The sequence below is a fragment of the Oryctolagus cuniculus genome, chromosome 3 (genome assembly GCF_051225735.1).
Source record: "Oryctolagus cuniculus isolate XC-2025 breed Fujian yellow rabbit chromosome 3, ASM5122573v1, whole genome shotgun sequence".
Taxonomy (NCBI): Eukaryota; Metazoa; Chordata; class Mammalia; order Lagomorpha; family Leporidae; genus Oryctolagus; species Oryctolagus cuniculus.
Genome location: NC_142869.1, coordinates 107,412,340 through 107,514,366, shown reverse-complemented (window position 1 = coordinate 107,514,366; position 102,027 = coordinate 107,412,340). Strand labels below are relative to the sequence as shown.

General features: G+C 44.4%; 1 protein-coding gene across 1 annotated transcript; it reads right to left on the bottom strand.

The window, feature by feature from the left end:
* Nucleotides 1–7,138: 7,138 nt before the first annotated feature.
* LPH (lactase phlorizin hydrolase) lies at nucleotides 7,139–80,951 on the bottom strand. Its single transcript, NM_001101689.1, is given in 17 exon segments — nucleotides 7,139–7,752; nucleotides 8,420–8,653; nucleotides 10,098–10,321; nucleotides 20,681–20,815; nucleotides 23,852–23,961; nucleotides 28,789–28,991; nucleotides 30,689–30,887; nucleotides 31,689–31,979; nucleotides 33,304–33,572; nucleotides 34,631–36,181; nucleotides 39,455–40,100; nucleotides 43,774–44,488; nucleotides 51,193–51,271; nucleotides 52,932–53,034; nucleotides 57,576–57,659; nucleotides 63,489–63,568; nucleotides 80,270–80,951. Coding segments are annotated over 17 exon segments (5,781 nt in total). The 5' UTR covers nucleotides 80,910–80,951; the 3' UTR covers nucleotides 7,139–7,534.
* Nucleotides 80,952–102,027: the final 21,076 nt, after the last annotated feature.

The following is a 102,027-nucleotide window of genomic DNA, read 5'->3' as shown; positions in this document are numbered from 1 at the left end:
CTGGACTGGAAGAGGACTAGAACCAGTGCCCATATGGGATGCTGGCACTGTAGGCAGATGATTAACCAATTGAGCCATGGCGCCAGCCCCTCTTCTTCCTTTTTAAAGGTTTATTTAATTGAAAAAGTTATAGAGAATGAGGGAGAGACAGAGATAGAGAAATCTTTCATTTGATGGTTCACTCCATAGATGGGTGTAATGGTTAGGCTGGGCCAGGCCAGTGCCAGGAGATTCTTCCAGGTCTCCCATGTGGGTGGCAAGGGTCCAAAAACTTGGGCTATCTTCGGCTGCTTTTCTCAGACCATTGGTAAGTAGCTGGATCAGAAGTGGAACAGCCAGGACTCCAACTGGTGCCCATATGGTGTGCTAGTGTTTTGAGTGGTGGCTTTACCCACATGCCAAAACATCAGCCCCTCAACTATTACCTTTGAAAAAAGTACACACAGGGCCCATGTTGTGGCATAGCACGTTAAGCCACCTTCTGGGACACCAGTATGGGAGCTAGTTCATGTCCTGGCTACTCCACTTCTGATCCAACTTGTTTCTGATAACCTGAGAAATCATTGGAGGAAAGGCCAAGTGCTTGGGTCTCTGCTACCCAAGTGGGAGACCTGGATGAAACTCCTTGCTCCAGCCTGGTCCAACCTTGGCCATTGTGACTATCTGGGGAGTGAACCTGTAGATGGAAGATCTTTCTGTTTCTCTCTCTGTCTAATTCTGAATTTCAAATAAATAAATAAATCTTATTTTTTTTAAAGTACATATGGTAAAAAATTCAGATCAGTATATAAGGCTGTAATATGAAGCTGCCTGCTTGGATCTTACTGTTCATATTATTCTCCAGAGGAAACCTTTATTAATAGCTTACGTAATTTTCAGAAAAATTTTATGCATATATAAGCAAATATATAATCTTTATTTTTAAATAAGTAGAATCATATTATATTTACTATCCTGCATTTTGCTATTTTACTTACAGTCTTGAATATCTTCTCTGTCAACACATAGCTACCTCATCTTAGAAGTGACCACAAAACACTCTACTTGATGACCATCATACCCCAATTTATTATCCATGCTCTGATTGCAGTCAGTGGTTATTACAAATTGTTTCTGTTTTTCTAATAAAAGCAATACTACAGTGAACGTCCTTGAGGGGAGGTAATTCTCACTGTGAAAGTATACGTATAGCGTATGTTTGTTTAATTGCCACGTTAAAGAATGTTTGGATTATGAAAGATGAAACATGCTGTCAAAGCTTTCTGCTCTTAATATAAAATGTAAGCCAAAGCTATAGCTCTAAAGGTTATATGAGTCTGAACCTCCACCAGCAGGGTGTGAGAATGTGGTCTCCCCACACCCTGGCCAACACGGTCTAACCATGCTTTCTCGTCTCTGTCAACACCGTGCTTGAAACCTTTATTATGCATTTGATATAGATTGTGTTTATCACTGATGAAGCTGAGCATCTTTTCATGTACCTGGTCTTTTTCACTTATTTTTGGTTTTTATTTTTTTGCCAGGCAGAGTTAGACAGTTAGGGAGTTATAGAAAATAAGAGAGAGACAGAGAGAAAGGTCTTCCTTCCATTCGTTTATTCCCGCAATGGCCGCTACGGCCAGCGCTGAGCCGATCAGAAGCCAGGAGTCCGATGCTTCCTTCAGGTCTCCCATGCGGGTGCAGGGACCCAAGCACTTGGACCATCTTCCACTGCTCTCCCGGGGCACAGCAGAGAGCTGAACTGGAAGAGGAGCAACCGGGACTAGAACCCAGCACCCCAACCGGGACTAGAACCTGGGGTGCCGGCACCGCAGGCAGAGGATTAGCCAAGTGAGACGTGATGCCGGCCTTTCACTTATTTCGTAAGTTTTCTTATTGATTTTTTTAGGATCCTATGTACACATTAAAAAATTAGCTCTTTGCTAGCAGATGTTGTAAATATTTTCTCCTTTTGATTTTTGATAAATATACTGATGATAACTTTTATGCTGTAATATTTATATGCTCAAAGTTATTATTTTTCTTTATGGCCATTAGATCTTGAGTCTTGCCTATAAATACATTACCCATTTCAAAATTAATTTTTGGTAACCCATTATTCTCATGGTTTTCTTTTTGCATGTTTCAATCTGATATCCAAGGAAGGTATCTGGCTCCATCTCATACCCATGGCTAACATCCTCAGGAGCTAACCTGTTGTCCCACCACCAGTTTTGGAATCATTCATCTTTCCCCCTGATTTGGAATGCCCCCTTTGTCTCATCTCTGTTCCTTTATGTAATTGGATCTATGCTACACTCTGTTTTCCTTTATTACTCTTCATATTTGTTCTCTGCTGCCAAACTATTTTAATAACTAGTTTAAAATGTTTTAATATCCACCCCAACTTTATCCTGGCTCCTCTTAAGACATGTTTTCATTTGTGAAACTTCGCTTTATCTTCTTGGTGTCCCCCACTCCAAGTTATACTGATTTAGAAATTAGATGTAATTGACTGCTTAAGATACTAAGTCTTGGGGCTGCCACTGGGGCACAGCGGGTTAAAGCCCTGGCCTGAGACGCCAGCATCCCATATAGGTGCCGGTTCTAGTCCAAGCTGCTCCACTTCCCATCCAGATCTCTACTATGGCCTGGGAAAGCAGCAGAAGATGGCCCAAGTCCTTGGACCCCTGCACCCAAGTGGGAGACGCAGAAGAAGCTCCTGGCTCCTGATCAGCTCAGCTCTGACCATTGCGGTCATGTAGGGAGTGAACCAACTCTCTCTCTCTCTCTCTAGCTCTCTCTGTATCTCTGTCTTTCAAATAAATAAAGTAAATCTTTAAAAAAAAGATACTGCCGGCGCCGCGGCTCACTAGGCTAATCTTCCACCTTGCGGCACCAGCACACCGGGTTCTAGTCCCGGTTGGGGCGCCGGATTCTGTCCCGGTTGCCCCTCTTCCAGGCAAGCTCTCTGCTGTGGCCAGGGAGTGCAGTGGGGGATGGCCCAAGTGCTTGGGCCCTGCACCCCATGGGAGACCAGGAGAAGCACCTGGCTCCTGGCTTCGGATCAGCACGGTGCACCGGCCGCAGCGCACCAGCCGCAGCGGCCATTGGAGGGTGAACCAACGGCAAAGGAAGACCTTTCTCTGTCTCTCTCTCTCTCTGTCCACTCTGCCTGTCAAAAAATAAATAAATTAATTAATTAATTAAATAAAATAAAAAAATACTAAGTCTTTATACCCAGGATATATCTTTTTTTATTTTAAGCCTTTCATTTTTTATTTGTCATAAAACTGCTTATATTAAAAAGTCAGACATATTACAAGAATATAGAATGATTATTATCTTTAGAAAATAAACAGTAAAAAAATTTGTAACTTTATTTTGACCTTTTATCTTAAAGGCATTTGCTATTTATACTAACGGGATATATCTTTAAGGTAAGGCTTATTACCACTCCCAGCCTCAACTGACAAACATTTCCTATCTATTGATCTAGAAAAAAAAATACTTATGCTTATGTACCACAAGTTTGTGACTGCCAAGTTGGGAATCAGTAGTGGATTTTTTTTAAGATTAATTTATTTTATTTGAAAGGCAGAGACACAGAGATCTCCCATTCACTGTGCACTCCCTAAATGGCTAACAGTGGATAGGGCTGGGCCAAGCCAAAACCAAGAGCCAACCGCTTTATTCAATTTTCTCAAGTGGGTGGGAGAGGCTCAAGTATTAAGGCCATATTCTGCTGGGAAGTGGAGCAGCCAGGACACATAGTAGTGCCCATATAGGATGCCAGTGTTGCAGGAACCAGATTAACCAACCAGCTATGCTATAACACCAACCCCAGTGGTGGACGTTTGATAAGAATTTTCTATAGACCACAATTCAATTAAGGAACACTAGTAAGAAACAAAATTTCGGGACCGGCATCGTGGCTCACTTGGCGCCAGCATCCCATATGGGCCCCCCCGGGTTCTAGTCCCGGTTGCTCCTCTTCTAGTCCAGCTCTCTGCTGTGGCCTGGGAGGGCAGTGGAGGATGGCCCAAGTGCTTGGATCCCTGCACCTGCATGGGAAACCAGGAAGAAGCACCTGGCTCCTGGCTTCGGGCTGGTACAGCGCCGGCTGTAGCGGCCATTTGGGGAATGAACCAACAGAAGGAAGACCTCTCTCTCTCTCTCTCTCTCTCTCTCTCTCTCACTGTCTATAACTCTACCTGTCAAAATAAAAAAAAATTTTTTTCAAGCATGATCATGCCTTTAAAACCTGTGAGAAGGAGCTGGTGCTGTGGCGTAGTGGGTAAATCTGTCGTCTGCAGTGCCAGCATCCCACATGGACGCCAATTCAAGTCCTGCCTGCATTTCTTCTATCTAACCCACTGCTAGGGCTGGGAAAGCAGTAGAATATGGCCTAAATCCTTGGGCCCCTGTACCCATGTGGCAGACCTAGAAAAAGCTCCTGGCTCCTGGCTTCAGATCTGCCCAGCTCCAGCCATTGCAAACATCCAGAGAGTAAACCAGCAGAGGGAAGACCACCCTGCCCTTCTACCTCTCTGTAACCCTGCCTTCCAAATAAGTAAATTAATCTTTAAAAAAAATAACAAAACAAAACCTGTGAGAAGTAATTTTTTAGGGGCCTACACTGTGGTGTAGAAGCTTAAGCCTCTGCTTGCAGCAATGGCATCCAATATGGGCACCAGTTTGAGTCCCAGCTGCTCCACTTTCAACGCAGCTCTCTGCTAATGGCCTGGGAAAGCAAAGGAAGATGGCCCAAGTGCTTGGGTCCCTGCACCCACATGGGACACCTGGAAGAAGCTCCTGGCTCCTGGATTCAGATCTGCCCACCTCTGGCTCTTATGGCCATTTAGGAAGTGAACAAGCAGATGAAAGGCTTATCTTTCTGTCTCTTCCTCCGTGTGTAATACTGCTTCTCAAGGGGAGAGGGAGTGGGAAAGGGGAGGGTTGCCGGTGGGAGGGACGTTATGGGGGGAAGCCATTGTAATCCATAAGCTGTACTTTGGAAATTTATATTCATTAAATAAAAGTTAAAAAAAAATACTGCTTCTCAAATAAATAAATCTTCAAAAAAAAAAAGGAAGTAGTGTTTTTTTTTAAGATTTATTTTATTTATTTGAAAGACAGAGTTACAGAAAAAGGTAGAGACAGAGAGGTCTTCCACCCGCTACTTCACTCCCCAGATGGCCGGAATGGCTGGAGCTGTGCAGATCTGAAGCCAGGAGCCAGGAGCTTCTTCCAAGTCTCTTACATGGGTGCATGGACCCAAGCACTTGGGCCATCTTCTACTGCTTTCCCAGGCCATAGCAGAGAGCTGGATCGGAAGTGGAGCGGCCAGGACTAGAACTGGCGCCCATATGGGATGCCGGCGCTTCAGGACAGGGCATTAACCTGCTGCGCCACAGTGCCGGCCCCAGGAAGTAGTATTTTTAGAGAACAATTTTTCAGCTCTCTGGAAACACTATAGAGATCTAATAATTTTTGTTTTGTTTTTCACTTGAGAGGGAAAGAAACAGAACTTTATCTTCTGGTACAGTACACAAATTTCCACAACAGCTGGACTTAGACTAAAGCTGAGATCCAGGAACTCAATCCTGGTCTCCCTAGTGAATGGCAGGAACCCAAGTACTTGAGTCATCCTTGCTGCCACCTAGAGGACTCATTTATTACAGGAAGCTGGAATCAGGTGCTGAGTCAAGACCTGAACCCATGTACTACAACATGGGATGCAGGCATCCCAAGCAGTGTCAACTGGTACCTCACACACCTACCCCAAACAGAATAGTTCTTTAGGGTTTTCGCACTGAGACTGTCTCAGCACATTCAAGGGGATTGAAAAGACTACATCCTTCTTGTCTCCTACAACTGCTCTGGATAAGTTCTTTGAAGGTATAACTACAGGCAGCAGATATATTTTCCATTGCTCTCTCCAAAATGTGCTTCCCAATGACAAGACAGAGTGCCCAGCCTCAAGAAGCTGATGGCTCAGAAATATGCACTTCCAGTATAACATGGCTCAGTTATAGTGGGGGATATTTACAGTCAAGATAGAGGAAGAAGTTTCTGCCTGGAACACTCGAAATTAAGAAGCCATTTTTTCTCCAGAGGAGGAAGTTCATTATTTCAACTGAGACTTGAAGGCAATTTCAGAAGAACATCCTAGGCAGAAGGCATAACATTTGCAAAGACACAGAGGAATATGGGATAGTGGAGGACCTACAGGCAGTTCAGAAGTATCACAGATTGGGAGAGGAGGAAGAAAATAGGCTAAATGGGCCTAGGTTATTCATGTGGGACTCCTTACGGTCATGCCATAGATGGGGTGAGCATTTGGTGCAGTGGGTAAGATGCCCCTTGAGATGCCCTATCCCGTATCAGAGTGCCTGGATTTGTATCCCAGCCCTGCTTCCTACTCCAGCTTCCTGCATATGGGCACCATGGGGGACTGTGGGTGATGGCTCAAGTACTTGGGTTCCTGCCACCTCTTGGGAGGCCTGAATTGAGTTCTAGGCGTCTGGTTCTGAGCTGATCCAGCCCCAGCTGATGCATGCATTTAGGGAGTGAACCAATGGATGAAAGATCTCCCTCAGCTTACCTCTGATTCTCTGCCTTTCAAGTAAGTAAAAACAAAGTGCTCTGGTAGGAGAGCCAGGGATGACATAAAAGGTGGCAGTGGTGGGGGCTGGTGGAGGAGGGACTAATGATGGTCAGATGCCATCTCTGCAAGTTAACAGCATCTACCCCAGGGAATATGAAGCAGGCAGATGGTTCTAGTCCTGGCTGCTCAAATTTCGATCTGGCTCACTGATGTGGCCTGGGAAAGCAGTAGAAGATCCACCCGTGTGGGAGACCCAGAAGAGGCTCCTGGCTTGGGATCGGCACAGCTCCGGCCATTGCAGCTACCTAGAGAGTGAACCATTTGATGCAAGATCTCTCTCTCTCTCTCTCTCTCTCTCTTTCTGCTCTCCTCTCTGTGTAACTCTTTCTAATAAATAAATAAATATTTCAAAAAAAAAAAAAAAGCATGGAGAACGCCTTGGTCTGGCAGGAAGCTTGGTAAGAGCCCCAAATGGCTTGTGTGGCTGCCTAGCTTCTGATGCACCCACCTTCTCACAGAGACACAACCATAGGAGATAGGACACAGTGTGCGGTACCATTTTTATTTTCTGGGAATGCCAAGTAGGGGGTAGGAGGGAATTGAAGAGAGGGCAGGAGGTGAATGACTGTGCAGTCTGTCTGCACAGTGGAGTTGATTCCTTCTTAGGAGAGGATTTCTGTGGTTTCAACTCAGGATTCCACCTTCAAAAATTCTGAAACTTACAACACCCTGGTTAAATTCAATTTAGTGGTTTACAGATCACCAGACCAGTTCAGTATCTGCATATTTCCAGTACTCCCAGTATAAGGGCAATAGACAACATTTCCAGTTTAATCAGAACTCAAAATCCTTCAAGATTCAAGCCATCTCAGCAAGAGAATACAAGACCTGAGGAGTCTGGTGGCTGGCACAGGTATAACAGAGAAACTAGGCCTGCGTGACTTGTCAGAATGAAGAAACGGGGCTCAGTTCCTGTTGGCTTAGTTTTTTCCTTTGCTTGGAGCTCTTGCACAATGCGTATGATAAAAATGCCAAGCCACAGACTCCAAGCAGCATGAGAGAAAAGAGCACGTACAAAGCCGTCTCTGCTTCCGTCGAGCCGAGCGACAGCCCCAGGAACTGGACTTCCTCCTGGCTCACGGGGCTCATGGTGGGGTCAGTGCCTAGGGAAGGACAAGAGAGAGCAGTTTGTGCTGTGGTGCTGACTCATTTATCACACCCACGTGCCCTAGAGTAGGCCCAGGCTGGGTCCCTGGGGTCCAGAGGCTACGTATTCCCCAGATCTGCACAGCGAGGGTGAGTGCCTTGCTGAGGTGAACATGCTGTCCCTTTCTCTGTGTGGCAAGAGCCTCTGACTGCAGCTAAGCAGTTTTCTATTTTAAACATCTGTATCGGCAGTTGGGATATCATCTAAGTTGGATCGCTGCGCACTGGTACAGTGATTTATACTTTCGCAGCCTTCGACACACATTGGCCCCATGTTGTACAGGCCCTCCCTGCACTTTCCCAGTTCTTCAGCTGGGTCCTTCTGACTTCCCAGAGGCACCTGCCTAGTTTCTTGTCTGAGGTCACACAGCAAGGCAGTGGGAGGGCTGGATAAGAACCTAGACCTGCTTTTCCCGCACCAGGGCTTCGTTCTGGGGGATAACATTAGCCCCAAGTTTCCTTTGTTCATCCCAGGAGTGTCTGAAACATTCAATAAAATAAATCCTGGCCTAATGAATGAAGGGGATGGAGAGGCAGAGGAGCATAATTAGCTGGACAGAGAGATAGGCCCTTGCTCTGGCCCCTCATCCTTTGGTTTTTGTCCCTCCCAGAGCCCCGTCTCACCTTCTGGCTGGAGGAGACAAGGGTGAGGCCCCTCTGCAGGGTCGGGGAAGCCGTTGCACCGGACTATGGAGGCGTAAAACTTGGCTGACTCTCTGGGGATCCTTGGCAGAGAAGGGTCACTGTAGTTCACAAAATGCAGACCAAACTTATCTGAGAAGCCTGTGTACCACTCGAAGTTGTCCATTAGAGTCCAGACTGTGTATCCTCGAAGGTCCACCTTGTCCTGCTGCACAGCTGCGCAAACAGAGTTCAGGTTTCAACTTTCCTTGTCCAATAAGACACCTCTGCCAGGTCCCCACAGCCAGCTCAGCCCACAGCTCTCCCCACTGTATTTCTGCAAATTCAGGTGAACTTTTGCACTGGCTCTTGGAGACAGCTACACCTTCCCCTGCATGTAATGCCACCAACATCTTTATTTTTTAACATTTATTTTATTTATTTGAAAGAGTTACAGATGGATTGTATGGAAGAGAGAGGGAGAGATCTTCTATCCATTGATTCATTCCCTAAGTGGCTGTAACGGCCAAGGCTGGGCCTGGCCAAAGCCAGGAACCAGGAGCTCTTCCCAGGTCTCTGACATGGGTGCAGGGGGCCAAGAACTTTGGCCATCCTCCACTGCTTTCCCAGGTGCATAAGCAAGGAACTATCAGAAGTGAATCAGCTGTGACTCGAACTGGCTTGCCTATGGAATGCCAGCATTGCAGGAGGGAGCTTAACTTGATATGCCACATGCCAGCCCCGACACCAGTATCTTTCTAGAAATGCTCAACACTATGTAGGATTCAGGACACAGGCAGCCTGAGCTCATCCCACTGGGTCATCTACACTCCCTCCTCTCTGCATTACAGGATACCAATCTTGGTCAATGCCTTAGAATGTTAGTGCTCCCTCTTATAGAAAATAAAGGATCCTGGGACTGGCACCGTGGAACATTGAGTTATGCTGTTACCTGCAATGCTGGCATCCTATACTGGAGTGCTGGTTCAAAAAACTGCTCCACTTCTGATGCAGCTCACTGCTAATGAGCCAAGGAAGACAGCAGAAGATGGCCAAAGCACCTGGGCCGCTGTCACCCATGAGAGAGATCCAGATGCAGCTCTGGACTCCTTGTTTTGCCTGGACCAGCACCAGCCATTGCAGCCATTGGTGGAACAAACCAGGAGATTTAAGGGTGCCTTTCAAATAAGTAAGTATTTTTAAAAAGAAAAGAAAGAGCCCTAGATGATAGAGATGTTAGCTGGGACAGGATTTTCTAGATACTTCCTTGTCTGGTGTGTGGCTCACTCTGTTACTCAGCACTGCTTTCTGTCCCCTTATTCTCGTGGTCCCATCCCAAGTTCTTAAGTCTAGGTCAAGGGTTCTCAAAGTTTGGTTTGGGGAACAAAGACCCTACATGTGGACAACCATGCAGACTATTCCTTCTGACCTCTGCCCAGACCATCCTCTAGGGAGTGCAGATATCCAAAGACACCAGATCTCAGGGAAGAGCTAGGACACCAGATAACTCAGGCCAGATAGGACATTTTTCACTGTGTTTGCTTGCTGAGCTTAGAGAGAGGAAGGAAAACATTCAGGACATGGCTCAAAGAAAGGCTTGTTACTGTGGCTGGGGGTGAATGCTCCCCTCCTGCAGATGCTGGCCATGTTTCCAACAGTGAAAGGGGTGGGCCTGGCATACCTTTGAGGGCCTCATTGATGTAACTGCGGAGGTAGTAGATCCTGGTAGTGTCGTTGAGGTACGAGTCTCCCCGATGGGACACCCCGTTCTCTGTTACATAAATCGGAGGGTTGTTGTACTCCTCCTTTATCCAGTTCAGGATCCTCCTGAAGCCAAAAGGTGTCATCTTCAGCCAGTAAGAGCCAGAACCTGGCCAAGAGCGATCTACGATGGAGGCAACTCCCCTGTGAGTTCAAAAACTAAAGATCAGATTTTGTTCTGTGAATCCTAAGGGGGTCTTTACACAAAACAAGACTTAGCCTAGGGGGGCGGAGCCAAGATGGCGGAATAGTGAGGGCGCGCACCGATAGTCCGGGAAAATTTAGTTTAATAAAAGGGGAGTTACGGTAGCCGCAGAAAAAAGAACCAGGAAAAAATTGCACGGGAATCATGAATCGGAGGACCTACTGGGAGAACAAGGTCGCCCACTGCGCGGAAGCCAAGTCGCGGGACCAAGCCGCAGAAGCCCCAGTGCTCCAAGGGGAGTGCATGCCACACAGACAACAGCGGGGAGACTTGGGACGCTCAGGGCTCCGAGTCCACACATCGGCGCTGGAAGGGGAGGTGAGCTCAATAACCCGAGACATTGGTGGGGAAACGGGGGTCAGAATCTAGAGGGGGGCCGGAAAGTGCAGCAAACTCACTACCGGAAAGAAGGAAAAAAAAAAGCTTCAGGGTTTCTCTTCCCCCTAACCTTGCAAAGGTTACAAGGCTGCAAGGCTTGAAGAATTCCCAAGAGACAAAGAGCAGGCCTCCTCTCTGGATTTACATATCAATGGGGGAGAGCTAAGGAACTGAGTTACTACAATTCAGTAGCCAAGGCAACCCAGTGGGAGTCCAGAGGAGCCAAAGACTGGAAGCTAAATACCATCAATTCTGCACAGCCGTGCCCTGCGGTGTTACTTACCCCCTGAATAAATAAAATAAATAAATAAACAAAAAGAGACAGATTTACCACGCATAACCTGAGGGTGTCACCTTTGCACACCCTTAACCAGGAAGAACCAGGCAGAGCTCTCAGGCCTCACCCATCTCAAGCCTCCAAGGCTCCTCCAACAGCAGGCAGTCCACTTAACACGGACACAGTTTAAAAAAAAAAAAAGAAAAAAAAAACGCACAGTGACGCAAGAAGAATTAACTATGCCGAGTAACAAACACAGAAATAGAGGGAGCAAGATCAACGATGACACTATGATGCCTCCAAATAAGCAAAACACCCCAAGCCAAGAGTATGAAGATGATGAGATAGAAGAAATGCAAGATACGGATTTCAAAAAATTTATGATAAGAACATTTAGAAGTTTTCAAAAGCAAATCCTTGTACTACAGAAATCCTTAATGGACAAGATTGAAAATCTCTCTCATGAAAACGAAATTTTAAGGAAGAGTCAAAATGAAACTCAGAAACTAGTAGAACAGGAAAGTGTTATAGTGAAGAGAAATCAAAATGAAATGAAGAGCTCAATAGATCAAATGACAAACACATTAGAAAGCCTTAAAAACAGAATGGGTGAAGCAGAAGAGAGAATATTGGACTTAGAAGATAGAGCACAGGAAAACATACAGTCAAACCAAAGAAAAGAAGAGGAAATTAGAAACCTAAAAAATATTGTTGGGAATCTACAGGATACTATTAAAAAAAACCAACATTCGAGTTCTAGGAGTTCCTGAAGGCATGGAGAGAGAGAAAGGATTGGAAGGCCTTTTTAGTGAGATACTAGCAGAGAACTTTCCAGGTTTGGAGAAGGACAGAGATATCCTAGTACAGGAAGCTCATAGAACCCCCAATAAACATGACCAAAAGAGATCCTCACCACGACACGTGGTAATTAAACTTACCACAGTGAAACATAAAGAAAAGATCCTAAAATGTGCAAGAGAGAAACGTCAGATTACTCTCAGAGGATCTCCAATCAGACTCACAGCTGACTTCTCATCAGAAACCCTACAAGCTAGGAGGGAATGGCGAGACATAGCACAGGTGCTAAGAGAGAAAAATTGCCAGCCCAGAATATTATATCCTGCCAAGCTCTCATTTGTGAATGAAGGTGAAATAAAGACCTTTCATAGCAAACAGAAATTGAAAGACTTTGTGGCCACTCGTCCGGCCCTGCAAAAGATACTTAAAGATGTGCTACACTCAGAAACACAGAAACACGGCCATCAATATGAAAGAAGGGAAAGGAAGAACACCTACCAGTAAAAGAGCATGGGAAGCTCAAAGCATATACTAGAAAATATTTCCGGGAAAATGGCAGGGCAAAGTCACTACATATCAATAGTCACATTGAACATTAATGGTCTGAATTCTTCAGTTAAAAGACACCGTTTGGCTGACTGGCTCACAGAACACAACCCAACTATTTGTTGCCTACAAGAAACACATCTCTCTAACAAAGAGGCATGCAGACTGAAAGTGAAAGGTTGGAAAAAGATATTCCATGCCAACAGAAACCAAAAAAAAGCAGGTGTAGCCATATTAATATCAGACAAAATAAACTTTAATACAAAAACTGTTAAGAGAGACAAAGAGGGACACTATATAATGATTAAGGGTTCAATTCAACAGGAAGATGTAACTATTATAAATGTATATGCACCTAATTACAGGGCACCGGTCTATTTAAAAGATATGTTAAGGGACTTAAAGGGAGATTTAGATTCCAATACAATAGTACTGGGGGACTTCAATACTCCACTCTCAGAAATAGACAGATCATCCGGACAGAAGATCAACAAGGAAATAGCAGATTTAATTGACACTATTGCCCAAATGGATCTAACAGATATCTACAGAACTTTCAACCCTACATCTACAGACTTCACATTCTTCTCAGCAGCGCATGGAACCTTCTCTAGGATTGATCACATACTAGGCCATAAAGCAAGTCTCAGCAAATTTAAAAGAATTAGAATCATACCATGCAGCTTCTCAGACCACAGCGGGATGAAGCTGGAAATTAGCAACTCAGGAAACCCCAGAAAGTATGCAAACACATGGAGACTGAACAACATGCTCCTGAATGAACACTGGGTCATTCAAGAAATCAAAAGAGAAATCAAAAACTTTCTGGAAGCAAATGAAGACAACAACACAACATATTAAAACTTATGGGATACAGCAAAAGCAGTATTGAGAGGCAAATTTATAGCAATAGGTGCCTATATCAAGAAATTGGAAAGGTACCAAATAAATGAGCTTTCAGCACACCTGAAGGACCTAGAAAAACTGCAGCAAACCAAACCCAAATCTAGTAGGAGAAGAGAAATAATTAAAACCAGAGAAGAAATTAACAGGATTGAATCCAAAAAAACATTACAAAAAATCAGCCAAGCGAGAAGCTGGTTTTTTGAAAAAATAAACAAAATTGACACCCCATTGGCCCAACTAACTAAAAAAAGAAGAGAAAAGACCCAAATCAATAAAATCAGAGATGAAAAAGGAAACGTAACAACAGACACCACAGAAATAAAAAGAATCATCAGAAATTACTACAAGGACCTGTATGCCAGCAAACAGGAAAACCTATCAGAAATGGATAGATTCCTGGACACATGCAATCTACCAAAATTGAACCATGAAGACATCAAAAACCTAAATAGACCCATAACTGAAACAGAAATTGAAACAGTAATAAAGGCCCTCCCAACAAAGAAAAGCCCAGGACCAGATGGATTCACTGCTGAATTCTACCAGACATTTAAAGAAGAACTAATCCCATTTCTTCTCAAACTATTCAGAACAATCGAAAAAGAGGGAATCCTCCCAAATTCTTTCTATGAAGCCAGCATCACCTTAATCCCTAAGCCAGAGAAAGATGCAGCACTGAAAGAAAATTACAGACCAATATCCCTGATGAACATAGACGCAAAAATCCTCAATAAAATTCTGGCCAATAGAATACAACAACACATCAGGAAAATCATCCACCCAGACCAAGTGGGATTCATCCCTGGTATGCAGGGATGGTTCAACATTCGCAAATCAATCAATGTGATTCACCACATTAACAGACTGCAGAAGAAAAACCATATGATTATCTCAATTGATGCAGAGAAAGCATTTGATAAAATTCAACACCCTTTCATGATGAAAACTCTAAGCAAATTGGGTATAGAAGGAACATTCCTCAATATAATCAAAGCAATTTATAAAAAACCCACGGCCAGCATCCTATTGAATGGGGAAAAGTTGGAAGCATTTCCACTGAAATCTGGCACCAGGCAGGGATGCCCACTCTCACCACTGCTATTTAACATAGTTCTGGAAGTTTTAGCCAGAGCCATCAGACAAGAAAAAGAAATCAAAGGAATACAAATCAAGAAGGAAGAAGTCAAACTATCCCTCTTTGCAGACGATATGATTCTGTACTTAGAGGATCCAAAGAACTCTACTAAGAGACTATTGGAACTCATAGAGGAGTTTGGCAAAGTGGCAGGATATAAAATCAATGCACAAAAATCAACAGCCTTTGTATACACAAGCAATGCCATGACTGAGAAAGAACTGCTAAGATCAATCCCATTCACAATAGCTACAAAAACAATCAAATACCTTGGAATAAACTTAACCAAGGACGTTAAAGATCTCTACGATGAAAATTACAAAACCTTAAAGAAAGAAATAGAAGAGGATACCAAAAAATGGAAAAATCTTCCATGCTCATGGATTGGAAGAATCAACATCATCAAAATGTCCATTCTCCCAAAAGCAATTTATAGATTCAATGCAATCCCAATCAAGATACCAAAGACATTCTTCGAAGATCTAGAAAAAATGATGCTGAAATTCATATGGAGGCACAAGAGACCTCGAATAGCTAAGGCAATCTTGTACAACAAAAACAAAGCCGGAGGCATCACAATACCAGACTTCAGGACATACTACAGGGCAGTTGTAATCAAAACAGCATGGTACTGGTACAGAAACAGATGGATAGACCAATGGAACAGAATAGAAACACCAGAAATCAACCCAAACATCTACAGCCAACTTATATTTGATCAAGGATCTAAAACTAATTCCTGGAGCAAGGACAGTCTATTCAATAAATGGTGCTGGGAAAACTGGATTTCCACGTGCAGAAGCATGAAGCAAGACCCCTACCTTACACCTTACACAAAAATCCACTCAACGTGGATTAAAGACCTAAATCTACGTCCTGACACCATTAAGTTATTAGAGAACATTGGAGAAACCCTTCAAGATATTGGCACAGGCAAAGAATTTCTGGAAAAGACCCGGGAGGCACAGACAGTCAAAGCCAAAATCAACTATTGGGATTGCATCAAATTGAGAAGTTTCTGTACTGCAAAAGAAACAGTCAGGAGAGTGAAGAGACAACCGACAGAATGGGAAAAAATATTTGCAAACTATGCAACAGATAAAGGGTTAATAACCAGAATCTACAAAGAGATCAAGAAACTCCACAAAAACAAAACCAACAACCCACTTAAGAGATGGGCCAAGGACTTCAATAGACATTTTTCAAAAGAGGAAATCCAAATGGCCAACAGGCACATGAAAAAATGTTCAAGGTCACTAGCAATCAGGGAAATGCAAATCAAAACCACAATGAGGTTTCACCTCACCCCGGTTAGAATGGCTCACATACAGAAATCTACCAACAACAGATGCTGGCGAGGATGTGGGGAAAAAGGGACACTAACCCACTGTTGGTGGGAATGCAAACTGGTTAAGCCACTATGGAAGACAGTCTGGAGATTCCTCAGAAACCTGAATATAACCCTACCGTTCGACCCAGCCATCCCACTCCTTGGAATTTACCCAAAGGAGTTTAAATTGATAAAGAAAAAAGCAGTCTGCACCCTAATGTTTATTGCAGCACAATTCACAATAGCCAAGACCTGGAACCAACCTAAATGCCCATCAATGGTAGACTGGATAAAGAAATTATGGGATATGTATTCTTTAGAGTACTATACCGCAGTAAGAAACAACGAAATCCAGTCATTTGCAACAAAATGGAGGAATCTGGAACACATCATGCTGAGTGAAGTAAGCCAGTCCCAAAGGGACAAATACCATATGTTCTCCCTGATTGGTGACAACTGACTCAACACCAAAAAGGAAACCTCCTGAAGTGAAATGGACACTATGAGAAATGGTGACTTGATCAGCATAGCCCTGACTGCTAATGGACAACTTAATACATTATCCCTCATAGTATTTTTTTTGTCTGTTCTACTTAATATGACTGGTTTAATTCTGTAATTATCACACAGTTATTCTTAAGTGTTGAAAATTAACTGAAATGTGATCCCTGTTAAACATAAGAGTGGGAATAAGAGAGGGAAGAGATGTATAATTTGGGGCATGCTCGGGCTGACTTGCCCCAATTGGTAGAGTTGGAAACATACCAGGGGATTCCAATTCAATCCCATCAAGGTGGCATGTGCCAATGCCATCTCACTATCCCAAGTGATCAATTTCTGTTCACAATTGATCATAATGAAAGGACTAAGAGTCAAAGGGAGCACATAAACAAGTCTAGTATCTGCTAACACCAACCGATAGAATAAATAAAGGGGAGAGTGATCCAACATGGGAAGTGAGATACTCAGCAGACTCATAGAATGGCGGATATCCGAAATAGCACTCTGGCCTCAGAATCAGCCCTAAAGGCACTCGGATCTGGCTGAAAAGCCCATGAGAGTATTTCAGGCATGGAAAGCCAAGACACTCTGGCAAAAAGATCTCTGTGAGTGAGATCCCAGTGGAAAGAACAGGTCTTCAAAGAGGGAGGTGCCTTTCTCTGAAGGGAGGAGAGAACCTCCACTTTGACTATGACCGTGTCTAAACAAGATAAGAGTCGGAGAACTCAAGGGGCTTCCATAGCCTTGGAAACTCATAACTGGTGCATAGGGAGATTACTGATGCCATAAACAGGAGTGTCAATTGGTAAAGTCAACAACAGGAGTCACTGTGCACTTACTCCTCATGTAGGATCTCTGTCCTTAACGTGCTGTGTACACTGAGGCTTAATGCTATAACGAGTACTCAAACAGTATATTTCACTTTGTGTTTCTATGGGGGTGCAAACGATTGAAATCTTTACTTAATGTACACTAAACTGATCTTCTGTAAAAAAAAAAAAAAAAAGAAATTATCAATTCCCAACTTGACTCTCACTGGGATTAAACATGACAATAGGTCTGATCTGATTTCATCATCATTTAAAAAAATCATCTATTATTTTTCACTTTATGTTTCTGTGTGGGAGCAAACTGTTGAAATACTTACTTAAGGTATACTAAGCTGACCTTCTGTATATTAAGATAATCGAAAATGAATCTTGATGTGAATGGAAGGGGAGAGGGAGTGGGAAAGGGGAGGGTTTTGGGTGGGAGGGACGGTATGGGGGGGGAAGCCATTGTAACACATGAGTCGTACTTTGGAAATTTATATTCATTAAATAAAAGATAAAAAAAAAAAGACTTAGCCTAGGAAAAGCCTGAGGTTTTGTCATACAAATGCCAGAACAATCAAATTGCCTCAGATTCTCCTCTTTTTACTTCGGGTTGCCCCCCTCAATACTGCTGTAATGCTGGAAAGCCCAGGAAGCTCTCTGTTCTGTTCTGTCTCTGGACAGGAGTGGTCTTGTTTGTGGGACTGAGCCCTGCACGGGCTCCCCGTTGACAGGTGACATTCAACACCAGATGTGAATGACTGTGGGTGTCCCAGGCTCCAGTCCTCCAGGGAATGCTGTGTCCTCAGAGAAGTAGCTTCCCTGAGCCACCTGTCAGTACCCCACACAGGTCACAAGAAGGGCCCTCATGTGTGTGGTAAGCAGGAGCGGACAGGTGGGGACCTTCAACTGTCTGAGACCTTGGCCTATCCTTCCAGTAATAGACAAGGAGAGAACAGCTTATGCCACAGGAATGCATGCCGGGCAGGATGTGCAAAAATGACGTCCCAAGAGTCCTACAGTCCAAATAAGGAGCAGCCGTTATACGTCTTAGCTCCTAATCCCTCAGGAAAACATGTTACTGGTACCCAAATTCATCATACTCAGCTGACCTGAACAAGGGCCATTCGTGAGCTCACACAGGGGTTACTGGGGAGAGAGTCACAGGCCAGAGGAGGCACCAAGAGTCAGGTGGGGGAAAAGATACAGAACAAACAAGGGTGCTCTGGAGTTTCCCCAGTCTCTCAGCGAGTCACAGTGCAGTGGAGGTGTAGGGGGATGTAGGGCCTTGTTTTCAAAGAAAGAATATGGACAGATTCAGCACTACTGATGTAGAAAGATGCTTGTGAGAAATGGAACAAAACATATATACATGGAATCTTTTTATAAAAAAATTTGTTGTATATTTTCATTTTATGTATAAGTCAGAGAGACAGAGGTAGAGACAGAGAGAGATCTTCTATCTACTGGTTCCCTCCCCAGTGCTCACAACAACACACAGTACTGGACCAGGCCAAAGCCAGAAGCCCAGAAAATCCAGATCTCCCATGAGAGTGGAAGGACTCAGGTATTTGAAACATCACCTGCTGCCTCCCAGGGTGCACAGTAGTAAGAAGCTGGATCAGAAGCAGAGAAGCTGTGACTTGAACCAGGCACTGGAATATGGGATGCAGGCCTCCTGAGCAGTGTCTTTACCATTACTCCAAATGCTTGCTGCATTCCTGTTTTCTGATGCGTCAGTCATGAACATATATTATTTGTGTAGCACAAAAATAATCATATGACCTTTTCTTAACGCATTATGTCCATTCATTCTCTATATAGGACACCTATAGACTTAAATTGAGCAGTAAATAGACCACAAATGGTAATTTTGAAATAATTATTACATTGTTGAAAAATCTGCAGAATCAGGGCCTGCACTGTGGCGCAGCTGGTTAAGCCACCACCTGCCATGCTGGCATCGCATATGGGCATTGGTTTGTGTCCTGACTCTTAGACTTCTAATCCAGCTCTCTGCTAATATGCTTAGGAAAGCTGTGGAATATGGCCCAAGTGCTTGGGTCTCTGTACCCATATGGGAGACCTGGATGAAGCTGCTGTCTTTGGCATGGTCCATCCCTGGCTGTTCAAGCCACTTGGGGAATGAACCTTTGCATGGGAGATATTCTCTCTCTCCCTCTCCCTCTCTAACTCTTCCTCTCAAATAAAATCAATAAATCTTTTTAAAAAAATTTGCAGAACTGAAAACCTGGGACTTAATGGGTTAAAAAAGAAAGAAGGAATGGCCTGTGTTGTGGGGCAGTGTGTTAGGCAGCTGGCATCCATTCCATACTTGGTGCTATTTCAAGTCCCGGATGCTCTGCTTCTGATCCAGCTCCCTGCTATAGACCTAAGAAAGCAACGGAAGATGGCCCATGTACTTGGGCCATTACTGCCTACATGGTAGACCAGGATGGAGTTCCAGGCTGCTGGCTTTGGCCTGGACCAACACTAGCTATTGTAGCCATTTGGGGAGTGAGCCAGTGGGTATAGTTCTCTCTCTCTCTCTCTCTCTCTCTCTCTCTCTCTCTGTCACTCTGCTTTTCAAATGAGTAAAACATTTTTTTAAAAAGAAAAAAAAACTTATTTTGACTAAAATACATCTGAAAATTCAAGAAAATTTGGCAAAAAAAAAAAAAAAGGAAAGTCCTGGAAAGAAAAATGTTTTTTCAAGATTTTATTTATTTATTTGAGAGGTAGAGTTACAGACAGAAAGAGGGAGAGACAGAGAGGGTTCTTCCATCTGCTGGTTCACTCCCCAAATGGCTGCAATGGCTAAAGCTGGGAGGATCTGAAGTCAGGAGCCACGAGCTTCTTCCAGGTCTCCCATGTGAGTGCAGGGGCCCAAGCACTTGGACCATCTTCTGCTGTTTTCCCAGGCCATAGCAGAGAGCTGGGTCAGAAAAAGGGCAGCCAGAACACAAACCGATGCCTATACGGGATGCCAGCATCACAGGTGGAGGCTTAGTCTACTATATCACAGCGCTGGCCCCAGAGAAATGTTTTTCTTGAAAATACGTTTTAAAAACCAAGCACACTTGGGGCCAGTGTGTGGTAAAGCCACTGCCTGCAACAACGACATCTCATATGGGTGTTGGTTTGAAATACGGCCGCTCCACTTCTAATATAATTCCTTGATAATGCACCTAGGAAAGCAGGATAAGATGGCCCAAGTGCTTTGGCCCCTGCCACACACATGGGAGACCTGGAAGAAGCTCCAGGCTCCTGGTTTCAGCCTGGCCCAGTCCTGGTCCTTCCGAAGAACCAGCATATGGAAGATTCTCCTCCCACGCACCCACCTTGTATGTGTGTATGTGTGTCTTCCTTTGAAATAAATATATCTTTAACAAAATAAAACAACAACAACTCCCATTAAGCACATGTGCCTTAATGGGAGGCTCCTGGAAACTCTGGCATTGTCTCTTGGTCAGGTTCTTCGACATTTCAACTGTGATATCAGCTTGCAAGAGCTTTAAGCCCTTTTTTGTGCAGGCTTCTGTATAAAAGTTGGACTAAGAGGCACCTTCCTGCAGTTTTCAAAGTTTGCTCCAGGTACCCTGTGGGCAGACTTACCTGTCTGCATCAACAGTGGACATGATGGAGGGATAGTTGAAGTTGTACGCCAAGACAGTGGTATAGTGATTGAACCCAAAAAAGTCATAGGTGCCATTGATCCTCCTCTTCTCACTCTCTGTGAACTCTGGGAGCCTGGGCAGAAAGAGCCAATAAGGTGAGGGCTTCAGGAAGAATCATACTTTGAAGAGATAATGTCATGAGCAGGGTGGTAGAGATGCTGGAGGCCACATGGGGAAACAGGAGGAGCCTTTCAGGTGGTGCAGGTAGAGCCTAAGACTCCTCCCACTGGTGTGATAGCTTCTCTTCCGGGGCCAGCGTTACGGCACAATGGGTTAAACCACCCCATGAAATGCTGGCATCCCATATGGGTGCTGGTTTAAGTTCCAACTGCTCCATTTCAGATCTGCCTCCCTGCTAATGTGCCTGGGAAAGCAGCAGAAGATGGTCCAAGTGCTTGGGCCCCTGCACCCAGGAGGGAGACCAGATGAAACTCCTAGCTCATGGCTTTGGCCTGGTCCAGACCCAGTTGTTGCAACCATTTGGGGAGTGAATCAGCAGATGGAAGATCTCTCTCTCTCTCTCTCTCTCACACACACACACACACACTTTATATTTCTTTCAAACACTAACATGTAAAAATTCTGATACTTAGCATCTATGAAGTATTTCGAAAACCACAAGCATGTCTGAGACTGCTCCTTTACATTCATAAAGTTATAATTTGAATTTCCGCATTCTGCCACTGAAGCTGTTGATGGTCTGGGAGAAGTCTGCCACTGCTAATGAAGGAAGTTTTTGAAGATTGAGTATTTGATGCTTGGACTCTTGTGCTCTCATGATTTTACTGAGCTTTGTTTTCTTAACACATGAGGGCAGTATGCCCGTGTACTCTGAGTGAGGAGACTTTTCTCTAAACTTGCCTAATGTGCACTTCAGCCAAATCCTGTGACACACGTGCTGACAGGGAGACCCTGGTACTTCTGGCATAGACGGTGCCAGGAGTCACCAAGTTCAGGCCTCTGACACCTTCATCTTGACCCTTCTGCTACCATCAACCTCGAGGATCAAAGCCTTCCCTCCCTTTTCAGAAATGAAAAGCTGGAAGGAAACTAAAGCCCACGTGCTCAAGCGCTCCCTCCTCTGTCAGGAGCCAGCAGTGGCTCCTCGGGGCCTGGGGCCCAACAGCCCGCTACCAGGTGCCCAGGCCCCTCCCTGCAGCTGGGCAGCTGGCCCCACTCTTAGCTACACACATCCCACTCACTGTTAGTGACCTCCAGGCTGCACTCATATCCCACCCCTCGGGTGCGATGAACGCTAGCAAATCCTGTTCCTTGTCAAGACTCAGGTCAACGGATATTCTGTTTAATCCACAAAGACTCCTGGGTCTACTGAGCACTCCCTGGTCCCACCTTGATGAATGGGGGAATGGGATTCTGTAGAGCCCTGTCTTCTTAGTGGGCCTGTCAGCAACCTGAAGGAGCCAGACTTGGAATCCTGTCTTCACATCAGTGGACCCCACGGGCCTGGCTCTAACACAGCACTGGTGGGGACTCAGCACAGTTGTGAGGACAAGTAGGCTCACTGGCTTTCTAGAGACCAGAGCTGGCACATCAAGCCTTAGGCACAGCCTGCTTTCAGCTAGATTTGCCCTAATCAGGCCAAGATGCGGTATAATGTAGACACTGGGTTTTCAATCCTCATTAGTGGACTTTATGGAGGAAGACTCAGAGCTTATGTTAGAAATTCATACTTCGGGGCTGGTGCTGTGGCATATTAGGTTAAACCTCTGCCTGCAGACCTGGTATCCCATATAGACGCCTGTTTGAGTCCTGGCTGTTCTACTTCCAATCCAGCTTTCTACTAATGACCTGGGAAGATGGTGGAAGATAGCCCAAGTACTTGGGCCCCTGTACCCATGTGGGAGACCAGGAAGAAGCTCCTGGATCCTGGCTTTGTATTAGCCAAACTCTGGCCATTGCAGACAATTGGGGAGAAAACCAGTGGATGGAAGATCTCTCTGTCTCTCCCTTCTCTGTCTTTAACTCTGCCTCTCAAATACATAAACAGGCTGGTGCCATGGCTCAATAGGCCAATGCTCTGCCTGTGGCGCCGGTGCTGGCACTCCGGGTTCTAGTCCCAGTCGGGGCGCCAGATCCCATATGGGATACCCGGTTGCCCCTCTTCCAGTCCAGCTCTCTGCTGTGGCCCGGGAGTGCAGTGGAGGATGGCCCAAGTGCTTGGGCCCTGCACCTGCATGGGAGACCAGGAGGAAGCACCTGGCTCCTGGCTTTGGATCAGCATGGTGTGCCAGCTGCAGCGCATCGACCACAGCGGCCATTGGGGGGGTGGGTGGGGGTGAACCAACGGAAAAGGAAGACCTTTCTCTCTGTCTCTCTCTCTCTCTCTCTCACTGTCCACTCTGCCTGTCAAGAAAAAAAAAAAACATAAATAAGCATTTTTTAAAAAGAAAGAAATTCATACTTTGTGAATGCCTTTTGCGCCCCCATACTTAGAATCACATGGGCAACTTCTGGAGCTGTGAATGTTCCCCCAAGGCCAGGGACTTTTCCTGCTCTATGTACCTACACTTCCTCAAACCACACTTCCATTGTCATAGATGATAAAGCCAGAGCGTGAGCCCCAGAGGGAAATCCCAGCTGCATCACTTGCTAGCTAGATGCTCTTGCACAGGAATTTCTGCCTCAGTTTCTTTAAATAAAAATGAGAGCATCAGTGGAAGACTGACAAATGTAAACTGACAATGTTGCCAACACTTCTAGCACAGGAGAGCCCGGAGGGTCAGGAAAAGGGGCGTGCTTTGATGAAAAACCACGCCCCCTGCAGTGGAATGATGAAAAGCACATGCCTGGCAATCCCTGGCTGCTCCCTGGATTCCCTGATGAGGGGTGAAACAGCACAGAATGTGCTGGGGAAATGGTCCTGGAGTGAGGTAGTGAGGCTGCTAAGAGGTGGGTGCTCCTGGGACAGATCTCCTGGCTGTCCTGAAGCAAGGTAACAGTAGTACCAGCTGTCTGTTGTCAAGCCCCTAGGAGAGCCAGGTGCTGCACTGAGTGCACACATACATGATCATGTTTAACTTCCCAGCAAGCACAGACACGCCCCCTGGCCCAACACCCACGCTTGCACCACCTGGTCTCAAAACCTTACCGAGACTCGTTGAGACCTGCGGCCAAGCTCCTCTCACGGATCTGTGTCTTCATCACCTCGTTGTAGTCCCCGTTCTTGAAAATGGGGTGTGCAAACCAGCCTCCCATAAACTGCAGGATGGGGAGAGAGCAGTCAGCCTCGGCATTACAGGGGAGCCCCCAGCAGATCGCGACGACTCTGTTCAGCAGTCGCCGGCTTCACAACTTCCCCTCCTTTCTCCCTGGCTCTGAAACTTGAACTCTGCTCTTCTCCATGGCCTGTGCAAGCTGCAGCTCAAGTGCCAGCAGGCCTCACCACCTGCATCTGTTCGTAAAGCTGCCACCTCACTGAGAGCTGTGCCTGGCCTCAGTGATCTCAGCTGGGAGTGAGAGGAACAGAATTCAGCACTGGCCCTGGCACCCGCCAGTCTTCCTGGCCACTCTAGAAAGGTCCTCCAGAAGCAGAGGACCAGACTGGAAGCTTCCAGGCCCCAGATCTGCTGTCTTACCAGAGACACTGAACCAACAACCTGGTCCTTCCTCATCACAGTGCCTAGGGGTCAACCAGAGCTTTCAGGACAGGGCTGAACTGCAAGGATTTCCTGGCTGCCCAGGCAAAGGGTAACCCTTCAGTGGCTTTGGGTTCATAGCTCCTAAATGCAGAACTTCTTTTCCTTATTGTGGGGTACACAGAACCCAAACACTACCAGGGAGGCTTCTCCCGTGTCTCTAGATCCTCCCCTTCCCTGTGGCTGATAGCCGGAATGAGGGGGGAGAGTAGCCTTTCACTCACAGGCTGCAATAAGCACACACTCCCTGATACAAAAGGTTTAAGTGCACTTCAAGGTAAGTGTTGCCAACTCGGATCCTTCTGCAGAAGCAGATTCTAATAGGAATCATGTCTGTCATGGTCCTGGGCTGTAGCGTCACAGTTTACCAGTCAGGGGCTCAATCTAATACAGCACAGCCTGACAACTCCTGAGTTCTGGGGCTTGATTTCAGGGAGAAATAGGATTGCTCTAATTTACCATTTCTGTGAGCGTGAAAGGAGGGATGCATTCATTTTGTTCCATCCAACCCATCCCACAACTGACTAGCAAACCAGAACAGTAAGTTCTTATTACATTTATTACACTAATTTGTTGAGATTCTGGGAAGAGTTTGGCAAAGCAAAGCTCTAGGAATTCCCCTGAGAGGGTCATAGTGCCACAGCATGCAGACTCCATGGGAGAATCAATGGCACAAAGCAGTCTGGCAATGAGAGACACTTGCCTTTCTCTCCTGATGCTGAAAACATGGGAGAGGATGCCTTGCTACCCCTGCAGCTGTGCGGTGAAAGAGGCCATGTAGGCACCTGCTCACTACTAGTGTCTCTATTTCCAGGGGCAAAATTCCACAACCAAAAGATGTGTGTCCTCATTTTAAACTCATGGAATTGACAAATTAGGGGAACTAATATATATCACAGAATCTCAAGCCTGGTTTAATGGAGCCTTAGGCTGGAGCAAATAAAGTTAGATGATGACACCTAGAGGTACACTGTGACACTGCAGTCTAGCTCCATTAGGTAAGTAATCAAAACAGATTGAAGGGTAGGAATCTCTGTTACTTAGCTTCAAACAAATGTTATATCCAGTAAGGAATATATATAATATATATGTTGTATATATATAACATACATATTCCTTACTGGATATATATATTATATATTATATATATATATTTGATATATATTCTTTTAAGACTGAAAAGTACAGTTCAATTCACAATAGCTAACATATGGAATCAACCCAAATGTCCATCAACTGAAGAGTAGATAAAGAAATTATGGGATATGTACACTATAGAATCCTACAAAGTGGTAAAAAATAAAAAATCCTGTCATTTGCAATGAATGGACGAAACTGGAAAACATTATATTTAATGAAATAACCCAGTCCCAAGTGGACAAATACCATATATTCTCCCTGATCTGTAGTAACTAATAGAGTACTTAAAAGGTAACCTATAGCTGGCGCCACAGCTCACTATGCTAATCCTCCGCCTTGCGGCACCGGCACACCGGGTTCTAGTCCCGGTCGGGGCGCCGGATTCTGTCCCGGTTGCCCCTCTTCCAGGCCAGTTCTCTGCTATGGCCCAGGAGTGCAGAGGAGGATGGCCCAAGTGCTTGGGCCCTGCACCCCATGGGAGACCAGGATAAGTACCTGGCTCCTGCCATCGGATCAGCGCAGTACGCCGGCCGCCGTGCGCCAGCGGCAGCCATTGGAGGGTGAACCAATGGCAAAGGAAGACCTTTCTCTCTGTCTCTCTCTCTCACTGTCCACTCTGCCTGTCAAAAAAAAAAAAAAAAGGTAACCTATACCTATAGAGCTGAAATTGACACTTGGAGATGCAATGACTTTGAACAGCCTTTGTCTCAATTGTTGAAAAACAGTTTTTCCAATTCAATCCCATCAAGGTGGCATGTGCCAATGCCATCTCACTATTCCAAGTGATCAATTTCAGTTCACAATTGATCATAATGAAAGGACTAAGAGTCAAAGGGAGCACATAAACAAGTCTAGTACCTGCTAACACTAACCGATAGAATAAATAAAGGGGAGAGTGATCCAACATGGGAAGTGAGATACTCAGCAGACTCATAGAATGGCAGATGTCCTAAATAGCACTCTGGCCTCAGAATCAGCCCTAAAGGCACTCGGATCTGGCTGAAAAGCCCATGAGAGTATTTCAGGCATGGAAAGCCAAGACACTCTGGCAAAAGATCTCTGTGAGTGAGATCCCAGTGGAAAGAACAGGTCTTCAAAGAAGGAGGTACCTTTCTCTGAAGGGAGGAGAGAACCTCCACTTTGACTATGACCGTGTCTAAACAAGATAAGAATCAGAGAACTCAGAGGGCTTCCATAGCCTTGGAAACTCATGACTGGAGCATGGGGAGACTACTGATGCCATAGACAGGAGTGTCAATTGGTAAAGTCAACAACAGGAATCACTGTGCACTTACTCCTCATGTAGGATCTCTGTCCTTAATGTGCTGTGTATTGAGATTTAATGCTATAACGAGTACTCAAACAATATATTTCACTTTGTGTTTCTATGGGGGTGCAAACTGTTGAAATCTTTACTTAATGTATATTAAACTGATCCTCTGTAAAAAAAAAAAAAAAAAGAAAGAAATTATCAACTCCAACTTGACTCTCACTGGGATTAAACATGACAATAGGTCTGATCTGATTTCATCATCATTTAAAAAAAATCATCTATTATTTTTCACTTTATGTTTCTGTGTGGGAGCAAACTGTTGAAATCCTTACTTAATGTATACTAAGCTGATCTTCTGTATATTAAGATAATCGAAAATGAATCTTGATGTGAATGGAAGGGGAGAGGGAGTGGGAAAGGGGAGGGTAGTGGGTGGGAGGGACGGTATGTGGGGGAAGCCATTGTAATGCATAAATCGTACTTTGGAAATTTATATTCATTAAATAAAAGTAAAAAAAAAACAGTTTTTCTTCATACTATTTGTTACCTAGTATAGAGTTAATCTTACATGTATAAAGTTAATTGAAAATAAACCTTTGTAAAAAAAAATAAGAATTGGAATAAGAGAGGGAGGAAGGGTGGGAGTACAGGTGGGAATGCGGGTTAGAAAGTATCACTATGGGCCGGCGCCGTGGCTCAATAGGCTAATCCTCCACCTTGCGGCGCCGGCACACCGGGTTCTAGTCCCGGTCGGGGCGCCGGATTCTGTCCCGGTTGCCCCTCTTCCAGGCCAGCTCTCTGCTATGGCCAGGGAGTGCAGTGGAGGATGGCCCAGGTGCTTGGGCCCTGCACCCCATGGGAGACCAGGAAAAGCACCTGGATCCTGGCTCCTGCCATTGGATCAGCGCGGTGCGCCGGCTGCAGCGGCGGCCATTGGAGGGTGAACCAACGGCAAAGGAAGACCTTTCTCTCTGTCTCTCTCTCTCACTGTCCACTCTGCCTGTCAAAAATAAAAAAAAAAAAAATAATAAAAAAAAAAAAAAAAAAAAAAAAGAAAGTATCACTATGATCCTAATGTTGTATTTTTCCCCCAAAAGAAACCTTTTATTTAAGGACTGTAAACCTCATGCATTTCGTAAGACCCACTTCAGGGATACAGTGATTCTTCCCACCATAACCGTCCTCCCACCCACTCTCCCATCCCTCCACTTCCTCCCTCCCCCATTCCCACTCAGATCCATTTTTTATTCCCTAATGTTGTATTTATGAAATACATGAGGTTTGCATACCTTAAATAAAAAGTTTCTGGGAGAAAATTAAAAATGGTAATTCTACTGAATTAAACTATTGAGAAAAATAATATATATTTTACTTATAAAAAGGTTTAATATTTCTAAAAAAAAAAAAAAGGTTTTCAGACCCCAGTGCCTATGCATCAGGATATGCCTCAAACATATTTAGTAGGCCTTAAGAGTGCATAGATTCTTCATACAGATCAAAATTAATATTCTGAAGGTTAAAAATAGCACAATGTCCTGAAAACCAATAAAAAGTGTATTTTAATTACTATCAAACTGAGCCAAAGAATGGCATTTATTTCAAAGTGTTGAATGAGTTGCACTAATCAAAACTAGAAAGAATCACGTTGATAGTATCTTTCATTTTTAAGGTCCTGTCCTTGTGTCCATCAGATCTGGTATGATAAATAAAATACTATCCATTTCTTATTTTTGTAAAAAAAAAAACTGAAAAGAAAACCCAACCCAAAGAATTTGCTCCTTGCATTACAACAAACCTGTAATGTGGCTACAGCCTTTCTGGTTTACAGAAGAAAAATCAAGGTATTGTGATTTTCCCAAGCTCACAAAAATCACAGAATCCTAAATATTTGATTCTCAATATAATTCTAACTCCATTAGATGAAGAAAGGTGAGGAAAATGGACAAGAGTAAGAATAGGCACAAAGGAAAACCAGACCTGAACATATCTCTTGGCTGCCTCCACGTCCTCTTGGTTGGAGGGGTCTCTGGGCTCAGCCCAGTCACTGCTGATGGTGATGGAAATCACACCTCCTTGGCTGGCCCGGTACACGTCATTGTACAGATGCCAGGCCTCAGCGTGAGCCTTTATTAAGTTGTGGCCAACAATGTAGGGAGCAGTGCCAGGCCTAAAGTAGATCCCTGGAAACACACACATGGATATCAACAGACAGTGCATAGGGACAAGTGTTACAGTTCCCTGCCCCAGAGGCACCTTCTCGTGGGAGGATGAGTGCAGGTTTTGGCATTGGGGAGAGTAGAATTGAAATCCTAGCTCTACCTCTTGCTGGCTGGCTTGTGACTTTGGGTGAGTAATTCAGCCTTCCAGGTTCTTGCTCAGTGAAATGGGCAGCAAAGAATGCTTGTGAGAAGGAAACGAAACAGTGTATATGTCTACAGAGAGAAGGCCATTGATATTGTTGGTATCTATTCTCTTCTTCCCAAATGTGGCTCATCCGTCTCAGGCAAAATACCTACACCAGTGTGCCTCAGGAGTTGGCAACCTGGAACACCTGGGGGCCACTGCGATCTGGGGTTGGAGCATACAGCTGAGGCAAGCAGATGACGCCGAGAGTCTAGGAATGCAATGCTGTGACAGAGGCCGCCCCTCCTATGCTGAAGGAATGGTAAACTGAAGCACCACCCCAGGACTGGCAGGAAATGCGTCGGATGATGGTGCAAGGCCCATTTCCCTGGGCTCAGTCAGTGTTTACCATGATCCTGGGGAACCCTGTGTCTGAACACCAATCTACTCTCCTAAAGCTCAGAGCTGGAGAAAAGGGAAGCCAGATGGTTCTCAAGGGGCAAAGACAGCTCCACACTGCCTTTCAGAGCATTTATGGTGGGGTGGGCATTTGGCGCAGCAGGTTAAATGTCTCCTGGGATGGCTGCTTCCCTTATGGGAGTGTCTGGATTTAAGTCCCAACTCTGCTCACAAACCCAGCTTCCTGCTAATGAACACCCCAGGAGACAGCAGTGATAGCTCAAAATAATTGGGTTTCTGCCATCAAAATGGAAAACTTAGATTGAGTTCTGGGCTGCTAACTATGACCTAACCCAGCCCCAGCCATTATAGGCATATGGGGAGTGACCTAGTAGAGGGAAGATCTTTGTCTGTCTCTGCTTAATTAAATAAATATTTTAAATGAATACTTTAAAAAAATTTAAAACCTCAAATGTCTCTTTAAGTAAAAAAAACAAACAAAACAAAAAAAAACAGCCCTTATGGTCAGATGTGTATTGGAATTAAACAGTTTTGTACTTTGGAAAAGTAATAAGTTCTATATCATAGCAAATGGTAGGCATCATCCCAACAGGGACCACACAGCTCTCCAGAGTGAAGCCCACACTTAGCTCTGCAGCAGGCCTTAGTGCAATAGCTTCATCCACGCCACAGGGGAGACAGGCCCTGCACAGCCTCGTGCTGGTTCCAGTCAGGCTTCACGGCCATGCAGTGTGCTCAGGTCACCCAAGTCAATTACTGCTACCTTTAGGATTTGGGGTTAGGAACACAGGCTATGGACCTGTACAGCCTGACAAACTGTCCTTTCCTACATGAATTTTCCTTCCCTACACGGATTCATCCACATCCCCGAGCTCACAGAGCTCCCCACCTGAGCAGGTCAGAGTCACCAAGCAGAGGAATCAAGTCCTCTTGAGGATCTGCGATGCGAAACTCACGCTTAGCAAATATGTCACGGTGGAACATCCAAAGCCTTGAGCAAGAGGCAGGGTCTGGAGGCTCTGCCATGGGGCTTTCTTGGCCACCTCCTCCCATGCCACCTGGATTTATTTCTTCATGATGCTAAGAGCTGACAAGTCAGGCCTGAAACTCTTACCTGGGGCATACAGCCCAGTGCCATAACCATGGTAGGCAACAACAAAGGGTTCATTTAGTGTGATCCAAAACTTCACTTTGTCTCCCAGCCTCTGGAACAGCACATTTGCATACTCCCTGAACCTCTGCACAATGGTCTCATTCTCCCAGCCTCCAACATCCTGGAGCGCCTGGGGCAGGTCGAAGTGGTACATGGTCACCTGTGAAAAAAGCCAGATCCGCAGTTCCATTCATTGTGCCTTCTATGGGAAGCACAAACATCTGCTAAAACTGAGGATTAATTATGAGGAAAAAGCTCAGACTTTTTCTTGTGTGGGGAGCAACCCGGACTGGACTAAGTTACTGGAATTAAGACTTATTCTATGCATCTGCTCTCCCACAATATGGCGCTGGGAGAGGAGGCAACAGCTTCTACCCAGCTGCCTCTCACCAACTTGACAAGCTGCAGGACCTGCTCCTGATTGGAGGAGAGCAGCGTGCTCGGCGTGTGGGCAGCCGAGTTAGGATTGGCGGAGGAGGACTATAAAGGAGGAGAGAGACGGCATGCACCAGGAACATCTAAGGGGAACATCTAAGGGGAACACCTGTGCAGCCCCCGAGAGAGCCGGCCGGCGGTGTGCCGCTCCCCCGCGGAAGTGGGGAATGTGGCAGGGGGAACTGCCCTTCCACGGAGGTGGAGGGTCGGTAGCCAACCCGGGAAGAACCAGCAGCAAACCTGGGGAGGGCCGAGCAGACAAAAGAACAGCGCAGGGTCCTGTGTCGTTCCTCCACGAAGACGGGGAGCGACATCTTGAGTAGCAGGAAGAGGCAGGGTAAGTTACTTCTAAGGAGGGGAACTGGTCAGTGTGGAGAACAAAAGTCTTGGATGTTTGTAAAATTCTGCACCATGTGAATTTATTGGCAATTCAAAATTTAAGTTTGAAAACAGTGTAAACGTGCTCCTCATTCCCACAGCCTCTGCTTGGGGACTTCACCGGGGCCAGGCCAGGGCCCTCTCTCACCTGGGGCTTGATGTTGGCAGCCAGAAGTGCATCAATGAGCCGCACGTAGTAGTTCAGGCCTGCTTCGTTGATGTAGTTGGTGGTTCCGTCAGGAAGGATGCGAGACCAGGAGATGGAAAAGCGGTAGTGGGTTACGGCCAGGTTCTGCAGGGCGACCACGTCCTCAGAGATCTTGTGGTAACTGTCACAGGCCACATCTGCGATGTCATCGTTCTCAATCTTCAGTGGTGTGTGAGTAAACGTGTCCCAGATACCAAGGCCTTTGCCATCTGCTCTCCATGCACCTTCGATCTCATCATGACAAGAAAGACATGGCTGAATTCAGTCTCAGTCAAACCCTCAGAGATTCCTTTCTGTCTATAAGTGACTGCCAAGACAGGATGCTTCCCAGCCTCACCTCCTCAGGAGCCTTCTTTGGTCACCTATCTGGTTTCTGAACTCCCCCTGATTTCTGCACACTTGCAGCTCTAATACACTGCATTATACTGTTGTGAGTGTCTAGGATTTGTATGTTTCAAGGTGATGTCCCAGCGATGCTTGTGGCAGTGTCTGGAGAACAGAGAATCCTCTGCTCTCCAGACACTGTGTCTGGAGAAGACACTGGAGAGACACTGTGTCTGGAGAGACACTGTGTCTCTCAAAAGTAAAGTTTTGAATAAAGAAGTCCTTGAAAACCCTGCGCATAATGCAGAAATAAATTGCAATGATGCCAGATTTCAATGCTGAATTTCTCATCACGACAAATGATTTCTAACTAGGACCCATGTCACTGTTTCGGCACCCCCCTTCCTTTCATTCTCCTGTTTACCACAAGCCACTGGAATCATGCTAACCCCTTAATTTATCTAGTCTGACAGTACAATTTCTGTAACTTACTTTAAAACACTTGAGCATAGGAGGCATTGTGCATATGAGCATATGTGGCATTCTAACCAAGACCGTACTTCAAGCTTGACATACACAGCTGCCATGAAGGTGGCAAAGTTCAGGGCCAGAGTGCTATGTGGACTGAGTGCAGAGGGAGTCTTGGCTAATTGAGAAATTAGTTAATGGAGGGAGGTTGGGCAAATAAATGACCATGGTGAATACATTAGCAGCCACAGTTCTCACCACAGGAGAAAGGAGATGGAAATATAGAAAATGGAAGGGCTTGGCCAGCACCGTGGCTCACTAGGCTAATCCTCCGCCTTGCGGCGCCAGCACACCGGGTTCTAGTCCCGGTCGGGGCGCCGGATTCTGTCCCGGTTGCCCCCTTCCAGTCCAGCTCTCTGCTGAGGCCAGGGAGTGCAGTGGAGGATGGCCCAAGTGCTTGGGCCCTGCACCCCATGGGAGACCAGGAGAAGCACCTGGTTCCTGCCTTCGGATCAGCGCGGTGCACCAGCCGCAGCGCGTCGGCTGCAGCAACCATTGGAGGGTGAACCACCCAATTGTTCCGGTTGAACCAAATTCGAGTTTGTGAAGAAGCTAGGTTGTCCAGGAAGAAGAATACCCAGATCTCCACAGCATAGGACTCCCTTCAAGAGTTACTGGAATCCCTGCCTTCCAGAGCAGGAAGCCTAGAGCCAGTACATGGCAGCTGTGCAGTATATGGTGTGCATCTCCCTGAACTCCTCACCTGAAACGCAGCAGTAGATGTACTCCAGACGAAGCCCTCAGGAAACTGTCCATACACAAACTCATCCTCACTGGGCAGTGGCATGCCGTTGTTGGTAATAAGTTCTGTGTAGTAACTGGCTGAGATTCTTGCTGTGCGAGGCCTGTTCACATTTTCAAAGTCAACATGATACAGTCCAAACTTGATAGTGTAGCCTTGAAGCCACTCAAAGTTGTCCATCAGAGACCAGGCAGAATAACCTCGAAGGTTGACACCATCAAGCCTGTAGGCTGGGAATATTTCATGGTGAGCAGAGGAGAGTTTTACCCCAGGAGGCAAGAACCCCAAGAAGCCCAGGCAAGACTGGTTCATCCACTAAAAGCAATGGTTTCAAATAGTCAACTTGTACACAAAGTAATCTAAGCCTTCAGAGAGGGACAGATCATCTTTTTTATTTTACTCTGCCATCTCTGACAAGCTCACAGCAAGCATTAATGACTAATCTTCACAAAATCAAATTCTTCTGGTAGGTAGATACATGTCTGAAATCCAAGGGACTCAGCCTGATTGAGATGTTAAGCACAGAGGTATAAATTAGAGAAGAATATCTTATTCTAAATGAGTATATGGAACCCACTAGAATATGAGTTCCGTGAGGGCAGAAGTTTATGTTTTATCTCCAACACTAAACCAGAACATGTCACATGTAGTTCAAGTAGGTTAAGAATGAATGAGCAGATTCACAAAAATGGTCTTGTAGGGATTCTGTGTTGTACATTTGTACGATCTCTGCCAAGACAACCACTGTGTGTGTGTGTGTGTGTGTGTGTGTGTGTGTGTGTTTGACAGGCAGAGTGGACAGTGAGAGAGACAGAGAGAAAGGTCTTCCTTTACCATTGGCTTGCCCTCCAATGACCGCCGTGGCCGGCGCGCTGCAGCAGCCCACCTGCGCTGATCCAAAGGTAGGAGCCAGGTGCTTCTCCTGGTCTCCTTGTGGGTGCAGGGCCCAAGCACTTGGGCCATCCTCCACTGCACTCCCGGGCCACAGCAGAGAGCTGGCCTGGAAGAGGGGCTACCGGGACAGAATCCGGTGCCCTGACTGGGACTAGACCTGGTATGCTGGAACCGCAGGTGGAGGATTAGCCTATTGAGCTGCGGCGCCGGCCACAACCACAGTGTTTTAAAAGCTTCCCAAATAGGTGAAAGCCCAAGATAAGCAAAGGGTTTGAGGTTAGGGAATAAGAGTTAGAATGGTCAATGGTTTGTAAATCACCCTGCCAGACCATTTCAAACACATGACATTTGGAATGCTGGAAGATTTTGTAAGGAAGCTCAAGACCTCACATACCTTTCAAAGCTTCGTTGATGTAGGTTTTGTAGTAAAATATCCTGTCAATATCCTCCAGTCTTGGATTTGTCAGGCCTACCCCGTTTTCTGTGATGTAAATGGGGATGTCTCCATATTCTTCCTTGATCCAATTCAGGAGTCTCCGCATTCCAAAGGACGCAGCTCTGTTCATTGCCGTGGTCGGCCATGAGGTATCCTCCTCCTCAGCCAGTTCCTGGTCATCTTCGTAGGAGGGTGGGTTGAGCGCGGGTGTCTTATGCTGCACAATTTTGGAGGAATAGGTGTTGAGGCAGAAGACGTCGGCCGTACCCCTAATGTAGCTCTTCTCTTCCTCAGTGAAGCTTGGCAGGCGGGATGTGGCTAAGTGCTGGAGTTCACTCCTGTTGCCCACTTTCCACTTCATGGCATCGGGATAGTCTCCAGTTTTAAAAATGGGGTGGGCGTACCAGCCCAGGGTGAACTGCATCTTTCTGTCAGCTGCTTCCACGTCTCTAAGGACATCCGGTGACTTGGGCTCTGCCCATTCTGCGACAAGACTCAGTGAGATGACCCCGTTCTGACTCTGCCTGTATTTCTCATCATACGTGTGGTAGACTCGGGCATGCGCTTTGATGAGGGCATGGCTGATCCTATAAGGTGCCCAGCCTGGGTCATTCACATTTGGGGGAAAGGTCCCTGAGCCATAACTCCACCATGAATAGTACGTGGGCTCATTAAGGGTGATCCAGAACTTGACTCTGTCCCCAAACGTCTGGAAACAATAGTCTGCATAGCTGTCAAACAGATCAATCAAGGAAGGATTCTCCCAGCCTCCTATATCCTGGAGGGCCTGGGGCAGGTCCCAGTGAAACAGTGTCACCATGGGAAAGATATTGCTTGCCAGCAAGCCATCGATCAGCCTGTTGTAATAATCAACACCATGACTATTGATAGAGCTGTTTGTCCCGGTTGGGAAAATGCGAGACCAGGAGAGAGAGAACCGATAGGCTTTCACCTTCAAAGCTCGAAGCACATTCAGATCAGCATCCAGTTGGTTGTAGCTGTCGCAGGCGATGTCTCCTGTGGAGTTGTCTGTCACACCGTTCCCTGGGGTGTGAGTAAAGTTATCCCAAATGCTGGGCCCTTTGCCATCAGCATCCCAAGCTCCTTCAATCTGATACGCTGAAGAGGACACGCCCCACAGGAAGTCATCCCGGAATGTACCATGATAGAACAAGTCTCTTTCAAACTTGGTCTGGTTGGAGAACTTCTCCCAAACCACTTTAGCCTTGGAGGGCACCTCTGATGGGAGGGCCGAGGCTCTGGTTTTGGAAGGCAGGTGTGCTGAGTTAGGTGGCAGTGGTTGTTTTACTGCCTTGGTGAGGAAACCATTCTTTTCAATGATGCTGGTGAGAAGGAAGGCAGATTTCCTGGGAGTTCTGGGCTTGCTGCTCTCGTTGAAATTGACATGGTATAGCCCGAATCTCTGGCTGTAGCCGGCGGGGCCTTCAAAGCCATCCATGAGGGAGCGAGCAATGTAAGAACGAACATCCACGGAGTCCTCCTTGATAGCTAGAAGAGTAAAGTCTCTGTTACTACAGGTTTACTGACTAATAGAACCATTTTATTTCTCAGAATGATAAAAAGGAAATCCACAAGACTCCCATAAAACATCAGTTTACTTCTCGAGCCATAAATCTTAATACAAATTGGATTCTTGTTATAAAAGTAGTACTAAGTAGTACTACAGAGCGAATGCGCCCTCTCCTTGGTTTCATATAGACTACATAAATCACTTAAACTTTTTTTTAATGTGCTTTTGCTTCGCCTTGTTTATATTTGGTAATACTGATGTAAAATAATGACACATTCCATATTGAAAAAGAAATAAATCTAAGGAAATGTATTCCTTGGTACAGTGGGTTGAATAGTGCCCCTATTCCTCCAAAAAATATGTCTACCTCCTAACCACCCCACTTCATGAATATAACCTTACATGGAAAGAGAGATTTGGCAAATAACTGAATTAGTGATCTTAAGATGAGATCATTCTAGCTTTCTCAGATAAACCCTAAATCTAGTAGCAAGTATTTTTATAAGAGAAAAAGGCCATGTGAAGATGGAGGCCAAGATTAGAGAGATGCAGCTACAAGCAAAACAGTGGAGGATGGCCCAAGTGTTTGGGCCCCTGTACCTATGTGGGAAACCAGGAGAAAGCTCCTTACTCCTGGCTTCAGATAAACCCAGCTCCAGCTGTTGTGGCCATTTGGGAAGTGAACCAGCGGATGGAGGATTTCTCTCTCTCTCTCTCTCTCTCTCTCTCTCTCTCTAACTATGCCTTTCAAATAAATAAATAAATTTTTAAAAAAGAAAGAAGAACAGTCTGGAGGAACAGGCATTGTGGCACAGTGAGTTAAACTGATGCCTGTGACACTAGCATCCCATATGTATCCTGGATGCTCCACTTTTTTTTTTTTTTTTTTTTTTGACAGGCAGAGTTAGACAGTGAGAGAGAGAAAGACAGAAAGAAAGGTCTTCCTTCCGTTTGTTCACCACCACCCGAAATGGCTGCTATGGCAGGCGTGCTGCGCTGATCCGAAGCCAGGAGCCAGGCGCTTCCTCCTGGTCTCCCATGCGGGTGCAGGGCCCAAGCACTTGGGCCATCCTCCACTGCCTTCCTGGGCCACAGCAGAAAGCTGGACTGGAAGAGAAGCAACCGGGACAGAATCCAGCGCCCTGACTGGGACTAGAACCTGGGATGTCAGTGCCGCAGGCGGAGGATTAGCCTAGTGAGCCGCAGCACAGGCTGGATGCTCCATTTTTGATCCAGCTTTCTTCTAATGCACCTGGAAAAGCAGCAGAAGATGGCCCAAGTATTTGGGTCCCTGCTACCCTCATAGTAGAATAGGATCGAGTTTCAAGATCCTATGACTTTGGCTTGGCCCAGTACCACACATTGCAGCATTTGAGAAGTGAACAAGCAGATAGAAGAACTCTCTCTCTCTCTCTCTCTCTCTGTTTCTCCCTTTCTCTCTGTAATTCTGCCTTTCAAATAAAGAAACAAACCTTCAAAGGAAAGAAGGAAGGGAGGGAGGGAGGGAGAGAAGGGAGAGAAGGAAGAGAAGGAAAGAAAAAAGAAAGGAAGGAAGGAAGGAAGGAAGGAAGGAAGGAAGGAAGGAAGGAAGGCAGGCTGACTCTGGAGCCACCAAAAGCAAGAATAAGCAAGGAACACATTGTCTTAGCTTTTGAAATGAGATTGGCCCTACCAACACCTTGATTTTGGACTTCAAGCCTCTAAAAACATGTTAGAATAAATTTTTGTTGTTCTAAGCTGCCAAGTCTGTGGTATTTTGTTATAGTGACCCCAGGAAATTAATACATATGGTTCACCTCTGATTTGCTGCACAACAGTCTGGTAAATCAACCAAGAACCAAAGCCAAAGTAATAGACAATGGCTGAGGCCTCCAGCTTAGAGCTAGAAAAGGATTAAATATTAATTTTATCAGACTATACAACCTCTCAAAAAACGTACCGACTACATAAGAGATAGGTAAAGTTGCTCATTGATTCAGTAAGGAAGTTAATAAGCACCTACTTTATCCCAAGACCATGCCAGGCTCTGGGGATACAAAGATGAATTGAAGCCTCACAGCTTGGAGAGTGGAGTGAAGAACTGAGCCAGAAACAGAAAGGCCTCTGGGCCCCCTCCTGATGTGTCACTCAAACCCTCAGAGCATCCATTTTACAGTTGTCCCATGAGGATAACATGTGCCCTTTAGTTACTGTCCAAGGCAGTACCCTTGAGGATCACTTGAGATGATGTCTTAAAATAATTCCAAGATTATGAAGGTTACAGAATTATGCAGGTAACTGAAGCTAAGAGGAATATTGGTGGAGGATGGAGAGGGTGTCTGACCTCAGGAACAGTGGCAGGTAGATCACCATTTCTTACCACATTGTCCAGGGCAGGCAGGTATCTCTGATAATTATTTTCTCTGAATTTGACAAGGCCATGAAACTTCAACACAGCCTTCTGGACAGATGGCTCGCTACTCACTGTAAACTGTTTAAGGCTGACGGGGCTGAAACTGTGATACAGCAGGTAAAGCCGCAGCCTGCAGTGCTTATATCCCATATGGGTGCTAGATTGGGTCCTGGCTGCTCTACTTCCAATCCAGCTCTCTGCTATGTGCTGGGAAAGCAGTAGAAGATGGCCCAAGTCCTTGGGTCCCTGCAACAGCATGACAGACCCAGAAGAAGATCCTGGCTCCTGGCTTTTGATAGGCCCAGCTCCAGACATTGTGGCCATTTGGGGAGTGAACAAGCAGATGGAAGACTTTCCCTCTGCCTCTGCTTCTCTCTAACTCTGCCTTTCTAAATAAATAAAATCTTAAAAATGACTGATTTATCAGGTTGGAACCCCATGCTAAGTAATCTCAGGCATACTATAGTGTCTATATCACTTTATATTTCAATTATCTGTGTTCTGTAGACTTCCTTATAAAAGGATGATGTTTGAATATTGTACCCTTGTACTCTTTCCCAATACCTGGAACATAATAGGCACTAAATAAAGATTTGCTAAATAGTGAACTTAACAGTAATGAGGCATGATTGCTGGATAGGACTCAGATGAGCAGATGTACAAGGGAGACATACTAGGAAATACAAACATGAAATCAAGGATGAGAGACTTTGGAAAAGAGAATTAGGAAGATCAGGTAAGGGATTTCCCACTGTTAATGCTAATATTGTCTTTTGTCTTCATTTCTCACTAATAAATCTCTGAAGACTTGGAGAAGTACCACCCACCTTCCAATCACCAGCAGATGCACTGTTCTTACCCTTGAGCACCTCATTGATGTACTGATTGAAGTAGTCTACTCTCAAGGAATCATTGAGGAGATTTTCACTCTCCCCTATGGGCATGCCATTCCCAGCCAGGTAGATTGGAACTTTTCCTTTTGTGTATTCCAAGGATACAAACTGCAACAGTCTCCTTATACCCCAGGGCACCACGCGAATCCAAGGAGACGAAGTCTGGGGCCATGCAGGGTCCGTGTGTTGGGAGAAGCCTCCGATGGTATCATAGCTGGGGATGCAGCTGTCTTCTGGGGCCTTGCTGATGAGGCGCGACGTGTAATGAGACAAACCCAGAAAATCAGCAGAGCCTTTTAAGAGCTGCTTCTCTGTGTCGGTGAACTCCGGGAGCTGTGCGACAGGACTAGGGCACTGTTCATTCCTTTGCTGGATCTGAGCCTTCATGGTGGCCGGGTAGTCCCCATCCACAAAGATGGGGTGTGCAAACCAGCCCAGCATGAAGTGCAAGAAGCGCTCAGAGGCTGCAAGGTCCTCAGGTCGCTCTGGAGACAGGGGTTCTGCCCAGTCTGAGTTCAGCACGATGCCCACACGGCCCTGCTGCTGTGGGCGATGGTGGCTGTTGTAGTGGTGCCAAGTCCTGGCGTGGGCCTTGAGGACCAAGTGAGCCACCTTGTGGGAAAGAACGAAGGAAAACAGTGCTTAGTAACAACAGCAAGGACAAGTGCAAGACTAAAAAGCCAATAACAAGTTAACAACAACAAGGTCATCAAGCGAACACCAATGTCAACAATATCCACAGGCCAGTAAAGATAACACCAGCAACAAAGTCAGTATCAACAGCATCAACACTAATACAAAGTAATCAACAAGTCACTGATATCAACAAGTCAATCATAATGCCAACCAGAAAACTACACAACTGAGTCAATAACAATTATCAGTATATCAACCTCATAAGAGCTTAATACTGATGTCAACAAGTTAACATCAACACCACTATCAACATCAGCTAGTCAATAGCAATATCAGCAATATTAAAAGTATCAATAATGTCAGTTAATCAACAACACTGTTGACGACAATGTCAGCAATACAACTCCCACATCATCAACAGAGTCCAGAAGTCACCAAGTCAACAACCGCATCAACAACCACATTAAAAACCACTAACATATTGGGCACCTATTACTCAGTGAATTCTTTGATGCAATCCTCACAACCACCACCTGTGGGAAGCACACTTATTATTAGCACTTTACAGATGAGGAAAACACAACCCACATATGTGTAAAACTACAAGATTCACAGTTACAAATAAAGTGAGAACACAAAATCCAAGCAGTCCAATTCCAGGTTTGCTATTGTCATCCACAATGCCATACTGCCTCTGTCCTTAATAAGTGCTTATTGACCAGTTAGTTAATGGGCCGCATTGTTTTAAATAACACACAAGAGAGAGGGCCACTCTTTCTAACTCACCTATTCTCCTTTCTCCTGAATGAAATCTGGGAAGAAAATTCACAACCAGGAATCTCTTCATGGGCCAGCGCCATGGCTCACTTGGCTAATCCTCCACCTGCAGCGCCAGCACCCCGGGTTCTAGTCCCAGTTGGGGCACCAGGTACTAGTCCCGGTTGCTCCTTTTCCAGTCCATCTCTCTGCTGTGGCCCAGGAAAGCAGTGGAGGATGGCCAAATTGCTTGGGTCCCTGCACCCGCATGGGAGACCGGGAGGAAGTACCTGGCTTCTGGCTTCAGATCGGCGCAGTGCCAGCCGCAGCGGCCATTAGGGGAGTGAACCAATGGAAGGAAGACCTTTCTCTCTGTTTCTCTCTCACTGTCTATAATTCTGCCTGTCAAAAAAAAAGGTGGGGAGGATCTCTTCATGAATTTAACTCATGGTCTTAAAAGTCAACAGCTTTTCTTGGTGGAGGATTATGGGCTAATGTGGGTGAAAGAGGTCTGTCCAGATTATAACAAGCCTACATTTAAAGCCTGACTTTGCCACTAACTTGCTTTATAAACTCAGATCTCAATGTCAGCTTCCTTGCTGCAAGCAGCAGGTGACTAGGGATCTCACGGGGAGGCTTACATGATTACAGTGCAGACTGTATCAAGCGGAAGCCTGTAGGGCAGCAGCAAGACCTAGATTTTTGCTCCCTTTCATTTTTCCTTTTTATCATCTGAAGATGATGACACTGGATTTTGAAGAATTTCATATCAAAATATGCCCTACAGACTGAAACTCTACGCTGCTTCTCATGCCACAAATCTAAGTACTTAATCAGGTTCTAAACTCAATGGCAAACTGCACACCTTTCCAAAAGTCAGGAATGCTTCCCCTCTACACTGGTCAGTGTCAGGGTGGGGGCTCAGTGGAATACTAGACAATCATCTGCAATAGTCATGTTACAAAGTCAAGTAAGCAATGAGCACTAAATGAGGTACACTGTGATAGTGCCATAAACACAAAGAATCCAAGACAGGAAAGAAACTTTGGGAGAATAAGAGAAACTATTTCTTTAAAATTTTCCCATAAATAGTTGCTATTTGAATTTCCATCCTCAAAATTCATTACAAAGCCCTAAGCTTCAATGTGGTGGTATTTGGGGATGGAGTCTTTTGGAAGTTATTGCCTACTGATGAGTTCATGAGGCTGTGTCCTTCACAATGGGATCAAGGCCATTACATGAAAGGCAACCAAAATGATCTGTCTCTCTCTTTCTCCCCTCCTCCCCTCCCCAGCATATGAGGACACAACAAGTGATGGCTATCTGCAGACCAGGAAAACAGCCCTCACCACAACCTGACCATGCTGACAATTTGGTCTTGGGATTGTCAGACTCCAGGACTGTGAGAAAAAGACATCTGTTGGGGTTGGCGCTGCGGCATAGTGGGTAAAGCCCCCACCTGCAGTTCTGGCATCCCATATGGGCACCAGCTCAAGTTCCAGCTACTCCATTTCCGATCCAGTTCTCTGCTATGGCCTAGGAAATCAGTAGAAGCTGGCTCAAGTCCTTGGGCCCCTGGACTCGCGTAGGAGACCCAGAAGAAGCTCCTGGCTCTTGGTTTCAGATCAGTGCAGGTCCAGCCATTGTGGCCAATTGGGAAGTAAACCAGCTGATGGAAGACCTGTCTCTGTCTGTCTATCTGTCTTCTCTCTTTACCTCTCCTTCTGTGTGTAACTCTTTCAAATAAGATAAATCTTAAAAAATAAATAAAAAAATAAGCATCTGTTCTCACTAGTCTATGGCAATATAGCAACCTGAGCAAAGACAATGAATGGTATCATAACATTTTAACCAATGTGAAGGGTCCCCAGAAAGTTCACAGAAAAGCAATTTGATACAAAAAAGTGCATGTGTTTTAAAATTTTCGGCACCAAATAAACTTATTTTTCACCTCCATTTTTCCATGAACTTTTTGAAGCATCTTCATAAATAAAAGCAGGAAATGAAGGAGAAACACGAAGGGAACGTTTTAATCAAAGTTTCTGTAAAAATAGTTCAGGAGCCATAGTTCAAAGGATAAGAAAAAAAGCCTAAGCAGAATGATTTCGATGAGTTCCACAACAACGGCACAAAAATAAAAGTTCAAATCGTCCATTTCAGAAGAACCATTTATGTATATATGTGTTCATCTGCTGAACAAGAGCACCCATATGGGTGCTTTTCTAGTCCCAGCTGCTCCTCTTCCAATCCAGCTCACTGCTATGGCCTGGGAAAACAGTGGAAGATTGCCCAAGTGCTTGGACCCCTGTACCCACATGGGAAACCAGGAAGAAGCACCTGGTTCCTGGCTTCGGATCAGCGCAGCTCTGGCCAATGTGGCCATTTGGGGAGTGAACCAACAGAAGGAAGACCTTTCTCTCTGTCTCTCCCTCTCACTGTAATTCTACCTCTCAAATAAATTAATAAAATCTTTTAAAAAATAAATTTCCTTCTTACTGAAGTCAGTTAGGACTGTTTTGTTGTTTTGATATTTGCCACTTAGAGTCCTAGCTGACATGGGAATCTCTCTTCAGGGTGAAGGAGTCTCAGGCTCAAAGCAAGGCCTCAATATGGCAACCTGCGAGTGATGTTACAATCACATGGTGTATCCTCTCTGAGCCCCAACTCTCTCATCTTTCAGCGCCATTCTGAGGATGTAAGAACTGTTTTCAAATCCAAGCATGCTGTCAGGACAAAATAACATGACCAACAGTTTGATTCCTTCTTTTCCCATGATTGATTTAAATATCAAAAAGTAAGTATTTGCTGATGGGAAGGAGACAGATAATATGACTTTCTTACAGTCAAATACCCCTTCTGCTTGGATCAGTAGGAGATGCAGAGATGGGAATACCTGAAATGAGGCGATCCCTGGGTCTGAGATGCCTGGTGCGTGCTGGCCGGTGCCATAACCCGCGTAGCTCATCACCCATGGCTCATGGAAGGTCACCCACAGCTTCACACGGTTCCCGAACGCAGAGAAGCAGAAGGCTGCGTAGTCCACAAAGGCATCCACCACGCTCTCATTCTGCCACCCTCCCTCATCCTGTAGGGCCTGAGGCAGGTCCCAGTGGAAAAGCGTGGCCATGGGCTCAATGTGGGAGTCCAGCAGGCTGTCGATCAGCTTGTTATAGTAGGCGACGCCCTGGGGGCTAGGGCTGCTCCCGCGCCCCATGGGGAAGATCCGGGACCAGGAGATGGAGAACTTGTACACCTGAGCCCTGAGGCCGCGAAGCAGGGCCACGTCAGAGGCCCACTTGTAGTAGCTGTCACTGGCCACCTCCGGTGTCGCCTGGCCCTGGGCAGCTTTTAGATGCCCAAACTGATCCCAGACACTGGGTCCTCTTCCGCCCTCAGCCCAGCCTCCTTCCACGTTAAAGGCTCCCGTGGAGACGCCCCACAGGAAGCCTTGGGGAAAAGCATCCTGCAGGAATGCATCCCTTTCTGCCCTGGGCTGGTGAGCAAACATTTCCCAGACTCTCTGGTAGGCCGACGCAGGGGCTGAGTTCCTGGCAGCTCTCTCGTGGTCTGTCTGAAGGGCCAGGCTGTCAGTCAGAAAGCAAGATATGCTGTGGATGGAAGAGACATAAAGGGACATAGTGATTAATGCCCTGGGGGTTACAAATGCCCCCATACTGATGGAGAGCGGCAATGTCATTAATGAATAAAGATTACAGAAACACTGAGCCAAAAAACATATCCTACAAAGTCATGACTGGCAGTGGAAAAATCATTACTATCATCCCTATTTGTTGTTGTTCTTACATAAGTAAAACTGTAACAATACTTGCCTTCTCTGTATGAGATTGTCCTCGAATACATCCTCAGTTCTGGTGCCATAATTTATTTTTCTTATAATGTATTGTTTATAAAATGTAGTTACTAATGATGATTTCAGGGGCAGGTGTTTGGTATACAAATTATGCTGCAATATTGGATGCCTACATCACATATCAGAGTGCCTGACTTGAGTTCAGCTCTACTCTCCATTCCAGCTACCTGCTAATGTACACCCTGGGAACCAGAGTGATGGCTCAAATATTTTAGTCCCTGACACCCACATGGGAAACCCAGATGGAACCCTGGGATCCTGGCTTTGACCTGTCCCAGCCCTGGCTGTTGTGGGCATTTGGGGATTAATCATTGGATGGGAGATTTCTGCCTGACTCAGTCTCTATATCTTTCTACCTTTCGTATAAATAAAATAAATGAAGAAAAAATTTTAAAACATAATGATGGGGCCAGTGCCGTGGCTCACTTGGCTAATCCTCCGCCTGCGGCACCAGCACACCAGGTTCTAGTCCTGGTCTGGGCGCTGGATTCTGTCCTGGTTGCTCCTCTTCCAGTCTAGCTCTCTGCTGTGGCCCGGGAGTGCAGTGGAGGATGGCCCAAGTGCTTGGGCCCTGCACCTGCCTGGGAGACCAGGAGGAAGCACCTGGTTACTGGCTTCAGATCGCTGCAGCACACCGGCCGTAGCAGCCATATGGGGGTGAACCAACGGAAGGAAGACCTTTCTCTGTGTGTTTGTCTCTCTCTCTCTCTCTCTCTCTGTCTCTCTCTCTTACTGTCTAACTCTGCCTGTCAAAAAAAAAAAACAAACACATAATGATGACCTCATTTCATTGAACCCTGGTTTTCTACTGGCCACTCTGATAAAAAAAGGTATGTAAATTATTTAATTACCACAGTACATTTATGAGGCAGATACTACAACTATTTATCCTTATCCTATGGGTGCAGGGATGGGCTGAAAAATAAATGAGTAACTTTTGGGCTTTAGCAGATAAGCAGCTATTTATCAGCTGGTGCAGGAATATCTGAATAATTAAACCTCTGGTACAGCTCTAGTGATGTGTGAGCCAACCAAACAGCAGCCTAGGCTACAAACTCCCTTCTTCTTCATGCTTCCTGGATTGTGGGTGTGCTGACAGGTTCTAAAGCATCCATCTGGGACTGTAAAATAAAGGGTTTGGTAAGATGAGAAAGCAACAAGATTGGGGTCTGCATATCTGATAATTTTAAGTAACTTCTCATTGACCACAAACTTGAAATTGGTGAAGCCAAATCTCAGCTTTTAATCACTATGCCATCATGTATAGGCATAGATTTGATTATGTTTATGTTTATGTACATATGAGTAAATATATCTGAAATAAAGCATCATAGAAAATTGCTACCCTTATACGCAATATAGTCTGTTTTACTGTAGTCTGTTCCTCCATTTCTTCCATTCCTTTCTTCTTTCCTTCCTTCCTTTTTTTGGGTAGGTATGAGGCAGGAATTTTGGTTGCCCCTCTCTAGATAAATTTCACAATCAATCAGTCATGTTTTTGGGGTAGAGGAGAGTGTAGTTTGTGGTATAGCCCTGGTCATTGTGTGCATTTGAGGAGTAAACCAGTGGATGGAAGATCTCTCTGTGTCTGTCTCTCTTTCTCTTGGCCTTTCCAATAAAAAGTAGTTAACTAATTTTTTAAAGATTTATTTTATTTATTTGAAAGGCAGAGTTATAGAGAGGGACAGAAAGAAGGAGGTCTTCCATCTGTTAGTTCACTCCCTAGATGGCTGCAATGGCCAGAGCTGAGCCTGGTTGAAGCCAGGAGCCAGGAGCTTCTTCCTAGGCCATCCTCTGCTGTTTTTCCCAGGCAGATTAGCAGGGAGCTAGATTGGAAGTGGACATCTAGGACATGAACCAGTGCCCATATGGGACTCTGGCATTGCAGATGGCAGCTTAACCTCTATATCGTAACACCAGCCCCTAGTTAACCAATTTTTTAAAGTCATGTTCTGTGACTGGCGTTGTGTGCAGTTGTGGCACTGCCTATGGTGCCTGTATCCCATATGGGCATGGGTTCAAATCCTGGCTGCTCCACTTACAATCCAGCTCCCTGCTAATCTACCTGAGTAAGCAGCAAAAGAGTGTGCTAGTTCTTAGACCCCTGGTACCCATGTGGGACACCCAGATGAAGCTTCTGGCTCCTGGCTTCAGCCTGTACTAGCCCCAGAGAATGTAGCCATCAGAGAATGAAACAGCAGATGGAAGATCTCTTTGTGTCTCTCCCTTCTCTGTAACTCTGCCTTAAAACAAACAAACAAACAAACAAACAAACAAAAAACATGTTCTGCAGGCAGGAAACACTGTACTATGAATGACACCAAGCAGAGGGTAGCAGGAGCAATGGTCAGGGGAAGGTGTGTTGGTCATAACACTCATGTGGAAAAGGAGGCTGAGCACAAGAGAATTTCCTTGTCTATGTGCTGTGGGGTCAAGAGGGAGTGATGCGCACAGCAGGCAGGTTGCCCAGAGAGTATAAACGGCAGAAGTAACAGGGACACTACAGAAAGGCCTCCCTCCCAAGGAGGGAAGTCCTGCAAGGGAGCTTCCAAACCTCAGCCCTTCTCTCTACTCAGCACTAACTGCCCACATTTGCTGGAATGGTGAGTGGCTAGGGGAGAAGATCATCTATGGTATGGCTCACCCAGAACATACTCATTGACCTGGTTCTTCCAGGGAAAATCCAGGTGCCAGCAACAGAAAGTGAATAGATGCTAGAGAGACAAAAGTAATGGTACTATTTACACAGACCTACTCAGATGTGTAGTACCCTGATTTCTGCCAACGAGGGGAGTGTGCCACCCTGGTGCTCAGCCCCAGCTGCTCGTAACCTCACCCTGAGCTGATCCTCCAGACTCTGACTCTGTCCTTCTGGCTCGGATGAGACGAGCTCTGAGGAGAGAAATCAACACCTCTGGGTGCAGGAGGACCTGCCACACAGACGTTGGCGTGGGGAGTCCAGGGTCTGCCTAACCTGGGGGGAGATTTCCCAAAGAAAGCCTCATGCCCGATGCCCATGGCTTCTAAGTCCCTCTCCTGCAGCCTCACAGCGCTCCACACAACACTCTCTTCCTCCTCTGCGTCCCAGTGCTGTGTGTCTCCTGTCACTCTCTGGTGTGACAGTCATTTGAGTCTGTCTCATCTGCAGGGGTCAAACTTCTCGAGGGAGAAATCTATGTTAGCTCTCTCTAAAACCCTTCCCCCTGTGCCACATCCACCCGAGTAAGGCCCCCTGGTGTCAATTTCAAGGTAGGACAAGCGGGCCTGGTGAAGTACCTGGGTCAGGGTGGAAGAGAGAGAAACCCAGGGCTGGTGCCACTTGTGCTTCGTAATCACTGGACTCCCAGGAAACCCATTTTTTTTTTTTTTTTTTTTGGCCTTTGAGTTTCGTTCCCAGGGACACAGCCCAGCACCCTCGGCTGGCCCCATGTGTGGTCAGGGAGCAGCTCCACCTGTGTTCACTGCTCTGCTTGCACTCCCAGGGCACAGCCTGAAGGCCAGCAGCAGCCCTGAGTCTGCTGACTGGAAGAGTTGAGAAGAGTAAAGAGAGAGGGAGGTCACAGCTCAGAACGGAACAACTACTCCAAGAGGACAGGGACAGGAGGTGGTGACACTGATGTTGATATGCTTTGGAGGTGCATGATAAGAGAGTTCTAGCTGGGGGTCTGGAAGCCCAGTGATCGTTTCCAGTGTTTGCTGTACCTTATTGCCTGCTATGTGAAGGTCACGTGTGGAACACACATCCATTGGGCGCCAGGTTCTTGGAAACCATACCACCCTTTTCTTGCCAACTTGAAAAGCATATTAGGATATTGATGCTTGAGACTGTATAATTGTGTGGATAACCTCAAATATGCTCTTACTTTTTAAGAGTGTATCACTGGGGGCCAGCACTGTGGTGTAGCGGGTAAAGCCACCACCTACAGTGCTGGCATCCCATATGGGTGCTGGTTTAATTCCCAGCTGCTCCACTTCCGATCCAGCTCTCTGCTATGGCCTGGGAAAACAGTACAAGATGGCCCAAGTCCTTGGGCCCCTGCACCCACATGGGAAGACTCAGAGGAAGCTCCTGGCTCTCAGCTTCAGATCAGCACAGATCTGTCCGTTGCAGCCAATTGGGGAGAGAACCAGTGGATGGAAGACCCCTCTCTCTGCCTTTCCTTCCCTCTCTGTGTAACTCTGTCTTTCACATAAATAAATAAATCTTTAAAAATAAAAGTGTATCACAAACTTTTGTACTCTAGTCATTCAGTAAGAAATTATTTGGGGGGCCGCCACCGTGGTGTAGCAGGAAAAGCCGCCGCCTGCAGTGCCGACATCCCATATGGGCACCGGTTTGAGTCCCAGCTACTCCACTTCTGATTCAGCTCTCTGATACAGCCTGGGAAAGCAGCAGAAGATGGTGCAAGTCCTTGGGCCCCTGTACCCACATGGGAAGACTCGGAGGAAGCTCCTGGCTTCAGATTGGCACAGCTCTGACTGTTGCGGCCAATTGGGGAGTGAACCAGTGAATGGAAGATCTCTCTCTCTGCCTCTCCTTCTCTCTCTGTGTAACTCTGACTTTCAAATAAAATAAATAAAAATATTTTTAAAAAAGAAATTATTTGTAACTCATAACTGATTAAACTTTCTGTCCCAAGAACACTGTCAGGTGAGGGTTCTGCAGCATCTGGCTTTCTTCTCTACTCTGTCTCCTCACAGGGAGGACATTTCACATAGAAAGTATAGAAAACTAGGGCTGGTATTGTGGCATAGTGGGTGAAACTGCCATCTGTGGTGCAAGCAACTCATATGGGTGCCAGTTTGTGTCTTGGTTGCTTTATTCCTGATCCAGCTCCTGGCTTATGGCCCTAGAAAAGCAGTGGCAGATGGCCCAAGTGCTTGGGTCCCAGCCGCTCATGTGGGAGACCTGCAAGATGATCCTGACTTTGGCCTGGCTCAGCCCTGGCCAATGTGGCCATTTAGGGAGTGAACCAGCAGATGGAAGACCTCTCTCTTTGTCTCTCCCTCTCTACATAATTATGACTTTCAAATAAACAAATCAATAAATAAATCTTTTTTTATAAGTGCAGAGAACTCACATCACGTGACTTCACTAGGATGGTCATATCTATCTCTATCATGGCCTTTAGTCCTCATGCTCATAACTCCAAAAGCATCTTTTTTTAAAAAAAATCTGATCAGGGCCGGCGCTGTGGTAAAGATGCCACCTGCAGTGCCAGCATCCCATCCATTTGGGTGCCACTTCTGATCCAGCTCTCTGCTATGGTCTGGGAGAGCAGTGGAAGATGGCCCAGCTCCTTGGGCCCCTGCACCCGCATGGGAGACCTAGAAGCTCCTGGCCCCTGGCTTCAGATCAGCCTGGCTCCAGCCATTGCAGCCATTTGGGGAGTGACCCAGCAGATGAAAGACTTTCTCTCTCTCTCTCTCTCTCTCTCTCTCTCTCATCCTCTCTATAACTCTGCCTTTCAAATAAATAAATAAATTTTTTAATAAATGTATTTATTTGAAAGGTGGGGGCAGGGAGAGAGAGAAATTTGTCTTCCATCTGCTGCTTAATGTTCAAATGCTTGCAACAGCCAAGGCTGGGAAAGGCTGAAGCCAGGAGCCAGAAACTCAACTCCATTCTCTAATGTTGGTGGCAGGGATCCAAGAATTTGAGCCATCATCTGCTGCCTCTAAAGGTATGTATTCACAGGAAGTTGGATTTGGAAATGGAACTCAGACTCAAACTACAGGATACCCATATGGGATGTGGATGTTCCAGGAGGAATCTTTTTTTTTTTTTTTTTGACAGGCAGAGTGGACAGTGAGAGAGAGAGAGAGAGACAGAGAGAAAGGTCTTCCTTTTCCATTGGTTCACCCTCCAATGGCCACTTGCGGCTGGCGCGCTGTGGCCGGTGCACTGCGCTGATCTGAAGGCAGGAGCCAGGTGCTTCTGGTCTCCCGTGTGGGTGCAGGGCCCAAGGACTTGGGCCATCCTTCACTGCACTCCCGGGCCACAGCAGAGAGCTGGAGTGGAAGAGGAGCAACCAGGACAGAGTCTGGCACCCCAACCGGGACTAGAACCTGGTGTGCCGGTGCTGCAGGCAAAGGATTAGCCTATTGAGCCACGGCGCCGGCCTCCAGGAGGAATCTTAACCATGGCATCAAACACCTGCCATACTCTAAGGGGATCTTAAACTAAAAGGCAGGGGTTCAAATCCTAGCTCTGTAAGTTGTGTGCTGCTGGGTGAGAAAGCCAGACTGTGTAAGGCCCAGGGTAGAACTCAGTAAGAGACAGATTCTCCCTGTTTTCCATCTGAGCCTTCATTTCTCTATTTCATTGAGTGGTTATAATAAATCCACTGGTCTGAGAGATGACAACAGTCCCTTGAGATTGCACATATGCAAGAACAGCAGAGTATTGCACCAACATCAGTTACTGAGAGCTAACATTACCTTTTCTTGGAAGTTGATGAACAGTTCAGAAACGCATTAACATCAAACCCAAGGGTGAGCACTTGGTCTTTATTTATGGCTGTAAGAGAAGAAGCTTGATTAACCTGAAGCCTGACAAAGAACAGGCACGTCTGAAGTCAACAGATTCCCTAACTCACATAACACAACCGAATGCCAAGCAATGGCTCCAAGTGCTTCTGGAAAATACCATGGGCTAAGGTTTGGGAAGTAGGATATGACTTTTCCTTTGTATGACTTGAAACAGTGGGTCTCACAACTCAGTGTAAATCAATATCAGCTACAGAGCTTGTACAGATACAGGCTGCAAAGCCTACCTTGAGTCTCTGATGCAGTGGGTGTTAGGTAGGGCTCAGGCTCAATTTATTTTTTTATTTTTTGACAGGCAGAGTGGAAACTGAGAGAGAGAGAGAGAGAGAGAGAGAGAGAGAGAGAGAAATGTCTTCCTTTGCCGTTGGTTCACCCTCCAATGGCCGCCACGGCCGGTGCACCGTGCTGATCCGAAGCCAGGAGCCAGGTGCTTCTCCTGGTCTCCCATGGGGTGCAGGGCCCAAGGACTTGGGCCATCCCCCACTGCACTCCCGGGCCACAGCAGAGAGCTGGCCTGGAAGAGGGGCAACCAGGACAGAATCTGCTGCCCCGACTGGGACTAGAACCCGGTGTGCTGGCGCCGCTAGGTGGAGGATTAGCCTAGTGAGCTGCACCGCCGGCCAGGAAGATGAATTTCTCCAATTTCACAGGTGATGCTGATGCTGCAGGTGATGCTGGTGACTACACTTGGAGGACAATTGGTTTAAAAGAATTCGAACATTAGAAGGGGTAGATATGTTTTAAAATGCTACAAAATGCCCAATCATAGAAGTTATCATTTGACCCACAGAGAAAGGAATGGGATTTAAGAAGAGAACTGGTTATGCTGTCAAGGGTGAATTAGGATGAGGGCTGTTGACAGGTCTGTGGATGAGGGTCAGGAGGCCATTGTTGCCACCCGGTGCCAGGAAGGTAACAGCATAAGGAAGAACAACATGTATTTCTCCCATACCCTGGCCTGTGAAAAGAGTGACAGGACTGAACATCGACCCTCAGCCTGTGTCCCTCCCCCGCTTCCTGCAGAGCCGCCAGTGGCCTCCAGCCTCAGTACCTTAACAGCCCCCTCCTCCCCTGACTGGATCAGAGCAGCCTCCTGATCCACAATCAACCAATCAGATTCACTCTCAAGAATAATCTGAATGAAGAGACAATGAGAAGATGGTGTTTGAGCTGTGAGTCCAGACCTGAAGGTTCTTAGCATCTTGGTCAGAGGTTTGCCAGGGTTAAGGTAATGAGGATGTGGATCAAGGGGAAGCAGGGCACTGGCTAGACAGAGACAAGCACTAGGCAACCCTGCCAGGAGGGGCAGAAATGAGGGACCTTGTAGGGAGAGGTAACTGAAGGGGATATAAAGGTAGAGATCGGCTGTCTGCTTACAACTCACATCCGATCCTGATGGTGCTTATTTCCATGTGAAGCATCCTGGGCATACCCGCATAGAAGCTCTCCTCTTTCTTGGGACGGGGGTGCTTGCTGCAAGGCAGCATCAACAGGAAGGCAGGAGACACCTGGTGCATGGGAGGTGCCTCCGGACCAGCCTCCTCCCTTAGAAACCTCAGACTTTGAGACTGCTACCCACCAAACCAGTGTGCCAAATGTCACTCAGAACCTCTCCCCAGTCTTCCACTCACCTTCGAGAAGACTGAAGAGCAGGCTGGCTGGGCTCTTCCTGGAGGAGGGGCAGTCCTGGAGTCTCAGAGTGAAGATGAAAACTTTCACTTTTGGCTCAATGGTCTGAGAAAGATAAGGACCAACAAGTAAACCCAAACTTCCTAGGAAGTATCTTCGGATACCAGACAAAGTTGCAAGATGAGAAGCTATAAACACTCATTCTTACTTTGGAAATTACCTCCAGCCTAATTTAATGAGCCGGTAGCAGACTCCAAAATAACCTACGCTTTCAATAACACAGGCCACAATCCCCACAAAAGGGACACATACGTTTAATACTTCATCACAGGGCTATGAGGTACCTCCTTGAGTCAGGAAGTATGTTAGGATAAGGAACAAGGCCATCCACTCACATCAGGAATCCATGATACCCAAGAGACTTAATTTAGGGGCCAGTGCTGTGGCACAGATTAAACTGTTGCTTGCCATATCAGCATCCCATACGGGTGCTGGTTCTGGTCCTGGCTGCTGTACTCCAATCCAGCTCCCTGCTAATGAGACTGGGAAAGCAGTGGAAGATGGCCCAAGCCCCTGAGTCCCTGTTACCAGGGGGGAGACTCAGAAGCAGCTGCTTACTTCTGGCTTCGGCCTGGCCCAGCTCTAGTCATTGCATCCATGTGAGAAACAAACCAGTGGGTGGAAGATCTCTGTCTGTCTGTCTGTCTCTCTCTCTCTGTAACTTTGCCTTTCAAATAAATAAATTTAAAAAAAAAGCTTAATTAGGATGCCACCAGCACCATATTTATGGGCGTCTAAAGTCTGCTTCAAGATAATCCCAAGTGAGAGGGAGGAGAGACGGGTGTAGTTCAGACAACACCAGCCTTGGGCCAACAGCTTTGCAAGCTGTCAATGGCTTCAGAGGGGCTCAATCTACTTTTTCTACATATGATGTGTTTGAAATTTTCCATAATAAGAAGTTAAATGAGTTGTCATCATTACATTGTAACACATGTAATTCTCCTTGTTTCTAGCTACTTCAGTATTAAGAAAAACATCTCTAAGCTGACATGATTGAATGACCTGTTTTGAGAAGGTTAGGGTTTGGTCATTTCTTCCAAACCAACTTATTCTTCCTCTGAGCAGTTATAAGCTACTAACAGGGACCAGAGTTGTGGTATAGTTAAGCCACCACCTGCGATGCTTGCATCCCATATGGGTGCCAATTTGAGTCCCGGCTGCTCCACTTTAGTTCCAGCTGCCTGTTAATGTGCCTGAGAAAGCACAGGATGATGGCCCCAGTACTTGGCCCCTTGACACCTACGTGGGATACCCAGATGACGCCCCTAATCCTGCCTGGCCCAGCCCTGGCCATTGTAGACGTTAGTGAAGTGAACCAGTGGATGGAAGACCTCTCTCTCTCTCTCTCTCTCTCTCTCTCTCTCTGTGTGTGTGTGTGTGTGTCTCACTCTCTGTGTAACTCTGCCTTTCAAATACATAAATAAATAAATTTTTTCTTGAAAAATGCTACTAACAGAGGCCAACTGCAACAACTTCAAAAGAAGCAACACAGTCTTCATTTTCTCAAAGCTACCTGGGACCAAGTCCATTGTTTACAGAGCAGGCATCTGAAGCCTTAGAAGCCAAATGAGTTGGCCCTGACCACACAGTCACTGGGCAGTGACGCCCCAGGTCTCTTGCTCTTTGCCTGTGCTGGGTGACTGCAGGAGAGCCACGTAGTTGAGGGTGACCTGTTCAAAGAACCAAAGTTCCTTCCTTCCTGAAAGATCTTTACACAGGGTGGGGACGCCTGTAGTGTCACAGGATGGTACGGCTGGAGGAGCCTTGGAGACTCTCTGTCCTGTCTCTGTGAAGTGAAGAACCCCCTGAGATGACAGAGCCTTTTCTGAGAAGTGGATGTGAGATCCCCTGTGGGCCTCCTGCAGGGTTCAGACTCTATGATATGACCTGGCTCTCCACCCAGGTGCCAGGCTTGATGATGTTCTCAGGCTCTGAGACATCTGTGTGCTGTCAGGGCCTGGGAAGCTAGTGAGGGTGCACAGTACTCTGGGGGAGTGCATGGAATAGGAGCAGGTGCCTGCTACCTCCTGCAATGCCACAACCCACCACCTACAGGAAGAGGTCCCTTTAAGAGGACAGTGGGGCACCAGTACGAGGAGGGAATGTGTTGAGAAGGCCACCGTGGACAACACGGTTCAGGGTCCCATGGACACAACTTGGCCCCTCTCTTCAGTGAGGACCCTGCTGTTCTTCCTGTCCTGCGTGTGGTAACCATGCTTGGGAAATGCTGCCTGGTATGTACCAGAGCCCCAGAGAAGAAGACTCCTCTCTGGCACAGCTGTTGCCACTTGTCACTCTGAATCTTTGAGCTGTCAGGTGCAATGGGTGGAACTGAATTCCTATCAAGGAAACAAAAGGACCAAGAACAACTGCCTGGCATTTAATCCTAATAAATAGCTGTTTTAAAATGGAAAGTTTTAAAAGGGGGGAATGTTAGGAAACTGGCGCAGTTGTAGCCAGGTGGCCGCATGGCCCAGCTACCTGAGCCAGGCTCCACCCCCATCCTAATGGCATTCGCTGCTCCTGCTTCCCTGCCCGCTCTCAGGCAAAGTTTTAAAAGGGCCTGTTCCTGAACACATGCTCTCTTGGCCCTTCTCTCCTGCTCTCTTTCGGTTCCTCTCTCTAGCCTCCTCCTCTGGTCTCTTGGCTCTGCTCTCCTCTCTCCTCTTCTCTGCTCTATCTTCTCTCCTTGCTAGCTCCTCTCCTCTCTGTTTCTCTCTTATATTCTTTCTTTTCCTTCGCCGCCCCTTCACTCCGGTCTGTAGGGTGTTCCCCAATAAACCCTTTCCCTTAAAAAAATAAAATAAAATAAAATGGAAAGTTTTACTAGGTGGCTGGCTGGCTGTGGACTGAGGCTTCACAGCATTGTTCAGACACTGGTGGGAGCAGAATCTTGACAATGTTGTGACATAAAATGAGAACACTCCGGACCACATCCTCAAGAATAAATGGTGCCAGTTCTGCTGCCTGCCTCTCAAAGGCCTGCTGCATCTGTGTGACCTAGATGGTTTTAGAACATGAGCAGTGTCTGAACCCCTTAGTTTAGCAATATGCTCTGGTTGAATTCCTCATGGAAGTCATGGGTATAAGCTGACCTGGAAGACAGCATTTTTAAGGCCCAGAAATCTTGGCCACAAGCCCACAAGTTCAGGCTCTGGGTTGCACGTAAGTTCAGATTCAGGTGAGAAGGTGTTTACAAAAACAACTAACATCATTTATAATTTAAAAATGTTACACCTGTCATAATGCACCTACACAGTTTAGATTTATCTTTGTTTTGAGAAGCAGAGTATTGTTCAAGAATGAGAAGACCCTGGTTCTAATCTCAAAATCAACACCCACTATTCAGAATCTGTACTTGGCTAAGTTTCCTAAACCTTGGAGCGTGTTGTGGGGTAGAAACCATGTGTGGACTAAGCTCCTTGCACAATGACTGGCATGAAGCACTATATTGACAGAGTTCCTGTGGATGCATTGGTTGGCCTTGATTGTATCACCCTACTGTTGGTAGATAAGAAAAGCAGTGGTGTCTACACTGGAGGCTGGAAGCACAGACATTGGGATTGGATTGATGCTTGTGTATCCATTGCAAGTCTCCTGCCTCAGCGTCAATATAGCTGGGTCACTGCTTGGCATTACTGACTTGCCCTTTCAGTGGATAGTTCCTTGGATAAACCATTCTGCTGGTGGTGGAGGTGGTGGGACTCCAAACTGAGGGTTGTGAATAGGGGTTTCCCAGCCTGCCTCCTGATAGGCACAGGATTAAAAAGAGAGAACAATGGTTTCATGCTCCAACCTACAAAGCCAAGAGTTCTTATATGAGTGAATCCTGGTGGTCAGGTATCTGCAGAGAGGCCTGAGAGAAGACTGCTCTTCAGGGTTATGCACAGGATCACGAGGAGGACTTGGAAGGTGCAAGAGAAACAACTGTGCATAGTCAGTTATTTCCCATAAGGAAATGGGAGATAGTTGGGACTGCAAGGAGTTAAGTAAGGAAGTCACACAGCAAGAGCCAAGTGTAAGGGATAGTTGGGTAGGAGGCTTCCAGCACAGCTCTCTGACAGGCCAGCAACACGAGACTTGAGAAAAACAGAAAAACAATAACGGGTATGGTAAGCAGACTCCCGATGTTACTGGAAGGTCCCCATAGTTGGAATTGAATCAATAGACTTTGGTGTGAAATTTTTAAAAATTGTGGTAAAATAAACAACATAAATGTTATCTCACCAATATTTAAGAGTAAAAAATCAAATCATGCTGTTGGGTAAAGCTCACCACCACTGGCAAATATTCTTCTTATAACTCAGAATGAACAATGGATTTCAGTTCCCAGTAGGTTTCTTCCCAAAGAGCAGAAGGTCCATGTGACCATTTCCTTCACAAGATAGCCCCGTTATCCTTTCCAGGAAGACTGCCTGACAGCCCAAGCTTCTCGGGATGCCTTCGATGGAAACCCCAAATGCCCCTCAGTAGGCCTTCTGACTGTGGGTGCAAGTCCAGTTCATGCATTAGCCAAAGCTTTACATGTCTAATAGGCTCTCAGGAAACTTAATCATAATCACCAGTATGAAAAGGTCTCACATTACCTGCAATTTACTCAGCTTCTCTGGTAGACTCGTCTCACTTTGGCATTCATAAGACAAATCAAGAGAGAGGAAATCAATCGAGTCCTAGAAATAAACAGGCCATTAGAACATAAGCATTTTCAAGACAAAGAGTTGTTCAAGGAGTTCTTTTTTGTTTTCCTTCTTACTACTAAAATGAATAGTACAACATTGGATACTCCAAGGGAGAAAGAAGTGGGAGAAAGGATGGGGATGGAGTGAGAACATGTGTGTGTTTGGGTGTGCGTGGAGGTGGGAGAGGTTTGCCTGTGTGTGTGGGGAAGACACCATCTATGTTTACACTGTCTATATGATCAGCCCAGGAACTGGCAAACAGAAGCACTCAGTTGAGTGTGTATGATGAAAGGGACGAGTGAATGAGTGAGGATGCAGAAATGGTGGTAACCACTAATGTAGCGGAGCACCAGGGGAGAGTGTTGGAGGTGAGAACTGCCCTGTGTAGCATCACTCTCCTGATCCTCACACTTCACCAGGATGGAGGCAGTAGAGCCCTCAGCCATCATGAGCTCCATAGTGATCTCTGCAGGCCCTACTGACATTTCGGTTTCTGTTTTAATTTTAGGCCATATTTGAAGCCCACTCAGTTAGCCCTGGCCTGGCCCATTCTACTAGCCAAGAGCACAGCCGTCATGGTCCCGGTCCTTGACAAGTGCATCCACCCTCTTATTAAGGATTACTCCTCTGCCCTATCACTGGCCTGCATATGCTCAAAGAACACCAGATCCACAGTCAAAACACGTGGAGGACTGAAGACAATGGCATCTGATGAGAATCAGGTGCACTGTGCTTTACAATTGATTACCCACATACTCCCTACTGCTTTCCCAATCATTCAAACTTCCCCCTAAGGCACCTCTGTGATCTTGCTTGTGTGTGTCAGTTCTGTACAACACACAATAATTGAATTCCAATTTCTGAAAGTCACATTAGGTGGGCAGTTTCAATTAAAGATAAAGGCGATCTCAAGAAGTATACAAATCAATAGGGAGGTGTAGTTAACATGAAGAAAAGGCAGAAAGTCAGAAGTTAGAAAAAAATCCCACACCAGTGGTTCTCAAAGTTTAGTGGGAATTAGATTCACCTGGGAACTTGGAAACCCACAGAGGCCCAGGTTCGTCCCATCATGGTCAGCAGTCATCTCTGTATCCTTTACTAGCTCTCAAGATTATTCTGAAACACACTAAAGCTTGGTAACTGCTGGTATGACAAATGGCTAAAGTTTCCAAGTATGGAAACGGGAATCTCAATTTGAGATAGCAATTAATATTAAGCAAGGCCTCCTAAAGAAAGGCATGTTCACATGGTCATTAACAATGGATGGGATTTTTCCAGAAGATTTGTGGAAGGACAGAGGTCAGAAAACACATCAATAGGGCAGGCGCTGTGGTGTACGGGTAGGACCGCCGCCTGCAGTGCCGGCATCCCATATGGGTGCCGGTTCAAGTCCTGGCTGCTCCACTTCCGATCCAGCTCTCTGCTATGGCCTGGGAAAGTCATAGAAGGTGGCCTAAGTCCTTGGGTCCCTACACCCTCATGGGAGTCCTGGAAGAAGCTTCTGTTTCCTGGCTTCGGATTGGCTTAGCTCCAGCTGTTGCGGCCATCTGGGGAATGAACCAGCAGATGGAAGACCTCTCTCTCTCTCTCTCTCTGCCTCTCCTCCTCTCTGTGTAACTATGACTTTCAAATAAATAAATAAATCTTAAAAAAAAAAAAAAAGGGGTCGGCACCGTGGCTCACTTGGTTAATCCTCCACCTGCAGCACTGGCATCCCATATGGGTGCTGGTTCTAGTCCCGGTTGCTCCTCTTCCAGTCCAGCTCTCTACTGTGGCCCAGGAGGGCAGTGGAGGATGGCCCAAGTGCTTGGATCCCTGCACCCACATGGGAGACCAGGGGGTAGCACCTGGCTCCTGGCTTTGAATCGGCACAGCACCAGCCGCAGCAGCCATTTGGGGAGTGAACCAATGAAAGGAAGACCTTTCTCTCTGTCTCTCTCTCTCACTGTCTATAACTCTGTCGAATAAAAAACAAAAGAAAAAGAAAAAAGAAAGAAAAGACATCAAGCAGAGAGTGCGGGAGAATAGGAAACAAACATACCACAGACACTAAGACAAAAAGTGCAGTACACAAACACACATACACACACACAGGAAGGCTCAAAGGGATTAGTACCTATTTAGGGGAGTATGACATAGAATACATACTGATTAAGATAGAAAATAGAGGCCAAACAAACACATGAAAAAATGCTTAGGATCACTAGCCATCAGGGAATACAAATCAAAGCCACAATGAGGTTTCACCTCACCCCAGTTAGAATGGCTTATTACAGAAATCAACAAACAACAAATGCTGGGGAAAAGGGTACCCTGATCCACTGTTGATGGGAATGTAAACCAGTAAAGCCATTATGGATGGCAGTATGGAGATGTCTTAGAAACCTGAATATAGACCAACATATGACCCTGCCATCCCACTCCTGGGAATTTATCCAAGGAAAATGAAATTAGTATATGAAATAGTTATCTGTACCCCCAGATTTATTGCAGCTCAATTCACAATAGCTGAGACATGGGATCAACCTAAATGCCCATCAACTGAAGACTGGATAAACAAATTTGGTATATGTACACTTTGGAATACTACACAGCGGTAGAAAAAAAATGAAGTCTGATAATTTGCAACAAAATGGATGAATCTGGAAAACAGCATACTTAGTGAAATAAGCCAGCCCAAAAGGCACAAATACCATATGTTCTCTCTGACCTGTGATGACTAATCGAGCACCTAAACGGCAATCTGTACAAGTGAAATTGACACATTGAGAAGCAATGACTTTGAATAGCCCTTGTCTGTACTGTTGAAGAACAATCTTTTTATTTATATGCTGTTTGCTGATCTCTTTACTTAACATAAAGTTAATCATATGTGTATAAAGTTAATTGAAAATAGATCTTAGTAAAAAATAATAATGGGAATAATAGAGGGAAGAGGAAGAGGGGTGGGAGTGTAGGTGGGTTGGTGGGCATGGTGGGGAGAATCACCATGTTCTTAAAGTTGTAATTATGAAGTGTATGAAGTTTGTAGCTTTAAAGCTATATACTTCTGCATACATTCCTATGGATTTAATTCTAAGAGTACAGTTTAAAAACTTGCTATGAGAAGCCAAATCCTCTTAAGCTGAGTGGTAAAAATAGCATTTTAAGTGTTAAAGTGATCAGTGATCATATGGATAGGATTAAGTGTTAAAATGATCAAATAAATAGGATTAAGTATTTGGTAATAATAATAGAATTAAAAGGAGTGAATGCTCCAACATGGGAAGCAGTCCACACAGCAGACTCATAGAATGACAATTTAGGTAGCACTCTGACCTCAGAATCACCCCTTAAGGCATTCTGGTCTGGCTGAAAAGCCCACAAGGGCATTTCAGGTATGGAAAGACAACACTGTCATGAAAAATGTCCCACATGAAGGACTTCTGTGGGTGAGACCCCAGTGGAAAGAAGGGGCCATCAAAGAAGGATGTACTTTTCTCTGAAAGGAGGTGAGAACTTCCATTTTGCTTATGGCCTTGTCTAAATACTGACAGAGTTTGTGGATTCAAAAGGCTTCCATAGCCTAGGCAGCTGATGTCAAGAGCCTGGGGTGATCATTGACATCATACATAAGAGTGTTAATTAAATTAACAACAGGAGTCACTGTGCACTAACTTCCCATGCAGGACTTCTGTCATCAGAAAGTTGTATTATGAGAGTTAACAATAAAACTTGTTCTCAAAGATTTATTTTATTTTAGTGTATTAAGTGGAAGATATTCTTACATCTCATACGTTTTAGTTATGCCTAAGTGTCCAACTCTATTGCTTTTTTTCTTAGGTGCTTCCTTAATTAAAGATAAAACTGTTCTCAAGGACCTACTTTCTTTTAATGTATTAAATGGAGGATATTCTTTTTTTTTTTTTTTGAAATTTTATTTGTTTACTTGAAAGTCAGAGCTACAGAGAGGCAGAGGCAGAGAGAGAGGTCTTCCATTCGCTGGTTCACTCCCCAGATAGCCGCCATGGCCGATTAGAAGTCAGGAGTCAGGAGCCAGGTTGAAGAGGAACAGCTAGGACTGGAACCAGTGTCCATATGGGATGCCGGCACTGCAGGCAGTAGCTTTACTTGCTACGCCACAGCACCGGCCCCAGTGGAGGATATTCTCATGTCTGATAAGTTATAGTTAAGTCTAAGTGCTTGCAAAACATGTGTCATTCTTGGGTGCTTCTTTAAAGTCAATTAAGTTTCTCAAAAAAAAGTGAAATTAATTTTGAGATGCAATGACTATGAACAGCCCTTGTCTCAACTGTTGAGGCATAGTTTGTGTGTGAGAATGTGAATTGTTGAACTCTTTACTTAGTATAGAGTTGGTTTTCTGTGTATAATATTAATTAAAATTAGTGGAGAATGGGACGGAGAATGGGAGAGGGAGGAGGAGGAGGGTTGGGTGTGTGGGTGGGGGTGGGTATGGTGGGAAGAAGAATCACTATATTCCTTTTTTTTTTTCTTGGACAGGCAGAGTTAAGTTGTACTTATGAAATGCATGAAGCTTGTATTCCTTAAATAAAAGAAAGCAGAGGCCAGACATGCACACACTGGAAAGTCCTGAGAGACTGGTATCCATTTAGGGAGTGTGGCCTGGAGCAGGGAATGCATCAGATCTGTGCTGTTAGATTACTCAGAAGCACTGCATGGCATGGGCAGGGCAGAGAGATCAGTTCAAAGGCTGCTGCAGGACAAGCATTTTTCTAATCAGTACTCAACTCTCCTGAGTATATATTTCATAGCTGTTACTACCAGATATAAAGTAATTTAGACAGCATCTGGACATGTAATTGGCCTGCGAGTTGTTTATGCCAGCCTTATCACATGTAAACTGGTGAATCTAAAGAGTGGACCCTGACACACGGGGTCCCTATGAAAGTACAGATAGTAGCAGGCAGGACTGCATCTCCAGCACCTTGTCAATTCCACAGAACTACAGATATCAGCACTTTTCTTGATGGTTTTGTACATTTCCTCACAGTCAAAATAGAAGCAAAACTGTTGATTTCTCAGGTTTTTCCATTACTTAAAACACTAATAGACCATAGTTCAAGAGGTATAGTTGGAAGCTGCACCATGGCTCACTAGGCTAATCCTCCGCCTTGCAGCGCCGGCACACAGGGTTCTAGTCCTGGTTGCCCCTCTTCCAGGCCAGCTTTCTGCTGTGGCCAGGGAGTGCAGTGGAGGATGGCCCAAGTACTTGGGCCCTGCACCCACATGGGAGACCAGGATAAGTGCCTGGCTCCTGCCATCAGATCAGTGCGGTGCGCCGGCCACAGCGCACCGGCTGCGGCGGCCATTGGAGAGTTAACCAACAGCAAAAGGAAGACCTTTCTCTCTGTCTCTCTCTCACTGTCCACTCTGCCTGTCAAAAAAAAAAAAAAAAAAAAAAAAAGGTATACTTGGGAGATGTAGAAACTAGGAGAGGTACTCTAGAGAGCACATTTGAAAAACTCTTCTACCATAATATCTGTTTTGCTGTAGACTGATCTCTCCTTTAGGAAACTATTTTGGACTCTTTCAATTAAAAAAAAAAAAAAAAAAAAAAGAACAAAGCAAGCAGAGGCATCTTGCATCTATGTATAGGCAAATTGACATGGAGCCAAACAAGAGCTGGAACTACAACAAAAGAGATTTTGTTTTTAAAGTAATCATGAATCTAGAGAATGTACACTACTCAGAAGAGGCATCTGCAAAACTGTCCAACCAAAAGTCAAAAATTTCCCTCTTCTTTTTTAACACTTAAAACCACAGCTTTCCCTGGCTGCGCTCTCTGTGGGCTCTTATCACCTTGGCAAGTGCAGACGTGGATGATTCTAGCAGCAGCTCCGAGATCTCTTCAGCCTGGAGGACCACGGAGACCTTTCCTCCTGAAACCAAGCAGATTAGTGAACAGCAAGTGAGCGAGGGCAGGGGACTGACTGCGGAAGCCACTGGGGCATGCATTTCCTTTCTATTTGGTGTTCACCAACTTTCCAAAGTATTTCTGAAGAAATCATCCACATGACTTTCCTCCAGATGAGCGATTTTAGAAAATAAACTGGCTTACAAAAATAATGCTCCTTTAGAGAATGCTTTTTATAAACAAGATTATAAAATGTAGAGTACTTGGAAAAGTCTGTTTAAATGAAACAATACCTTATCCTGCCACCAGCAAGACAAGAAGGGGCAAGGAAAGAACTCTTTTCTGAACTTATTTTTAGGGGCTGGCGCTGTGGTGTAGCTGGTAAAGCTGCCGCCTGCGGTGCCGGCATCCCATGTGGGTGACAGTTCGAGTCCCAGCTGCTCTACTTCCAGTCCAGCTCTCTGCTGTGGCCTGGGAAGGTAGTGGAGGATGGCCTGGATCCTTGGGCCCCTACACCTATGTGGGAGGCCCGGAGGAGGCTCCTGGCTCCTGGCTTCGCATCGGCTCAGATCCAGGCATTGCAGTCAATTGGGGGAGTGAACCAGCAGAGAGAGGATCGATCTCTTTCTCTCTCTAACTCTGCCTTTCAAGCAAATAAATAAATCTTAAAAAAAAAAAAAAAAACTTCGTTTTAAAGGCAGGATGCTCCCAGGAAACTGCTGTTACTTGGTTCTTATTTACTGTACAAAAATCAATAGAGTCCTACTGTTCATGGAGGAGGAAACAAATGAAATATAAACATGTGTAGCTCATACCCACTTGTTTTGCCATGATGTGACCTATCAATCATTCTCAAACTTTTATATTTCTCATAATCAGTGCCTATTTCCAGGCCTACCTCAGAGATTCAGTCAGGGGACTGAGGTAGGCCCAGGAATGTGCATTTTAATGTACTTCCTCGGTGATTCTGATGCACCCCACAATCACTGCTGGAGCTGGGGTTCCTCATTCAGTGTTGCTATTTAACATCAATCTTTACCCCACACTGGATTCTACATTGTCTGAGAACTAAAACATCAACATTTCTTTAGTTCCCTCAAGTATCAAGCTTGGGGCTGGGTCTACAGAAGGGCCTGTGATTTGGAAACACTAAGGAAAAACTGCACAAAGCTAGGTTCAAGACTGGAATTATAATGTGACTGAGCTCCTTCTCATCCAAATTCTCTACATCCCCAGTGGAACCATGTCAGCTTCAGCCCATTTCTCATCAAAATACATGCTCCTGACACTACAAAATGTACATTATCATCTATAGGCCAATCAACCTCTAGGCACAATGAACAGAAATCATTTCTATTTGACTTTTCAAGCTGTTTTTAGAGTGATACACCTAAAGTCTCAAAAAACTCTCATAACCTACAGAATAATCAAACTCTTCCATTATGGTCCCTTTCCTGTTCCCAATTCAAGCATAAACTATGTCTCTTAAAGTAATGCAAAATGCAGATCATTCAAAACTAGGTTCTCATTTAAAGATTGCATTCATATTTTCTTTGGGACTGAAAGTGGGTAATTTTTCTGATGTATGATAATTTATCTCAAAATGTTTGCCAAGTATGTTATAGATATATAGGTGTTAACATCTATAAAACTCAAAATTGAGTTTTATTAACTACCTCAAAATTGAGTTTTATCCTTGGTTAAGAATTGACTGCATGTGGAGGATGGCCCAGGTCCTTGGGCCCTGCACCCGCCTGGGAGACCAGGAGGAAGCGCCTGGCTCCTGGCTTCGGATTGGCGCAGCGTGCCAGCTGCAACGTGCAGGCCGTAGCAGCCACTTGGGGGGGTGAACCAACAGAAAAAGGAAGACCTTTCTATCTCTCTCTCTCTCTCTCCCTCTCTCTCTCTCTCTCCCCCTGTCTAACTCTGCCAGTTAAAAAAAAAAAAAAAAGAATTGACTGCATTTTGGTTGTGTAGAAAATCAATGCATATGGGGCCAATGCTGTGGTGCAGGGGGTTAATGCTCTGGCCTGGAGCACTGGCATCCCATGTGGGCACCGGTTCGAGTTCCAGCTACTCCACTTCTGATCCAGCTCTCTACTATGGCCTGGGAAAGCAGTGGAGGATGACTGAAGTCCTTGGGCTCCTGCACCTGCATGGGAAACCTGGAGGAAGCTCCTGGCTCTTGGCTTTGGATCAGCGCAGCTCCGGCTGTTGCGGCCAATTGGGGAGTGAACCAGCGGATGGAAGATCTCTCTCTCTGCCTCTCCTCTCTCTGTGTAACTCTTTCAATTAAATAAATAAATCTTAAAAGGGAGGAAGGAAGGAAGGAAGGAAGGAAGGAAGGAAGGAAGGAAGAGAGAGAAAGAAAGAGAAAATCAATGCACAGCACTGTGTTAAGTTGATATCCCTAGAAGGTATGACTAAACCTTTTAGACCTCACTAAAGGATAAACTCACATCTGTTTCCACCACAAAGTGGTCATTCTTCGAAAATCCACTGCGATTGTCAACAAGAAAGAGCCCCCTTCTCTTTTACCCTGAATGTGTCAATAAATTAATCTGGCCAAAAGTGGAGGAGGCATTTGGTGCAGGCTTCAGTTGCCAATTGGAATGCCCACATTCCATATCCCAGTGCCTGATTCAAGTCCTGCTTCCTCCACTTTGATCCAGCTTCCTGCTAATGAGCACCCTGCCAGGCAACAGAGGATGGCCTAATTACTTGGGTCCTAGCCACACACATGGGAGGCCTGGATTGAGTTCTGTACTCCTGGCTTCGGCCAGGCCCAGTCCTGGCTGTTGCAGATATTTGTGGAGTGAACCAGCAGTTCTCTGTTTCTCTTTTTCAAATAAAGTGAAAATAAACGAAAATTAAAAATCTGACCAATAGAGAACTGCCAGTATCAATTTTTCAAGCATTGCAGCCAGGAGCGGGGTGGGAACCATGGAGTATGTCGTGTGTTTGACTCTACTCTTCCCACCCACTCTCTATAAAGTATTGCTTTTCTTTTTCTCCAGGGGAAGCCCATCTAATATATCAATAGGAGGTATATAATAACACATGAAAATATTAGAACAGGGGTGCGGCGCTGTGGTGCAGCAGGTTAATCCTCCGCCTGCGGCATCAGCATCCCATATGGGCATCGGTTCTCGTCCTGGCTACTCCGCTTCCAATCCACCTCTCTGCTATGGCAAAGCCATGGAAGATGGCCCAAGTGCTTGGGCCCCTGCACCTGCATGGGAGACCAGGAAGAAGCTCCTGGCTTCAAATCGGTGCAGCTCCAGCAATTATGGTCATTTGGGGAGTGAACCAATGGAAGGAAGACCTCTCTCTGTCTCTCCCTCTCACTGTCTGTAACTCTACCTCTAAAATAAATAAAATCTTTAAAAAAAAAGAAAATATTAGAACAGAATACATTTGGACTTGTTAAAAATTATGGTGGGGGCTGGTGTTGTGACATATTTGGTAAAGCCATTGCCTCCAATGCCAGCATTACATATTGGTGCCGGTTCAAGTCCCGGGTGTTCCACTTCCCATCAAGCTCCCTGCTAATGGTCTGAGAAAAGCAGCAGCAGATAGCTAGAGTGATTGGGTCCCTGCCACCCATGCTGGAGACCCAGATGAAGCCCCTGGCTCCTGGCTTAGGCTTGGTTCAGCCAGTGCTGGCCATTACTCCTACTTGGGGAGTGAATCACTAGATGGAAGACCTTTCTCTTTCTCTCTCTCTCTCTCTTTGCCTCTACCTCTCTGTGTAACTCTGACTTTGAAATAAATTATAAAAAATTTAAAAATGTGGTAAATTGTTCATAATAAAATTTGCCATTTTAAACATTTTTAAGGGTAGAACTTCATGGCATTAACTACCTCTATACTGTTGTGCAATCATCACCATGGTCCATCTCCATAACTCTTCTCATCTTCCCAAACAGAAATTCTTCACTGATTAAGCAATAACTCATCATACACATCATTAATCTACTTTCTACCTCTGTGAATTTGACTATTTTAGGTAAAGTACTTTATTTGAGTGGAATCATACATTCTTTGTCTTTTTTTGGTCTGACATATTTCATTCAGTATAATGTCTTCAAGATTCATCTATGTTGTAAGCATGTGTCAGGATTTTCTTTCTTTTTAAGGCTGAAAAATATTTCATTGTGTGCATATATGTTTTCTTTATTCAGTCATCTAGTGATGATTATTAATTTTCTGAGGAACCATTACAGTGTTTTCCACAGTGGCTGTACTAGTTTATATTTCTGTCAGCAAAGCACAAGGGTTACAATTTCTCCACTTGTTCACCATTTCTCTCTCTCTCTATATATATATATATGTGTGTGTGTGTGTGTGCACTAACGTTTGATTATAGTAGTCATCTTTTTTTAAAATATTTATTTATTTATTTGAAAGAGTTACACAGAGGAGAGGCAGAGAGAGAGAGAGAGGTCATTCATCTGCTGGTTGGTTCACTCCCCAACTGATTGCAATGGTCGGAGCTGGGCAGATCGAAAGCCAGGAGCCAGGAGTCTCCTCTGGGTCTCCCACTGGGTGCAGGGGCCCAAGGACTTGGGCCATCTTCCACTGATTTCCCAGGCCATAGCAGAGAGCTGGACCGGAAGTGGAGCAGCCAGGACTTGAACCAACATCCATGTGGGATGTTGGCGGCACAAGTGGCGGCTCTACCCATTATAGCACAGTGCTGGCCCCTGTAGTAGCCATTTTAATGGGTGTGAAGTACAACCTCATTTTGCTTTTTATCTGCATTTCCCCAATGATTAATGATGTTTCATATTCTTATTGATCATCTCCATATCTTCTTTGTAAAAATATTTGTTGAAGTCTTTTGCCTATTTGTCTTTTTTTTTAAGATTTATTTATTTATTTGAAAGTCAGAGTTACACAGACAGAAGGAGAGGCAGAGAGGCAGAGAGGCAGAGAGAGAGAGAGAGAGGTCTTCCATCCGTTGGTTCACTCCCCATTTGGCTACAACGACCAGATCAACTGTCTGAAGCCAGGAGCCAAGAGCCCCTTCTGGGTCTCCCATGGGGGTGCAGGGGCTTCTACTGTTTTCCCAGGCCACAGCAGAGAGCTGGATTAGAAGTGGAGCAGCCAGGTGTTGAACCAGTGCCCACATGGGATGCCAGTACTGCATGCCGCAGCTTTACCCACTATCATCAGCCACATCATCAGCCCCTTGCCTATTTTTCAAAGGAGTCATTTGTTGTTAAGAGTTCTTTATAGGGGGTCAGCATTGTGGCATAACTGGTAAAGCCACTGCCTGCAACACTGGCATCCCATATGGGCACCAGTTTTTGTCCCATCTGCTCTACTTTCGATCCAACTCCCTGCTGATGACTTGAGGAAAAGCAGCAGAAGATGGCCCAAGTGCCTGGGCCCCTTCCACCTACACAGGAGACTTGGAAGAAGTCCCTGGCTCCTGGATTTGGCCTGGCCCAACCCTGGCCATTGTGGCCACTTGGGGAGAGAATTGGTGAAAAAAAGATATTTCTCTGTCTCTCTCTTATTCTGTGTATTTCTTTCAAATAAATAAACAAGTATATAAATGTTTTTTTACAAAGAGTTCTTTATATATTCTAGATGTTAACTCCTCCCCATCAAATATATGATTTTCAGTGGAGCCAAGATGGCAGAATAGTGAGGGCACGCACCGATAGTCCGGGAAAATTTAGTTTAATAAAAGGGGAGTTATGGTAGCCTCAGAAAAAAGAACCAGGAAAATATTGCAGGGGAAACTCTTCTGGATCGAGTGGGCCGTGAATCGGAGGACCTACTGGGAGAACAAGGTCGCCCACCGCACGGAAGCCAAGCCGCGGGACCGAGCCGCGGAAGAAGCCGCAGGGCCTGCGCGCCAGTGCTCGAAGGGGAGTGCATGCCACACAGACAACAGCGGGGAGACTTGGGACATTCAGAGCTCCGAGTCCACACATCGGCGCTGGAAGGGGAGGTGAGCTCAATAACCCGAGACATTGGTGGGGAAACGGGGGTCAGAATCTAGAGGGGGGCCGGAAAGTGCAGCAAACTCACTACCGGAAAGAAGGAAAAAAAAAGCTTCGGGGTTTCTCTTCCCCCTAACCTTGCAAAGGTTACAAGGCTGCAAGGCTTGAAGAATTCCCAAGAGACAAAGAGCAGGCCCCCTCTCTGGATTTACATACCAATGGGGGAGAGCTAAGGAACTGAGTCACTACAATTCAGTAGCCTAGGCAACCCAGTGGGAGTCCAGAGGAGCCTAACGGACTCTGGGACTCTGCGGGTAGAAGCCAAAGACTGGAAGCCGTGCGGTGTTACTTACCCCCTGAATAAATAAAATACATAAATAAATAAAAAGAGAGAGATTTACCACGCATAACCTGAGGGTGTCACCTTTGCACACCCTTAACCAGGAAGAACCAGGCAGAGCTCTCAGGCCGCACCCATCTCAAGCCTCCAAGGCTCCTCCATCAGCAGGCAGTCCACTTAACACGGACACAGTATAAAATAAAAAAAATAAAAAAAACGCACAGTGACGCAAGAAGAATTAACTATGCCGAGTAACAAACAGAAATCGAGGGAACAAGATCAACGATGACACTATGATGCCTCCAAATAAGCAAAACACCCCAAGCCAAGATTATGAAGATGATGAGATAGAAGAAATGCAAGATACAGATTTCAAAAAATTTATGATAAGAACATTTAGAAGTTTTCAAAAGCAAATCCTTGAACTACAGAAATCCTTATTGGACAGGATTGAAAATCTCTCCCGTGAAAATGAAATTTTAAGGAAGAGTCAAAATGAAACTCAGAAACTAGTAGAACAGGAAAGTGTGATAGTGAAGAGAAATCAAAATGAAATGAAGAGCTCAATAGATCAAATGACAAACACATTAGAAAGCCTTAAAAACAGAATGGGTGAAGCAGAAGAGAGAATATCGGACTTAGAAGATAGAGCACAGGAAAACATACAGTCAAACCAAAGAAAAGAAGAGGAAATTAGAAATCTAAAAAATATTGTTGGGAATCTACAGGATACTATTAAAAAAACCAACATTCGAGTTCTAGGAGTTCCTGAAGGCATGGAGAGAGAGAAAGGATTAGAAGGCCTTTTTAGTGAGATACTAGCAGAGAACTTTCCAGGTTTGGAGAAGGACAGAGACATCCTAGTACAGGAAGCTCATAGAACCCCCAATAAACATGACCAAAAGAGATCCTCACCACGACACGTGGTAATTAAACTTACCACAGTGAAACATAAAGAAAAGATCCTAAAATGTGCAAGAGAGAAACGTCAGATTACTCTCAGAGGATCTCCAATCAGACTCACAGCAGACTTCTCATCAGAAACACTACAGGCTAGGAGGGAATGGCGAGACATAGCACAGGTGCTAAGAGAGAAAAATTGCCAGCCCAGAATATTATATCCTGCCAAGCTCTCATTTGTGAATGAAGGTGAAATAAAGACCTTTCATAGCAAACAGAAATTGAAGGACTTTGTGGCCACTCGTCCGGCCCTGCAAAAGATACTTAAAGATGTGCTACACTCAGAAACACAGAAACACGGCCATCAATATGAAAGAAGGGAAAGGAAGAACACCTACCAGTAAAAGAGCATGGGAAGCTCAAAGCATATACTAGAAAATATCTCCGGGAAAATGGCAGGGCAAAGTCACTACGTATCAATAGTCACATTGAACATTAATGGTCTGAATTCTTCAGTTAAAAGACACTGTTTGGCTGACTGGCTCAAAGAACACAACCCAACTATTTGTTGCCTACAAGAAACACATCTCTCTAACAAAGAGGCAAGCAGACTGAAAGTGAAAGGTTGGAAAAAGATATTCCATGCCAACAGAAACCAAAAAAAAGCAGGTGTAGCCATATTAATATCAGACAAAATAAACTTTAATACAAAAACTGTTGAGAGACAAAGAGGGACACTATATAATGATTAAGGGTTCAATTCAGCAGGAAGATGTAACTATTATAAATGTATATGCACCTAATTACAGGGCACCAGTCTATTTAAAAGATATGTTAAGGGATTTAAAGGGAGATTTAGATTCCAATACAATAGTACTGGGGGACTTCAATACTCCACTCTCAGAAATAGACAGATCATCCGGACAGAAGATCAACAAGGAAACAGCAGATTTAATTGACACTATTGCCCAAATGGATCTAACAGATATCTACAGAACTTTCAACCCTACATCTACAGACTTCACATTCTTCTCAGCAGTGCATGGAACCTTCTCTAGGATTGATCACATACTAGGCCATAAAGCAAGTCTCAGCAAATTTAAAAGAATTAGAATCATACCATGCAGCTTCTCAGACCACAGCGGAATGAAGCTGGAAATTAGCAACTCAGGAAACCCCAGAAAGTATGCAAACACATGGAGACTGAACAACATGCTCCTGAATGAACACTGGGTCATTCAAGAAATCAAAAGAGAAATCAAAAACTTTCTGGAAGTAAATGAAGACAACAACACAACATATCAAAACTTATGGGATACAGCAAAAGCAGTATTGAGAGGCAAATTTATAGCAATAGGTGCCTACATCAAGAAATTGGAAAGGTACCAAATAAATGAGCTTTCAGCGCACCTCAAGGACCTAGAAAAACTGCAGCAAACCAAACCCAAATCTAGTAGGAGAAGAGAAATAATTAAAACCAGAGAAGAAATTAACAGGATTGAATCCAAAAAAACACTACAAAAAATCAGCCAAGCAAGAAGCTGGTTTTTTGAAAAAATAAACAAAATTGACACCCCATTGGCCCAACTAACTAAAAAAAGAAGAGAAAAGACCCAAATCAATAAAATCAGAGATGAAAAAGGAAACGTAACAACAGACACCACAGAAATAAAAAGAATCATCAGAAATTACTACAAGGACCTGTATACCAGCAAACAGGAAAACCTATCAGAAATGGATAGATTCCTGGACACATGCAATCTACCAAAATTGAACCATGAAGACATCGAAAACCTAAACAGACCCATAACTGAAACAGAAATTGAAACAGTAATAAAGGCCCTCCCAACAAAGAAAAGCCCAGGACCAGATGGATTCACTGCTGAATTCTACCAGACATTTAAAGAAGAACTAATCCCATTTCTTCTCAAACTACTCAGAACAATCGAAAAAGAGGGAATCCTCCCAAATTCTTTCTATGAAGCCAGCATCACCTTAATCCCTAAGCCAGAAAAAGATGCAGCACTGAAAGAAAATTACAGACCAATATCCCTGATGAACATAGACGCAAAAATCCTCAATAAAATTCTGGCCAATAGAGTACAACAACACATCAGGAAAATCATCCACCCAGACCAAGTGGGATTCATCCCTGGTATGCAGGGATGGTTCAACATTCGCAAATCAATCAATGTGATTCACCACATTAACAGACTGCAAAAGAAAAACCATATGATTATCTCAATTGATGCAGAGAAAGCATTTGATAAAATTCAACACCCTTTCATGATGAAAACTCTAAGCAAATTGGGTATAGAAGGAACATTCCTCAATATAATCAAAGCAATCTATGAAAAACCCACGGCCAGCATCCTATTGAATGGGGAAAAGTTGGAAGCATTTCCACTGAAATCTGGCACAAGGCAGGGATGCCCACTCTCACCACTGCTATTTAACATAGTTCTGGAAGTTTTAGCCAGAGCCATCAGACAAGAAAAAGAAATCAAAGGAATACAAATCAAGAAGGAAGAAGTCAAACTATCCCTCTTTGCAGACGATATGATTCTGTACTTAGAGGATCCAAAGAACTCTACTAAGAGACTATTGGAACTCATAGAAGAGTTTGGCAAAGTGGCAGGATATAAAATCAATGCACAAAAATCAACAGCCTTTGTATACACAAGCAATGCCATGACTGAGAAAGAACTGCTAAGATCAATCCCATTCACAATAGCTACAAAAACAATCAAATACCTTGGAATAAACTTAACCAAGGACGTTAAAGATCTCTACAATGAGAATTACAAAATCTTAAAGAAAGAAATAGAAGAGGATACCAAAAAATGGAAAAATCTTCCATGCTCATTGATTGGAAGAATCAACATCATCAAAATGTCCATTCTCCCAAAAGCAATTTATAAATTCAATGCAATCCCAATCAAAATTCCAAACACATTCTTCTCAGATCTAGAAAAAATGATGCTGAAATTCATATGGAGGCACAAGCGACCTTGAATAGCTAAAGCAATCTTGTACAACAAAAACAAAGCCGGAGGCATCACAATACCAGATTTCAGGACATACTACAGGGCAGTTGTAATCAAAACAGCATGGTACTGGTACAGAAACAGATGGATAGACCAATGGAACAGAATTGAAACACCAGAAATCAATCCAAACATCTACAGCCAACTTATATTTGATCAAGGATCTAAAACTAATTCCTGGAGCAAGGACAGTCTATTCAATAAATGGTGCTGGGAAAACTGGATTTCCACGTGCAGAAGCATGAAGCAAGACCCCTACCTTACACCTTACACAAAAATCCACTCAACGTGGATTAAAGACCTAAATCTACGTCCTGACACCATTAAGTTATTAGAGAACATTGGAGAAACCCTTCAAGATATTGGCACAGGCAAAGAATTTCTGGAAAAGACCCGGGAGGTACAGGCAGTCAAAGCCAAAATCAACTATTGGGATTGCATCAAATTGAGAAGTTTCTGTACTGCAAAAGAAACAGTCAGGAGAGTGAAGAGACAACCGACAGAATGGGAAAAAATATTTGCAAACTATGCAACAGATAAAGGGTTAATAACCAGAATCTACAAAGAGATCAAGAAACTCCACAAAAACAAAACCAACAACCCACTTAAGAGATGGGCCAAGGACTTCAATAGACATTTTTCAAAAGAGGAAATCCAAATGGCCAACAGGCACATGAAAAAATGTTCAAGGTCATTAGCAATCAGGGAAATGCAAATCAAAACCACAATGAGGTTCCACCTCACCCCGGTTAGAATGGCTCACATTCAGAAATCTACCAACAACAGATGCTGGCGAGGATGTGGGGAAAAAGGGACACTAACCCACTGTTGGTGGGAATGCAAACTGGTCAAGCCACTATGGAAGTCAGTCTGGAGATCCCTCAGAAACCTGAAGATAACCCTACCGTTCGACCCAGCCATCCCACTCCTTGGAATTTACCCAAAGGAATTTAAATTGGCAAACAAAAAAGCGGTCTGCAGCCTAATGTTTATTGCAGCTCAATTCACAATAGCTAAGACCTGGAACCAACCTAAATGCCCATCAACGGTAGACTGGATAAAGAAATTATGGGATATGTACTCTTTAGAATACTATACCGCAGTAAGAAACAACGAAATCCAGTCATTTGCAACAAAATGGAGGAATCTGGAACACATCATGCTGAGTGAAATAAGCCAGTCCCCAAGGGACAAATACCATATGTTCTCCCTGATCGGTGACAACTGACTGAACACCAAAAAGGAAACACCTGAAGTGAAATGGACACTATGGGAAACGGTGACTTGATCAGCATAGCCCTGACTGTTAATGGACAACTTAATACATTTTCCCTCTTAGTAGTTTTTTTGTCTGTTCTACTTAATATGACTGGTTTAATTCTGTAATTAATACACAGTTATTCTTAAGTGTTGAAATTTAACTGAAATGTGATCCCTGTTAAACATAAGAGTGGGAATAAGAGAGGGAAGAGATATATAATTTGGGACATGCTCAAGCTGACTTGCCCCAATTGGTAGAGTTAGAAACATACCAGGGGACTCCAATTTAATCCCATCAAGGTGGCATGTACCAATGCCATCTCACTATTCCAAGTGATCAATTTCAGTTCACAATTGATCATAATGAAAGGACTAAGAGTCAAAGGGAGCACATAAACAAGTCTAGTACCTGCTAACACTAACCGATAGAACAAATAAAGGGGAGAGTGATCCAACATGGGAAGTGAGATACTCAGCAGACTCATAGAATGGCGGATGTCCTAAATAGCACTCTGGCCTCAGAATCAGCCCTAAAGGCACTTGGATCTGGCTGAAAAGCCCATGAGAGTATTTCAGGCATGGAAAGCCAAGACACTCTGGCAAAAGATCTCTGTGAGTGAGATCTCAGTGGAAAGAACAGGTCTTCAAAGAAGGAGGTACCTTTCTCTGAAGGGAGGAGAGAACCTCCACTTTGACTATGACCTTGTCTAAACAAGATAAGAATCGGAGAACTCAGAGGGCTTCCATAGCCTTGGAAACTCATGACTGGTGCATAGGGAGATTACTGATGCCATAGACAGGAGTGTCAATTGGTAAAGTCAACAACAGGAGTCACTGTGCACTTACTCCTCATGTAGGATCTCTGTCCTTAATGTGCTGTGCATTGAGATTTAATGCTATAACGAGTACTCAAACAATATATTTCACTTTGTGTTTCTATGGGGGTGCAAACTGTTGAAATCTTTACTTAATGCATACTAAACTGATCCTCTGTAAAAAAAAAAAAAAAAAAAAAAAAAGAAAAGAAAAGAAATTATCAACTCCCAACTTGACTCTCACTGGGATTAAACATGACAATAGGTCTGATCTGATTTCATCATCATTTTAAAAAAATCATCTATTATTTTTCACTTTATGTTTCTGTGTGGGAGCAAGCTGTTGAAATCCTTACTTAATGTATACTAAGCTGATCTTCTGTATATTAAGATAATCGAAAATGAATCTTGATGTGAATGGAAGGGGAGAGGGAGTGGGAAAGGGGAGGGTTGTGGGTGGGAGGGACGGTATGGGGGGGAAGCCATTGTAATCCATAAATCGTACTTTGGAAGTTTATATTCATTAAATAAAAGTTAAAAAAAAAAAGACCTGGAACCAACCTAAATGCCCATCAACGGTAGACTGGATAAAGAAATTATGGGATATGTATTCTTTAGAATACTATACCGCAGTAAGAAACAACGAAATCCAGTCATTTGCAACAAAATGGAGGAATCTGGAACACATCATGCTGAGTGAAATAAGCCAGTCCCCAAGGGACAAATACCATATGTTCTCCCTGATCGGTGACAACTGACTGAACACCAAAAAGGAAACACCTGAAGTGAAATGGACACTATGAGAAATGGTGACTTGATCAGCATAGCCCTGACTGTTAATGGACAACTTAATACATTATCCCTCTTAGTAGTTTTTTTTTTTTTTGTCTGTTCTACTTAATATGACTGGTTTAATTCTGTAATTATCACACAGTTATTCTTAAGTGTTGAAAATTAACTGAAATGTGATCCCTGTTAAACATAAGAGTGGGAATAAGAGAGGGAAGAGATGTATAATTTGGGGCATGCTCGGGCTGACTTGCCCCAATTGGTAGAGTTGGAAACATACCAGCGGATTCCAATTCAATCCCATCAAGGTGGCATGTGCCAATGCCATCTCACTATTCCAAGTGATCAATTTCAGTTCACAATTGATCATAATGAAAGGACTAAGAGTCAAAGGGAGCACATAAACAAGTCTAGTACCTGCTAACACTAACCGATAGAACAAATAAAGGGGAGAGTAATCCAACATGGGAAGTGAGATACTCAGCAGACTCATAGAATGGCGGATGTCCTAAATAGCACTCTGGCCTCAGAATCAGCCCTAAAGGCACTCGGATCTGGCTGAAAAGCCCATGAGAGTATTTCAGGCATGGAAAGCCAAGACACTCTGGCAAAAGATCTCTGTGAGTGAGATCTCAGTGGAAAGAACAGGTCTTCAAAGAAGGAGGTACCTTTCTCTGAAGGGAGGAGAGAACCTCCACTTTGACTATGACCGTGTCTAAACAAGATAAGAGTCGGAGAACTCAGAGGGCTTCCATAGCCTTGGAAACTCATGACTGGTGCATAGGGAGATTACTGATGCCATAAACAGGAGTGTCAATTGGTAAAGTCAACAACAGGAGTCACTGTGCACTTACTCCTCATGTAGGATCTCTGTCCTTAATGTGCTGTGTATTGAGACTTAATGCTATAACGAGTACTCAAACAGTATATTTCACTTTGTGTTTCTATGGGGGTGCAAACGGTTGAAATCTTTACTTAATGTACACTAAACTGATCTTCCGTAAAAAAAAAAAAAAAAAAAAAGAAAGAAAGAAAGAAAGAAAAAAGAAACTATCAACTCCCAACTTGACTCTCACTGGGATTAAACATGACAATAGGTCTGATCTGATTTCATCATCATTTAAAAAAAAATCATCTATTATTTTTCACTTTATGTCTCTGTGTGGGAGCAAACTGTTGAAATCCTTACTTAATATATACTAAGCTGATCTTCTGTATATTAAGATAATCGAAAATGAATCTTGATGTGAATGGAAGGGGAGAGGGAGTGGGAAAGGGGAGGGTTGTGGGGGGGACGGTATGGGGGGGGGGAGCCATTGTAATCCATGAGTTGTACTTTGGAAATTTATATTCATTAAATAAAAGATAAAAAAAAAAAGTTAAAAAAATATATGATTTTCAAATACATTCTCCCATTCTGTGGATTGTCTTTTTCCTCTGTTGATAGTGTCATTTGATGAACCAAAGTTTTAATTATGTTTAAATTATGTTTAAATCAAGTTTATTGACATTTTTCCTTGTGTTGCCTGTGCTTTGTTCATGTCATATCTAAGAATTCATTGCCAAATCCAATGTTTTACAGTTTTTTCCCCTATGCTTTCTTCTAAGAGCTTTATAGATTTTGCAGATTTAAGGCTGGCGCCGCGGCTCACTAGGCTAATCCTCCACCTAGCGGCGCCAGCACACCGGGTTCTAGTCCTGGTCGGGGTGCCAGATTCTGTCCCGGTTGCCCCTCTTCCAGGCCAGCTCTCTGCTGTGGCCAGGGAGTGCAGTGGAGGATGGCCCAAGTGCTTGGGCCCTGCACCCCATGGGAGACCAGGAGAAGTACCTGGCTCCTGCCATCAGATCAGCGCGGTGCGCCAGCCGCAGCGCACCGGCTGCGGCAGCCATTGGAGGGTGAACCAACGGCAAAGGAAGACCTTTCTCTCTGTCTCTCTCTCTCACTGTCCACTCTGCCTGTCAAAAAAAAAAAAAAAAAAGAAAAGATTTTGCAGATTTAGGGTCTTCGATCCATTTCTAGCTATTTTTTAGTTATGCTATAAGGTAAGGATGCCATTTCATCCTTTTGCATGTGGATATCCAGTTTTTCTAGCACCATTTGTTGAAAAGATTATCCTTTTTCTACTGAATTATCTCGGCAGCCTTGCCAAATATCATTTGGCCATACACGATAGGGCTTTTATTTCTGGGCTCTCTATCCTATTCCATTAATCTATATGTCTGTTTCTGTGTCAGTTTCACACTGTTTTGATTTCTGCAGTTTGTAATAAGTTTTGAAGTCAGGAAATATGAGGTCTCTAACTTTATTTTCCTTTTTAAAGATTATTTTGGCTACTTAAAGTTTCTTGAAAGTTCAGTGTAAGGGTAGATATTTTCATTTTTGAAAAAAGTCAGTGAGTTTTGTATAGGGAACTAATTGATTCTGTACATTGCTTTGGGTAATATCTTAGTACTAATTCTTTCAATCCATGAATGCAGTATATCTTTCCATTTATTTATGCCTTCTTTAGTTTCTTTAAGTAATTTTCCATAGTTTTCAGTGTATAAGTCTTTTGCCTCTATGATTGAGTTTAGGAAACACATTAAATAATTATTTATGTGCTTTATTTTGGAGATAGACTGAGATGGAAAGAGAGAGAAATCTCCCATCTACTGGTTCACTCCCCACATAACTGAAACAACCAGGGTTAGATTAGACTGAAATTGGATGCTGGGAATTCAGTCTGGGTCTCTCATTGTAGATGACAGAATCACAAATACTTGAGCCAACATCTGCTGTCTCCTAGAATGTACAGTAGCAGGAAGTTATAACTGGGAGCAGAGCCAGGTCTCGAACCGAAACAATCTGATGCGGGTGGCCCAGAAGGGAAATTAACTCTTGGGTCAAACACTTGCCCCTAGAAAGGAACTTCTCAAAATATTTATTAGGGAGACCATAACTCCCCATTTCTTCAGTGTGTGCTGTACACACGACTTCTTTCCAAAGAGTATAGTACGGAATTAAGAGCAAAAAAAGTAACTTCACAGTGGAGAAACTTGACAAATACGATCTCAGCCAAATATTTAATTAACAATCATAAGCCAAGTTAACAGTATAAACCCTTGATATGATATAATAAAATACTGATGACAAAAAATACTGATCAAAAATACTGAAAGTCTGGGACAGGTTCTTGGCCTAGCAGTTAAATGCAGGTTAAGATGCCCGTTTCTCATGACAGAGTGTCTGGTTCAAATCCTGGCTCTGCTTCCAACGTCATACCAGCTTCCTGCTAATGTGCACCCTGAGAGGCAGCAGTGATGGCTCAAGTAGTTGGCTTCCTGCCACCACGTGAGAGATCTCAACTGCACTGCTGGCTCCTCCAGCCCAGGCTCCATTATTCGGGCATTATTTAAAGCCTTGAAGGAAAAGCTTTTATAAACCAAAATGGCTTTCAGTTCTACAGATTATCTTTGACTTCTTAGCTGTCCCTCAATCATTAAAAGCAAATAAAATGACTCCCCAAAGAACAGTTACAAAGAAGATGCACAATTACATAACAACTTTGAGATCCTTCTCAGGAAAAGGATGAAAACATTTGAGACAGCTCAAACATTTGGAAACTCATTTGTACTCACCCTGAGCAGCATACTTTTGGTGGTAAATCTCATAGGCTTTTCTGTGGGCCTCAGTGAGGAGCTGGAGACGCCAAGCTCTTGAATCCTGCTGAGGGAGCTCCCTTATGGCTGCCTCCAAGTCACTAAAGGTGAGCCAGACCCCCACGAGGTCCCCAAAGGCATGGAAGGCGAAGGTGGCATACTCAGCGAAGAGGTCAGCGAAGACGTCACTCCTCAGGGCGCTGCTGGCAGGGAGGTGCTGGTGGTGCAGGACGACCATGGGCTGAAGCTGCGCAGCCCTGAGGGCCTCAAGGAGCTGCCGGTAGCACCGCACTGCGTTCCCATCTGGGTCTCCGGAGCGTCCTGCTGGGAGGAGCTGTGCCCACGACAGAAACACTTTATAATGGGTGATCTCACTGGCACGAAGACTGCTGAAATACTCTGGCAGGAAAGCGGGCAGTGGCTGGGAACAAACATAAAGGTCTTTGCCCCCTGCTGCAAAATCAGAAGTCTGGTTTCCCTGTGGATACTGCAGGCTGAGCAGTAGGTCAGTGGTTAGAGGCCCTGCAGCTGAAATGAAATTGCTATCAGATTCCCAGTCTGACCCCCGGCAGGAGAAACTCAGGAGGACAGTAAAGACTATACTCCAAAAGAGCTCCATTTTCAAGGAGCTACCAGGAGGTACATGGAAGGACCCCTGGCTTTATAGCTCCAGCTGATGTTATAAAATACAAAGGGATTATTGGCACTTAATATTTAATCGAGTTATCATGGATAAAGAAATCAGCACATGGTTCACCAATGTAATATTTATAACCATTGAAGGGCAATAAGAGATAACACAGAAGGGCCGGCGCCACAGCTCAACAGGCTAATCCTCCGCCTAGTGGCGCCGGCACACCGGGTTCTAGTCCCGGTTGGGGCACCGAATTCTGTCCCGGTTGCCCCTCTTCCAGGCCAGCTCTCTGCTATGGTCCGGGAGTGCAGTGGAGGATGGCCCAAGCACTGGGAGACCAGGAGACCCCATGGGAGACCAGGAGAAGCACCTGGCTCCTGCCTTCAGATCAGCGCAGTGTGCCGGCTGTAGCGCGCTGGCCGCGGCAGCCATTGGAGGATGAACCAACGGCAAAGGAAGACCTTTCTCTGTGTCTCTCTCTCACTGTCCATTCTGCCTGTAAAAAAAAAAAAAAAAAAAAAAAAAGATAACACAGAAACAATAAACTTTCCACACAAGCAGAGGAACTTGGGAAAATGTCTTAAGAGTTCATTACATTTTCGTCTTACAAATGATATTAAGATTTGTCAACATAATAGACTATGAATCTCTCATTAAATAATTTTTCTCCTTTAAGAATAGGTAGGTAAACAATACATTTTGTAAAATATTCCAATAACATAAAAACACTTGGGCAAATTTGCAAACTCCTGTTCTCTACTCCTCTTGCCTCTGTAGGATAAGCACCCACAACAATAGGCCTCCTTCTCATTTTCTTTCTCTGCATGGCTTAACTCAGGAGTCCAAATGACTGGGTTTATTTATTTTTTTTTAAATTTTATTTAATGAACATAAATTTCCAAAGTACAGCTTATGGATTACAATAGCTCCCCCCCATAACTTCCCTCCCACCCACAACACTCCCCTCTCCCACTCCCTCTCCCCTTCCATTCACATCAAGATTAATTTTCAATTATCTTTATATATAGAAGATCAATTTAGCATATATTAAGTAAAGATTTCAACAGTTTGCACCCACACAGAAACACAAAGTGTAAAATACTATTTGAGTACTAGTTATAGCATTAATTAAACACCTAAGAGTAATTGTGTATTAATTACAGAGTTCAACCAATAGTTTTAAGTAGAACATAAAAAATACTAAAAGGGTAAAGTATTAAGTTCTTTTTTTGTTTGTTATATAGTTTTTTTATTTAATAAATGTGAATTTACAAAGTGCAACTTTTGTATTGTTGTGGCTTCCCCCCCTCCAACCTCCCTCCCTCCCGTGGCCCTCCCCTCTCCCACTCCCTCTCCCATCCCGCCCTTCATCGAGTTTCATTTTCAATTACCTTCATATACTGAAGATCAACTTAGTATATACTAAGCAAGGATTTCAACAGGCTGCACTCACACAACCGCTCAAGGTATAGGGTATTGTTCGACTAGTAGTGTTGTTTTTAAGTTTCATAGTACAACACATTAAGGACAGAGATCCTACGTGGGGAGCATGTACCCAGTGACTCCCGTTGTTGATTTAACAATTGGCACTCTTATTTATGACGTCAGCAATCACCCGAGACTCTTGCTATGAGCTGTCTAGGCTACGGAAGCCCCTTGAGTTCACCGACTCTGTTTAGTCAAGGCCATATCACAGTGGAGGTTCCTTCCTCCCTTCAGAGAAAGGTGCCTCTCTCCTTGATGGCCTGTTCCTTCTGCTGGGGTCTTGTTCACCAGGATCTTTCATTTAGATTGTTTTTTTTTTTTGCCACCATGTCATGGCTTTCCATGCCTGTGAGACTCTCATGGACCTTTTAGCCAGATACGAATGTCCCAAGGGTTGATTCTGAGGCAGGAGTGCTGCCAGTCTATGAGTCTGCTGTGTGTCCTGTTTCCCCCGCAGGATCATTCTCTCCCTTTTAATTCTATCCTTCATTAGTTGCTTACACTGGTCTTATTTGTGAAATCTCATCGACACATACCCTATCTTTTTGATCGGTTGTGTATTTATACTTATCACTTTATCAAGTGCGCTGGCATTGGTACCTGCCTCCTTGGTAAGATTGAGTTGAAATCCCCTGGCACATTTCTAGTTCCACCATTGGAGGTAAGTCTGAGTGAGCATGTGCCAACCTATATATCTCCTCCCTCTCTTATTCCCACTCCTATGTTTAACAGAGATCACTTTTCTGTTAATTTTAAACGCCTAAGAATGATTGTGCATTGATTACAGAGTTCAACCAGTGGTCTTATGTAGAACAAACAGAGCAACATCAACAACAACAACAACAACAACAAAAAATACTAAAAGGAATAAAATAGTAAGTTGTTCCTCAACAGTCTAGACAAGGGCTGATCATGTCATTGTCTCTCATAGTGTCCATCTCACTTCAATGGGTATCATTTTAGATGCTCGTTTAGTTGCCATCAATCAGGGAGAACATATGATATTTGTCCCTTTTGGACTGGCTTATTTCACTCAGCATGATGTTTTCCAGCTTCCTCCATTTTGTTGTAAATGCCAGGATTTCATTGTTTTTTACTGCTGTGTAGTGTTCCATAGAGTACATATCCCATAGTTTCTTTATCCAGTCATCCGTTGATGGACATTTAGGTTGATTCCATGTCTTAGCTATTGTGAATTGAGCTGCAACAAATATTGAGGTGCAAATGGCTCTTTTTTTTTCCCCTTTAATTCCATTTGGGTAAATTCCAAGGAATGGGATGGTTGGGTCCTGTGGTAGTGCTATATTCAGGTTTCTGAGGACTCTCCAAACTGTCTTCCATAGTGGCTTTACCAGTTTGCATTCCCACCAACAGTGGATTAGTGTCCCTTTTCCCCCACATCCTCGCAAGCATCTGTTGTTGGTTGATTTCTGTATGTAAGCCAATCTAACCGGAGTGAGGTAAAACCTCATTGTGGTTTTGATCTGCATTTCCCTGATGGCTAGGGATCATGAGCATTTTTTCATGTGTCTGTTGGCCATTTGGATTTCCTCTTTTGAAAAATGTCTGTTAAGGTCCTTGCCCTATTTTTTTATTGGGTTGTTTGTTTTGATTTTGTGGTATTTTTGATCATTTTATAGATTCTAGTTGTTAATCCTTTATCTGTTGTGTACTTTGCGAATAACATCTCCCATTCTGTTGGTTGCCTCTTCACTTTCCTGACTGTTTCCTTTGCTGTAAAGAAACTCTTCAATCTGAGGTAATCCCATTTGTTTATTTTATCTTTGATTACCCATGCCTCTGGGGTCTTCTCCAGGAATTCTTTGCCTGTTCCAATATCTTGAAGGGTTTCTCCTATGCTCTCAATTAGTTTCATGGTGACGTGACGCATCTCTAGTTCTTTGATCCATGTTGAGTGGATTTTTGTATAAGGTGTAAGGTAGGGGTCTTGCTTCATACTTCGACATGTGGACATCCAGTTTTCCCAGCACCATTTGTTGAAGAGGCTGTCCTTGTTCCAGGGGTTGGTTTTAGGTCCTTTGTCGAATATGAGTTGGTTATAGATGTTTGGATTGATCTCCGGTGTTTCTATTCTGTTCCATTGGTCTATCCGTCTGTTTTTGTACCAGTACCAGGCTGTTTTGATTACAACTGCCCTTGAAGTTGTCTTGAAGTCTTGAATTGTATGTCTTGAAGTCTGGAATTGTGATGCCTCCAGCCTTGTTTTATTGTAAAGGATTGCTTTAGCTATTCTCGGTCTCCTGTTTCTCCATATGAATTTCAGCATCGTTTTTTCTAGGTCTTTGAAGAATGACTTTGGTATTTTGATTGGTATTGCATTGAACTTGTAAATTGCTTTTGGAAGAATGGACATTTTGATAATATTGATTCTTCCAATCCATGAGCATGGCAGGTTTTTCCATTTTTTTGTGTCGTCTTCTATTTCTTTCTTTAGTGTTTTGTAATTTTCATCATAGAGGTCTTTGACATCCTTGGTTAAATTTATTCCAAGGTACTTTATTATTTTTACACTTGATCTTAGCCAAAAGGTCGAGAAGCGATGGTACTTTATTGTTTTTGTGGCTATCGTGAATGGGATTGATCTTAGAAGTTCTTCTTCAACCCTGGCATTATCTGTGTATACAAAGGCTGTTGATTTCTGAGCGTTGATTTTGTATCCTGCTACTTTACCAAACTCTTCTATGAGTTCCAATAGTCTCTTATAGGAGTTTATCGGGTCCTCTATATATAGTATCATGTCATCTGCAAATAGGGATAATTTAAATTCCTCCTTTCCCATTTGTATCCCTTTAATTTCTTTTCATTGCCTGATGGCCCTAGCTAACACTTCTAGGACTATATTGAATAGCAATGGTGAGAGTGGGCATCCCTGTCTGGTGCCAGTTTTCAATGGAAATGCCTCCAACTTTTCCCCATTCAATATGATGCTGGCCATTGGTTTATCATAGACTGCCTTAATTGTGTTGAGGAATGTTCCTTCTAACCCCAATTTGCTTAGGGTTTTCATCATGAAAGGGTGTTGTATTTTGTCAAATGCTTTCTCTGCATCTATTGAGATAATTGTATAATTTTTATTTCTCAATTTATTAATGTGATGTATTACATTGATTGACTTTCAAATATTGAACCATCCCTGCATACCAGGGATAAATCCCACTTGGTCCAGGTGAATGATCTTTCTGATGTGCAGTTGGATTCGGTTTGCCAGAATTTTGTTGAGTATTTTTGCATCTATGGTCATCAGGGAGATAGGTATGTAGTTTTCTTTCTCCTTTGTGTCTTTTCCGGGCTTAGGAATTAAGGTGATATTGGCTTCGTAGAAGGAATTTGGAAGGATTCCCTCTCTTTCAATTGTTTTGAATAATTTGAGAAGAACTGGAGTTAGTTGTTCTCTAAATGTCTGGTAAAATTCGGCGGTGAAGCCATCCAGTCCTGGGCTCTTCTTTTTTGGTAGTGCGTTTATTACTGATTCAATTTCTTCCATAGTTATGGGTCTGTTTAGATTTTCTACATCTTCACGGCTCAGTTTAGGAAGGTTGCATGTGTCCAGGAATCTATCCATTTCTTCCAGGTTCCCCAATTTGTTAGCATACATCTCTTTGTAGTGGTTTCTGATGATTCTTTTTATTTCTGTTGTGTCTGTTTCCATTACTATCTTTGATTTTTACAGATTTGGGTCTTCTCTCTCCTTTTTTTGGTTAGTTGGGCCAATGGTGTGTCGATTTTGTTTATTTTTTCAAAGAACCAGCTCCTGGTTTTGTTAATCTTTTGTATTGGTTTTTTTTTTTGTTTGTTTCAATTCTGTTTATTTCTTCTCTAATCTTTAGTATTTCTTTCCTCCTTCTAGATTTGGGCTTGATTTGCTGCTGTTTTTCTAAATCCTTGAGGTGCATAGAGAGTTCATTTGTTTGGTTCCTTTCCAGCTTCTTGATGTAGACACCAATTGTTATAAACTTTCCTCTTAGCACTGCTTTTGCTGTGTCCCACAGGTTTTGATAGGTTATCATTTTCATTTGTTTCTAGAAATCTTTTGATTTCTCTTTTAATTTCTTCAATGACCCACTGTTCGTTTAGGATCATGTTGTCCATTCTCCATATATTTGCATATGGTGTAGAGATTCTTGGGTTGTTGATTTTGAGTTTCACCGTGTGATAGTCTGAAAAGCTGCATGGTATAGTTTCGATTTTTTTGAATTTGTTGAGGCCCACTTTATGGCCTAGCAAGCATATGGTCAATCCTAGAGAACGTTCCATGTACGGGGGAGAAATACGTGAACTCTATGGCTGTGGGGTGGAAGGTTCTGAAGATATCTATTAGGTCTATTTGGTCTATAGCGTCAATTAGCTCTGTTGTTTCCTTGTTGAATTTCTATCTGGTTGATCTGTCCATTGGTGAGAGTGGGGTGTTGAAGTCCCCTGTTACTATTGTATTTGAATCTATATCTCCCTTTAAATCCTTTAGTAATTCTTTCAGGTAGCCAGTCGCCCTGTAATTAGGTGCGTATACATTTATAATAGTAATGTCTTCCTGTTGGATAGATCCTTTAATCATTATATAGTGCCCTTCTCTGTCTCTTTTAATAGTTTTTATGTTAAAGTCTATTTTGTCTGATATCAGGATGGCCACACCAGCTCTTTTTTGGTTTCTGTTAGCTTGGAGTATCTTTTTCCATCCTTTCACTTTCAGTCTGCATGCATCTTTGCTGATAAGGTGTGTCTCCTGAAGGCAGCATATAGATGGATTCTCTTTCTTGATCCAATCAGCTAGTCTATGTCTTTTGGTAGTAGAATTAAGACTATTCACATTCAGTGTGATTACTGTTAAGTACTGTCTTTTCCCATTCATGTTTCCTAAACAAGCTGTTTATGTATTTTGAACTTCGTTTGTAGGTTACTCTACATTCGCTGTTTTTTTTGTAGTGAAGTTCTTGTTTTTGTATTTCTGTGTGCAGCACGTCTTTGAGCAAGTGTTGTAGGGTTGGGCGCGTGGATACAAATTCTTTCAGTTTTTGTTTGTCTTGGAAGATCTTTATTTCCCCTTCATTCATAAATGATAGCTTTGCAGGGTATAGTATTCTAGGTTGGCATTGTTTGTCTTTTAAAACTTGAAATATATCATGCCATTGTCTCCTTGCCTGTAGTGTTTGCGATGAGAAGTCTGGGGTGAGTCTGATTAACTTACCCGTGAATGTGATTTGTCGTTTTTCTCTGGCACATTTTAGGATTTGTTCTTTGTGTGTCACTGAGCTGAGTGTTGCCGCAATGTGTCGCAGTGAATTTCTCTTCTGGTCTACCCTGTTCGGAGTCCTGGCTATCTGTTGAATTTGCCTGTTGTTATCCAGCTGCCTTTGTTTGAAGTTTTCTGATATTATTTCATTGAAAGCATCTTCCAATCCATTCTCTCTTTCCACCCCCTCAGGGACTCCTATTACCTGAACATTACACCATTTGATTGAATCTTGTAGGTCTCCGACCATATTTTTTAATTTTTTAATTTCTTCTTCCTGCATTTGAACTGACTGTATTATTTCTGGAAGTTTGTCTTCGAATTCTGATATTTGGTCTTCTATTTCATCTGTTAGATTTCCGAGGGATTCCATGGTGTTTTTTATCTGGTCAATTGAGTTTTTCATTTCCAGTATTTCATTCTGGCTTCTCTTTAGGATCTCTAATCCTTGGGCTTGTTTTTCGTTCAGCTCTCGACACTGTTTCTCATTATTTCTAAGTAATCTGATTATTAATTTTCTGAATTCTTTTTCTGGCATAGTTTCAAATTCTTCTTCTTCAGCCTCTGTTATGCTTGGTTTAGCCTGCTCCATTGGCAAGTTTATATGTTCTTCTATATTCTTATTGTGGGTTTTTGTTTTGTTTTTTTTTGGCATTCCGTATGGGTGGTTTTTCAGGTTGATTTCCTTCTGCTATGGGCTGCTGTGAGTCTGTACCAATATCCAGTGTAAGCAGGCTGCTCTGCCTTCTAGAGTTTGTTTATTTTTTACTTATTTATTTATTTAGTAACTTGAGTGGGCTGGTGTCAGGGCTTTGAGGTGCCAATCTCCACCCCTTGGGGGCCAGTTTCCTTGTTCCTATGTTCACCCTTAGGTGTCTGTGCCTGGGGTTCGTTGGTCAGCCACTCTTTTTCACTGCACCTCCTGTGTGAGGAGTGTTAAGTAGCCCCAGACCACCTTTGGACTCTGCCCCTGCTGCTTCCTCCTTTGGAGCAGAGGCCAGCCTCCTTTAAGCTCGAATGTAAACAAACAAGATGGCTGCACTCTGCCCGCTGCAGCTCTGATTGTGGGTTGGGCAGTTCCTAAGGATCCTGGCGTTTTTGATCCCTCAGTTCGTCCCCTTGGATCCTGCCCTCTTCCCACGGGCGCTATTCAAAATTTTTTTTTCTAGTAACTTGAGTAGACTGGTGTCAGGGCTTTGAGCTGCCCTCCCTCACTGCCCGCCCCTGTGCAAGGAGTGTCCTGTCGCCACCTTTGGGCTCCACCTCCGAAGGTTAGTGCAGAGGCAGAGGCAGTTCTCCTTTAAGCCCGAATGTAAACAAACAAGATGGCTGCTTCCCGCCAGCTGCAGCTCCAATTTGGGGGAGGATTCCTGGATTGTTTAGTCCCTCAATTAGACACCCTGAATCACGCACTCTTTCCGCAGGCACTACTCATTCTTTTCCGTTTTCTATTTCCTCCCCCACTCAGTCGTGCTGTGTCTCAGTGTCCATCCCAGGGTGGGTTGGGGGAGGGGCGGCGGCGGCTGTTACAGCAGTGCTGGGCGAGTGCGCCATCTCACCTCGGCTTCCAGCGCTGGTGTGTACACACTCCTGCTGGTGTCCTGACACCTTCAGGCGTCAGCGTCCTCCTCGCAGGTCCATCCTGTCTCCCCTGTTTTGGAAGAGCTTCCCTTTCCCCAAAACTACAAATTCTCACCCCTCTTTGAACCTTGCCTTCCCGGACCATCGGTGTGCTCCCTCCCTATTCCGCCATCTTGGAGTTCACCATCTATGACTGGGTTTAAATATCACCTGGCAAAAGTTACTTTCTGTGTTTATCTCCTCCCCTATAGAAAAGGCATAATTGGGGCAGGCACTGTGGTACATAGTATATACCATTGCTTGGGATGCCTGAGTCCTGAATCAGAGTGGGACGTGTCCCGGGTCCTCTATTTTTGATCCAGCTTCCTGCTAATGTGCCTGGGAAGGCAATGGTTGATGGCCCAAGTACCAAAGTCCCTGCCACCCATGTGGGAGACCAGAATGGAGTTCCTGGCTGGCATTTAGGGATAGAACTAGCAGATGGTGAATCTCTAATTCTCCCTTATTTGGTCATTCTGCCTTTTGAATAAATAGATTCTTAAAAAATAAAACAATTCTTTTAGCCTGTTTAAAACAATGCAGCTCAGTGGTAATCATTGTCACTTATACACAGATACATACATATGTGTATAATATTTGATTTTCTTTTTAATATTTAATTTCTATAACAAGCTAACATATTCACAATCACAATAATATGTATTGTCCCTCAGCTTTCTTTTTCTCACTCAATAGCTCTGGGAGCTCAGAAAATATAGATTTACCTTTTTTTTTTTTTTGACAGGCAGAGTTAGACAGTGAGAGAGAGAGAGAGACAGAGAGAAAGGTCTTCCTTCTGTTGGTTCACCCTCCAAATGGCTGCCACGGCTGGCACACTGTGCCGATCCGAAGCCAGGAGACAGGTGCTTCCTCCTGGTCTCCCATGCGGGTGCAGGGCCCAAGGATCTGGGCCATCCTCCACTGCACTCCCAGACCACAGCAGAGAGCTGGACTGGAAGAGGAGCAACCGGGACTAGAACTCGGGGTGCCGGCACTGCAGGCGGAGGATTAGCCTAGTGAGCACGACGCCAGACACATTTTTTTTTTTTATTTATTTATTTTTTTTTTATTTTTTATTTTTTTGACAGGCAGAGTGGACAGTGAGAGGGAGAGACAGAGAGAAAGGTCTTCCTTTGCCGTTGGTTCACTCTCCAATGGCTGCCGCGGCCGGCGCGCTGCGGCCAGCGCACCGCGCTGATCCGATGGCAGGAGCCAGGAGCCAGGTGCTTTTCCTGGTCTCCCATGGGGTGCAGGGCCCAAGCACCTGGGCCATCCTCCACTGCACTCCCGGGCCACAGCAGAGAGCTGGCCTGGAAGAGGGGAAACCGGGACAGAATCCGGCGCCCCGACCGGGACTAGAACCCGGTGTGCCAGCGCCGCTAGGCGGAGGATTAGCCTAGTGAGCCGCGGCGCCGGCCTACATTTTTTTTTTTAATTAAAGATTTTTTATTTATTTAGTTGAGAGGTAGAGCTTCAGAGAGAGAGAGGGAGAGACAAAAATGACTTCCATCCACTGTTTCACTCCCCAAATGGCCACAACAGCTGAAGCTGGGTTGATCCAAAGCCAGTAACTAGGTGCTTCTGGGTCTCCCACACAGGTGCAGGGACACAAGCATTTGGGCTATCTACTGTTTTCCTAGGCTATAGCAGAGATCAGAAGAGGAACAGCTGTGACATGAACTGGTGTCCATATGGGATGCCGGCACTGCAGGCAGAGGCTTAGCCTACTATGCTACAGCACTGGCCCTTAGACTCACCTTTTTACAAATGCATAGCCTTCCATAAGGATGGCCCATATTGAACATTGAGGTTTTAAGTTTCATTTATTTATTTATTTTTTGACAGGCAGAGTGGACAGTGAGAGAGACAGACAGACAGAAAGGTCTTCCTTTTGCTGTTGGTTCACCCTCCAATGGCCGCCACGGCTGGCGCGCTGCAGCCAGGGCATCCTGCTGATCCGAAGCCAGGAGCCAGGTGCTTCTCCTGGTCTCCCATGTGGGTGCAGGGCCCAAGGACTTGGGCCATCCTCCACTGCATTCCCAGGCCACAGCAGAGAGCTGGCCTAGAAGAGGGGCAACCAGGACAGAATCCGGCGCCCCGACCGGGACTAGAACCTGGTGTGCTGGCGCCACAGGTGGAGGATTAGCCTATTGAGCCACGGCACCGGCCTTAAGTTTCATTTAATTAATTAATTTATGTTTAAATACTTATTAATTTATTTTAAAGAATTACAGAAAGGGAGAGAAAGAGAGAGCAATTCCATCTGGTTCACTCCCCAACATGGTAGCAATGGCTGGGGTTGGCCAGGCTGAAGCCAGGAGCTTGGAACTCCATATAGTCTGCCATATTGGTATAGGGGCCCAAGTACTTGGGCCATCTTCTGCTGCTTTCGCAGGTGCACGGCAGGTATCTGGATAGGAAGTAGAGCATACAGGACTGGAACCAGGGCCCATATGGGATGCCAGTACCTCTATGGGATGCCAGTGTTCCAGATTGTGGTTTAAACTGCTGCACCACAACACTGGCCCCACCTTTTAAGTTTTCACATGTAACAAACAATGCTGTAAATGAATATCCTTTCATGCATCAGTCTACTTGTATATTCTCTTTTTTAAAAAAAGATTTATTTATTTATTTATTTGAAAGGCAGAGTTACAGAGAAAGAGGGAGAGAAAGAGAGAGGTGTCTTCCATCTGCTGGTTCACTCCCTAAATGACTACCATGGCCGGAGTTGGACTGGTCCAAGGCCAAGAGCCAGGAGCTTCTTCTAGGTCTCCCACATGGGTGCAAGGGCCCAATTACTTGGGCTATCTTCTGCTTTCCCAGGGATCGGCCGAAGCAGCACCGATCTGAAGCCAGGAGCCAGGAGCTTCTTCTGGGTCTCCCACGTGGGTGCAGAGGCCCAAGGACTTGGGCCATCTTCTACTGCTTTCCCAGGCCATAGCAGAGAGCTGTATCAGAAGTGGAGCAGCTGGGTCTCGATCCAGCGCCCATATGGGATGCCAACACTTCAGGCCAAGGTGTTAACCCACTGGACCACAGCGCCGGCCCTGGAACCCTAATTTTTTTTTTAAACTTTTATTTAATGAATATAAATTTCCAAAGTACAACTTATGGATTACAATGGCTTCCCCCCCATACTGTCCCTCCCACCCACAACCCTCCCCTTTCCCACTCCCTCTCCCCTTCCATTCACATCAAGATTCATTTTCGATTATCTTAATATACAGATGATCAGCTTAGTATACATTAAGTATGGATTTCAACAGTTTGCTCCCACACAGAAACATAAAGTGAAAAATAATAGATGATTTTTTTAAATGATGATGAAATCAGATCAGACCTATTGTCATGTTTAATCCCAGTGAGATTCAAGTTGGGAATTGATAATTTCTTTTCTTTTCTTTTTTTTTTTTTTTACAGAGGATCAGTTTAGTATGCATTAAGTAAGGATTTCAACAGTTTGCACCCCCATAGAAACACAAAGTGAAATATATTGTTTGAGTACTCGTTATAGCATTAAATCTCAATGTACAGCACATTAAGGATAGAGATCCTACATGAGGAGTAAGTGCACAGTGACTCCTGTTGTTGACTTTACAAATTGACACTCCAGTCTATGGCATCAGTAATCTCCCTATGCTCCAGTCATGAGTTTCCAAGGCTATGGAAGCCCTCTGAGTTCTCCGACTCTTATCTTGTTTAGACAAGGTCATAGTCAAGGTGGAGGTTCTCTCCTCCCTTCAGAGAAAGGTACCTCCTTCTTTGATGACCTGTTCTTTCCACTGAGATCTCACTCGCAGAGATCTTTTGCCAGAGTGTCTTGGCTTTCCATGCCTGAAATACTCTCATGAGCTTTTCAGCCAGCTCCGAATGCCTTTAGGGCTGATTCTGAGGCCAGAGTGCTATTTAGGACATCTGCCATTCTATGAGTCTGCTGAGTATCTCACTTCCCATGTTGGATCACTCTCCCCTTTATTTACTCCATCAGTTAGTGTTAGCAGGTACTAGACTTGTCTATGTGCTCCCTTTGACTCCCAGTCCCTTCACCATGACCAACTGTGAACTGAAACTGATCACCTGGAACAGTGAGATGGCATTGGTACATGCCACCTCGATGGGATTGAATTGGAATCCCCTGGTATGCTTCCAACTCCACCACTTGGGGCAAGTCAGCCTGAGCATGTCCCAAATTATACATTTCTTCCCTCTCCCATTCCCACCACCATGTTCAACAGGGATCACATTTCAGTTAATTTTCAACACTTAAGAATAACTGTGCATCAATTACAGATCTAAACCAGTCATATTAAGTAGAACAGATAAAAAAACTACTAAGAGGGATAATGTATTTAGTTGTTCATTAACAGTCAGGGCTATGCTGATCAAGCCACCATTTCCCATAGTGTCCACCTCACTCCAACAGGTTTCCCTCTTGGTGTTCAGTCAGTCGTCACCGATCAGGGAGAACATATGGTATTTGTCCCTTTGGGACTGCCTTATTTCACTCAGCATGATGTGTTCCAGATTCCTCCATTTTGTTGCAAATGACTGGATTTCGTTGTTTCTTACTGCGGTATAGTATTCTAAAGAGTACATATCCCATAATTTCTTTATCCAGTCTATCGTTGATGGGCATTTAGGTTGGTTCCAGGTCTTAGCTATTGTGAATTGAGCTGCAATAAACATTAGGCTGCAGACCGCTTTTTTGTTTGCCAATTTAAATTCCTTTGGGTAAATTCCAAGGAGTGGGATGGCTGGGTCGAACGGTAGGGTTATCTTCAGGTTTCTGAGGAATCTCCAGACTGACTTCCATAGTGGCTTGACCAGTTTGCATTCCCACCAACAGTGGGTTAGTGTCCCTTTTTCCCCACATCCTCGCCAGCATCTGTTGTTGGTAGATTTCTGAATGTGAGCCATTCTAACCGGGGTGAGGTGAAACCTCATTGTGGTTTTGATTTGCATTTCCCTGATTGCTAATGACCTTGAACATTTTTTCATGTGTCTGTTGGCCATTTGGATTTCCTCTTTTGAAAAATGTCTATTGAGGTCCTTGGCCCATCTCTTAAGTGGGTTGTTGGTTTTGTTTTTGTGGAGTTTCTTGATCTCTTTGTAGATTCTGGTTATTAACCCTTTGTCTGTTGCATAGTTTGTAAATATTTTTTCCCATTCTGTCGGTTGTCTTTTCACTCTCCTGACTGTTTCTTTTGCAGTACAGAAACTTCTCAATTTGATGCAATCCCAATAGTTGATTTTGGCTTTGACTGCCTGTGCCTCCCGGGTCTTTTCCAGAAATTCTTTGCCTGTGCCAATATCTTGAAGGGTTTCTCCAATGTTCTCTAGTAACTTGATGGTGTCAGGTCGTAGATTTAGGTCTTTAATCCATGTTGAGTGGATTTTTGTGTAAGGTGTAAGGTAGGGGTCTTGCTTCATGATTCTGCACGTGGAAATCCAATTTTCCCAGCACCATTTATTGAATAGACTGTCCTTGCTCCAGGAATTAGTTTTAGATCCTTGATCAAATATAAGTTGGCTGTAGATGTTTGGGTTGATTTCTGGTGTTTCAATTCTGTTCCATTGGTCTATCCATCTGTTTCTGTACCAGTACCATGCTGTTTTAATTACAACTGCCCTGTAGTATGTCCTGAAATCTGGTATTGTGATGCCTCCGGCTTTGTTTTTGTTGTACAAGATTGCTTTAGCTATTCGAGGTCTCTTGTGCCTCCATATAAATTTCAGCATCATTTTTTCCAGATCTGAGAAGAAGGTCTTCGGTATCTTGATTGGTATTGCATTGAATCTGTAAATTGCTTTTGGGAGAATGGACATTTTGATGATATTGATTCTTCCAATCCATGAGCATGGAAGATTTTTCCATTTCTTGGTATCCTCTTCTATTTCTTTCTTTAAGGTTTTGTAATTTTCATCGTAGAGATCTTTAACGTCTTTGGTTAAGTTTATTCCAAGGTATTTGATTGTTTTTGTAGCTATTGTGAATGGGATTGATCTTAGAAGTTCTTCCTCAGCCATGGCATTGTCTGTGTATACAAAGGCTGTTGATTTTTGTGCATTGATTTTATACCCTGCTACTTTGCCAAACTCTTCTATGAGTTCCAATAGTCTCTTAGTAGAGTTCTTTGGGTCCCCTAAATACAGAATCATGTCATCTGCAAAGAGGGATAGTTTGAGTTCTTCCTTCCCAATTTGTATCCCTTTAATTTCTTTTTCTTGCCTAATAGCTCTGGCTAGAACCTCCAGAACTATATTGAATAGCAGTGGTGAGAGTGGGCATCCCTCTCTGGTTCCAGATCTCAGTGGAAATGCTTCCAACTTTTCCCCATTCAATAGGATGTTGGCTGTGGGTTTTTCATAGATTGCTTTGATTGTATTGAGGAATGTTCCTTCCAAACCCAGTTTGCTTAGAGTTTTCATCATGAACGGGTGTTGTATTTTATCAAATGCTTTCTCGGCATCTATTGAGATAATCATATGGTTTTTCTTCTGCAGTCTGTTAATGTGGTGTATCACATTGATTGTCTTGCGCACATTAAACCATCCCTGCATACCAGGGATAAATCCCACTTGGTCTGGGTGGATGATCTTTCTGATGTGTTGTTGCATTCTATTGGCGAGAATTTTATTGAGGATTTTTGCATCTATGTTCATCAGGGATATTGGTCTGTAATTCTCTTTCAGTGCTGCATCTTTTTCTGGCTTAGGAATTAAGGTGATGCTGGCTTCATAGAAAGAATTTGGGAGGACTCCCTCTTCTTCGATTGTTCTGAGTAGTTTGAGAAGAAATGGGATTAGTTCTTCTTTAAATGTCTGGTAGAATTCAGCAGTGAATCCATCTGGTCCTGGGCTTTTCTTTGTTGGGAGGGCCTTTATTACTGTTTCAATTTCTGTCTCAGTTATGGGTCTGTTTAGGTTTTCGATGTCTTCCTGGTTCAATTTAGGCAGTTTGCATGTGTCCAGGAATCTATCCATTTCTGATAGGTTTCCCTGTTTGCTGGCATACAAGTCCTTGTAGTAATTTCTGATGATTCTTTTTATTTCTGTGGTGTCTGTTGTTACATTTCCTTTTTCATCTCTGATTTTATTGATTTGGGTCTTTTCTCTTCTTTTTTTAGTTAGTTGGGCCAATGGGGTGTCAATTTTGTTTATTTTTTCAAAAAACCAGCTCTTCGTTTGGCTGATTTTTTGTAATGTTTTTCTTGATTCAATCCTGTTGATTTCTTCTCTGATGTTAATTATTTCTCTTCTCCTACTAGATTTGGGTCTGATTTGCTGTAGGTTTTCTAGATCCTTGAGGTGAACTGAAAGCTCATCTATTTGGTGTCTTTCCAATTTCTTGATGTAGGCACCTATTGATATAAACTTTCCTCTTAACACTGCTTTTGCTGTGTCCCATAAGTTTTGGTATGTTGTGCTGTTATCCTCATTTACTTCCAGAAAGTTTTTGATTTCTCTTTTGATTTCTTCTATGACCCATTGTTCATTCAGGAGCATGTTGTTCAATCTCCATGTGTTTGCGTATGCTCTAGGGATTCCTGAGTTGCTAATTTCCAACTTCATTCCTTTATGGTCTGAGAAGCTGCATGGTATGATTCTAATTCTTTTGAATTTGCTGAGACTTGCTTTATGGCCTAGAGCAAGTCTCAGCAAATTCAAAAGAATTAGAATCATACCATGCAGCTTCTCAGACCATTGGAACCCTAATTTTTTAAGGTTTCCATGTCAAACCCACTTAAGGGTTTCTGTACTTTTTTTTTTTTTTTTTTTTTTTAATCTTTAGATCTTCAACCACTGTGAATTCCAGCTTTGGCAGGTCAAGTTTTTTTTTTTTTTTTTTTTTTTTTTTTTTTTTAAGATTTATTTATTTGAAAGGCAGAATTATAGAGAAAGAGGAACAGTCAGAGAGAGAGAGAGAGAGTGTGTTTCTCTGCTCCATCACTCCCCAGACGGTCGCAACAGCCAGGGCTGGACCAGGCCAAATCCAGGAGTCACATCCAACTCTTCCATGTTTGTGGGAGGGGCCTCTTCCACTGCTTTTTCCAGGCCATTAGCAGGGAACTAGATTGCAAGTGGAAGAGCTGGGTCAGGAATTGGTGCCTGTATGGAATGCTGGCATCACAGGCAGCAGCTTTACCTGCTCTGCACAAGGCCAGCCCCATGGCAGGTCAATTTGTAACACATTGAATAGACTATTCCCTCCCCACTATTTGAAATGCCATCTTAACAGTAATGAAAAATCGATAGATGTAGATGTTTCTGGACTTTGATTAATTTATCTATTCCTGTGCTAATACCACACAACCTTAATTACCATAGTGCAGTAAGTACTTTCTGTTTCTGATAGGACAAGGCCTTTAAGATCTTGCTTTTTTTCCCCCTAAATCTTCTTGGTTATATTTGCATATCTTTTTGCATATGACCTGGATATAATTCCCTTTCAGAACATCTACATCTACCTCATTTTTGTGTGTATACCGCAGTAGTATAGTTATGTCACAACTTATGTAATGATTTCCTTATTGATAGACATCTGTTGGGATTTGATTGACAGTCATTATATTTACAGATCAGTTGACAATTTAAAATATCCAAACCTTCCCATTCTAGAACATTACATCTATTTCTTTATCTGAAATATTTACCTAATTGTCTTCATAAAGATCTCATATACATTTCTGCTAGCGTAGGCAGACAGCTAGATATGAGTGGAGCCCAGATGTCCCAGGAAGTCTCCAGGACTTTCCATATCATAACAACTCAGAAACTACAGGGTTGGCAAATTACCATACCATCAGTCTTATCGTGACCTTAATTAACTCTAGGTTCATTATAATATAAGCATTGTGGTTTTGGCTGCCACCTGCCTCTAGAACCACCATGACAGATACAAAAGGACCTCATTAGGAAAGAAAATACGTGGCACCTCTATTTCAGGAAAGCCTCATCTATTCCCAGAGTTCTCTCTATCCCATGCATATTCTTGTCCTATCATTACAAGTTGAAAAGAAAAAAAAAAAAAAAACCCTCAGACCCTCGGGGCAGATGCTCTTCCAGTCCAAGCCTGCTTGCTCTCCTACTCTGGAGAGTGCACTTTCATTTACAATAAATTGCTTGCTTTAGTTAATCTTGATGAGCCACATGATTCTTGGAGCAGCAAAAAGAACCTGGACATATCCTCTGGGGACACATCATTATCCATTAATCCCTTCACCTTCCTGACAAGTACCGGTAGAGGGGCTGGTTTTGGCATCCCATATTGCAGCTCCGGTTCAAGTTCTGGCTGTTCCACTTCAGAACCAGCTCCCCGCTAATGTGCCTGAGAAAGCAATAGATGACTCAAGTACTTGGGCCCCTGTCATACATGTGGGAGACCCAGATGGAGTTCCTGGTTCCTGGCATCAGCCTGGCTCAGCCCCTGCTGTTGTGGCCTCTTGGGGAGTGAACCAGTGGATGGAAGCTCTCTCTCTTCCTTTCTCTGTCACTCTGCCTTTCAAATAACTCAGTATAGACACAGGTTCCCTAACTGGCCTCAACTCCCTTAACTCCCTAACTCCCTTAACTGGCTGTTAAAGGCTGTTGCAATAAGAACTGCTGGATCCTAACTTACCTGATGGTAGCTAAGTCTCAGTAATTGTTAGGCTCAGAAACCGGCAGGATCATAAAGAGTAATGTTTTTTCCTGGATGAAAGCCATAAAATGGGGACACCTTGTAATACAGAAAACTCATATTTTCCCTTAAAAAACCTGAAAATAACGCTCTGATTTTCTTCTTAAGGCACAGAAATAAACAGGCACCCCGGGTTCTAGTCCCAGTCGGGGCACCAGATTCTGTCCCGGTCGCTCCTCTTCCAGTCCAGCTCCCTGCTGTGGCCCGGGAGTGCAGTGGAGGATGGCCCAAGTCCTTGGGCCCTGCACCCACATGGGAGACCAGGAGAAGCACCTGGCTCCTGGCTTCAGATCAGTGTGGTGTGCCGGCCACAGCGGCCATTGGGGGATGAACCAACGGAAAAAGGAAGACCTTTCTCTCCATCTCTCTCACTGTCCACTCTGCCTGTCAAAAAAAAAAAAGAGTAATAAGGGGCTGAAGCACCTGCAGTGCTGGCATCCCATATGGGTGCCAGTTTGAGTCCCAGCTACTCTACTTCTGATCCAGCTCTCTGCTATGGCCAGGAAAAGCAGTGGAAGATGGCCCAAGTGCGTGGGCCCCTGCACCCACATGGGATACCTGGAGGAGGCTCCTGGCTCCCGTCTTTGGATTGACCCAGCTCCGCTTCTTGCGGCCATTTAGGGCGGATGGAAATCTCTGCCTTTGCCTCTCTGTAACTCTTTCAAATAAATAAATAATTCCTTACAAAAATATTAATGAAACAATGCAACAAACTTTTGTTTTTAAACTATCTTACGAGCAACCTTCGACCCCTCTGATGTGTGAGCTGGTAGAGGTAGGGGCTGGAGGAGAGTGAGGAGCTTAAGTTAGGAGACCTGTGCCTGACCAGGAGTAGCTAGCTGTAGGGAAGGGTGGAAATTGGCTGGAGGAGGTCCTGGGGAGCCCCTGCTTTAGGAGCGGGATCTTGCCAAGCAGGCAGTCTGGGGGTAAGCAGCAGCCGCTTGCTGGGTGGGTCGCACTTCAAGCGCACTTTGGGCCCCATGCCTTGGCCATGGTACTGAGCTAGGTGAAACCAGTATGGGTGTCCTTTCTTTAATGCCCGTTAAGTGTGTGGTGCCTTGAGCAGAATTTGGGTCTCTCAACCAGCTCTGATGTCTATAGCACTTGCTGTTGTGCCACGCATACACTTGTTCAACTACACACTTTTATGTTCTCCTTTGTACTGCCTGTCCCCTCGCTTCAGTACTGATGTATTGGTTTGCACTTGACAATACATTGGAGTTAACAATGAATGCACATGCAACCTGTCCTATAAACAATTACCTTAATCCCCAGCTAGAGTGGGTACTTCAGTAAGATTTACTCTAATGTGCCTTGGATTCAGGTTTTCAGATTTCCATATTAGCTGCCTTATGTTCAGTAACTGATACACTTACTGGTTATTCAATTCATCCAGTGTTAACTTTTTTTATTTGTCCACTGTTATCAATTAGAAATGCAATCTGAACTCTGCTTATCCCTTTTGCTGTTGTTGGAAGAATTATTTAAATATTTAAATTACTTGCTTTGAATGAGAAGTTTTGTATTTTTCAGCAGAGTATTTTTAAAATTTATTTGAAAGGCAGAGAAATCAATTGTCTTCCATCTGCTGGCTCACTCTCCTAAATGCCCCCCAACAGCCATGCTGGTTCAGACTGAAAGGAGTCAGGAACTCCGTTTGTCTCCCACATAGGTGGCAGGAACCCAAGTACTTGGTTATCATCTGCAGCTTCACAGAACATGAGCAGAAAGCTGGTTTGAAAGTAGCCAGGAATTGATCTCAGGCACTCACAAAGGGATGTAGGTGTGTTAAGTGGGCTTCAGTTGCTGGCCACAGTGTCCACTCTAGCAGAATATTTGATTACTAACCAAAGATGGGGTTTTAAACTGCTATACCCATTATTACTTATTTAAAGTTTTCAAGAAAGCATTTCACGGCTGGCGCCGCGGCACACTAGGCTAATCCTCCGCCTTGCGGTGCCGGCACACCAGGTTCTAGTCCCGGTCGGGGCGCTGGATTCTGTCCCAGTTGCCCCTCTTCCAGGCCAGCTCTCTGCTGTGGCCAGGGAGTGCAGTGGAAGATGGCCCAAGTCCTTGGGCCCTGCACCCACATGGGAGACCAGGAGAAGCACCTGGCTCCTGGCTTAGGACCAGCGCGGTGCGCTGGCCGTAGCACGCCGGCCGCGGCAGCCATTGGAGGGTGAACCAACAGCAAAAGGAAGACCTTTCTGTCTCTCTCTCACTGTCCACGCTGCCTGTCAAAAAAAAAAAGCATTTCAAAGAGTGAGACAATCTTTTATCTACTGGTTCAGTCGCCAAATGGCCCAGCAGTCTGGGCTGGGCCAGGCTGAAGAGAGGAGTCAAGAACTTCATCATGGTCTCCAAAGTGGGTGGCAGGAACTAAAATACTTGAGCCATCACCCACTGGTTCTCAAGCACAGTAGCAGGGAGTTGGATCAAAGCACAGCAAAAATGCCTGAAACCCACAGTCCAATATGGGATGTGGTGACCCAAGAACAGCTCAACCCACTGTGCTACAATGCCTGCCTGTTAATTTATTAGGTTGTTTTCTTTGAAGTATCACATATTTGACTACTTGTTAAGGACTTTTTGAACTTTCATCTACAAGGATAGTTAGGCTCCAATTTGGCATGATCTACCTCTTTGAAAACTTAAGAACTTTAAAAACTACCTTTTTGAAAACTTAAGCAATCATTGATTAGTTGATGATTATGTTAAAACCATCTGCATGTCATCACTTAAAAAAAAATCATTCACTACCAAAGGAAAAAATTTTTTAAAAATTTAAAAATCCTGAACTTTAGAAAAATTGCCTCCAAGACTTAATTTTTTTTCAAAGATTTATTTATTTGAAAGTCAGAGTTAGCACAGAGGAGAGGCAGACAGAGACAGAGGTCTTCCATCTGTTGGTTCACTCCCCTATTGGCTGCAATGGCTGGAGCTGCGCTGATCCAAAGCCAAGAGCTTCTTCTGGGACCCCCATGGGTGTGCAGGGGCCCAAGGACATGGGCCATCTTCCAGTGCTTTTCCAGGCCATAGCAGAGAGCTGGATTGGAAGACGAGCAACC